This window comes from Sceloporus occidentalis, unplaced genomic scaffold (assembly GCF_023333645.1).
Source record: "Sceloporus occidentalis isolate IW3139 unplaced genomic scaffold, rSceOcc1.0.p SCAF_176, whole genome shotgun sequence".
Lineage (NCBI taxonomy): Eukaryota > Metazoa > Chordata > Lepidosauria > Squamata > Phrynosomatidae > Sceloporus > Sceloporus occidentalis.
Genome location: NW_028317156.1, coordinates 1,519,711 through 1,663,889, shown reverse-complemented (window position 1 = coordinate 1,663,889; position 144,179 = coordinate 1,519,711). Strand labels below are relative to the sequence as shown.

Below are 144,179 nucleotides of genomic sequence, written 5' to 3'. Positions count from 1 at the left end.
CTGTCACATTGGAGGCAGCAGTGGGACGTACTCCTTCCAGACCAGAGCGGACCAAAGCAACTAGCCGCAGAACAAAGTTGTACCCTGGCGAAGAAGAGCCAAACGGATCCACAGATGGAGTGGATTGAACAGTCACCGGGATGCGGGGTGACTTGGAGGGAGCCGAGACCCTCGGATCGGAGACTCCAGTATGGGAGTTTGACGGACCCGAGCCCGGCTTGTGAGATGGAGAGCGGCCCTAGAAAAGTGGAGCGCCCACCAAGGTACACATCTGCCCATCCTAGAACAATGAGTCAGGGACCAGGTGAATGGGAGGCTCTACTTGTTCGGAGGGACCTGCGTCTCCAGGTGAGGTTACGGAGCTAGAGAGGCTGGTCCGACAAGAGATTGGGCTCGAAGAGGAGTACTGAGCCGTATACTGGGAAGCCCGAAGCTCGCAGCGAAAATTCATAAAGCCCCATTCTCCGGAAGGGATGGATGTTGGCGGGCCTAGCCTGTTTTGGGAGGCATTCGAGGAAAGGGATGACTTTGGCAATGGCAACATGGACCGATGGTGGGACATTAGTGACAAGTGCCGGAGAGCCTTGCCGCCCACTGCAACAAGTGAACTCAGTCAAGACCATGAGGGACTAGTAGACAGAGAATGGTGCTTTGAGGCAGACTACTTGACGCTGTTCGAGGGGCGCTACGCCCTGCAATGTGAGCCCACAGATGTCACAGAGCGAGCTCCGGAGGCCGCTCACTGTAATTGGAAAGCCTCTGGACTTGAAGGTTCAGCCACTCTGCCCCTAGTACTGCAGCCAGAGCCTGAAACTGGGAGATCACTTTTGGGAGGAAGTCTTCCGGGGGATGATGGACCGCATGCAGTCGCTGGAATTTGAGGCAGCTGTCCATGGGTCTCCACTAGAGGCGGCAGAAGCGCAGACAAAAGGGCAGAGGGACGCTGTTCTCTGCCCAGCACCATGCGCCCCTCCTACTCTGGCTGAAGCGCCGGCAGCGGGGCGGAGTGCCCGCCCCACATTGAAGGGTCCCCGCTTGCTAGCAAGGACCCACCAGGGCAGAGTGACGCGATCCTCTGCCCAGCACCGCAAAATGCCAGACCGGCAGAAGAGACGGCCACAGGGCAGAGTGCTGCTGGCCTGTGCTCATCCCCCAGCACAGCGTTCCCACCACCTAACAAGGACCAACCAGAAGCACTGGCACCCGGACAGAGCGTCGCTGACCTCTGTCCTGCACCAGCAATCCTCGCTCCGGCTGAAGCACCGGCAACAGGCCTCTGCCCGCCCCACAGCAAAGGGTCCACACCTGCTAGCAGGGAACCACCAGCGGAAGAGCTGGCCACAGGGCAGAGTGACGCTGTTCTCTGCCCAGCACCGTTCCCTACACCAGAAGCACTGGCAACCGGGCAGAGAGTCGCTGACCTCTGCCCTGCTTATACCCCCATTATCTGGCTCTCCCCAGCACGAGCATCCGGGATGGGGCGCAGGCAGCGACCCTCCCCAGCTGCCGTCACCAATTATGGATGGAAGGGCAACCGGCGTTCCTCCCCAGCGGCAGGGTCCAGTGGGAAAAACGAGCCCCAGCTCAGAGAGCCAGGTAGGGGTAAGTGAAACTGCTGCTGCTTTGGAGTGGGCTCTTTTTGTTTGGGTGGGGGACTGTGGAGCTGACTCTGGACAAGCCCACAGTCAGGGTAACCACGGGAGGGTTCCATCAGGTAAGGAGGGAGCCAGGTCTGGGCCCAGAGGGGAAAGGGAGCCCTGGAGAAAGGTCTCCCATGCCTGCAGATGGACTCCCATTGACTACGGGCCAGGCCCAGGAGCCTGGGTGAATGACATGGGGGTGCCAGGGTGCCCCGCAGGACTAGAGACAGTAGAGGCCCGGTCATCCCCAAGCCGATCCGTTAGGGATCTGGCTGTGTCTGCCGGACATTTGCACAAGAGGGGAGTAATGTGAAGAACCATGTCTGATCTTCACTATTATTATACTTATTCGTACCCAGCTCTGGCCTTCAAAGAGACAATCCTGTAACTTGCCTGGGGCTCTTAATCAGCCAGCACAGCCCTGTCTGCCCTGACGGCACCCGCACTACAGAGGGGGATAACACAGGTGGGGGAAATCCATTGTATCCCTTAATCTCCTCACCTGATACATGCCCTGTATACTGATGGGATTTGTGATGGGATGTGGCTGATGGGATTGGGGTTTGGGTTATATTTGTATTGTTTGTTGCTGGTACCATTATACAGTGATTCATGTCATGTTCAGATGTTTATTAAAATAAATAAAAATATAATGGCAACACAATTTATTTTTCACTCCTATCTCTACCTATGTATGATCTTTATTGGGAAACATACAATACTGAGACATCTGCCAATGTTATTATAATGTTATAGTGTATTGCTAATGTTTTCTTTGTGATACACATTTTTACGCTGCCTGAGACATGTATCAATTTTCTTGCAATATGTTTCTCTACTTTTTACAATAAATTGAAAATTAAGAAACATGGGTCCAATTCTTCAATAATTAGTTACCAAATCTAAATAATCAACACAAGACGTCGCTGGCTGCTTTTGTGCCTGAGGCAAGAATGAAAAATTGCGTTATTTTATTTACACTGCCCTTACACACACCTGCCCATTAACACGCATATACACATACACACAAATACCTACACTTCCTCTTACACACACCTGCAAGCTTACAAACACACACAGACACACATTATTTATATATATTACATACATACATACATACACACACACCAAGACTTGACAAATTTGTTTTGAAACTAGGAGCCAGCTGAAAAACTTAGGAGCCGGGATTTTTTTTGCCCTACACTCACTTTGCCCCAAAATATATATATATGTATAATTTAACAGCAATCACAGTCCTGCCCAGACATACCCAGGTTCCAGCATGTACTGGTTGCAATCACACTCCTATCATGCCCAAGCAAACAATACATGCTGAAAACTGGCTTGTTGCCGCACATGACATGCCGGCACCGCAACGGATTCAGAGGCCTCGCGGAGGAGACTGAGGGGCGCCGAGCGGTTGCTAGGCGCCCGTCTCTCTCCTCCGCGTCATAAAAAAAAAAGTGACCGGGCAATCGGGGACATGTGGTCACCCTAGCCGTGGCACCCCCGTGATGACAGGCACCCGGGGCGGACCGCCCATCCGCTAGGTACTCTACTGCGTCTGACTCTTCCTACGGCCCTGCAGCTGACTCAAGCAGAACTCGGTATGCTTTTGTAAGTGTCACAGATGAAACGGCGACCTGACCAATTAAACCACAACAACAAACACAACTAAACAAACCAGAGTACCTTTGCCTCTGGCTGTCGCCTCAAAGGAGCACTAGTTCCCCATTATTTATCATACACCAGGGATCACAACTAAATACTCGCCTTTTAGTTTCCGGCAAGGTAGGCCTTGGTTGCCAAGGAGACTGAAAGCGAAGCACGTGACCACCGACGCCAATGGACTCAGCGGCCTCTCGGGGCGTGTGCGCGGACTTCCGGTTACGTCACGAATTTGCCTCTAGGAAAGAGCCATCGGTAGCGGGATGAGCCGAAACGAGAGGCTGGGAGCGATGGGAGTTTTGTTATCACCGAAGCTATACTGAAGAGTCGATATTACTTGACCGAAAGAGGTGGCCTTTTTTTTTTTTTCCTTCTTCTTTGACTGGGACCCCACCCGTTTGGGCGACCGAAGTAGGTGAGAGGGTATGAACCGGGTATTACAGGGCTAACAGTGTGACATTATCAGAAGAGAATGACCCAGCCAGGTTGATAATATCTCCTTGATAGGGACAAGTCGGTTGTCATAAGTGTGTAATACCGAAATAGCAACAAAACGTTACAGTGACATAAATAAAGCACACCCAATTAATTCTTTTGATGGTGGTAATGTATATACTTATGCACCATGACAGGCTTAAAAACCGTGTAGGCAAATGTGTGTTATTGTGCTAAATTCTTCTAAATAAGTATACCTAAAGAAATCAATCAATCAATCCACCATAATAGCCATTATAAAAATGTGAGTAGATACAATAATACCTGTCCTGCTTTGTATTGATGGCTATACAAGCAGAATAGCAAACGGCATAAACTAAAAGCCCATAGATATATCTATTTAGACTCTTAATGACTTTTTGTAATCGCACAATATCTGAAATAAATCTCTACACAGGCATCTTTATGAAATTGCAAAAATAATTGTCCAATTTGAGGTCTTTAGTCATCCAAAGTTTCAACATGGCCAGTTAAATGTACTAACTAGATTATACTCTGTGTTTAAGCGGTTACTCAGCATGGGTCATTAATGAATACTGGACAATACAAGATTATGCAAGTTTATTCAAGGTTTTTTCATTTACAGTATTTTACAGCAATCTGTAGAGTAGGTTATAGCATTTTTGCATGTTCTCTTATTTTGTAACCGTGTCAATGATTGTAATTTACCCCTTAAGGACCAGGCTGTGTTTTACTTTTTGTACCATTGGGACCAAGGCTGTTTTAACACTTTTGCGGTGTTCGTGTTTAGATGTAATTTTCTCCTCACTCATTTAGTGAACCCACACAAATTATATGTTGTTTTTTTCAGGACAAGAAGGGCTTTCTTCAGATACCATTGTTGTAATCGTATTATCTAATTTCCCATAAAAAAAATAATAAAACATGATGAAAAATGTAAAAAAACCCACATTTTCTGACTTTTACCCCAAAAATCTTTTACGCATCCAAAAAAGCTAATGAAAAAACCTACTAAATATATTCTACTATTTGTCCTGAGTTTAGAAATACCCAATGTTTTTATGTTTTTTTGCTTTTTTCTGCACGTTATGGAGCATGAAGTACAAGTAGCGTTTTGCTATTTCAAAACCATTTTTTCGAAATCTGGTAATTCTTCCCCCCCATGTGCCATTTCGGGTATCTTTGAAGCCGGCCAATGCAATTTACCCCATCAAATCATATATTTTTGAAAACTAGACACCCCAAGGTATTTCAAATGCTTCAAATTTTAACTCTTTCCATGCACTAATTCTACCACCAGTCTTTGTCAAACTTTGTGGTAGTAATTTATTTTGTGTTTTTTATTGCTAAAATTGCTCTTCAGGTATGGATTTACAGCTCCTGGTATACATCACTTTCAAACAGCACCCCAATATGTGTTCAGCAACATCTCCCGAGTACAGTCATACCCCCCATGCATGGGTTTGTCAGGTTGTTTGGGAGGTAAAACGCCACATTTAGGAAGTGCACATTTTTTAACTTGGAACTTTTACATCTGGTCATTCTGCCCCCATGTCCTAATAGGACCATCTTTGAAGCCGGCTAATTCAATTTACCCCATCAAACCATATATTTTTGAAAACTAGACACCCCAAGGTATTTCAAATGCTAGTATTTCCATGCATGAGATTCTACCACCAGCCTTTGCCACACCTTGTGTTAGTATTTTTTTGGTATTTTTTTTTTACACAAATTGTACTTTGGGTATACATTTATAGCTCCAGGTATACGTCACTGTCAAACACCCTAATATGTGTTCAGGAACATCTCCCGAGTTCAGTCATACCCCACATGTATGGGTTTGTCTGGTGTTTGGGGTTAAAATGCCACATTTTGGAAGTGCGCTTTTTTTCCCCCCATTTCGGGCAGTCTGCCCCCATGTCCTAATAGGACCATCTTTGAGCCCGGCCACTCCAATTTACCCCATCAAACCATTCATTTTTTTTTTTTAAATTAGACACCCCTTGGGTATTTGAAATGCTTTTATTTAAATTTTTCCATGTCAGGATTTTTGGGAAGATACAGCGCTATTTTTAGCAATTGCTCATAATAATAAACTTTATTTTTTTATTTTATTTATTTTACTCTTTTTGGACTTTTTTTTTTTTTTACATTTTGCTGGAACTGGATAGTTCCTCTGATGCATAATAATTTTTAAATGTTACCATGTTTTTTTTTTTTATTTTTTTTATATTTTACTTATCACATAGTGATTAGAAAGCTGGGTTCCATTGACTTGTATGGTTGAATGCAGTACCTGTATTCAACCTGCAAGTGGAGCCAGAGTTCTCTAGAGGGTCTTTATTTTTGTTTTTCCCGGGCCGCCGCCATCTTGCGGATGGCGAATACTGCGTGCAGCTGCGGCTGTGACTGCTCTCCGGAGCGGTCACAGTCCGCCCTGGCGTAAGTATTTGGTGTCGCTGGATGCCTCCTGATCGAGGCATTCCAACGACACCATTGAAGTTTAGGAGGTGATCGTTGATCGCCTCCTAAACGCTTTTAAAAAGGGCGTCCGCCGCCATACAATGTATGGCGGATGTTGACGCCCCGGGGAGGGGCCAGGCATGGCCCATCATGCCGATCTCGGTGAATGCCTCAAGGCATTACAGCAACACCGTTTAAGCTTAGCAAGTGATCGTTGATCACTTTCTAAGCTTGTTTAAGTCTCATGACGTGTCAGGCATGTCATAGGTCGTTAAGTGACCGTTTTGCATGACGTGCCTGACCCGGCAATGGACGTTAAGGGGTTAAGATATCTCTTAAGGCTTATTTGTAAATAAAGCGCTGCGTAAATTGTTGGCGTTTATATAAATAAAGTAGTAATAAAATATCTATTATAGTTTCTAACCATTCTCTTGTATACAGTTTGTTTCACACACATCTAGTTACTGACATAATCCACTGTTCCCCATCAGCTATTATAATGCTCCTATAGAACCATAGATCCTTACATTTATTTATAGTGCACCAGCAGATTCCGTAGCACTGTTGCAACAGCGTCAATAGAATATTTTAAAATCACAAACCGCTGCAAAAGTAGAGGAGGGCCAGTCCTTGCAAGCTTACAATCTAGTGGGGGATTGAAGGGGAAGTGACAAAGGAGAGCACAGCTTGGATGGGAATGAGTTTGGGGTCAGGTCAGGATGATCTGTAGAGGTCATTGGTTAGATATGGGAGGTGAAGGAGAAAGCAGACCAAGACGGCAAATTTGGCCTCTTGGTTGGATGGAGGGGATGACTGGATTGCAAGGGTCAATTTAGCGCTTCAATCCAGCAGGATTTGGAGTCGGTTTGTCTGATTAAGCTAGGGATGTGTGTGACTGGGGGTCCATTTGGGTAACTAACAGAGCTGTGTTTGTCACACCAACTTGTGTAGTACGTACATGGACTTGCTACCCGGTAGAGATGGTATGGCCAATTTCAGTATGAGAGGGGTTAATTCGATTGTATAGGCATGTGGCGCCAAAAGGTCTTTTAAGATAAATTTGTCTTTTGAAGCTCGGACTCCAACCAGGGCCCTCTACAAGGTGTGAAATCCTACAGTGGAGCTAATGTTATGTCTAGGTTCAAATGTAGACGGACCAAGTAATTCACCATATGCCTGTCTCCCCTCATAGATACTGGATTCTTTGATATGCTAAGTCAGGGCTTGACAAATTTGTTCTGAATCTAGGCGCCAGGTAAAAAAGTTAGGAGCCAGGATTTTTTTAAACTAACAGTTGGTCAGGAGTGATCTGATCATCATCAGCCCACTTACTAAAATCACAGCGTTTGACCTGGAAGCACCCTGGACTTTCAGGTCAGTGCTGTTTTTTTTTTTTTTTATAAATTAATTTTTTTTTTTTAACTTTCGATGCTGATGTTCCATTGGAGCACAGCATTGACTGATATTTAGTCCCCACAAGCTTGTGGGGACAAATGTTAACCCCTGCAATGCCAGGAATGTGTCATACACAATTGTGGCATTGAAGGGGTTAACGCTGCACTGTCGCTCTCATGGAGCGATCAGGCAGCAGGGGGGTGTTGGGGCTGGTGTCCACACTCATGTGGAGACCGAAGAACCCTCTCCCCTGTCCCTGAAGCTGCCTCTGGCAGCTGGGACTCAACTGCTGGTCTATAGACCAGCCATTGCAGGGAGGGGAGTCTTTGATGACTGCTGTAGGCTTCCATGCCTACAGGAATCATCAAAGGGCTTGTGGGGGCTCGTTTTTGCTGTTGCTGGCCTGCCTGGGCTTCTAGGCAGACCACCAGCAGCAGAGCCCCCTGCAAAACGGGAATTAACTCCTAAATGCCGCAATCGCGGCATTGAAGGGGTTAACGCTGCACTGTCGCTCTCATGGAGCGATCAGGCAGCAGGGGGGTGTTGGGTCAGGTCCCCACACTTGTGTGGGGGCCCAATCAACACTGAACCCCCTTCCCTGAAGCTGCCTGTGGCAGCTGAAAACACGATTGCTGGTTTTGCAGCAACCGCGTTTTCAGCCTACAGGATCACTGTGGGAGTGATCTCAGGCTCGGGGGCGGGATCTGAGTGGCTGTGCTGTCTGCCCAGACTGCTGGGCAGACAGCAGCGCCCCCGTGTGGTAGCTCAGCCTCTTACATCCACATTTTTTTTATGGATGTAAGAGGCTGACAAAACCTAGGCGCCAGGACAAAATTCTCTGTCGCCATGGCGACCTGGCGCCTGGGATTTGTCGAGCCCTGTGCTAAGTGACCACTAGCAGTCAGGAAAACCATTTCATATCCAACACATACATAGTAGAGCCAGAGTCTGAATCAGAGCCCATTATTGGCTCTGAGAGACAGACCCTGGAATTCTAGCAGGCCCAGCAGACAGATCCCACATTAGAGAAACTAGGGACCGTGCCATGCAGCCGCCCACTGGGAAAAAGAGAGGTTATATAGGGAAACTATTCCCGCAGAAGGGCAAGAGCCCTGTGTAGCAGAAAGACAGCTGGTGGTGCCCCAGAGGTATAGGGACCAGCTACTGAAGGTGGCTCATGCCATCCCCATGGCTGGGCACCTGGGTGTGCTGCGGAATAAGTCCCACTTGTCTCATCATTTTTATTGGCCTGGTATGGGCACAGACGTGGCAAATTAGTCAGAGGGTAGGAAAGCCAGGGGTGGTGGGTAAGACTTCCTTAATTCTCCTTTCCATAGTTGGGGAACCGTTTGAGAGGATAGCTGTTGATATTGTGGGACCCATTGCTATTCCCAATAGTTCAGGCAAGCGGTATATTCTAACCGTAGTAGATTATGCCACTCGCTACCCAGAGGCTGTAGCACTCTATCAGGGCTGACAAGGTGGCCGATGCTCTGTTAGGCATATTCTCCCGTGTGGGATTTACCAGAGAAATGCTGACCGATCAGGGCCCCCAGTTCACCTCTGATCTGTTGCAGTCTCTCTGTAAAAAGGGTGCAGGTAGAGCATTTAATGACCAGCCCCTACCACCCCCAGAGGAATGGCTTCTGGGACCCTAAAACAGATGCTGAGGACATTTGTAGAGTCACAGGGGAGGGATTGGGAGCGATACCTGCCACACCTCCTGTTTGCTTATAGGGAGGTGCCGCAGGAATCCACAGGCTTTTCCACATTTGAGCTCCTCTATGGACGTAGAGTGCGCTGTCCCCTAGCTCTGATTCGCGATCAACGACATCTGTTGTGGACTACGTAATGCGGTTTAGGGAAAAAATGCACACCTTAATGGGGGGAGGTGTGTGAGAATCTGAGGGTTGCCCAATCCAAGCTGAAGCACTGGTATGATCAGTGTATGAAGTGGGGCAAAAGTTGCTTGTGTTGATACCCACGAGGTAGAACAAGTTGCAGGCGGCATGGGAAGGTCCGTTTACTGTGCTACAGCGGGTCAGTGACGTAAACTATGTGGTGTCTTTGGAGGAGAGGGGGAAAAGGAAAAAGGTATACCACGCAAACATGATCAAAGCATATTATAACTGGGAGCCTACTGTGTTAACTGTATGTAATTTGCCTGCGGACGAGCAAGAACCTGACCCCCGTGTGGATTTGTTGGCTTCAACCAGGGATTTAGAGGGCATTGAGATAGCCCAGGTTAATACCCACTTAACAGAGGGTCAGAGAGGTCAGATACATGAGGCACTTAGACCTTACCATAAGGTCTTCACGGGGAAGCCTGGCAGGACACACCTAGTGACACATCATGTTGACACCGGGGATCACAACCCCCTCAGACAGGCTGCCTACAGCAGGGCTCGACAAATCCCAGGCGCCAGGTCGCCATGGCGACTCAGAATTTTGTCCTGGCGCCTAGGAGTTTTTCAGCCTCTTACATCCAAAAAGAAATGCCCCCGCGTCACCACGGGGGGTGCTGCTGCTGCTGTCTGCCCAGGAGTCTGGGCAGACAGCACAGCCACTCAGAGCCCGCCCCCGAGCCTGAGATCACTCCCACGGAGTGATCCTGTAGGCTGAAACCGCGATTGCAGGAAAACCTACAATAGCGTTTTCAGCTGTCACAGGCAGCTTCAGGAAAGGGGGTTCAGTGTTGATTGGGTCCCACACAAGTGACACAACATCCCCCTGTTGCCTGATCGCTCCATGAGAGCGACAGGGCAGCGTTAACCCCTTCAATGCGATCGCGGCATTTAGGGGTTAATTTCCGTTTTGTAAGGTGCTCTGCTGCTGGTGGTCTGCCTGGAAGCCCAGGCAGACCAGCAACAGCAAAAACCAGCCCCCACAAGCCCTTTGACTCCTGTAGGCATGGAAGCCTACAGCAGTCATCAGAGGCTCCCCCCTGCAATGGCTGGTCTATAGACCAGCAATTGCGTCCCAGCTGCCAGAGGCAGCTTCAGGGACAGGGGGAGAGGGTTCTTTGGTCTCCACATGAGTGTGGAGACCAGCCCCAACACCCCTCTGCTGCCTGATCGCTCCATGAGAGCGACAGTGCAGCGTTAACCCCTTCAATTCCACAATTGTCTATAACACATTCGTGGCATTGCAGGGGTTAACATTTGTCCCCACAAGCTTGTGGGGACTAAATATCAGTCAATGCTGTGCTCCAATGGAACATCAGCATTGAAAGCGTTAAAAAAAATTAATATATATATATATATATATATATAAATAAATAAAAAAAAACCAGCACTGACCTAAAAGTCCAGGGTGCTTCCAGGTCAAATGCTGTGAGTTTAGTAAGTGGGCTGATGATGATCAGATCACTCCTAACCAACAATTAGTGTAAAAAAAAAACTGGCTCCTAACTTTTTTAGCTGGCGCCTAGATTTACAACAAATTTGTCAAGCCCTGGCCTACAGAGTATCCTTAGTCCCCAAGAAGGATAAGACCACAAGATTCTGTGTGGACTACTGGTGGTTGAATCCGGTAACTGCATTGATGCGTTGTTAGACCAACTAGCTGGGGCCAAATTCCTGAGTATTATGGATCTCAGCCGCGGGTACTGGCAGATCCCGCTGACCCCTGAAGCCCAAGAGAGGTCTGCCTTTATCACCCCTTTTGAGTTATGAGTTCCAGGTGATGCCCTTTGGGATGAAAAATGCCCCTGCCACATTTCAACGGCTTGTTAATCGCCTGCTAGAGGGGCAGGAGGGGCATGCGGTAGCATATCTGGATGATATTGTGGTGTTCAGTAATACTTGGGAGGAACATTTGGTTAATTTAACAAAGATTCTAGACTGCATAGCAGTGGCTGGGCTCACTATAAAACCAGATAAGTACCAGCTGGGCATGGCAGAAGTTCAGTACCTGGAGCACAGAGTAGGAGGAGGGACCCTATGCCCAAAGCCCAGTAAAATAGAGGCTATAATGGCCTGGTCTGTCCCACAGACTAAAAAGCAGGTGATGTCATTCCTGGGTACTGCGGGATATTACAGGAAATTTGTACCACATTATAGTACCCTGGCCAAACCCCTAAGAAGGCACTTCCTCGAGTGATTAAGTGGACCCCGGTGTGTGAAGTGGCCTTCAATGCCTTAAAACAGGTCCTTACTGACTCTCCTGTACTACAGGCCCCTAATTTTCACAGACACTTCCTAGTACAGACCAATGCCTCTTATTATTGGCTGGGAGCTATGTTGAGTCAGGTGGATGAGAAGGGGGATAAGCACCCTGTGGTATATCTCAGTAGGAAGCTGCTGCCAAGGGAAGTGGCCTATGCCACTGTAGAAAAGGAGTGTCTTTCTATCGTTTGGGCCTTGCAAAAACTACAGCCGTACCCATATGAGCACCAGTTTACTGTGATTACTGATCACAACCCCCTACACTGGTTACACAGGGTGGCTGGGACAAATGGGAAACTTCTCAGATGGAGCCTAGTTCTCCAGCAATATGAGTTTACAATACAGCACAAAAAGGGAGTACACATGGCAACGCCGATGGTCTGTCACGCCAAGGGGAGGATCCCACCTAATACGCAAGGTAGAGGCATGTGAGCCTCCTCCCACTGCGTCTCCTTATTTGGGGGAGGTGTCACACCAACTTGTTTAGTACGTACATGGACTTGCTACCCGGTAGAGATGGTATGGTCGGAGCCCTACGGACAGAAAAACTGTTACTTTACCATTCAAGTAAGTAGTTAGGTTTTCTGTAATTTCTCCTTTTTATTTTATCTGTTTGGTGTAAATCTGTTTATCATCTGCTTTTTGTATGCACTGTGACTATTTATTTTTTTGTTCATAATAAATATTCCATTATTAAGTTCTGCCTTTGTCTGGTAAAGACTCGCGTTACCCGATGAGACCATTTTATCGGTAATTTTAAATCACGTAATTAATGTGTTAAATTATATTGTGGGTTTTATAGTCTAATTCGCTTGGGGGACCAAGGCACCCCATTTATAAATTGTCTTGGTGGTGGCAGCATTAATTTGATATTAGTTATATCATTATCGTTACTTGTGGGTTGTATTAAGGGTGGATATTTTTATCACTATTTCCGGTCTAGGCCAGATAGATAGTTTTAACCCTTTTACTACCAGAACCAAGTCACGCGCACGCTTGGAGTAGAGTGCGTTCGTGACAGTGTTACTCTGTGTAAATGGCTTGCGCACAACCTCCCAAGGTGACAGATCCAACAACTCTGCTAGCCAGAAGGGCTTTGGGTTTGTTGCTCTCTAGAGCAGGGCTTGACAAATTTGTTGTGAATCTAGTAGGGCTGCAACTAACGATTATTTTCATAATCGATTAGTTGGCCGATTATTTTTTCGATTAATCGGATAAAAAAAATGAATGTAAATTTTTCATTTATTTAAAATAATTTAATAAACAAATTGTTAAATACAAACATCAGAATAAAAAAAAAACTTTGATAAAATACATTTCTTGTCTTTATTTCCCAACCAGCCCCCCCCAATTTATGCACGTTTGAGCCCAGGCTTGCCACGCTGCCTCCCGCATATGCCACGCCACGCTGCCTCCCACATATGCCACGCCACGCTGCCTCCCACATATGCCACTCCACGCTGCCTCCCACATATGCCACTCCACGCTGCCTCCCACATATGCCACGCCACGCTGCCTCCCACATATGCCACGCCACGCTGCCTCCCACATATGCCACGCCACGCTGCCTCCCACATATGCCACGCCACGCTGCCTCCCACATGTGCCACGCTGCCTCCCACATGTGCCACGCTGCCTCCCACATGTGCCACGCTGCCTCCCACATGTGCCACGCTGCCTCCCACATGTGCCACGCTGCCTCCCACATGTGCCACGCTGCCTCCCACATGTGCCACGCTGCCTCCCACATGTGCCACGCTGCCTCCCACATGTGCCACGCTGCCTCCCACATGTGCCACGCTGCCTCCCACATGTGCCACGCTGCCTCCCACATGTGCCACGCTGCCTCCCACATGTGCCACGCTGCCTCCCACATGTGCCACGCTGCCTCCCACATGTGCCACGCTGCCTCCCACATGTGCCACGCTGCCTCCCACATGTGCCACGCTGCCTCCCACATGTGCCACGCTGCCTCCCACATGTGCCACGCTGCCTCCCACATGTGCCACGCTGCCTCCCACATGTGCCACGCTGCCTCCCACATGTGCCACTCCACGCTGCCTCCCACATGTGCCACTCCACGCTGCCTCCCACATGTGCCACTCCACGCTGCCTCCCACATGTGCCACTCCACGCTGCCTCCCACATGTGCCACTCCACGCTGCCTCCCACATGTGCCACTCCACGCTGCCTCCCACATGTGCCACTCCACGCTGCCTCCCACATATGCCATTCCACCCCCACATATGCCACTGTGCCTGATACGCCTTATACCCCCTGATACACCACTCCATCCTCCCCAGACATGCCACACTACCTCTCAGACATGCCACGCTGCCCTCCCCACATATGCCACTCCAGTCTACCCCCAGATATGCCACTGTGGCCCCAGATATGCCTTATACACCCTGATACACCACTCCGTCCTCCCCAGACATGCCACACTGCCCTCCCCACATATGCCTTATATACCGTATATGCCTTATACCCCTGGATATGTCTCTCCGTCCTCCCCTGATATGCCTTATACCCCCCAGATATCTCATGGTGCCCTCATAAAGTCACAGACCCGTTCACATCACACTGACATCATACTTTTTTAAATAAGTACTGGGTTAATCTTCACTGCCCCCAGGATTTAGATTCCCCTTAGTTTGGCCCCCCTTTATCTCTAACTGCACCTTAAGTTAACTTTATTAAATTAATCAAATTAACCCTCAGTCCTCATCATTAAATTAACCCTAAACACCCCATTAACCATAACTACCCCTAAATTAACTCTAAATACCCCATCAAAACTACCCTAAATTAACCCTAAACACCCCATTAACCATAACTGCCCCTAAATTAACCCTAAACACCCCATTAACCACAGCATCCCCTAAATTAACCCTAAAGACCCTGTCAACCACAACAGCCCCTAAATTAACCCTAAACATACCATTAACCACAACTGCCTCAAATTAACCCTAAACACCCCATTAACCATAGCTGCCCCTAAACACCCCATTAACCATAACTTCCCCTAAATTAACCCTAAACACCCCATTAACCATAACTGCCCCTAAATTAACTCCCACCTCCCCTTACTTTCAGCAGCCCAAATATTAATTTTATACTTACAGTTAGATGAGTGTCACAGCCATGTGGTTCTGGCCTTCTGGGAGAAGGAAGGGGGCGGGGCCAGTTGTCACAGTGATTACAGGGAGGGGTTGGTAAGTAGGAGCTGCTGCTGTGAGTCAGACTAAACGGATTATATAATGAGGGGTATTTTTCAGAGCGTTTGCTCTGAAAAAACCCTCATTTTATAATCGATAATAATCGATTCAACTAATCGATAATTAAATTCGTCGGCAACGAATTTCATTATCGATTATTATCGATTTTATCGATTAGTTGTTGCAGCCCTAGAATCTAGGCACCAGCTAAAAAAGTTAGGAGCCAGGATTTTTTTTTTAAACTAACAGTTGGTTAGGAGTGATCTGATCATCATCAGCCCACTTACTAAACTCACAGCATTTGACCTGGAAGCACCCTGGACTTTCAGGTCAGTGCTGGTTTTAGGTTTTTTTTTTTTTATAAATTTTTTTGATACTTTTTTTTTTTTTAACGCTTTCAACGCTGATGTTCCATTGGATCACAGCATTGACTGATATTTAGGCCCTACAAGCTTGTGGGGACAAACGTTAACCCCTGCAATGCCACAAATGTGTTATACACAATTGTGGAATTGAAGGGGTTAACGCTACACTGTCGCTCTCATGGAGCGATCGGGCAGCAGGGGAGGGTTGGGGACCAAAGAACCCTCTCCCCTGTCCCTGAAGCTGCCCCTGGCAGCTGGGACGCAATTGCTGGTCTATAGACCAGCCATTGCAGGGGGAGTCTCTCTGATGACTGCTGTAGGCTTCCATGCCTACTAGTGATGGGAAGTTCGGATCATTAAAGTGAATCGGATCATTTCGATTCGTTCACTGAAATGATCCGATTCATGATCCGGATCTTCGGATCACTCAGTGTGTCTGCACGGAGTTACTGTTTTCCAGTAACTCCGTGCAGGCACACTAACGATTGGCCCCGCCCCTTTCATTATGAATCCTCCCCCCTGCCTCCAGTGATGTCAATGAAGGCAGAGAGTCGTTCAAAGATTCGGATCTTACAGGGATCCGAATCTTACAGTGATCCGGATCACTGTAAGATCCGGATCATTGTAAGATCCGGATCATTGTAAGATCCGGATCTTTGAACGACTCTCTGCCTTCATTGGCATTGTAATCATTCAGAGAATGTCACCATACTGTTATAAATAATACATTCATAATCACTGCCCCCAGGATTTACATTCCCCTTTACCTGCAACTGCACCTTAAGCTAACTTTATTAAATTAATTAAATTAACCCTCACCATTAAATTAACCCTAAACACCCCATCAACCATGACTGTCCTAAAATTAACCCTTAACACCCCATCAACCATGACTGCCCCTAAAATTAACCCTTAACACCCTATTAACCATAACTGCCCCCAAATTAACCCTAAACACCCCATTAAGCATAACTGCCCCTAAATTAACCCTAAACACCCCGTTAAGCATAACTGCCCCCAAATTAACCCTAAACACCCCATTAAGCATAACTGCCCCCAAATAAACACTAAAGACCCCATTAAGCATAACTGCCCCCAAATTAACACTAAAGACCCCTTTAAGCATAACTGCCCCCAAATTAACCCTAAACACCTCATTAAGCATAAATGCCCCTAAATTAACCCTAAACACCCCATTAAGCATAACTGCCCCCAAATTAACCCTAAACACCTCATTAAGCATAAATGCCCCTAAATTAACACTAAAAACCCCATTAAGCATAACTGCCCCCAAATTAACCCTAAACACCTCATTAAGCATAACTGCCCCTAAATTAACACTAAAGACCCCATTAAGCATAACTGCTCCTAAATTATCCTTAAACACCCCATTAAGCATAACTGCCCCCAAATTAACACTAAAGACCCCATCAACCATACCAATTTATTAGGTAATTTATCTGGAGTACATGCAATTAATTTAGGGGCAGTTATGGTTAATGGAGTATTTAGGGTTAATTTCAGGGGCCGTTGTGGTTAATGGGGTCTTTAGGGTTAATTTCAGGGGCCGTTATGGTTAATGGGATCTTTACGGTTAATTTCAGGGGCAGTTATGGTTGATGGGGTATAAGGGTTAATTTTATGCTGATGATTGAGGGTTAATTTAATTAATTTAATAAAGTTAACTGTAGGTGCAGTTATAGGTAAAGGGGGGCAAACTCAGGGGAATCTAAATGCTGGGGGCAGTGTGAACATTATTTATGTATTTATTTATAAAAGTATGGTATCAGTGATTTTCTCTGAATGATTCGAATCTCTGTAAGATTCGGATCCTTGTAAGATCCGGATCCCTGTAAGATTCGAATCATTCGACTCTTCGGTTCATTCGACTCTTCGGTTCATTCGACTCTTCGGTTCATTCGACTCTTCGGTTCATTCGACTCTTCGGTTCATTCGACTCTTCGGATCATTCGACTCTTCGAACGAATCTCTGACTCTATGAGTCATCGTTCCTGTGAGAATTAATGAGCTGTAACCTGACCCCAGAGTGCTCTGCAGATGACTCACAGCTCTAGGATCAGGTTACAGCTGCATGATGATTCACAGACTGAACCGCTACAAACGAATCGTTCAGTCTAGTGAACCGACTCATCCGGATCACTAAAAAGAACCGGATCATCACTAATGCCTACAGGAATCCTCAAAGGGCTTGTGGGGGCTCGTTTTTGCTGTTGCTGGCCTGCCTGGCCAGACCACCAGCAGCAGAGCCCCTTACAAAACAGGAATTAACCCCTAAATGCCGCGGCATTGAAGGGGTTAACGCTGCACTTTCGCTCTCCTGGAGCGATCAGGCAGCAGGGGGATGTTGTGTCAGGTCCCCACACTTGTGTGGGGACCCAATCAACACTCAACCCTCTTTCTTGAAGCTGCCTGTGGCAGCTGAAAATGCGATTGCTGGTTTTCCTGCAACCGCGTTTTCAGCCTATTTGGGATTTGTCGAGCCCTGGTATAAGGCATATCAGGGGGCAGAGTGGCATCTCATGGAGCGATCAGGCAGCAGGGGGATGTTGTGTCAGGTCACCACACTTGTGTGGGGACCTAATCAACACACAACCACCTTCACTGAAGCTGCCTGTGGCAGCGTGTTTTCAGCCTACAGGATCACTCCGTTGGGCGGGCTCTGAGTGTCTATGCTGTCTGCCCAGACTCCTGGGCAGACAGCAGCAGTGCCCCCGCATGGTGACGCGGGGGTAATTTTTTTTGTGGATGTAACAGGCTGACAAACACCTAGGCGCCAGGACAGAATTCTCTGTGGCCATGGCGACCTGGCGCCTGGGATATGTTGAGCCCTGCTCTAGAGGGTATTCCAGGACAAAGCATAGAAGCTCAACCCCTTGTCTGCTAAATTCAAAATCTAAAACTATTAAATATGGATCATGAGGGGCATACCTGCATCTAATTTCATATACCGTATTTGCTCGATTATAAGACGAGGTTTTTTTCAGAGCAAATGCTTTGAAAAATACCCCTCGTCTTATAATCAGGCCTCAAATAGGTCTGACTATGAGACGACTAAGATCCAGATCCCCCGCAGCTGCAGGGGACCTGGATCCTCCTGTCTCTCCCCCGCCCGCCCCACTTACCGATGCGTCTGAGTCCCTGGTGTGCAGCCGGGGCAGCGTGTAGATGTCTGCGCGATTCGTGTAGACAACTCACGCTGCAGCCGGAAGGAGGTGTGGCTAGCAGTGGGGGTTGTCTGCGTCCATCGTGCAGACCTTCCACGGCTGTCAGAGTTCCCCGTGCCGGTGCCGCACCGGTGCGGGGAACTCTGATCTCTGACAGTCGGGGAAGGTCTGCGCGATGGACACAGACAACCTCCGCTGCTAGCCACGCCTCCTTCCGGCTGCAGCATAAGTGCGTGGGATCTGCACGCTGCCCCGGCTACATATGACAGGGAAGTCAGAAGCACCGGTAAGTTTTGGGGGGCCGGGGGAGTGTTAAATGGGAGGCATAAGGCATTTCTGGAGGCAGAGTACTCTGTGAAATGCCTTTTAACCCTCTTAATGCCACTCTGCCTCCAGAAATGCCTTTTTAACCCTCTATACGCCACTCTGCCTCCAGAATGCCTTAAACCTCCCTATATGCCACTCTTCCCCATAATATGCCTTTTAACCCTCTAAATGCCAGAGTGGCATATAGGGGTATAAGGCATTTCTGGAGGCAGAGTGGCACATAGGGGGTCAAAAGGCATATCTTGGGGCACAATGGCATATAGGGTTAAAAGGCATATCATGGGGCACAGTGGCATTTAGAGGGTTAAAAGGCATATCATGGGGCACAGTGGCATATAGGGGCCTTATAATGGGGCATTCTGGGGCAGATGTGCATAACTGGGGGGCAGGTTGGAAAATAGAAGGAAACAAAACCAAAATATTTTTCTCAATCATAGCTTTTATTAAAAAAAAATAATAGTTTAGAATTGCCAAAATGCATAAGATGAGTGTACAAAAAAATATACAATGTATTATATAGCGTGTAAAAACAGATATAATAGCCATTTGACAATACATTGTATGAAACATTAATGTTGACAAGACAGGTCTGCATATATATATATATATATATATATATATATATATATATATATATATCATGTCAGAGTTGCAATTGCTATGAATCCCATCAGTGCTTAATAGGGAGAAAGTTTCCAGAGATTAAAAGGGTTAATACTACAAACCATAACACAGAAGTAAAAATAAAATACAAAGTAAACATAAAATTGCTGCTTGTCAATGCCGCCAGCTGAAATAGAACCCAGCATGATAACCTGTATGTAAGGGCCTCAAAGAGGTGAAAGAAAGAGAGGGAGGAAAGGCGGGAACTCTACTTGTTCGGTGGTGGCAACAGTGACCTGCCTGACAATTTCAAGGAACCTGTGAAGCCCCGCTGGTGTGTGTGTGTGTGAAACATAGGTCAATAAGACGGGTTGAGGATGTGAACACTGTCCAAGCTCGGGACTCAAGCGCTGCCAAACCACGACAACCATTTTCATAATCGATTATCTATTTTATCGATTCGTTGTTGCAGCCCTACTATGTTTGCAATAAATGACCAGAGCTGTTTTTATCAACTGTGATTGTCTGCTAAATGATTTAGTGTACTGTCACATTAACCCTTTAAGGCTGAGGACTATGTTTGAGTTTTGGAGGGGGCACTGGTGGATTTCTGGGGAGACTCCTTACCTGCCTGCCCAGTCCCTTCTCACGGGGGGGGCGCAGGGTGACTGGGAAACCCCGTCTGGTCTACCGGAACCAGGCTCCCATGAACCAGCCGGCTACGGGGGGGTTCTACAAGCCAGGGAACGCTCAATGTGCCTGACCGGGACCTAGCCCCAAATTCATGAAACTGTGCGTCAGCTAGTAAACGCGGTGATGCCCGCCAACAATTGGAACAGCATCACTACAGACGGAAGTCCAGGTGACCAGGCATCCATGGGATGCTTTTTCCCCGAATTGTTCCTGCTCTGTACCTCACCCCCCTGTAGGTTAATAGCAAGGGAAATGGTGCGGTAGGGGGGCTGATGGCGTCTGGGATACGAGGGGTTAAAGTATGTGGGCAGGGCATGTTGAATGTTGGCAGGGGCGGCACACGAGGGAGAACAAAGGCACATAAGAGATTCACACAGATGGATATACATAACAATCACAACCCCTGATTATTAACCAGCACTTTTTAACCCAGGTTTGTGACAATGCACACTACAGTTTTCAAACTTGGAACTTTGACAGATCACTTTCATGGGCCTATGTCTTATTTGAGACACAGTAAAGGTTCTAAATACCAATTTAACCACCTAAAACTATATTATCCCTGAAAGCACAAAGCCCAAGGACCTCTGTCACCCCCTTACCTTTCAGTTTAGTGAAAATACGGGCTATTGAAGTTAGACGGATCAATGATTAGTGACCAAAAAGCATTGGCATAGGAACCCCTAAAAATTTGGGGGAGAGCATTTTACCTCCTTCCTCACTGTACCCTACCCAACTTTCTCCCCATCTTTTTTTTTTTTTTGCAAACAAGTACAATATATAACTTGAAACGCTGGTAAAAATAATGTACATTTAATACATTGAATATAGGAAATTTGTAACAAAAATATTTTTTTAGATATTGAAAAATTGGACCCCATCCATGCTCCCTAGCATGCAATCACTCCCTCCGCTCCCACACCAAAAAGAATATTTTGGCACACTGACTACGTATTTATGAAAGACTGTGAGAGTCGGTGCAGTCTTCCCTCTTTCTGACCCTACCGTGACATTGAGAGGTCCTCTCCCCCCCCCCCCCCCCCGTAATCATCCCCAGAGTTTCCTTTCACTAAGTCACAGTTCTTTTCCTTCCTCTCAGTAGTTCAAGTGTAGATCAAATACACATGTAAACAGCACTTGCATGTATCAACTGAATAAGGCATACAAACCCTATATTTGCAGGTATACATAAATAATGTATGGAAACATGGCACAGCAGGTACAGATCAACAGAATAACACACAAAGCCAGCTTTGCAGTTATCGATCAATTGGAATTCACATGTGAACATACAAACGCTGTGCTGGTCTGCCCAGACAGTAGCAGCAATGTAGCCCCCGCGATCACCATGATTGTAGTGACGAGGGGCATGATGTATGAGGTACGTCACAGAACCCACTTGGGAATGACATACCTGGTACATCACCCGACGTGAAGGGGTTAAATAGATATTCTCCTAATCTAGTAAATGCAGCACCCTCCTAAGCACGGCTCCAGCACTAGCATAAAACAAATATTCAAATGTTAGGGCGTAAATACATGTGGGAAAACCAAACAAATGGCAATCGTGCAATACTGAAACGGCAAAAATTATATATAGGTGAGAGTGATATTTATGCAGTCACAAAATTCCCAGGATAAACGGGCTCATCCAATAGCACAGTATCACTGTATCAATTTTACCGTATTTGCTTGATTATAAGACAAGGTTTTTTTCAGAGTATATGCTCTGGAAAAATATCACTTGTCTTATATTCGAGGTCGTCTTATAATCAGACCTCAAATAGAGGTCTAACTACAAGACTAAGATCCAGATCCCCCGCAACGCTGCAGGGGACCTGGGTCCCTCTCTCTGGCAACCGGTGGAGGTCTGTGCGATAAGTGCAGACAACCTCCGCTACTGCCGTCACTTACCCTGGGGCATCCATGATGGAGCACCAGTGTCACATGATCTTCTGGTGCTTGGTCATAGAAGCTCCAGTGAAAGTGCCGGCCACCAGCAGAGGTGGTGACATTCACCAGCTGCTCCTACTAGACACCAAGGAATCTGGAGCACGGGGGGTAAGTCTGGGGGGGCACGGTGGCATATAAGGGGTATAAAGGCATATTCAGGGGCAGAGTGGCATATCTGGGATATAAGGCATATCAGAGGGCACTATGGCATGTGGGGATATAAGGCATATCTAGGGGGCACAGCATGGCATATCAGAGGGCATATTGGGGATATAAGGCATATCAGGGGGCACAGTGACATTAAGATGTGTCACTAACGCTTTTTTCTCTTTATCACAATGGCATTTCTCTAGTTGCCTCCTTATTTTACTGACATAATTAAAGCTATATTTTAAAGGTTTGAGAACCAAAAACACATTATTTCTCAAACTAAGTTTTACCAACATACCAAAAAAGTTTTACTAGTAAATATTCATTCATGTAAAATTTTTTTCATATTTGATAAAGACTGTGATTGAGAAAAATGCCAACCTGCCCCCTAGTTGTGCACATCTCACTCCCAGCTTGCTACTCTACCCCCAGAAATGCCTTATACCCTCCTATATGCCAGAGATGCCACTGTGCCCCGTTATATCCCTTGTATCTCCTATATGCTACTCTGTCCCCTGATATGCCTTTTACCCCTATATGCCACTGTGCCCGCCCTGATATGCCTTATAGCTTCTATATGCCACTGATATGCCTCTCTGTCCCCTGATATGCCTTATACCCCCTATATGCCACCATGCCCCCTGATATGCCTTTTACCCCTATATGCCACTGAGATGCCACTCTGCCCCCTGAGATGCCTTATACCAGGGCTCGACAAACCCCAGGTCGCCATGGCGACTCAGAATTTTGTCCTGGCGCCTAGGTGTTTGTCAGCCTGTGATCGCGGGGGGCGCTGCTGCTGCTGCTGCTGTCTGCCCAGGAGTCTGGGCAGACAGCACAGCCACTCAGAGCCCACCCCCGAGCCTGAGATCACTCCCACGGAGTGATTCTGTAGGCTGAAAACGCGGTTGCTGGAAAACCAGCAATCGCATCTTCAGGAAAGAGCGAAAGTGCAGCGTTAACCCCTTCGATGCTGCGGCATTTAGGGGTTAATTCCTGTTTTGTAAGGGGCTCTGATGCTGGTTGTCTGGCCAGGCAGGCCAGCAACAGCAAAAACGAGCCCCCACAAGGCCTTTGATTCCTGTAGGCATGGAAGCCTACAGCAGTCATCAGAGAGACTCCCCCTGCAATGGCTGGTCTATAGACCAGCTATTGCGTCCCATCTGCCAGAGGCAGCTTCAGGGACAGGGGGAGAGGGCTCTTCGGTCTCCACATGAGTGTAGAGACCAGCCCCAACACCCCCCTGCAGCGTTAACCCCTTCAATGCCACAATTGTGTATGACACATTCGTGGCATTGCAGGGGTTAACATTTGTCCCCACCAGCTTGTGGGGACTTAATATCAGTCAATGCTGTGCTCCAATGGAACATCAGCATTGAAAGCGTTAAAAAAAAAAAACAAAAAAAAAAACAGCACTGACCTGAAAGTCCAGGGTGCTTCCAGGTCAAATGCTGTGAGTTTAGTAAGTGGGCTGATAATGATCAGATCACTCCTGACCAACTGTTAGTTTTAAAAAAAATTCTGTCTCCTAACTTTTTTAGCTGGCTCCTAGATTCACAACAAATTTGTCAAGCCCTGCCTTATACCCCTGATATGCCACTGTGCCCCCTGATATGCCCTAAGCCCCCCTGATATAAGAAAAAAATAGGTATAAAAATAAGCTTTAATAAATATAGACAAAAAAAGAATAGATAATACACAATACAATATAAATATTTGGACAATACAAACAATTACTCAAATATTACAGCAAAAAAATTTAAATAAAGCATACATAATTAATAGATCCCTGCCCCACCAGGGGTTAGTATATCAACAGAAGAAACACGGGGCAAATAAGCATAAATATAAAGATAATACTCCAGGCTTAGCTTACCCAGTGGTGCTTATTTGTCCCGTTTTTCTTCTGTTGATATATTAACCCCTGGTGGGGCAGGTGGAAGTGAAGGGAAGTAGCGCAGACAGCCGCTTCTCCCCTCCACTTCCCTTGGGGCTTCCATGATGGTGCGCTGGTCCGGAAAGTCACGTGACGCCGGCGTTCAGTACTAGAAGCCCCAGCGGAAATGGAGGGGAGAAGCTGAAGTGAAGGGGACTCAGCAAGGCATTCTGCTCTGAAAAACCTCATTTCATAACTCATTTTATAATTGATAACGAAAATCGTTGACAACGATTGTCATGATGTATTAACGATTTTATCGAATCGTTGTTGCAGCCCTATATGGATTTGTAATATCACCGAAAATCCTCAAACTCACCGTATTTTCCGGCGTATAAGATGACTTTTTAACCCATGAAAATCTTCTCAAAAGTCGGGGGTCGTCTTATACACCGGGTACCGAAACTTGCCGAGCCGGAGAATCATGATTCCCCCACGAAGCCCCTAAAACTGTAGCGTATATCTAGGGGAGGGGCGAGCGGAGAAGCCGCCTCCCCTGGGCCGGGCTTCAGAGCCGCGCGGAGGAAGGTGCAAGATCGTGATCTCCCCAACTAGCCCTGATCAGCAGGCGCCCGATGAGCAGGGTTGGTTGGGGAGATCACGACCTCCCTCTAACTAGCCCAACAGGGAGCTCAAGGTCTGGCAATTCAGACCTCAGCTTCCGTGCTCCCTAATCACTATGCGCCGGCTATTGATGCCGAGCGCGGGGATGACGTCATATCCCGGCGCTCGGCATCAATTGCCGGCAACTGGATGGAAGATGAGAAAGGGGTGTAAGTGCAGTGTACGTGTATATGTATATGTATAAGCGTGTGTGTGTATGTATGTATGTATGTATATACTATATATATTGTGTGTGTGTGTGTAAAGGCAGGGGTGTGTGGTGAGGGCAGTGTATAAATGTGTATGTATGGACAGGCGTATGTTAGTATGTGTAGATTATTTATATATTAGTGTGTATGTCTGTGTATGGACAGGTGTGTGTAAGGGCAGTATATGTGTGTTTGAAAGCTGGTGTGTACGTGTATATGTGTGTAAAGGAAGGGGTGTGTGAGGGCAGTGTATGTCTGTCTATACGTGTGTGTGTGTGTGTGTGTGTGTGTGTGTGTGTGTGTGTGTGTGTGTGTGTGTGTGTGTGGACAGGCATATGTTAGGGAGAGCTGACCCACCCAATCCAAGCAGGCTTTGTATACAACAACCAGCCAATCACCGGTAAGGTACATCGCTTGCTGTGATTGGCTGGTTGTTGTATATTGGGTAGAGGGGTAGTCTTATACGGCAAGTATAGCCCAAACGCTATATTTTAACTGAAAAAGATGGGGGTCGTCTAATACGCCCAGTCGTCTAATATTGATTTATAAGACAACCCTCTAAAATTTGTATATTAATTAGGAAAAAAAAGAAAAGGCCTGAATATAAGACTACCCTATAGTCTTATAAGTTTTACTAGTAAATATTCACATGTAAACAATTTTTTCACACTTAATAAAACCTATGATTGAGAAAAATGCATTTTTTGTTTTTATTTGCCAACCGTGGTGCACATCTGTCCCCAGGCTTGCCACTCTGCCCCCCCAGATATGCCTTATACCCCCCTGTATGCCACTCTGGCTCCCTGATATACAACTCTGCCCCTGATATGCCTTACACCCCTATATTCAACTTTCCCCCCAGAAATGCCTTATACCCCACTCACCCAGATATGCCTTATGTCCCCAGACTTACCAATGAATCCCCAGACTCCCTGGTGTCTAGTGGGGACAGCCGGTGGACATCTGTGTTTCTGCCCGGCACTGCTGCTGGGGCATATGTGATGGAGAACCGGAAGGTCATGTCACGACAGCGCTCGGTCATTGAAGCCCCAGAAGAAGTGGCGGCAGCAGCAGAGGTTGCCAGAGAGGAGATTTGGATCTTAGTCTTATAGTCAGACCTCTATTTGATTTGCGATTTTAAGACAACCTCGAATATAAGATGAGGGGTTTTCATTTTCTCTGGAAAAAAACGTCTTATATATACATAAATTCAGTTTCTGTCTCTACCTTCCAAAAAAAAAACGGAATAAACCATCTTAATCGTTTTATTTAAATTAGGTTTTTTTTCTCGTACATTTTTTCTATCCGTTTGATGTTGTACCGGGTTTTACCGATACCTCCGTAAACTGTAGTCATCTTAAAACATTACTTGGTGGGGGGAGCGTATTACCAGGCTGGGGTGGTTTTGTGGTGTGTGTTTAAGGATTAAGTCAGTGGCCAAAGGGCTGGATAGTTAAACCTTGCACACTCACACCCTAGGTGTCCGTTATCCGACAGAAGATGTTATGTTCCAAAAAGTGACTTGATCTAACGTCCCCGGGAATAGTCTCCTCGGTAGCTGGGCCAGAGTTACGTAGCTGAGGCTGGGTAAACCTTGGTCCTAAAGATTGGGAATAAAACCTGGATTCCCAAATGAGCTCCCTTTTCATAACCACCATCAAGTGTTGCCCACTATGAGTGTAGTGTCCTTCCACGTCGCTCTTTGGGGGTTACAACAGGTGTTCATAGAGGCACAGTTCCAATTGTCGGCAGGCACCATCGTACAGTTTTATGAATTCGCAGCTAGGTTCCAGAGGCGCCAAGCAGGTGGGATATGGAATCCGACCAGCACACGGGGACCACGTGTGGGTAGATTTGAGTTTGGGGGGGGGTTACTGATGGAATTTTGGGGAGAGTCCCTGCCCACCCAGCCCCCTGATGCTTGAGGTGAGCTGCTATATTTTATTGTCCTTTTTAGGGCAATAATCACACTGCGTAGCTATGCTTCGGCTAGCCACCGTGCCAACGCCGCTCCGGTGCATAGGCGTACCCTTCTCTCTACAACACTGGTTCTATCTGGTGTTCTGGCAGGAGGAAGCGTAGTTTGGTGGGAGTACTCAGTCGAGGTACAGGGCGTCACAATGATTATCTGCTACCAAGCATCGTATACAAAAGCTTGAACCAGTCTCTATGGAACTTACATGATTCTCCAGTGCTCTAATACAACAGTTAATCCAAATTGCATCAGGGAAACTGCATTTAAACAAAAGCTACAGACACCTGTCACTTACTCTTGAAATGTAGTGATTAGATTGGAGTGAGGTATAGTATTCACTATAAAAAATGTTTTTTTTTAAAGTCATCGGAGTGACACTTCTGGTCCCCCTCATAACTTACAACCATGTTTCCACCATCAGTTGCTCAGTATTATCTTGACTAATGGTGTATTTAAGGTTTCAAGCTTGTAACTCTTGCACCCAGGGATAAGTTTAAGAGGTTCAGTACCAAATATTCATATCTTAAGAGCCAATAGGGACTATTTTCACAGGCATGATTACATGGCATTGTTCTACTAGACTGTACTGAAGAAATTGTGATGTTAATCTCACTTGTATGCTTCCTTTTGTAGTCATTGACAGTGAGGAGCTGTGTTTGGATGAAGCCATCGAGGTAAACACCTGTGGAACAATGAGCAGAGCCAAACGTGACAGCAACTTCTCGGTCTTCGAGATTGGGGATTCTACTTTTACTGTACTCAAGCGCTACCAGAATCTAAAACCTATTGGATCTGGGGCACAGGGGATAGTATGGTAAGAATTTTCTTTGTTACCTTGTAGCTGAACTCTGGTACAACAGTTATGTATGCTTAGTTTACCACTTAGTACAGGTTGAGTATTGCTTATCTGAAATGCTTGAGACCAGAAGTGTTTCCGATAAGGGATAATTACTGATAATGGATCTGTCTTCTCACCTGTGTCGCTCCATTGTTCAGGCTTCTCCCTGTGGACCCAAAGTGTTTCCTGTCTGTTGTTCAGGCTTCCCCAGAGAACTTCGGGCGCAGAAAAGGGAGCGGAAGTGCTCTGAGGAATCCTGAACAATGGACCAGAAACGCTCTGGGACCTTGGTGAGAAGGCGCAGACAGCAGGCAGAAGCCGAAAAGGAGGCGAGGAAAGGATAAACTGACTCCAGGATACGTGGCCGTTATCTGAATTTCCTTTATCTGGAAAAAAAACCCTGATTTTCAGATTAGGGATACTCAACTTGTAGTACACTATACTGTACATATTGGATTTTACTTGTACCCTACTCATAACATAAAATTTGATGGCAGAATAATTCAGCTCATTTAGTCTGCCTATTTTACCTAAGGAGTGAAATTGTGCCTAATTCAACAGCATGATTGATTCATGTTTTAAATGTTTACTGAAAGACAGACAAAATCCTTTTATACTGTTTCATTTTATATGTGTGGCGGAGCGCCAAAACTCGACCAGAGTAGCTCTGACAAAGTCTCTCCCCCCCCCCCGAGTGTTCAGTCACAAATAACTCCCCACCCGAACATAAATTAAAACTTGATGAAGGGTGCAAACATGACTTTTTATTGAGCTACAGGACACATTTATACACAGCGCTCGTTGAAATACAATACCTAACACTCCCCCTGCCCCGCCCAAATACACACTTTAGCCATCTTCCTGGTACCCTTCTTTTCCCCCTCCCTGCTGTCCGGAAAACCGGGTCCCCCTAGTGGGGGCCCCAAACCAGTATATGCCTTTTAGAATTTTCTCCCTCGCCCCTAAATATCTTACTGATCAGAGGTTTTATGAGTGAGCGGCAACGGCTCAAAGTTTTAGCGGAACGCAGCTGGTTCAAAATCCACAGAGGGCTCCAGGGGAATTTCACAATTCCATATGCCACCACCAGAGGGAGTAAGAATTGCAGGAGCGGGAAATAGGGATAGGAACTGTTTTGTCACAATATGGTTAATCGTTATAATTACCTAATTAAGCTGCTGAGCCAATGGGTAATGTTACTTGATTAAGTATATCTTCAAGATTTCTATTAAAGACAGATGCCTCACTTTGTAAAATAAGCTTAAATAAATATCCTGCTAGGGTCATTGCACAAAGCAGTCAGAAAATATTTACTTTAATGTTAAAGGCTGTGTTATCTCTTTATCCTTTTGAGCATGAGAGGTCTGGCCAAATTTCACTCTTGGGAGGCTGGGCCATCTTCCGCATCATTTTGTAGCCTTCCATCTTTTGTAAAACTACCAAAATGCATTAGCTTTGTTCAAATACACTATATGACCAAAATTATGACATCTGACCATCACACCTGTATGAGCTTGTTGGGAATCTCATTCCAGTGGACACTGATATGGAGCCAATACCCCCCCCCCCCCCTCCAGCTTTAACTGACTCCTCACCTCTTAAATGGCCTTCCACAAGATCTTGGAGTGTGTCTCGGAGTATTTGTGCCCACTCAGCCTGAAGAGCATTTGTGGGGTCATTCACTGATGTTGGACTAGAAGGCCTGGCTCGCGTTTGACATTCCAATTCATCTAAATGGTGTTCAATGGGGTTAAAGTCAGGGCTCTGTGTGCAGGCCACTCGAGTTTCTCCACAGCACGGACCTTGCTTTGTACACAGAAAAAACACTCCCAAAACCTAGTGCCACAAAGCTGGAAGCATACAATTGTCTAACATGTATTTTGTATGCTGTAGCATTACAACTGACATTACCCTTCACTGGAACTAAAGGGCCTAGCCCAAATCTTGAAAAACAGCCCCACCACCAGTAGGTGTTAAGCATTCCGGTAAATAGCGTTTTCCTCATGGGTGGTACAGAAGACACATGTTTTTTATGCACTTCAGCACGGCTCTTCACAATAATATGACTTACAGTTGACCGTGGAATACCTAGCAGGGATGAAATTTCACGAACTAACTTATTGTAAAAGTGGCATCCTATCGCAGTACCATGCTTGAATTCACTGAGCACTTCATAACAACCCATTTTTTTTCTTCACAAATGTTTGTAAATAACTACATGACCTGGTGCTTGATTTTATACACCTGTGGCAACGGGTCTGATTGAAACACCTGAATTCAATAATTAGGGGATGTGTCCCAATATTTTTGTCCATATAGCGTATGTAACATAGGAATTAGATATACATAATACACAAACCTTACATTCAGTTTTTTTTTTTTTTTTTTTTCTGATCCCTTAGATATAACCCGATACTACATTATTTTTAAAATTACTGTCTTAAGTGGTTTTGGGGTAATGAAGGTATATTTTTATTTATTTTTTACTTATGCTAGGGCATAAGGACGTGTAATTTATATATTAAAAAAAACAAAAAATATTCCCTGTGCAAAATGGATGACTGTGTGCTCTCTATAGTTTTTGTAATTTACACTGAGCTCCCTGTAGTTTTGTTATATACTGTGCAATATATATAACTACATTTTGTGAAGAACAAAACTTTTCTTAACTTTTTCGGGTTTTTTTTTTTGGTGTTTTTTTTTTTTTGTTTTTTTGTTTTTTTGGAAGAGGGAACCTGTTTCTCACTCTTCCTTTTGACCTCCCCTGCCCTGAGCATGCTGATCAGCAAGCATTGCAAGAGGAGCTTATTGTTCATTGGTTCAGGTGGCTTGTGTAAAAGGGGAGGGGGGAAGAATTTGAGGACAGGAAATTGATTTGGTAATGCTGGTCCTATCTCTTAAATTAAGTTGGGATTTAAATTTAATCCTAAATGATGAGCGTGTCTGACCGCCAAGGAAGGCGGATGCTTTATCCAATTGCTCCGCCGCGGCTCGCCCCTTACTCATCGACCACCAGCAACCCCGACAATGGGACGCACCAAAAAGCTGGCTCCTCATCAGTCTACACAGAGTGGCTGTTCCGGTCCAGGTTCCGCTTCCCTACTGGAATATTTTCAAACCCCGGCTGCTGACCTTACCTCACAGGCTTTAGAAGACCAACAGGCAGGGTCCCCTGCCAGCTCTTCCTCCCTCAAAGACACCCTCCTGCACCACCTCTCCCACAGCAGCCCCCTATGCCTGAGGTGCTGCAAATCTTTTCCTCTGCACCATGGAGAGCAGATTTCTGCACGCTCATGCTGGAATTTAAGCAGGTGGTCAGAGATGAGGTGGCTGCCCTGCACACCGATTTAACAACTTTGGCGCGCAGGGTGTTGGCACTAGAAGACGCCTCGACCGCTCAACATCAAACCATCTTAAGCTCCTAACACTTCCCTGACCTACACTTTCGCTACCTGAGCAATATCAGACGCCGGGTCGAAGATTTAGAAAACAGAGGATGCAGACAGAACATCCAGATTACTTCCTGGATACTTCCGTGCCCACTTAGAGCTCCCCTGCTTTTCCCGGACTCGTTCGCTTCTGAATACATGTCTCCTGCTATCCCTTCGGCCTGCACTTTGCTCTCTACTCACGTCTTCATGACCATCTACATGCTGACTTGGAGCTTCCTTGTTTCTGCCGGGTTTACTCACTTTCAGTCTGCTTGATTCCTGAGGGTGATGTGCCTACTTAGCGTCTTTATGTAGATCACCTCAGGCCACGCAATTATGTCAAATGTAGTGCATATCTATATTTACTTGCTTCATTTACTTTTTGTCCTGCTGGAGCAGTTTATTTCTTTGTCCTACACTCAAACACACACATCTTCCTGGATACCTACATGCTTACTTGGAACTTCCTTGTTTCTCCTGGACTGGCTCACTCCTGACTGCATATCTCCTGCTATCTCCAGACTGCTTGATTCGTGCTGGTGATGTCCCTGGAGTCATGTATGATCACCACACCTCTCCATCGTCTGACTTTACTCATGTCGCGCTTCGCCGCGCATTAGCAGGAGATATCATTCTTACATGGTTCTGCTTATGGACTCACTCTCACTCTCTCGACATTACAGTTACATACCTGTGTTTACGCTTACTTTTGTTGGTGGATGCGTGTTCCCTGACCTGGGCCTGGGCCTGGGCCTGGGCCTGACCTGGGCGTATTACTTATGTGAGGTTTTTCATAATCAATTAGACTATATCCACATTACACACCCACCTTCCATGCTAACTGGGATATTCTTTGTTTGTGTTCTTCGATGCCCTGCATACCTCCTATGTCCTAGTCCTTGGACTTCCATTGCTCATATTGCACTTCACCGTGCATGAGCAAGAGATATCGCTATTACGTGTTTGTGCTTATGGTGTGTGTATGTATATGTGTGTATATATATATATATATTATATACCGTATTTGCTCGATTATAAGACTAGGTTTTTTTCAGAGCAAATGCTCTGAAAAATACCCCTCGTCTTCTAATCGGGGTCATCTTATAATCGGACCTCAAATAGAGGTCTGACTAAGATCCAGATCCCCCGCACCGCTGCAGGGGATCTGGATCCTTCTGTCGCCCCCCCCCCATTTAACACTCCCCACCCCACACACACTTACCGGTGCTTCCAATTTCCTGCTGTATTGCCGGGGCAGCGGGTTGATGGGGGGGGGGGTTAAATGGGGGCATAGGGCATTTCTGAAATGCCTCCTGAAATGCCTTATACCTCCCTATATGCCACTCTGCCCCATAATATGCCTTTTAACCCCCTAAATGCCAGAATGGGATATAGGGGTATAAGGCATTTCTGGAGGCAGAGTGGCACATAGGGGGTCAAAAGGCATATCATGGGGCACAGTGGCATATAGGGGGTATAAGGCATATCATGGGCCACAGTGCCATATTGGAGTGGCAAGCCTGGGGGCAGATGTGTGTAACTGGGGGGCAGGTTGGAAAATACAAGGAAATAAAAACAAACAAATATTTTTCTCAATCATAGCTTTTATTAAAAAATGTAATAGTTTAGATGAATTAACATTTACTGGTAAAAATTTTTTCCTATAGGGTCGTCTTATATTCAGGCTTTTTCTTTTTTTCCTAAATTAATATTCAGATTTTGGGGGTCGTCTTATAATCAGGGTCGAGCAAATATATATAATATATTTTTAATTTTTTCTGCGCTTTCCTAGGGACATTACATTTACATACTTGGGTTTACGCTTACTTTGCTGATGGATGCGTGTCCCCGACCTGGGTGTGCTACTTTTGTGGGTTTTTTCGTTATCACTATTTCCACATTACACACCCTTCTTCTATGCTAACTTTAATTACTGAGCCCTTCACGGGGGGCCATGCACTCACCTACTATAGATCCTATATGGTTGGCTTGTCCTCCTATAAATTGGCACTGGGATCTTCTGTTTTATTTATATTTTGTTTTTGTTCTTCGGTGCTCTGTATACCTCCTATATGTCCTAGTCTTCAGACTTGTGTTACTCATGTTGCACCTCGCCGTGCATTAGCAGGGTATATCATTCGTACATGTTTATGCTTCGTGTGTGTATATGTATATGTGTGTAATATATACATACATACATACCGCATTGATTATAGGCCGCACCTTAAAAGTTAGGTGCTTTTTTAAAGAAAACACTTTCCTAGTAAAAAAAAACCAAAACACTTATGCTTGCTGCCCTCCCCTGAGACATGCTGACACCCCTCCCTAGACTTACCAAAGCAGACTCCCGGTTGGGGCTGTGGGCAGCTGAGTAATTTTTTCCTGCTTTGACCGGCGTGTTCTGTTTTTGACACTTTCCCCCACCCATCCCTCTCTCCCTCTTCCCCTTGTTCCTTGCTTTCATTCCTGTGATCCTTTCTGTCTTACCCCCCCTTTTTTCGCCCTTCTCTTTCTTTCTTCTCTTCCAGTATGTCACTTCCTCCCCGCAAATAGCTCAATGTCCAAGGCCTTAACATCCCCAAGAAATGTTCCCACTTGCTTTGCGATTTACGACGGGAAAGGGTCAACATTGCATTCATTCAGGAGACTCACTTCCAGGTCCCCCTAGATTATCCAACCGGTATTACCCTACCAGATCCTTTAGCAATAATGCCATAGCCAAGTCAAAGGCAGTGGCAATTGTTTCGAGAAATTGTGGTGGTCACTGACCCGGTAGGCCGATGCCTATTACGTAAGGGGCTCATTGCTAACCAGATGTACACTTTCGCTAATCTCTAGCTGCCTAATCGAAGCCAACGTGTTACGCTAGGGAGAACTGTCACGCGTTTGCAAGAATTTAGCGAGGTTATCCTGATACTAGGTGGGGATTTCAGTGTGGCTTTTCAATTGTTTTTCACCCAGCTCCAAATACTTCCTTTGGCCAATGCCGCACACCATGCCACGTTCTGCGCAAGATTGTTTCGCTCCTCTCCCTCCACCGCACTACACCTGCTGGTAAGGACTTCGCTTTCTTTTCCGCGCCCCATGGCTCCTACTCCCGGATCGACTTTTTTTTTTTTTTCCTCCCTCTACCAGCACTCTGTTCTTTTGCACCGAGCCCACATAGGTTTGATGACGTGGTCTGACCATGCTCTGCTCGCTATGTCCTTGGAATCTCCTCCTCTTCGCCCCACGGAGCGGTCCAGGCACATGAATGAGTCCCTCCTGTCAGATCTAGTGGTGAGTGTGGATACATCTTCCGCCTTCTCCCTTTATTTTAAGGAAAACTTAGTAGTGGATACACCCCACCTTACAGTGTGGGAAGCATATAAAAGTGTGATTAGAGGGCATTTTATTCAAATCTGTTCTCAACATAAGAAGGCAGAGGGCGAGGAGATTTCCTCTTTGAACGAATTGCGGTAGCGGAACAAGCCTACAAGGCATCAGCGTCTGGAGAAGTCCTGCAACAGCTTACGCTACTTAGGGGAGAACTGGTCCTCAAGTCCTCTCAATCGCGGAAATGCCCAGGGCCGGATGGGCTCCCTTTTGAAATACTACTCTCACTTTCGGGATCTGCTGGGTCCTCACTGTAGAAGCCTTCAATTCCATATTGGAAGGTGGCCGGATCCATGCTCATACTATGTCAGCAACCATCACCTTTGTACCCAAGGAGGGTAAAGACCCTGAACATTGTGGTAGCTACCACCCTATATCGCTCCTCAATTCAGGCCAAAAGCTTTTCACGAAAATTTTAGCAAACCGGCTGAAGCCCCTCCTATCTTCCCTGACCAATCGGGTTTTGTCCTGGGCAGTGAAGCTCGGGACGGCACTATTTGTGCTCTTAGCTTGCTCCACCATGGAAAGCGGAAAAAGCCTTTGACAGGGTGGACTGGTCGTTTATGCTGGCCACCCTCAAGCACATGGGTTTTGGCGAGGGCTTTCTGGACCTGGATCCAGTCCCTGTACTCCGCCCCCTCTGCATGGCTTTGCATCAATGGTCTCCCCTCTGACCCTTTCTCCATATGCAATGGGACCCGGCAGGGCCCTGCTGCTTGTACTCTCCCTGGAGCCTCTACTGCAGGTGATACATTTAAACCCAGATACCAGAGGTATACAGGTGGGTCATACCCCACATAAAATTTTAGGCTATGCAGATGACCTCCTTTTTGCTATCTCACAACCACATATCTCCCTACTGTCTATTATGAAAGAACTTAGCGATTATGGTGCCCTCTCCAACTTCAAGATCAATATGATTACATCGGTAAATTTTAGATGTTAATCTGCCCAAGGGTGTGGGCAGCTCACTGGCAGCTGCTTTCCCTTTCACTTGGTGTCACAGTAAACTGAAATACTTGTGTGGTTATCAGTTGATTTCTCTCAGCTTTATGCTTCTAATTTTCTGCTATTATTATCTACTCTGCAGGCTGACCTCCGTAAGTGGTCGCTTTTAGCGGTCTCTTGGTTAGGCAGAGTTAACGCTATTAAAATGACTGTTATGCCCCGCCTTCTTTACTTATTCCATACGCATTCCTCCCTCCTTTTTCAACTCAGTCCGTACTGCCTTCCTCCGGTTTGTTTGGGGTTGTTGCTCCCTGCGCATAAAATATAGCGTCCTCATCTTTCCTAAGGTGAGGCTTGGCCTAGCCCTGCCTTGCCCTCGTACTTATTACAGGGCATATCACCTTCTGCTTATACTAGAGTGGACTTGTGGCCCGCAAAAGAAGGGCTGAGGTGGAAAGTGATCTGCTAGGCATGTTGGATCGTTGCCGGGCTTCGGACCACCCCTTTATTATGGCGATGCTTGGGGTCTGGCACTCATTGATCCGGAGTACAATTCCACTATTCCATCCTCGCTCCGGCAATTCGGACTATTTCCCGAGGTGGCCGCGGGGGGGGTGGGGGAGTGGTTGGGATCCGGACATATCTGACATCAGGCGGTCTGAAGCCTTTAGGGGATTTGATGTCCTCGGGCCCACCTATGCCCATTGTGAGGTTCCATTATGCCCAATTGAGTAACTTTTTTTCTGTCGCTAGCACGCAAACATCAGGTTCTTAGAGATCTAACTAAATTTGAGACACTATGCACTTCTGAAAAGCCTCCAGCTCATGGCATCTCCCTACTGTATGGTCTGCTCCTATCGGCTATATATCCTGCCCTCCCGCCTCATGTGGACAAATGGGAAACATCATTACAAATAGAGGTGCAATGGGAAAAATGTGTTCTAACTCATCGCTGCTCTCTCATTAATAAGGACCAGGAGTTATCATACAAACTTTTAGCTTTCTGGTGTAGACCCCTGACTACAACTGCTCGGTATAACCCTAATGTGAAAAATGAATGCTGGAGGTGTGGAGCGTCCCCGTGTCCTCTATTCCTCCTTTGATGGTCTTGCCCATCTCATGATTCCTTATTGGCGGGCCATCCACACTCATGTTCAGGCTCTTACTGACAAGCCGGTGCCCTTCTCTTCTGAATTTTTCCTTCTTCACATGCCCTTTTGGATCTCTTGGTACAAGTCCTCTGTGATACGTCATTTATTATCTGCTGCGAAGGCACTGATCCCCTTACATTGGGGTGACCCAACTCCACCCACGATTCGGGAGTGGATCCAGAGAGTGGAGCAGAGACAAGTCCTCGAGGAGCTGATACACTCGGCAACCGATAGGTCTGAGAAACACCACCGCATTTGGTTCCATTGGATGCAATTCCTCTATAGCCCCCTCATTCGCTTCTTGCTGGATGACACGCCCACCTACATGCAGCTTGTCATAGGCCTTTTTGTTCTATGATCCTCTTTCCTCCACCAACAGCCTCCTTTCCCTCCCCGTGTTTTTTTTTTTTTTTTTTTTTTTTCTCCTCTCCTGATTCTCCCCTGTACCCCCGACCCTTCCGTATGAGCCACATCACCATTTCCGTGGGTGAGGGTTCTTTATTTTTGCACATTGTATAACCTTACATTTGTACTGCTGCTGCTGCTGCATTTTGTACCGGTTGCTACCTTATATGAATCTGTTCTTGAACGTATGTTTAATTAACATAACAAAAGTCTTATTGCATTGCCTACATTATGAATGGACCTTGATCCCCCCCCCCTCCTGTTTCCTCCCCCTCCTTTTTATTCTGTGTACGCCTTATCTTTTGTCAAAATACTCAAACATTGATTTACCATAAATTAATCTTAAATAACATTAATTCTAATACAAACTATAACTTCAACACTACTTCTACTAAAGAAAGTGTAAGCATTGTAAATCTATGAAGTATAAAAGCTGTGTGCACACACCCGTTCATACCTTCTGTTTTTTCAGGTCCTCTGTGGGAGGATCAGTGCCAGAATTGCTGAATCAGGTTCTACAGAATCTACTCAGGATCATATGTCCCACTTTAGAAGACCCCAAAGGCTTTTTTAGTCCACCCCATGTCCAAGGAGCTCATGAGTGTGTAGTGGAAAGAAACAAAAAAGACCATTTATCTAAAAAGTTTACCGCACTTTTTCTTTGAAAGTTCGAAAACACTAAGAAGAAAGAATTCAATATTATAATTAAGGTTGACATAGCTATTGTCTTTAGAGGATCCCTCTGGCTTAAATGATTGATAGGAATGCAAAAGGCTGCATGAGAAAAGCTTCAGCTTTTCAAAGCAAGGCACTTACAAGAGCTACTATTGCTAGAGCTGATAAGGTCTGGGTCTATCTACTTGAGAAGGCTATAGAGAATTAAGACGTCATGATGTCTGCTAATGTGATGTGTGATGCAACGGTAGGAGCTTTGAAGTTGTCAGCCAGATATATGAACCTTATCATGGTAGCCTGCAGAGCATTATAGCTTAAACCATGATCGGCAGATACTACCTCCAAGAAGAGCTTATATTCCATCCCTTATGCACAGGACATTTGATTTGGATATCATTTGAACACTCTTAAGAAATCTGTCAGGAGGAGAAAATCCCTCCTCTGGAGTAGAACAGCCACTGAAGTTTCATATTTTTTCATCATTGTGAACAATGAACAAAGGCTCGTAAGTCTTACCAGCATTACACCAACAGAAGGTCTAATCGGTATGACAGAGGTAAACTAAGCAGGAGGAACAGAAGCATCTGTGATGCCAGAAGATCAGATCCCCTGGTGGGAGCAAGACTGTAATTTCTGGCAATGCCCCTTTTCAAGATTCCTGTTCTCGAGAGGCACATCATCTATCAGTTCAATTTCACCATTCCACAACTCCACAGGTTTTTCCAAATGAATTGTGACTCTGTTTCCACTGGAAGGGAATGGAAAGAGATAAGAACAGGTTGCATTAATCATAAACCTTTGGTTCACAGAACGTTCTGGAAATACACTCACTGGCCACTTTATTAGGTACCTTGCTGGTACTGGGTTGCACCCTCTTTTGCCTTCATTCTTTGTGGCATACTTTCTAAAGGGTGCTGGAAACATTCCTCAGAGATTTTGGTCCATATGGACATGATGGCATCACAAGGTTGCTCCAGATTTGTCAGCTGCACATTCATGATGCAAATCTCTCGTTCCACCACATCCTAAAGGTGCTCTATTGGATTGACATCCGGTGACTGGAGGCCATTGGAGTACAGCAAACTCATTGTCGTGTTCAAGAAACCAGTTTGAGATAATGTGAACTTTGTGATATGGTGCATTCTCCTGCTGGAAGTAGCTCGTGGAAGATGGGTACACTGTGGTCGTAAAGGTATGAACATGGTCAGCAACAATACTCGGGCTTGTTGCATTTAAACGCTGCTCAATTGGTACTAAGGGGCCCAAAGCGTGCTAATAAAATGTCCCCCACACCATTGCACCACCGCCAGCCTGAACCGATACAAGGCAGGATGGATCAATGATTTCATGTTTTTTATGCCAAAGTCTGACCCCTTCTAACATAGTTTCCATTAATTTATCTGCTACTGATATAAGATTCAAAAGCCTGCAGTTGCCAGACTCCTCCTTACTTTCTTTCTTATGAATGGGCACAACATTTGCTAATTTCCAATCTTCTGAGACTACTCTCATTAACAATGATTTGTTAAAAATAAATCTGTTAATGTCTTTGATAGCACACCACAAAGCTCTTTTAATAACTTGGGTTGTATCCCATCAGGCCCCATCAACTTATTTGTCTTTACTTTACAAAACTGGAATAGAACCTCCGCTTTGATAAACTCATGTATCAAATGACTTTCTTTACCTAACTGAGGTCCCTTTCCTTCATTTCTCAGGCAGTCAGCTAGACCTTTATCCTCTTGTACATACCTTCCTTCCTTTTTTTAAATGTAACTTCTCCTTGTTTTACTTTCGTTTTCTAATTTATATATCTAAAAAAAAAATATTGTATCTCTTTTTTTACCGACTATACAATCCTCTTCTCTGTGCGCTTTGGCAGCTATTGCTTTGCCTCTTTATGCCTAATCTCATAGATCTGTCTATCTTCCTCCATTTTTTTTTGTATTTACTAGATGCTATTGTCTAGAAATGTCAGCTTTTCTAGAGCCCAAACGGTCACCTACAGTAATATCAGTTAACAAATCTCCATTTGTGAACACAAAATCTAATACGACCTCCTTATGAGTTGGCTCCTCAACTACTTGTTTGAAAGATAATTCCGGTGGGGATTAGAATATCTGCACTCCGGTCACAACCAGCTACTTTGGTTTTCCAAGTCACATCAGGAAGATTACATTCGCCCATGATTACAACTTCCCCCCTTCATCATTCCCCATCTATCATTTTAGCTATTTTCTTAATTAGTAGATTATCTAGCTCTTTTTATGTTATCCCCCTTTCTTGCCCTCCCTGTATTTTCTATATAAATAGTACCCTAGTATTGCTTTTGTGATGGGACCAACCTGTGCCCCGACTGGGTACACCCAGATGCTGCTTCCTTCTCCCCAAAGCCACCAGGAATACAAGACTTCAATCGTCAGGTGGCGCTAGCTTCGTTGACGACATGAAACACCGCTCCTCAGGAACCTCGGTGGCACTGTAGCATAGCAATACAGCGCTTTACTGTCCTGACAGCAGGAGAAGTACCCCAATAACAAGACAGAACCCGTACTAAAGGAATTGACTTTATTGGAAACGGCACAAGATAATTGGATCAGGAGTATAATCTCATCAACTACCAGACAGTCCGACGCGTTCAGACAATCCCGGAGTACCAATGGAGAGCTCAGGGTTCGAGGATGTTATGTTCCAAAAAGTGAATTGATCCAGACCCTGAGACAACGTTAGAAACATCCTCGGGAATAGTCCGCGTGGTAGCTGGGCCAGAGTGCTCCGGCTGGGTAAACACGGTCCTAAATATTGGTAATAAGACCAAGGTTCCCAAATGAGCTCCCTCTCCATAACCACCTGCGAGTGTTGCCCACCATGAGCAAAGTGTAACTCCAAGGGTTACAAGGTAACTTAGACAGACATAAGAGGAGGCTGGGCAGGCAAGGAGTTTCCCTAGGAATCAGTGCTCCCCTCCCAAACACAAATCTACCCCCATTTGTTCTCAGCCTCAGGAGGTTACCGTGACATTTCTCCCAAGATAGACTAACACAGGAGGAGACCCCAGACATGTTGACTCAGAGGTTAGTCATTCCATCCTGTCCCAATTGGTCCTGGGCAGCTCTCATCCAACCTGCCTCTCCCAATGCTCATACCTGCCACTGGAGAGAAGTGCTGACTGCCGCTTCTCCCTGGAGTACACTTAGCCTCTGGGGTGTGATCATGCCTTCATCCCCCTCCTTGGTGCGCCATTCTGCAGCTGGGGAGATGGGCCGATTGCGCCATCTCCTGGGCACTCACTCACCCGCTGAGGAAATAATGCTGCCTGCATTCTCCCCCAAGAGTTGTAATTGCCATTGGGGAGAGAGGACAGATCGCTTTGCTCTCGTATTTGTGGTTGGCTGCTGTCTCATTTCCTTACTGTCGCTGGGGAGACAGGCTGGCTGCCACATCTCCCAGTTGCGCCTGCTGCCTCTGGTAGGAAGGACGGGTTCCTTCTCTCTTATCTGCTGCTGGGGAGATGTGCCAACTTCCAGGCTTCTCACTCAACCGCTGGGGAGTGATGCTGTTTGCATCCCCTCTCTGATGCTGCTGCTGGGGAGATGTGCCAGCTGTGTGGCGCAGTCACTCGCTCAGCCGGTGGGGAGTGCCTTGATCCTCTCTCTGGTGTTGTAACTGCTGCTGGGGAGGTAGAACAGGTAACTGCTCTTCTGGAATTGGGGTCTGCCGCTGGGTAGACAGGCCGGCTGCCACATCTCCCAAATCCTCCCACTGCCTCTGGGGAGGGAGGACAGATTTCTCCTCTCCCTGGTGCTTGCATTGCTGCTCGGGAGAAGGGCCAGTTGCCGCATCTTCCTGGATCCCTGAAGCTGTTTCTCTGCCATGTTACCAGCGCTTCTGCTGGGGCTAGAGGATATTCTGGTTTGGCCTGCTGCAGAAGAAGGACTGTTTCACCTGCTCTCATCTGCCACTAGGGGGGAAGGACCAATTCCTTTACTCCTAGAATGTCATTTGGACATTTCCTTTGGAAGGAAGCGTTCCACTGCTGCCATCAATGTGACGTGGAGATGGCAAAGATCGAGGAGAGTTTTAGTTTGCCTTCCAAGGTCTGATACCTGATTAAGTCTACCTTTTGTGGGGAGAAGTGTCACGGAAGCATCCGTGTCCTGGGCTCTTGGAGGGGCCTTGGGCAAGCCTCTTCCCTTCAGACTATGGGCCCCGGCCTTGAAAGAGGTTCTGTTTTTGAGGAGGCTGGTACAAGGCACAGTACAGAGTGCCACGTTTCCCCAATTACCAGAGACTCTCTGGTGTGGAATGTTTTTCTCCGTAGGGTGAGGATTTATTCATCCGGTTTCAGACAGAAATCAGGAATCCGCCCATGTTTACCATCTTCCCCACAAACTACAATAGCAAACTCCTACTGGGCCGAGGTGGGCCGAGTGCCAGTACTGAGCAGTGTGCAAAGGAAGGCATGATGGAGATGTGTGTTTGCTGTGACTATTTTATTTAAATTACCACCTTGTACTGTTTAGATACTGGTGTGCTTTCAATAAAACTCAGTCCTGTTTTCACCTCGACATTGGTTCTGTCTAATGCTTGAGGTGGGCTGCTGTAATAACTCACTGTCCTTTTTCAGGGTGGTACAATTGCTGAATTAGTTAAGCTACGGATAGCTACAGCGTCAACGGAGCTCCGGTGCAGTAACATCCCCCTTCTCTACAATGCTGGTTCTGTCTGGCATTGAAGGAGTTTAACCACTGGTGTCTTGGCAGAAGGAAGCGCAGTTTGGCTCGAGTACCCAGTCGGGGTACAGGGCGTCGGGTGACAGCTATGTCCCAGTCATTTTTCTCATTATACTATGTCTCAATAAGAGCCACAAAATCAACATTCTTAGTTGCCACTACTGTCATAAGTTCATGGATCTTATCCTCTAAACTGCAAACATTTGTAACTATGAACTTAAGCTTGTCATTTAACATGACATGCTGCAGGCTCCTTCTGTCTATGGTTCGAGGGGCAAAATATATGCTTCTTCCTATTATCCCATCCCCCAATTCTTAGTTTCAAATATCATCCAACCTTCTATTCATCCTTTCCTCAAGCATATTGAATTCAGGTTGAATCCATCACAACTATACAGATTGTACCCCCAAACCAAAATCAGCCTATGGCTCTCTAGTCACCCAAATCACTAGCTGACATGTAATGCAGGGTGAAGTAAAAGAACTGTTTTATTCAAAGACATGCACGTGTGTTTTATGCAGACATAAATTAATTATCAACATAGTGGAATACAATGGGGAGAGGAATGGGGAAAGACTAACTCAAACATATGTAGTACACTTGGGGGGTGTCTGACATTAAACAGATTAACTGGAACAACAGTCTGTCCTTCCCTGGATGCCTATCTTTGCTGTCTGCCATTATGAATCCCTATGAAGTAAGGGATTCATTAAAAGTTAATTGTTTTATTTTGTGTAACGGCCTTGGCCAGGTGAGCTTTAAATTAAAACTTTGTTTTGGTTTGCTTTTTCTAGAAACCTATTTATGTCTTGTGATATTTGATATTATGTTTGTGGTCCCCACAGTGCTGCTTACGATGCTGTCTTAGAGAGACATGTCGCCATAAAAAAGTTGAGTCGACCATTCCAGAACCAGACGCATGCTAAGCGGGCTTACCGAGAACTGGTGCTTATGAAATGCGTCAATCATAAGAATGTGAGTCCTGTATAAGTTGCACACTTAAATTTCATTGCACATTATCTGTATCAATGCTTTATTAATTATTATTTTAGTCATAATTAGTGTTAAAATCTATTTTTTAAATGTTAAGAATTTTTTATAATTTTTCTATTTTTTTATTTGTATAGGGCCAGCAATTTATGCAGTGCTTCATAAAATCTATATATTCAAAGGGTATGACAAAGCTAGATTTGATAAATTAGGTAAAAAGGGCCTTCCTCAGAAGCTTACAATCTAGAGGGGGTGGGTGTAGAAAGGAACAAGGTATAGAGAAAGATAGAAAGTTCCATAGATTACTGTGGGAGTTGTAGAGTGGCAGATACGATATGAAGAGTCTAGGTAAAAAAAAATTGCATACTTATTGAGTAGGTTTTGAAGTTTTTCTTGAATATTGAGGTTTGGTGCCAGCGAGTTCCAGAGGTATGAAGTAGCACAAGTGAAGTCTTGTAAGTGTGAAACTAGTCATGGGGAGGAGAACCTTTGTCCACGAGAAGAATGTAAAGATTGAGCATAGGAGTAGTTTATGAGAGCAGATATGTACGGGGGAGCAGTGCCATGTAGGGCTTTGTACGTTAGTATGAGGAATTTAAATGTAATTATTTATTAAATAGTTACCCAGTTGATAGTTTCACAAAGTAGGGAAGCAGAAGAAGAGTGTTGTTGGTGCCCTGTATATATTTTATATTAGGGCTGCAACTAATGATTATTTTCATAATCGATTAGTAGGCTGATTATTTTTTCGATTAATCCGATAAACAAATGTAATAACAGGATGTTAAAAACAAACAGCAGTTTCTCGTGTTCATGTGTCTACATTTTTCTTTGTTTTTATTTATGTCTGCTGACATGCACTGTGTGCACTATTGGAATTTTGTTCCGCATGCTCTCTTTTTTTTTTTTTTTTTGGGGGGGGGGGTTTGTTTTGTAAACCCAATAAACTTTAAGTGTTAAACAAACAGCAGAATAAAAAAACTTTGAGAAAAATACATTTCTTGTTTTTATTTCCCACCCTGCCCCCCCACTTTTGCCACATATACCCCTGCTATGCCACAGTGCCCTCTGATATGCTCTATACCCCAGATATGCCACAGTGCCCCCCAAATATGCCTTATAACCCCCTATATACCACTGTGCCCTTGATATGCGCATTTGCTCTGGAAAAAACCCTCATCTTATAATAGATAAAATCAATTCAAATAATCGATAATTAAATTTGTTGGCAACAATTTTCATTATTGATTATTATCGATTAGTTGTTGCAGCACTAATATATATGCATGGATGAGAATCCTTTCATTAACATGTAGTTATAGTTGTTATTCTGAAGCTAGCTGAACTTTTTTTTTTTTGTTCTGTATTTACATATACACACACCATCTACACTCTTATTGTTGCCTGCGTCATCTGAACACTGGGAAACTATGTTGCATCCTGGGGATCAGTTAACATACTGGGCCTCACTGAGAGCCATTCAGTCCCTCTGTCCATTTACCGAGTGCAGAGAGACTGGTCAATGGAATGAGGCAGCGGCCTGTAAGTTTCAAAATGTTCAAATCTTTCAAGACTTTTCAAATCAGCAGGAGTGATTTGATTAAAAAAATTTAATATCCCAAGGACCCTAAGCATTGTGTAAGGTAAATAAGCCTTTCAGTAGCATTTTGGATGAGTTGCAGAGAAGGGAGTTTAGACAAAGGAATACCAAAGGTTATTCTAAAAACTGGCCAGTGCCTAAAAAGTGAATAATCTTTACACACCATCTAAAGACGGAAAGATTTCTGGACCATCTGCATATAGGAAGCAGGCCCGGACTGGCCATCGGGCAAACCGGGCATTTGCCCAGTGGGCAGGGCCGCGGCCGGGCCAGCCTGGGCCACGGCAGGGCCGGATTGACTTAGGGGCTAATGGAGCTGCAGCTCCAGGCCCCTACCTTTAAAATAGGCCCAGTCAGGAACGGACTGACTGGGCCTATGCGGGCATTAAGCGTGCAGCAACTGCGACCGGGCCCGCTACTTACCTGGCAGACGCGCACGAGCAGCGTCCCTTCCACAGCCAGGGGGACGCAGGTATCCAACGGAGCCATGTGACGTACGTCACATGACCCTGCTGTGCGTCTGCTCCCCCTGTGCAGATCCGCGGAAGTCTGCGAGCGACGCGTACATCATCGGTTCAAGTAAGGGGGTGAGGGAGGCTGTATGGAGTATGTGAGATTGAATGAAAGAGTGAATTAATGAGTATCTGTGAAGGAGTGAGTGGATGAATGTTTGTGAATGAGTATATGTAAATGAGTATCTGAATGAGGGAATTAATGAGTATCAATGTATGAATGAATATCTGAGTGAATGATTATCTGTGAATTAGTGAATAAATATTTGAACGAGTGAATGAATGTGTGTGTGTGTGATAGCATGGATGTGTAAGGGGGGGGCAAAGTTGCCACAGGCAGCCTGTTTTGGTGGCAAAGTTGCCACAGGCAGCCTGTTTTGGTGGCAAAGTTGCCACAGGTGTGTGTGTGTGTGTGTTTGGGTGTCGGTGTGCCTGTCCTGGTGTGTGTGTCTGGGTGTCAGTGTGGCAGAGCCTGTCCTGATGTGTGTTTGGGTGTCAGTGTGGCAGAGCCTGTCCTGGTGTGTGTGTGTTTGGGTGTTGGTGTGGAAGAGCCTGTCCTGGTGTGTGTACGAACACAGAAAAGAACCCCAGCATTCCAATCAGCTTCCAATCCTTAGGTTACTTAACTCAAAGAAAGCAAAACAAAAAAACACACGCAAATATTAATTCTAACACACACTCCATCTCACCCTACTTACATATACAGGTTCACACACTCACAAACATACATGCTAGTATTCATACATACATACATGCATGTAAAAGTCAGGGGGACAGGTTGAGTGCAAGGAAATTTTCCTTAATTTGTAGGGGAAAAGGCATTTTGTCTCGGCTAAGTGGTGGTGGCGGCGTAGATGGATGTTGTGAAGAAGTGGAGTCCTATTTCTGTGAGATAGGATTGTGGTGTAGGGATGGAGAAGCTAATTGAAGGTGAGGGGTGTCATGTATTAGATGAAAGGAAGGATGAGGGTGAATAATTAGTTTAACAAGAAAGAGAGGACAGAATTGTAGGAATGTAGCATAAATTCATGGTGTATAAAATCAGCCTTGGAAGCAATTCTGGAGGAAGACTGTCTTTTGCTATTTGTTCGTAGATGTTAAGGTTGTCGGGGATAGCATCTAATATATCTAATTTGCATGCATTGTCTTTAATTTGTACCCAAAGGTAATTTAATCATGCCCTTCTTTTTCATTTTAGATAATTGGACTCCTAAACGTCTTTACACCTCAGAGGTCTCTGGAAGAGTTCCAAGACTTGTAAGTTTCTAATATGCTGAATGGGCTTGAAAAAAGTTTGTAGGATTTAAGAGATTTGATCAAGACTGTGTCCTGTATAATTGCTAGTAAAAGCTGACCAGTTTTAACAATCTGTACTGTAATTGTTAGTGACATTTTGTGACAAATCCGTATATATGAATCTGTCATTGCAGTCTTTCCCACTGACACAGCATGAAGAGACAATGAGGCTTTTTGCATTGTGTCATTTATTCAGAGTACATAGGAGGAATCCGCTGCATGATGCATATCACGCTCTGAAGCAGGTGTAGTGTTGGTGTAGTAGTGGGGTGATAGTGTAGGAATGATTTTTAGGGGATAATTTGGTGGTTGCTGGGACAAGAAGCCAGGGCTATAGGCTGAGACAGTGAGGAGAGTCTGGAAGTGCAAGGGTTTACGACAGCAGATCCCTGGCTTCTTGTCCCAGCAACCACCAAATTATCCCCTAAAAATCATTCCTACACTATCACCCCACTACTACACCAATACTTTATATCTTATATCTTAGGTTACTCAAAACAAGACAGAATTACAGTTTTAAAGGATAATGCAAAATACATATATATAATTAACTCTTCTGTAGCATGTTCTACCTGATTAATTGAACATTTAATCTGGGAAAAAAAGGTTTCACAGTGCTGTTTACAATAATACAGAAACAAATACTGTACAGAAAATAAGGGTTAAAAATCCTCCGATGAACCTCCGGGTTACGTCGGCAATGACGCAACCCAGAAGGGAATGCACGATCGGGCAGTTTGAAATGTAACAGCTTTCCGGCTTTCATGCCGGGAGCTGTTACAGCAGATCGGACAGCAGAAAGCCGGAGATGCCGGCTTCTGCTGTCAGTGGGGAGTCCAGGCTGTCAAACGACAGCCTGATCTCCTGTGCAGCGGCAGGGATGTGTCTCTGACACTGCACGAAGGGCTGGACGTACCGGTACATCCATAGGGGTTTTTTACTAGGCGTTTTTTTGGACGTCCCGGTACGTCCATAGGGGATTGAAGGGGTTAGTCTGGACCCCTTTTCCTAACCAAGGGGACAGGCAATTCAGTAGTGGTACATAACCATAGCATGTTTAGTGAGTCAGGTAGGAGGCAATATTCTCTATTACTGAGATCTCGTTACGCCACCGCAAAGGTAGTCCGCCTCTACAAATTAGTCAGCCCCCCCCCCCCCGGGCCTCCAGACACCAGACGAAGCGACAAAAAAATCCCGCACCGCTGACATCGGGCGAAAACGCAAACCCCTGGACACAAATACAAAGTCTTCCATCAAAACACCCCCAGAAACTCGCTTACTAGGGTTAACCAATTCCCCTATCCGCATAGCCCAAAAAACGCCAGCCCGAAAAATGCCAACCCAAAAGCCGCCTGAAACAACTGAACCAACCTCAAAATCTGAAACACACGGACCCCAAACAAACGAACCAGCAACTCTGCCGACACCGGGCTCCTAACATCCCTAGAAACCACACCCCGCCGCCATCCTTTCACAGCCTGCCGGACAAGTAAAATCTGACAACCCCATCATCTTGCACAGAAAACTAAGGCCCGACAGGCGAGCGGATACCCCGGCCAAGTCCCACCTACACAGGAGGTAAAGCAAACCTTGAACCTGACCAGCATGAGAAGGTAAATCTCCATATTCCCCTTCAAACGCCGCCCATTCATCCCACACCTTACCATATCTGCCCGAAGTGGCCTTGGACACCGAACCACGGATCCATTGCATTACTCCTCCAACCCAAGGGCCCAAAGTTCACTGGACACGGGACCCCCTCCTCGTCTGCATATGGTGCTGTAGCTCTAAACTCCACCCACAGAAAGCGAGAGAGAGCATCAGCCCACATTTTTCATACCAAGTAAATGCACGGCTCTACAGCTCACGTTCAGACCCAAACACTGCAATACCAGCCGATGCAAGAGGCGGACCACATGGGTGGAAGACGCTGTCAAATTATTGATAGCCTCAACCACCCCTAAGTTGTCACAATGAAACATGACCCGTCTATCCTTAAGAAGGTCCCCCCACAACTCAACCACCATCAGTATGGGAAAAAGCTCCAAGAACGCCAGGTTCCTCGTAAGCCCCAAATCCCTCCAAGAGTTCGGCCACTTCTCGGCTCACAACCACAGAATCCATCTCGGTTCCGAGAAAACTAAAGCACGTAGTCAACCCCTCCGTCTTATCCGGAGAAAGGGGCACCCTAAAATGCCGCATCACAGCCTACACAGTTTGCAAGAGGTGAAGACAATCCCCAGAGCCCCCAACCCCAATACATGAAAAAATCATGGAGGCCATACCCACCTCCTACTCCAAAAAAGTAAAATCCAGATATCGAGCAACCCATATGGAGTCTCATATCAACATAAAATTAACCCTCGAATTGGCACCCCAGTAAGAGATGACAGCCTGGGTGAACCGGAAGCAAGCGAAAAACCCCCTCGATATCGGTCTTCGCCAGCAGTGCTCCCAGAACCGCCGCCCAAACCATCGGAACCGCCTTATCAAACCACGCATACTCAACTGTGCACAAGTCAGCTGAAATTGCATCCTCGCCCTTCACTCCCAAATCGTCTCGCTCCCCACCCTTAGCCGCTTGAAGCAGCGGGCGTGAGGGTGGGCTCCACTGCAACTTGAGCATTTGTGCTTAAAACGGCACAACACCCCCCCCCCCCCACTTATCCTGCCCATCATTGAACTGATAGCAACACCCTGTGTTACTACAGGCAGGCTACTACACCTAATTCAACTTTTTTTCTAAAAAAAATTCTGACTTACACTACGCTTCTGATCATTACGTGCTGTTCCTTGGTCATACGAAAATGAATCAATCTGGTCCGAGCACACACATTAAGTTTTGTTATACAGTCCTCTTTCGCAGTTTCCCAGGGAGCCAATATTATCAGTTGCGTTTATAAAATATGTTAGGTTTTTATTAACCAGGATAGGCCTTAACCCACTTGCATATTCAGGGCACTCCTGTAGAATCGGAACAGCTTGAGCGGCTTCTAAAAATAAAGTTCTGGCCCATATCATCATCAAGAAGCTAGACAGATGAAAATCCTCCTGGTTTTTCCCTATAGATTCCCTAACCAACTGAAATTCGCAATGTCTTCATGACACTTGCACTGTAGTGATATTGGTACATATTGTTATGTTAAGTCATTATCACACATTATGGTCTGACTAACTTTGCGTCCTCATTTTTGCCCTCTTATAGGACTACCTGGCATACCTCAGACTGAATGGACCCTTTTATATCTATTTCTCTGTTCCACTAATTCTATTAATTTGCCCCTACCACAAATATAATTAACTCTTCTGTAGCGTGTTCTACCGGAGCTTTCTTCAGAGTAGTGGCTTCACATTAGACCAGAGCTGATTATTTGAACATTTAATTTGAAAAAAGGTTTCACAGTGCTATTTACAAGAATACAGAAACAAATGACATACAGAAAATAAGGTTACAAATTGTCAGAACAGTTCGTAAAATAGTAGAAAACCCAAGAAATCCTTACATACAATTACTGATATATAAGCCCTTGTTGGAGATTCAGATGGTAAAGGGCTGGACTGGGAATGAAAAGCAGTCCTGGAAATATTTTATCGCGTGGTCGAGCTCATGTGCCCACACACACCTGCCTGAGCCACACTATTTACCATCCAAATAGCTATTGTGACAGGAACAACCTGTACCCCAACTAGGTACATCCGCCAAACGTTGCCCCCCCCCCCCCCCGGACACCGATTAACCGCTGCAGCAGAGCTGCTTTACCTCTGTGGCTAGCCGAAGCTGAATGGGTATTGTCCTGAAAAGGACAATATAAGTGATCATAGCCGAAGCCACAGCTCTTCGGGAACCTCGATGGCACTGTAATATACAGAAGCATAGTAATACACTGGGGTCCCTGGAGAGGCCTGAGAGCCGGCCTCCTCCCTATCGACTATGGGCCCAGGCCTTGTAGAGACTTCTGTTCCCCATGTTTTAGCACTCAGAGTCTCAAAACTGTAACGTCAGCTGGACATCCTGTGGTAGGAAGAAGGCTGATTGTCTTAGCATTGTTAATTGTATAGGTGTGAAGTGTTTCCCCTGTTAATGTGTGAGTTAGCCGTTGTATTAAGACTAGACTTGTGCATTCGTCTTCGGGCGAACATGAAAACGAACACGAAGAGTGCGTTTTCGTGTTCGTTCCGAAGACATGAAGAAGAGAAGACGGTGCCTGTAAAACGTAGGTGAAGACGAAGACTCACACAACGAAGAATCTTCGCCTTCGTCTACTATTCTCCCCTGTCCCTTCCCCATCTAACTTACCTTATCTTCACAGCATCGCGGGAGTTGACTGAAGTGGAAATCCGCAGGTTCGTCATCAGGGGTTACAGGGCAGTGTGAGTGAGCCTATTGGTCACCTGCAGGGTCTTCCTCTGGCATCAACCAATTGGTTGATGCCAGAGGAAGACCCTGCAGGTGACCAATAGGGCTCACTCGCACGGCCTTTTTAACTCCTGATTTCCGCTCCCGTTAACCCCTGCGATGCTGCGTTGGATAACGGGAGCAGAAATCCGTAGGGTAAAGGGCTGTGCAAGCGACCAATAGGCTCACTCGCACGGCCCTTTACCACTAGTTGCTAGGCAGAAAAAAAAAAAATCAACCTGGGACCCTGCTGCAACAGTTAAAAGTCCGTGCCAGCGACCAACAAAGTCGCCGGTACGGACATTTAACTGACACAGCAGGGACACCAGTGGTTTCCCCGCTGTGTCATTTAAATGTCAGTGCCAGCGACCAACAAAGTCGCCGGTACGGACATTTAACTTAGCATAAATAACTTACTATAACTTCGGACACAATGCTGCCCTCTGTTGGTTTTACATTAAGTAGCATATGCTTGAAATCCAAAGTTATTATGCTACTCAGTGTAAAACCAACAGAGGGCAGCATTCTGTCCGAAGATATATTAGCCATATGTGGCAGTGTGTTCATTTTCATTTATTATTTAAATAAAATATATCCCCATGATCCGCTGGTCTCCCCGCTGCAACAGTTAAATGTCCGCACTCGCGGACATTAATTCTGTCGAACTTGAAAACTCTTTTTTTCTATTTATTTGGGGGGTTTTTTGTATTAAACTGTTAGACGAAAGCATCATGGGAATGTATTTTATTTGAATAAATGCAAATGAGCACACTGCCACATATGGCTAATATATGTTCGGACAGAATGCTGCCCTCTGTTGGTTTTACATTAAGTAGCATTATTCCATATGCTTGAAATCCAGTTATTTATTATGCTACTTAATGTAAAACCAACAGAGGGCAGCATTCTGTCCGAACATATATTAGCCATATGTGGCAGTGTGCTCATTTGCATTTATTCAAATAAAATATATTCCCATGATCCTTTCGCGTAATGGTTTAATACAAAAAACCCCCCCAAAATAAATAGAAAAAAAGAGTTTGCAAGTTCGACAGAATTAATGTCTGCAAGTGTGGACATTTAACTGTTGCAGCGGTGAGACCAGCGGATCATGGGGATATATTTTATTTAAATAATAAATGAAAATGAACACACTGCCACATATGGCTAATATATCTTCGGACAGAATGCTGCCCTCTGTTGGTTTTACTCTGAGTAGCATAATATTCTGCCCGAGAATATATTAGCTATATATGGTAGTGAGCTCATTGGTCCCCAGCAGGAGGCCCCCTGCTGGCGACCAATAGAGTTGCAGCAGAGCTGCTGCGGTACGCGTTAACCCCGTATTAACCCCTTAACCGGAAAAAACGAAGAAAAAACGAATATTCGCCCGAAGAGAAGACAGGAACGGGCGAATATTCGCGGAATACGAAGATTTTTTTTTTGTTGACGAAGACGAGCACGAAGACGAACACGAAGGGCCCCCTGGTGCCCAAGTCTAATTAAGACCCCCTGTAGGTATGACTAGGTGTCACTGCTGCATACCTAATTATCAATTACATAACAGGTAGCTGTTAATCCTGTGAGCTCCTGATGTTTGGGGTGGGCTGTAGCCTCGCTGTGTAGCTAAGCTTCGGATAGCCACAGTGCCAACACAGCTAGGGTGCAACGGCGTCCCCCCTTCTATCTACAATGCTGGTTCTGCCCGGCGCTGAAGGGGTTACTTGTTGGTGTCCCGTCAGGAGGAAGCAACGTTTGGCGGGAGTACCCAGTCGGGGTACAGGTCGGTCCCGTCACACAGCGCTCTACCTCCCTGATAAGGGCAGCACCGAGGCTCACCTCAATAACAAGAGGAGACCTGTATTGAGGTGAAACAGGAACTCTGTATTTGGGAAACACACGTGCTTATATATAGGTTAGGTGAGAAATAAATCATGTCCACATCTTCCCGCCCAGCCCAGACAGTCTGGCACCACTATTAGGCCACCAAGCCCCGCAATGTCCGAATAACTTTAGCTGTCATTCTCTGGGTGATCACAGGGTACCGGCAACAGTTCAGTTTCCACAGGACGGACCGCGTACGCACGCCAGCTTATCTCCGCGCTCCTGGCGGTCCTAGCAACCGGAAATCTGTAGGAGGCTCCCTTTTCGAACCACCCCTGGTTAACTCCATGAAAGGGGCGCTATGGTGTGGTTGATTTAGCACCACTAATCCTTTTTATTAAAATATGCAGATTGAAATAGAGTAAATAACAATACCTTTACTTTTCTTCTCACTGATTTCTGGGCGTAGAAAGTTTTGTCCTCTGAAGTGACTACAAATTCAGTAGGGCGTTTTATCTCTGGATAAGTAAAAATCACATAGTTGAATTTATTCCTACAGAAAGTAAAGTGCCAGGAAACAGATGACCAAATACACACCAGGACAGACTCTGTCACACCATCACCCAAACCCCGACACCCAAACACGGAAACATCCGTGCTATGGGCTCCTGGAGAGCCTCCTTCCTACAGACTATGGGCCCTGGTACAGAGTGCCATGTTACCCAAAGTACAAGAGACTCTAAAAACTGTGAAGCTCGGACAGATTTGGGGTTCCTGCATTTCGGAGGGGTTATGTGTTTTCTCCATCGGGTCAGGACTTACAGGACAAAGATCTCTATGGCCGGTATGGGTACCTGTAGCTGATATCCAGCAGGTTTCAGCCAGAAGTCAGGGAAGTGCCCGTGTTTACCATCTTCTCCACAGACTACAATAGCGACCCCCTACTGGGCTGAGGTGGGCTGAGTGCAAATACTGAGCCATGTGCGAAGGAGGACCTGAAGGAGACCTTTGTGTGACTTGTTTTGTCTATTGTATGTAAATTACCCCTTGTACTGTTTAAATACTCCTGTGTTACCAACTAAACGGAGTCCTGTTTTCACTTCAAGATGAGTTCTGTCTGATGCTTGGGGTGGGCTATGATTCTTTATTGTCCTTTTCAGAACAATAGCCACACTGTGTAGCTAAGCTTCGGCTAGCCACAGTGCGAGTGCAGTGGTGGCCCCCCTTCTCTCTGCAATGCTGGTTCTGTCTGGCGAAGGGGTTAATTGTTGGTGTCCCGGCAGGAGGATGCAATGTTTGGCGGGAGTACCCAGTCGGGATACAGGGCGTCCCGTCACACTCTGCAACACCTACGCCCAAACACACACACACCAATACACACATACACCTGGACAGGCTCTGCCACACCGACACCCAAACAGACACACACACACACACACACACCAGGACAAGCTCTGCCACACTGACAACCACACACGCACACCAGGACAAGCTCTGCCACACCGACACCCAAGCACACACACTCTAGGACAGGCTCTGCCACATCGACAACCAAACACACACACCAGGACAGGCTCTGCCACGCCGACACCCAAACACACACCAGGATAGGCTCTGCCACGCCGACTCCCAAACACACACACCAGGACAGGCTCTGCCACACCAACACCCAGACACACACACCAGGACAGGCTGTGCCACACCGACACATACACACACACACAACAGGACTGGCTCTGCCACACTGGCACCCAGACACACACACACACACACACCAGGACAGGCTCTGCCACACCGACACATACACACACACACCAAGACAGGCTCTGACACCCAGACACACACACATACACCAGGACAGGCTCTGTCACACCGACACCTAAACACACGCACACCAGGACAAGCTCTGCCACACCGACACCCAAACACATAGCAGAACAAGCTCTGCCACAATGAAGCATACAAAATGTACAGTATTTGCTCGTTTATAAGATGACCCTGATTATAAGATGACCCCCTCAAAATTTTAATATTAATTTAGGAAAAAGAAAAAGCCTGAATATAAGACTGCCATATAGGAAATAAGTTTTACTAGTAAATATTCACATGCAAGCTATTTTTTCATATTTAATAAAAACTATGATTGACAAAAATGCATTTTTGTTTTTATTTCCTTTTATTTGCCAACCTACCCCCAGTTATGTACATCTGCCCGCAGGCTTGCCACTCCCCCCCCCCCCCCCCGATATGCCTTATACCCCCTTACATGCCACTCTACCCCCAAGAAATTCCTTATACCCCCCTATATGCCACTCTGCCTCCCTGATATGCCTCTTGACCCCCTATTTGCCACTCTGCCCCCAGATATGCCTTATATTCCCTATATGCCACTGTCTCCCTGATATTCCTTTTTACCCCCCCCCCCCACACACACACACTACTTACCAGTGCTTCCCTAGACTTGATGCCGGCGCTCCGTCATAGATGCCCCCGCAGAAGTGCCGGCAGCACCGGAGGTTGTCTGCGCGCATCTCACAGACCTCCACCGGTTCTTAGTCTTGAAGTCAGACCTCTATTTGAGGTCTGATTGGAAGAAGACCTCAAATATAAGACGATTATTTTTCAGAGCTCCATTTGCTCCGGAAAAAACCTTGTAAATACGGTATTTTCTACGTATTACGGCTTTATCGTTTGCTGCCCTGTGACGGGAACGACCTTTACCCCTACTGGGTACCCCCGCCAGATGATCCTCCCTTCTCTCCATGGCCACCAGGAACCCGAGCCTTCAACTGTCAGACAGGACTTGCATCAAAGACAGCAGGAAACATAGCTCTTTGGGAACCTCTGCGGCACTGTAGTATACAGAATCATAGCAATACAGTGCTTTACCGCTCTGACAAGGACGGTACCTGTGTATTGATGCCCCAGCAAGGCCCCCTTTAGTATTGATTGTGTCCCACCCACAACCTTGTGTATTGTGCATTTATGCCCCCACACCCTTGATTGTTGATTTATGTGATGCCCCAGCCAATCCCCTCCCTTGTGTAATGATGCCCCAAGCCACACACACACCCCTGTTTATATTGATTTTGTAATGCCAAAACCCAGCCACTCCCCCTTTTGTATTTAATTTTGTCCCAAGGCACTTTTTTGCCCCCCCCCCCCCCCGACTATGGGTCTGCTTTCCTATAACCCCTAATTATTTTTTTGGTAATGCTTTGAATTTTGTGGACGCTTTGAATTTCCCAGTTGGCCAGTCTAGCCCTGAGAAGGTACAGTTCTCCATGAATTTGTTAATGTCATTATCCAAGACAAATTTTTTTTAATTTTATTTATAGAAACACCAGAGACCACACCCCCATGGGTGTTATGGCCCACTTAATCAGACCTGTCGAGGGCACTAGTGAAGACTTTACATGAAAATACATAAGGCTGCCTAAAGCATGCAGTTTGTAGAATACGAAAAAACCTAAATAACCGCGGACTCTATGGATGTTTTAAACAATCCATGCGTGTGAATAAATAGAAAATAATGTATGCACAACAAGTCTTTGAAGTGCATGAAAGAAATGGATCCAAATACCGTATTGGCTCGGATATAGTAACATAGTAACATAGTTCATAAGGTTGAAAAAAGACCAAAGTCCATCAAGTTCAACCTATATACATATTGTGTACCTATTATTATTATTATTATCTTTTATTTATATAGCGCCAACAATTTACGCAGCGCTTACTGTGTTGATCCAGAGGAAGGCAAAAAACCCTTATGAAGTAGATGCCAATTGCCCCATACCAGGGGGAAAATTCCTTCCCGACTCCAAATATGGCAATCAGAATAAATCCCTGGATCAACGTTCTGTCCCTATTAATCTAATATCCATAACTTGTAATATTATTGCCGCACCCTAAAAGTTTGGTGCTTTTTGTTAAAGAAAAAATGTTTTTAATAGACATGCTACCACTCTGTCCCCCCCCCCCCGAGATATGCTGCCACTCTCCCCCACCCGAGATATGCTGACACTCTGTCCCCCCCAAGATATGCTGACACTCTGTGTCCCCCCGAGATATGCTGCCACTGTCCTCCCCCCCGAGATATGCCACTGTCCTCCTCCTCCCCCCCCCCCGAGATATGCTGCCACTATCCTCCTCCTCCTCCCCCCGAGATATGCTGCCACTCTGCCCCCCCCCCCGACTTACCAGAGCAGACTCCCGGGTGTCTTGCGGGGCCGGCGGGGGACACCTACGCAATACGCGTATACAACTTCCGGTGCCGGCACATCCGCTGAGTGCCGGCACCGGAAGTTGTATACGCGTATTGCGTAGGTGTCCCCCGCCGGCCCCGCAAGACACCCGGGAGTCTGCTCTGGTAAGTCTATGGGGGCAGAGGTAAAACGCAACGTGCGGACGTTCACCGCTGCCGGTGAACGTCTGCACGATGCGCTTAGACAATCTCCCGTGCCAGCACTCCCCTCGTGGGAAGTGCTGGCAGGGGAGTCTGTCTGAGCGTATCAGAGAGTAGGATACGGGTCCCCTGCACCGCTGCGGGGGATCTGTATCCTAACCCTGCCCGGCGCCCGGAACTGCATGTCCCGGGCGTCGGGCGCTAGACCCCGAATATAGGCCGCACCCCCACTTTAAAGACTTAAAGTGGGGGGGGAAAGTGCGGCCTATATTCGAGCCAATACGGTATATAAAAAACAAAACATAAACACTGTATAGTGTAAGTAAATTAATATGGAGGCTATATATACACGAAAAGACAGCCCCTTTGTTTGTATTCTTCTTAGATATGGACAATTTTTGCGGGTTTTAAGGCAGGTTTTATGTAGAAAACAAAAAAACTGGAAGGTAAGTAATATATATATATATATATATATATATATATATATATATATATATATATAACATGTAAAGTTCTGATCTTTATTTGGAGATTCCACTTATGTTCACCACGACCATATAGCTAATCCATCTAGCAACGTCCCGCTAAAGGTAGATGTTGGTCCCCAGTGGCTTTGTGTACTTTAGGGTGACCACATGTCCCAGATTGTCTTTTTTTTTTGGATGCGGAGGAGAGAGAGGGGCGCCAAGCAGTCCCACATGAATACGTTTTCTGCAACCGGTCGTTGCCCCTCACTCTTCTCCGCGAGGCCTCTAGCTCCTTCGTGGTGCTGGCATTTCATGCTGAGCATCGGAATATGACTTCATATTCCGGTGTGAAGCAGCGAGACAGAGGCCTCCTCCCTACCGACTATGGGCCCTGGCTTTGTAAAGACTTGTGTGTGTAGGTACAGGGGGTCAGTTTCTACTGATTTTCCCCCTTGTACAGGTTTTACTATATTTCCTAAATATTAGAGGCTCTGAGGACTGTGGAGCTGATATTGATTTTGGATTGGTCCTGTGCTTCGCTAACACAGATTATATTTTGCAATTACTTTTCCCTGTGCCCCCCCCAGTTGCGCCACTACAGACATTTACCCCGGTCAAACCATCCGTTTTCCTGGAACTGATTTCGGCCAGCAATAGATAATGGAGGGTTGGACCACATTGTATTGTTAATCCCTTTACTGACCCTGTTGTCTGGGAGGCAGATTAAGGGGACGATTGTGTACCCATTGATTTATGTTAATGTGTGCTTTGCTGGCCATATCCAGCCATGTGTGTCAAAAATAAATTCATTTGTTAATACCCTACACCGAGTCTCGGCTAGTGACTGGGAAACGGGAAAGAGTGTATTGTCCCAGGCTAAGGGAGCACAAGCCAGCTCCGTGACAGATGGCATGTCCTGTGTGTGTTATCTGGGTGCTGGTCTGGTTCTATGTGGGCAGTGTGGACACCAGGGCTGGTGTATACCTGCAAATACACGGTTTGTATGTCTTATTCAGTTGATCAATACCTGCAATGCTGTTTTCATGTGTTGTTTATTTTAACTATACCTTCTGTGCTAAGTTTTTATTTGAATTCCAATTGATCTATACCTGCAATGCTGGGTTTGTGTGTTAATGTGTTAATCTATACCTGCAATGCTATGTTTCCATACATTATTATTGTATTCCTGCAAATATAGGGTTTGGGTGTCTTATTCTATTGATCTATGGATTTCCGCTTCCATCAACCCCTGCAATGCTGCCTAGATAAGGTATGCTAGATGGGGAAGGGACCAGGGAGATTAGATTCTTCGTGTTGTGTTTCTTCGAGCGTCTTCAGAGTTATGATTTGAGAAATGGCATGAAGATGTTCTCTATGTGAGCCGTTTGCTCTTCAGATCTAAACAAACATCAAACATGGCAGGAGGGAATTAAGCAGGGCCTGGGAAATGAGAACCTAGCTATCAGGTAGGTAGGGGATTTTTGGTACCTGTACGCTTCTAATAACACAGTGGGCACGACTACCCAAAAAGTTATTAATGTACATGGTGCCCCAACAGCAAAGTACGTGATGTTAAAATATCCAGGTTTTATGACCCATGTCTTAAAGTGCCTGGGCTACCCATTCCCCTCCCCACGTGACACCAAATGGGCGGATTTACAGAGGAAAAAGTAACAAGGGTTCTAGAAGAATAGGAACCTGGAATTAAAAACTTAGAATTTCTTTATATTTTGACAAGGGACCATAACATCAAGAAATTCCCACGGATTATTTTTACTTTTGTGGCTCTCACCGTGACGTTCCCACTGATTATTTTACTTTTGAGGCTCTCACTGTGACGTTCCCCTTATGCCTTATATCCCCCAGATATCTCATAGTCCCCTCATAGAGTCACAGACCCGCATCACACTGACACCATACTTTTATAAATAAGAACTGGGTTATTCTTCACTGCCCCCAGGATTTACATTCCCTTTAGTTTGCCCCCCCCTTTACCGCTAACTGCACCTTAAGTTAACTTTATTAAATTAATTAAATTAACCCTCAGTCCCCATCATTAAATTAACCCTAAACACCCCATTAACCATAACTATCCCTAAATTAAACCTAAATACCCCATCAACCACACGACTCTAAATTAACCCTAAACACCCCATTAACCACAGCTGCCCCTAAATTAACCCTAAACACCCCATTAACCACAGCTGCCCCTAAATTAACCCTAAACACCCCATTAACCATAACTGCCCCTAAATGAACCCCCACCTCCCCTAACTTTCAGCAGGCCAAATTAATTTTATACTTACAGTTAGATGAGTGTCAAAGCCATGTGGTTCTGGGAGAAGGAAGGGGCGGGGCCAGTTGTCACAGTGATTACATGGAGGGATTGGTAAGTAGGAACTGCTGCTGTGAGTCGCTGAAACGGATTATATAATGAGGGGTATTTTTCAGAGCGTTTGCTCTGAAAAAACCCTCATTTTATAATCGATAAAAATCGATTCAACTAATCGATAATGAAATTCGTTGGCAACGATTTTCATTATCGATTTTATCGATTACCGTATTTGCTCGATTATAAGACGAGTTTTTTTTTTCAGAGCAAATGCTCTGAAAAATACCCGTCGTCTTCTAATCAGACCTCAAATAGAGGTCTGATTATGAGACTAAGATCCAGATCCCCCGCACCGGTGCAGGGGACCTGGATCCTCCAGTTTCCCCCCCCCCATTTAACACCCCCCCACACACACTTACCGGTGCTTCCTGCTGTATTGCCGGGGCAGCGGGTTGACATCTACGCGATCCGCGTAGACAACGTCCTCTGCAGCCGGAAGGAGGTGTGGCTAGCAGCGGTGGTTGTCTGCGTCCGTCGCGCATACCTTCCCCGACTGTCAGAGATCAGCACCGGTGCGGGGAACTCTGATCTCTGACAGCCGGGGAAGGTATGCGCGACGGACGCAGACAAACCCCCGCTGTCAACTCCACCTCCTTCCGGCTGCAGCGGAAGGAGACGTCAACCCGCTGCCCCGGCAACATAGCAGGAAATTGGAAGCACCGGTAAGTGTGTGTGTGTGTGTTAAATGGGGGCATAGGGCATTTCTGGAATGCCTTATACCCCTATATGGCATATAGGGAGGTATAAGGCATTTCAGGAGGCAGAGTGGCGTTAAGGGGGCATTTAATAGAGCACTCTGCCTCCTGAAATGTCTTATACCTCCCTATATGCCACTCTGCCCCATAATATGCCTTTTAACCCCCTAAATGCCAGAGTGGCATATAGGGGTATAAGGCATTTCTGGAGGCAGAGTGCTCTATACAATGCCTTTTAACTCCCTTAATGCCACTCTGCCTCCTGGAATGCCTTATACCTCCCTATATGCCACTCTGCCCCATAATATGCATTTTAACCCCCTAAATGCCAGAATGGGATATAAGGGTATAAGGCATTTCTGGAGGCAGAGTGGCACATAGGGGGTCAAAAGGCATACCATGGGGCACAGTGCCATATTGATGTGGCAAGCCTGGGGGAAGATGTGCATAACTGGGGGACAGGTTGGAAAATACATGAAATAAAAACAAAAATTTTTTTTCTCAATCATAGCTTTTATTTACATGAATTAACATTTACTGGTAAAACTTTTTTCCTTTAGGGTCGTCTTATATTCAGGCTTTTTCTTTTTTTCCTAAGTTAATATTCAGATTTTGGGGGGTCGTCTTATAATCAGGCAAATACGGTAGTTGTTGCAGCCCTACTTGTAACACTAACAAGTCACATGACACCGGGTAGGGCAAATGGCTAATTGGGCCCAGTTTAGACATTTCCACTTAGGGGTGTATTCACTTTTGTTGCCAAGGTTTAGACATTAATGGCTGTGTGTGGAGTTATTTTCATGGGAAAACCAAATTTACACTGTTATACAGGCTGTACACTCACTACTTTACATTGTAGCAGGGTGTCATTTCTTCAGGGTTGTCTCATGAAAAGATATAATAAAATACTTACAAAAATGTGAGGGGTGTACTTTTGTGAGATACTGTGTGTGTATATATTCTTTTCGATCAACAGCAAAACATTTACAGATAAAGGAAAGGCTGAACTTATACTTTTTTTCAGCCTATATAACTATGTATAACTATGTATGTGTATATGCATGTATATGTATTAGTATATAGTGATAGGGGTTATGCTGCATTATTGTCAATGTCTGTCTTAATGTATGGTGAGAGGGATTACGCTGTACCACCGCCAATGTTTGCTTCAGTATTTAGTGATAGATGTTATGCTGTACCCCCATGAATGTTTGCCTCAGTATATAGCGATAGGTGTTTTGCTGTACCACCATCAATGTTTCCCTCGGTATATAGTGATAGGTGTTATGCTGTACCTCCGTCAATGTCTGCCTCAGTTTATAATAAATTATGCTGTACCACCGTCAATGTCTGCCTCAGTATATAATGATAGCAGTTATCCTGTACCACCGTCTGCGCCAGTATATAACAATAGATGCTATGCAGTTTTAAAGTGTGTGTGGGGGGGTGCCACATACAGGCTCCGCCCCAACCAGATGGGCTTTCCTGTTCACTCTGTGCACCCCAACGAGCACAGGCTGTCTTGGACCAAAGAGGGGGCTGGGCCTGCAGGCAAGGAGTCTCCCCAGAAATCCATAAGTATTCCCCTCCCAAACTCAAATCTACCCCACGTATCCTCAGACTCAGGGGGTTACCGTGACAGAGCTTGTTTGTGAACCCTGGTTTTATTACCAATCTTTAGGACCGGGGCCATAGAGCTGTATGGCGGCACTGGGCTGTCTGTCTGGTGGTTCATGAGATTATACCTTTAATCCTATCATGTTGTGTATAAATATTTGTGCTGTCTTCAAGTATTGGCTAGTGTTTGGGAGAATATGAAGGGTTAATCCCTTGAGCTATTGAGCATTCACTGCAAGGAGGATTTCTATGGCAGAGTTACTCAGTCTGACTACAGGTCACAAGCTTATCCACAAACAATTGGTGTCCCTGTGAAGGACAAACTGACTGTTTTTCAGAGGTCCCAATCAAATAGTGCCTTGATTGGGCCCCCCGAAAAACAGTCAGTTTATCCTTCACTGACTTCCGACCCGATGGCTGACTTCCAGCTATTTGGATGTTTTCCCCTAGATTTGAAAAGATGATTTCCTGGTGTCAACCAGGGTCTCGGGTAGCTCAGGGCCCCCTCTGTCCATTGTATAGAAAGGGACATGATCCATTGCTTGTGATCTGGGTGACACCTGGGTTGTTAGTGGGTTGTGTAAAAGTTCCAATCCAGGATTTAGTTCCACACCATTTCTGTGTGTCTCCCGGTCAGATGCACGGAGCATTTTCACCTTCCTTGAGGACCAATAACTGGTCAGCTTCTGGAAGTCTATCTGGCTTAAATAGGGTTCCACTTGGTCTCTCTGTTGCCACCCTGTAGTCCTGATGGGTACAGAGTGACCTAAACATAAATCCACCAAGGGGAAATGATGTTAGCGATCCACACAAGGATAAGTCTTTGTAGGAAATAATGTATCCGGCGCTGGGCAAGGCTAGACCCAGCAGGGCCCGAGCCCAAGGAGTCCAGGGCACGGAGGTTTCCATGACAGGTACCCTAGTTAAGGTACTTAGGAACAGTAGATTAAACTGTGAGTTGTGAGTATTTTAACCAGGGCTGGTTTAGAGTGAAATAGTGTGAGAAGTGTATAAGTGTGACTTTTAATCATTATTTTCTAGTGGAGACAGGTGGTGATTTTTCAACCCTTTTACCCCCCACGTAGTGCACGTATGAGACACTTCCCGCAGTCTGTCATAAGTACATGCAAACTATAATCCAATATGCCTGTAACATGCAAATAGGGCCTGGTGTATGATCAATTAAATGTTCAGGTTTTTCTTCAGCGATTAGTGTTTTGTTATCTCCTTGATGGAACTGATATGGATAATTTTTTGATTTCTCTGTAACTGTGGTAGCTTGTTCTTAATCCTTAGATTAATGGGTTTCAACATTTGTATATTGAAGAAACAATGGTTTTGTATTCCAGAAAACATAAGGTAAACTAAGCATAACATAGTTCTCTTTTTTCGCGATGATACAAACTGTTACAAATTATCACACTCTCTTGTTAATAATTTACAGACTACAGTGCTCTCATGTAATTGGTGATAAACTAGGTATTATTATTGTAAACTGTGTCATTCCAGTATTCAAAAAAAGTTTTTCTTTTGAACCAGGTACATAGTGATGGAGCTCATGGATGCCAATTTGTGCCAAGTGATACAGATGGAGCTAGACCATGAACGCATGTCATACCTTCTGTATCAGATGTTGTGTGGGATCAAGCACCTACACTCTGCAGGGATCATACACAGAGTGAGTCTGATCTTTTCTTTTCTTCAAGGAATACCAAATGATTTTAATGGCTGTTGTAGTAAGCAAATTTGATTTAATGGTGTATTTCTGGGGGTTGTCGCAATAGGTCTGACCCAGGGCAGTTCTCCATCTGTCATAACTATCAAGATGCAGAGGACCACCTGCTCCACTGATCAACTTTTTGCCTCCTTTATTAACTTTATGAATGTACCTCTTGAGGCAAATGTACGCTGTACTAGTCAGCCTTTAAACAAAGCTTGGGACGGAGGTGCAGAAGCCAGAATACGCATTAAAAATGGCATCTAAAGAGAGCCTCTCATGTCCGATTTGAGTGGGTACATTAAACGAGAAGAGAAAATTACAACTAAACACAAATGTCGCAGGAATGTCCAAACAGCCATGGTCAATCTTTTAGCCCATAATAGATTGCCTGCATCAGGCTTACATTTTTCTCTACAACTTTCCCTATTTCAGCTTTTAGCAAAGCATTCTACTCCAGAATGCACAAATTTCCAGGTTTGGACATGCACCATAAGACGTTACCTCAAAGAGCATAAACCTGTGGGATCTTTAGACTAACTCAGATAATAGACTCTCACACAGTAGCAGATTGTCAGATGTTGCTGGTGTGTGTAGAGAGAGAGTCTTTTAGAGCGTTCTGCCAGTGCTGCCGTGTACATGCACCCTAGTGACATGACCATCATCTGGTCCCTTTTATACACATGCAATTGGGTCTGGGGCGTACCTAGAGTATTTGGCACCTGGGGCGGATCCTGTATGTGGCACCCCCCCACACACACAAACACTTTAAAACTGCATAGCTTCTATCGTTATATACTGGCGCAGACATTGAAGGCATGGGCGTAGGAACCCCTAAAAGTCTGGGGGGGGACAGCATTTTCCCCCATCAGATCCCCACTTTCTCCCCATCTCTCACACTATCTACCCCCTCTCCCCCTTCTCACACTATCTACCCCCCTCTCACACTTTCTTACTATCTACCCCCTCCCTACTCACACTATCTACCCTCTCCCTACCCTCCCTTCTCACTAGCTAACCTCTCCCTACCCTCCCTTCTCACTAGCTACCCTACCCTCCCTTCTCACTAGCTACCCTCTCCCTATCGCCCCCTTCTCACTAGCTACCCTCTCCCTATCGCCCCCCTTCTCACTAGCTACCCTCTCCCTACTGCCCCCTCCTCACCAGCTACCCTCTCCCTACCCCCCCTTCTCACCAGCTACCCTCTGCCTAATCCCCCCCCCCCCTTCTCGCTGTCTTCCCCAGGGGTGTCCAAGTTTTTTCTGCAGTGGGCCACTTCATCAGAATTGCATACGTGCGCGGGCCACACTCATTTTTCACTGTGAGAAAATATGGCCTTCAATAAAATATGCAGATTAAAATAAAGTAAATTACACAAAACCTTTACTTTTCCTCTCACTGATTTCTGGGCCTAGAAAGTTTTGTGACTACAAATTCAGGACTCAGGATAATTAAAAATGAAATAGTTCTATTTATTCTAGGGATGCACCAAAATGAAAATTCTGGACCAAAACATTCACGGTTCACTAAGCCAAAACCAAAAACGTTAAAAATAATAATAAAAACTTACGTTTTTAATAAAAGTAGGTAACACAGCACAATTGGACAAAAAAATGAGCAATATGACTCCTACCACTCCTATCATACCCAGGCAGCCAGTACATGCTGGTACAGGGTGGCTGTAAGTGATGTGCAGACCCCATATTGCTGGCACCATCAATACACAAGGGGGGCAGCTAGCTAGGTTTCAGCATGTACTGGCTGACTTGGCAATCACACTCCTATCATGCCAACAGCAATCACAGTCCCATCATGCCTAGGTTACAGCACTTACACATCCTACCAGTAAATGCTGGAACCTGGGCATGATGGGACTGTGATTGCTGTTAGCAATCACACTCCTATCATGCCAAGTCAGCCAGTACATGCTGGTACAGGGTGGCTGTAAGTGATGTGCAGACCCCATACTGCTGGCAGCATCAATACACAAGGGGGGCAGCTAGCTAGGTTTCAGCATGTACTGGCTGACTTGGCATGATAGGAGTGTGATTGCTAACAGCAATCACAGTCCCATCATGCCTAGGTTCCAGCACTTACACATCCATGCTATCACACACACACTCATTCATTCATATACTCATTCATTCACAGATTCATTCCCTCAATCACGCATACTGATTCAAACACCCTCCCCACCGCCTTACCTGCACTGCAGCTCCTCGATGCCGCTCACAGAGCCCTGCATTCTCTGGTACTGCACAGAGGAAGCAGGATGTGATGTGATGTCACGTGAACTCTGCTGGGTTCTGCTTCCTCTGTGAAATACAGAAGACCCTCCCACAGGTAAGTAGCAGGGCTCGAGGTGCGGACCGCGTAAGATCGGTTGCCCTGGCTGCCGATCTTACGCGGGCCGCACCTCGAGGTCTCGCGGGCCGCATTTGCGGCGTTTCTATTGGGGGGGTTCCTACGGCCCTTGGGGGGGATTTCTTCATTATCGGTCCCCCCCCCGCATGAGTTACGGGGGGGGATCTGTCCCCCGGTTCCTACGCCCATGATTGAAGGTGGTACAGCATTACTGTTATCATTCTATACTGAGGCAGACATTGACGGTGGTACAGCATTACACCCATCACTATATACCGAGGCAGACATTGATGGGGGTACAGCATAACACCTATCGCTATATACTGAGGCCGACATTGACGGGGGTACAGCATAACACCTAACACTATATACTGAGGCAGACATTGACGGTGGTACAGCGTAATCCCTATCACTATACATTGAGCCAGACACTGATAATAGTGCAGCATAACTACTATCATTATATACTAACCTAAACATTGATGTGGTGTAGGCCTACCACTTCATATATATCATATATATGATTGTTAACAGCAATCACACTCCTATCATGCCCAGGCATACCCAGATTCCAGCATGTACTAGCTGACTTGGCATGATAGGAGTGTGATTGCTGTTAGCAATTATATATACCGTATTGGCTCGGATATAGGCCGCACCCGAATATAGGCTGCACCCGAATATAGGCTGCACCCTAAAAGTTAGGTGATTTTTTTTGAAAGAAAAAAATTTCTTAGGAAAAAAAAAAACACTTAGTGGAACAGATATGCTGCCACTCTGCCCCCGCGACATATGCTGCCACTCTATCCCCCCCCCCTGAGATATGCACTCTGCCCCCGAGATGTGCCCCCCCCCTGAGATATGCTGCCACTCTGCCCCCAAGAGGTCCCCCCCCCCCTAGACTTACCGATGCAGACTCCCCGGGGTCTTACAGGGCCGGCGGGGGACAACTACGCAGTATGCGTATTAAACTTCCGGTGCTGGCACTTCCGCCGTGGGAAGTGCCGGCAAGGAAGATTGTTAGCGTACATCGCTCAGACGTTCACCGGCTGCGGCGATGCAAGCGTTAACAACCTCTCGCTGCCGGCACGTCTGCAAGATGTGCTTTAACAATCTCCCTTGCCGGGAATTCCCGGCAAGGGAGATTGTTAAAGCACATCGTGCAGATGTGCCGGCAGCGGGGGCTGTTAACGCTCATCGCCGCTGCCAGTGAACGTCTGCGCGATGCGCTTAGACAACCTCCCGTGCCGGCACTCCCCCCATTGAAAGTGCTGGCAGGGAAGGCTGTCTCGGCGTATCGGAGAGTACGATGCAGATCCCCTGCACTGCTGCGGGGGATCTGTATCCTAACCCCGCTGCCTGCCCGGCGCCCGGGACTGCATGTCCCGGGCGTCGGGCACTAGACCCCAAATATAGGCCACACCCCCACTTTAAAGACTTAAAGTGGGGGGGGAAGTGCAGCCTATATTCGAGCCAATACGGTGTGTGTGTGTGTGTGTATATATGTATATATGTATGTGTGTATATATATATGTATATATGTGTGTGTATGTGTATATATATATATATGTGTGTGTGTGTGTGTGTATATATATATATATATATATATATATGTTATTATTATTGTTCACATGGGAACTCAGCACTGGAGGCATAGAATCAGACATACAAATCCCATAATTGCAAGTATACAATAATAATGTATGGAAACATAGCAAGAGATAAAATTACAGGCATAGATGATAGGTTGCACAACCCAAAGCCAGCTCTGGTGTCCACACTGCCCACAAAGAACCTGACCAGCACCCAGATTACACACATAGTATTTTCCATCTTTGTCCCCAAACAGCCCAGCCTGTGTCAACTTTGTCCCCAAACAGCCCAGCCTGTGTCAACTTTGTCCCCAAACAGCCCAGCCTGTGCCATCTTTGTCCCATAAACACCCTGCCTGTGTCATCTTGGTCCCCAAGGCTCAAACTTCTACATCAATTATACATCTATCATACACACACTCTAACAGTAACTCACTAATTCACACTTTCATTCACATAATTAATTCACACAATCATTTATTCACACAAATTTACACATTCATTAATGCATTCTCACAAACTCATGAATTATCTCCCTCATTCAGACAATTCATCCACACATTCATTCATTCTCTCACACATTCTCACTATCTACCCCCTCCCTCCTTCCTCACTATCTACCCCCCTCCCTCCCCACTCACTATATACCCCCCACTATCTACTCCACTATCTCCCCCCCTCTCCACTATCTCCCCCTCTCCCACTTTGTAGTTAAAGGTTTTGGACTTACCATTCAGAAGTCTTGCGGTGGGAGCATGACGCCTCCGTCTTCCTGCTCTGCCACTGCTTCCTGCTCTGCCGCTGCGCTGCTTCACTGCTGAGCGCCGAAATATGGGTGACCAACCGCTCGGCGCCCCTCTCTCTCCTCCGTGTAAAAAAAAAATAAGTGACGAGTCTGCCGGGGATCCGGGACATGTGGTCACCTTAGCCCGTGGCACCCCGCTAGGTACGCTACTGAATTGGGTGCATCTGGTCACACAGTAACCTAAACCTAAAAACAGAAAAAAAAAATAGTTTCACTACATTCTATGAGAAAAGTGGCCCAAAAACCTGTCATGACCACATGGAATGTAATAAATAAAGTAGTAAGACCAATCAGCAACCTAAGTAAAGTGTGTGTGGGGGGCACCTAAGGTACTAATCTGGAACCACCATTACCCCTCCTTGTGCTGAAAAGTCTTGTGTGATTTTCTTTATGAAAGAATGTGTCACATTCTCACTGAAGGCGAGTAAAACTCATGTAAAACGAGTGCTCCTGATCGGTCTCTGACTCAAAGTTTAATAAATAAGTTTTAAAAAAAATGTGTGCCAATAGGTTGCCAGCTGATCTCCAGATGACATGAAGAAAACCAGGGTTCCCAAGTGGACTTCCCCTTGGAACCACCTTAGCTCGTGCCCCATTGTGAGTCTAACTTATTCCCGCTCAGATAAGGCGATCATGTCCAGAGTTCATTGGGCATTCCCATGGGGCCAAGCTGCCAATCAGCTCAAGGAAATCATGGCTGAGACCCGGTCAAGCTTTGCAGCCCTATATCAGTGACAATATCTTTAGCTATCTAAACTGTTTTTTTAATAGCGTAATATCATTTAACCTTTGAGTGACCACCTTGCCCTATTCTGTGTGCTGTTGCGCAGTGAAATGTGCATGTCATGTAGTGTGCCCTGTACAGTGGTGCTCAAAAGTTTTGAGAATGACAGAGATATACATTTTTACAAAGTCTGCTACCTCAGTTTAGATGATGGCAATTTGTATATACTCCAGAATGTTATGAAGAGTGATCAGGTGAATTGCAATCAATTGCAAAGTCCCTCTTTGCCATGAAAATTAACTTAATCCCACAAAAACATTTCCACTACATTTCAGCCCTGCCCCAAAAGGAGCAGCTGACATCATGTCAGTGATTCTCTTGTTAACACAGGTGAGAGTGTTGAGGTGGACAAGGCTGGAGATCACTCTGTTATGCTGATTGAGTTAGAATAACAGACTGGAAGCTTTATAAGGAGGGTGGTGCTTGACATAGTTTTTCCTCTGTTAACCATGGTTACCTGCAAGGAAACACGTGCTGTCATCATTGCTTTGCACAAAAAGGGCTTCACAGGCAAGCATATTGCTGCTAGTAAGATTGCACCTAAATCAACCATTTATTGGATCATCAAGAACTTCAAGGAGAGAGGTTCAATTGTTGAGAAGGATGCGTCAGGGCACCCAAGAAAGTCCAGCAAGCGCCAGGACTGTCTCCTAAAGTTAATTCAGCTGCGGGATCAAGGCGTCACCAGTGCAGAGCTTGCTCAGTAATGGCAGCAGGCGGGTGTGAGTGCATCTGCATGCACGGTGAGGATGGCCTGGAAGGGCAGCTTCTCTCCAGGAAAAGCATCAGAGAAAGACTGATATTCTGCAAAAGGTACAGGGATTGGACTGCTGAGGACTGGGGTAAAGTCATTTTCTCTGATGAATCCCCTATCCGGTTGTTTGCGACATCCGGTAAAAAAGCTTATCTTGAGAAGACAAGGTGAGCGCTACCATCAGTCCTGTGTCATGCCAACAGTAAAGCATCTTGAGACCATTCATGTGTGGGGTTTCTTCTCAGCCAAGGGAATGGGCTAACTCACAATTATGCCTAAGAACACAGCCATGAATAAAGACTGGTACCGACACATTCTTTAAGAGCAACTTCTCCCAACCATCCAAGAACAGTTTGAAGACAAACAATGCCTTTTCTCGCATGATGGAGAACCATGCCATAAGGCAAAAGTGATAACTAAGTGGCTTTGGGAACAAAACATAGAAATTTGGGGTCCATGGCAAGGAAACTCCCTACGCCTCTCATTGAGAACTTGGGTGGACAAACAAACGCCCACAAATTCTGACAATCTCCAGGCATTGATTATGCAAGAATGGGCTGCCATCAGTCAGGATGTGGCTCAGAAGTTAAGTGACGGCATGCCAGGGTGGATTGCAGAGGTCTTGAAAAGGAGGGGTCAACACTGCAAATATTGAAAACCTGATTCTATTCACCAATATGATTTTTTTTTTTTTTTTTTTTTTTTTTTTACACATGGCCAAATACTAAGAAGAAATGGAAAAAAATAATTCTGGTTATATCATATTCTGTCACATGATGCAAAACGCATCTAAAATTATCTATAAATCAAAAGCTGAACTTCTCCTAGAAAAAATGGTGTTCTATACATAATCCCAAAGCTGAAGGAATCCTACTCAAAGTGAGGTATAGAAAATTTCCTGGCCTCCCAAGAGGAAAACTTTGGCTAAACCTGGCAGTCAAAGGGAGAAAGCACTGCGACTTGTATCATCTGCAGGAACTACCTAGGAGTCCCAGTCCCTGCTGTGGGATGTGTAAAAACCCTGTTAAAACATTGGTTAAAAACATTGAGTTCATTGGTTAAAACAAAAAGTTTAGGTTTTTCAGCCATTGCTATCAGTTGTAAAATATCCAGTACATAGGCATGCCATCTCCATAGACAAACTTTGGTAGTAGAATACGTCGTATTGAAGAGCTTGAGAACTTAAAATGTGTCTAGCTAATGTGAATTTTAGGAAAAAATGAGATAATGGGCTGGGGTTTTCTATTGTTTGGGCTTTCCTGTTCTAAAGTGACTGTGCCTCTGTGCACAAAGAAAGGTCCATAAAGACATAGTTTGAGATGTTTTAACTTTAACTCAATTGAACACCTTTGGGGTAAATTAAAATGCTGATTGCGAACTAGGCCTACTCGTGCACCATCAGCAACTGACCTCACAAATGTTCTTTTGGCTGAATGGGCACAAATTACCAAAGGGACAATCCAAAATGTTGTGGTGTTAGCAACAAAGGAGGGGGGCAGCTCCATATTAATGGCCATAGTTTTACAATGGGACATCCAACAAACTCATATGAGCTTGTTTGTGGACACCTGACCATCACACCTATATATGATTGTCAAGTGTTCAAAAACTTTTGGATTTGAAGGCCACAGCTATAGAATATAAAGCAATTCTATTAACAAGTCATATTGTCTCTTCCATGTAACTCTGTTTTTTTCCAAATATATCATCTTGTTTCCTCTGGCACCTTGTATTTTTGTCACAGGATTTAAAGCCTAGTAACATTGTTGTTAAGTCAGACTGTACCCTGAAGATTCTGGACTTTGGGCTTGCTCGGACAGCTGGAACAAGCTTCATGATGACCCCTTATGTTGTGACTCGTTACTACAGAGCCCCTGAGGTCATCTTGGGCATGGGCTACAAAGAGAATGGTCAGTGAACCCCCCTACATTGTTTTCTGCATCTCTGTAACTTGTTTTCCACCACGGAGCTGACATAAGTAAACTGGCCAATAGATTTTTATTTTTGATCTTCAGTCCCAGTTCAGATCATTAATCTCAGTCCCACCTGTTTTTTTGTGTTTTTAAATTAAGTGTAATCACTGTTGCTTACAATCCAATATCAATGCCAGGAGCTCTGTTGTCATTGATAGAATGAGCTGCAGTGGAACTCATGTGAGGGGATTACTTTGTTAATTTGGCTTTGAACTGCATAAACCATTTGTTCAGAGAACATATATAAGTGCCAAATTAGTTGCCAAACTAAACATAAAATATCCAATAAAACAAATTTATTTTTTGCTTGCGTTAACCATTTTGAATATTATAGATCGTGCCAACATACATATTGTCTCAGGCAAGTTAAAGGTTCCACATGATACATGAATTTTTCTGAGGGATGCCACACTTGAAGCACAATATTGATCTGTCTATTAACTCCTTGGTGTTATGAGGTAGACCAGGTATTCCTGGTAGTTGTGGTGTTAAATCATTTGCTGACGTCTTAGCAATGCCCTGAGCTCCTCTGTCTTTTCCATGCAAACTTCTCACCCTTTTCAGGATCTGCCTTGGCTGTTTTCACTGACATCTCTTTCTCTGTCATGCTTTTGCTTCCACTACACCCTCTTGCCTTGTGATGTCACACTCATAGTGGATTTGTGGTCAGTGGGGTGCATTATGGGAGAAATTATATGTCACAAAATTATCTTCCCTGGAAGGGACTGTATCCTTGCACACATCAAAGTGGGTGGCTTTGGGTCAGCAGGATATTGGTTTCCTTACATTTTCCATTTGGTCCAAAGTTTATTAATGGGTACTTTAAGTTTGCTGTCCTAGAGGAATATATATGTACACTATATGGACAAAAGTGTTGGGACACCTGACCATTACACCAACATTGACTTTTATGACATTACATTCTAAATGCATAGACATTAATATGCAGTTGGTCCCCCTTTGCAGCTATAACAGCTTCCGCTCTTCTGGGAAGGCTTTCCACAAGGTTTTGGAATGTTTCTGCAGGAATTTTTGCCCATTCATTCATTAGAGCCTTTGTAAGGTCAGGCACTGATGTTGGATAAGAAGGCCTGGCTCATAATCGCAGTTCCATTTCATCCCAAAGGTGTTTGATGGGGTTGAAGTCAGGGCTGTGTACGGGCCAGTCAAGTTCTTCTACACCAAACTTATCCAACCATGTCTTTATAGAACTTGCTTTGTGCACTGGGCCACAGACATGCTGGAATAGAACATGGCCTACCCCAAAGTGTTCCCACAAAGTTGGAAGCATAGCATTGTCCAAAATATATCAGTATGCTGAAGGGACCATCTGTGGGATGAACTGGAACGGAGATTGCAAGCCAGGCCATGTCGTCCAACTCTAGTGTCTGAGCTCACAAATGCACTACTGGATGAATGAGCAAAAATTCCAGCACAAACACTCCAAAATCTTTGGGAAAGTCTTCTCAGGGGAATGGAAGCTATTATAGCTGCAAAGGAGGGACCAACTACATATTAATGTCTATGTATTTAGATTGCAATATCATAAAAAGTCCCTGTTGGTATAATGTCAGATGTTCCAATAATTCCATATAGTGTGTATGTATGTATTTTATCATTTTTACTTAACTGGAAGAGATGAATTAAAGCCTATCGTTCAGCAATTGCTGTCAAGATATTGATCAATTTACAGGGTTTCAGTGCAGAATTTCGTGATTGTTGAGCAATCCCTGTCAACCCCCTTGACTTTTAAGTGTGTTTAAATGCAGAACTTGGTGATCTGTTTGCTCCCTCAGAAAAAAACTCTATTTTATACCAGTCAGCTGAATATGTGCTTGTCCATAATTGCTGTAAATGTAAGCTTAGTTGCTTCTGTGCAATAATGAAAATACTGAAAATGATAATGGCAATTAGCTAGCAAAGTTAAATATTCCATAAGATTTGAAGAGGAAGGCTGCATGACAAAAGCAGGGTCCTTAATGAACCCACAACAAATATTATAGGGCTGCAGTTAATTACTATTTCCATCCAGTATTTGCAGTTGACAAGGGTGCCCTAGCCTGACTAGAATTTAAATCTGCCTTGGGATGCATATTGCCCTAATAGCAGTAGAGGTGTCACTTACGACAAATGGTTTTACAGATTTATTAATCATTGAAAATTATTTTCCCATCTGAAATATTTAGTGATTTTGTGCTTTTCTATGCTTTATTTTTGCCAGATATTATACATTTAGAAGGGCAACATAGTAATTTCAGGCTGTAGCCAAAAAAAGTAACAGTAAGCCTTGTAGCAAACTGCATATCAGAATCAATATTATATGTTATATAATGTACTATTACAAAAAAAAAAAACTTTTAAAAATCAATGTTAAGTTTGCTTTTTAAAAATTTGGATATATGAAAATCGTACATGTTGTTCTACACATCTTGTGTAGAATTAAATGAAGCACTTGTTCAGAAAGGTAACATTTCAAACGGTGTATAATTGAGTTGGGAAACTTCATCACTCCATCTCCTTTCTTGCTGGACTACAGACTGTTTTTCTATTAATGCCTTTGCATTCTGTTTTCAGTTGACATTTGGTCAGTAGGTTGCATCTTGGGAGAAATGATCAAAGGTGGTGTGTTATTCCCTGGCACAGACCGTATCCTTCCCATTTGCTCTGCTCATCCTGCACCCATCTTCCTGCTCAGAGTTAGTATTTCCCACTGCTAGGTTTTTTATATAATTTGTTATTGGTTGTGGTACAATTTAATATTCCTTTTTAAGGACTGACAAATTGGTTTAGTCTAGACATTGGTACATTTATTGCTACATTATTCAGTTCATAATTTTACTCTTTGTAGGTTTACACACGTTTTTTTTTTTTTCTTGCACACTACAGTTTTATATCTGTTAAATAATCCTCGTATGTTTGGACTTAAGTCTAATTAACCAAAGTAACTGGTTGTTCATATATATATATATATATATATATATATATATATATATATATATATATATATATTTACACACACACACACTCATGCGCTTATACATATATATATGTATATGTATATATATGTATAAGCGCATGAGTGTGTGTGTGTGTGTGTGTGTATATATATATATATATATATATACACACACACACACACGGAACCCTCCATCACTGACAGCCAGCCTCCTCTCTATTGACTATGGGCCCTGACTTTGTAAAGACTTCTGTGGCTACCCCCAGTAGGATATCATTTCATCACTTGCTGAGGGGATTATCTCTGGCAGACAGCCATGATCTGCAACCAGGGAATGACCGCCATTGTTTTACTTGAATATCAGACGCCCTCCCACCCCATGGTGTACTATGTTGTTTAAGGCTGATTCACACACACCGTCTCTGCCTCAGCTCCCGCGTCTCTGCCTCAGCTCCCTTCCCATCAGTATGCATAAAGGGGTGCAGACAGAATCCCCAGTATCCCCTGCACATGGGCTCCTACCCGACCTGCTCGCCCGGGTCCTGACAGAATGCCAAGGCCATTCCATGGAGTCCGCAAGGATAACTGCAGTTCTGGAAGTCTTCTTCAGATATGTAAATCTGTACGGACTGTTTTGAAATCTGACAGTAATAAAAAGACAGACTGAGACCAAAGGTAAGAAAAGTCCAAAGAAGAGCTTCAAGTGTGAGCCACTCACCAAAGAAGAGAGACAGAAAAGGTGAGAGGATAACCTGTGTTGTTATTGTGGAGAGACTGGCCATAGGATTACATTTTGTCTGTTGAAGCCAGCCAAACCGTCTGCAACCCACTCTGACAAACCCCATGCCCAGGAACCTGCATGTAACAACAGCAACATATCAAAGCTGCAGCACACCCTGTCACTTCCTCGGACTGGTGATCCAGGGGTTAACCAATTCCCAGCACCTGGAGATCCTACACCGTCTGTAGTCATGTCAGATTGAACTCCAGACCATGTCTGATGACCCTGACTGGTCTGATACTGCAAAAACATTCCCTAGGGGCTCCTGGTTACATCCTAGCATCTGACGGGACAATTGTGCATAGGAAAGAACTTAACCATTACGAGCAACAGCTGCATGTTAAGCCTGCCACTCTATCCCGAACCAGTCCAGTTCCAGTAAAGCCCAATCCCACTCTTTGGAGCCCTGTGTACTCGGCACCTTTGCAACCTCTGGTTATGGGAATACTCAGGCCAGTGCTACGGAGGCCATTTCATCAGATTGTGTGGTGGCGTCAGATGGGACTGTTGTACGTCGGGTTGACATGCACGTGTTTGAAAATACTCTATGTGCTAGGAGAGCTTTCAGCACCATCGGCTACTGTCACACTACTGTCCTAGGAGCGCCCCAAGGCCGCTCCTTGAGGGGGGGTACTGTCAGGGTCCACTTTTCGCTGCCTGAACCATGGCTTTGTCATTCATGTGGTATATCCATCTGCTACCACTAGTAGCGTCCCTTCTCCCTCTGGAGTGCTCAGAACTAGAGGACTGCACTGGGAGGCGGGTCCCGCGGGTCCCGCGGGACCCGCCAAAAAACTTGCGGGCGCGGGCGGTCTTGCTGGGGCTGCGGGCGGGAGCGGGCGGTCAGGCACTGTACCTGCGGGTCCCGGTAATCCCGCGCAGTCCCGCAAGGCTGCCTTCTTGCTGCGCCCTTACAGTGTCTCCTAGCTTGCTCCGCCCAGGAACAAAACGGAGTCACGTGATGTGACGTCACTTCCTGTGACTCCGCCTTGTTCCTGGGCGGAGCAAGAGAAGAGACGCTGTGAGGGAACAACTCGAGGGCAGCCGCGCGGGACTGCGCGGGAAATCAGGTAAGGAGGCGGGCATGATTGGCCACAAATGTGGCGGGAGCGGGCGGGTGTGGCACACCCACATTGCGGGAGCGGGCGGGAGCGGGATTAAAAACCGCGGGAGCGGGATTAAAAAAGTAGTCCCGCGCAGGGCTCTACTCAGAACCCAATAACCAGGTACAACTGAACCTTATTTCCTGAGTTGAGCCCTGCCTTTAAAGACCTGCCCTTCAGTCAGGGCCTTGGCATTAACATTGGAAGACCGCTTTAGGGCTGCAACTAACGATTATTTTCATAATCGATTAGCTGGCCGATTATTTTTTCGATTAATCGGATAAAAAAAATGAATGTAAATTTTTCATTTATTTAAAATAATTTAATAAACAAATTGTTAAATACAAACATCAGAATAAAAAAAAACTTTGATAAAATACATTTCTTGTCTTTATTTCCCAACCAGCCCCCCCCAATTTATGCACGTTTGAGCCCAGGCTTGCCACGCTGCCTCCCACATATGCCACGCCACGCTGCCTCCCACATATGCCACTCCACGCTGCCTCCCACATATGCCACTCCACGCTGCCTCCCACATATTCCACTCCACGCTGCCCCCCACATATACCACTCCACGCTGCCTCCCACATATACCACTCCACGCTGCCTCCCACATATGCCACGCCACGCTGCCTCCCACATATGCCACGCCACGCTGCCTCCCACATATGCCACTCCACGCTGCCTCCCACATATGCCACTCCACGCTGCCTCCCACATATGCCACTCCACGCTGCCTCCCACATATGCCACGCTGCCTCCCACATGTGCCACTCCACGCTGCCTCCCACATATACCACTCCACGCTGCCTCCCACATATACCATTCTACGCTGCCTCCCACATATGCCATTCCACGCTGCCTCCCACATATGCCACTCCACGCTGCCTCCCACATATGCCACTCCACGCTGCCTCCCACATATGCCACTCCACGCTGCCTCCCACATATGCCATTCCACGCTGCCTCCCACATATGCCACTCCACGCTGCCTCCCACATATGCCACTCCACCCCCACATATGCCACTGTGCCTGATACGCCTTATACCCCCTGATACACCACTCCATCCTCCCCAGACATGCCACACTACCTCCCAGACATGCCACGCTGCCCTCCCCACATATGCCACTCCAGTCTACCCCCAGATATGCCACTGTGGCCCCAGATCTGCCTTATACACCCTGATACACCACTCCGTCCTCCCCAGACATGCCACACTGTCCTCCCCACATATGCCTTATATACCGTATATGCCTTACACCCCCGGATATGTCTCTCCGTCCTCCCCTGATATGCCTTATACCCCCCAGATATCTCATGGTGCCCTCATAGAGTCACAGACCCGTTCACATCACACTGACATCATACTTTTTTAAATAAGTACTGGGTTAATCTTCACTGCCCCCAGGATTTAGATTCCCCTTAGTTTGGCCCCCCTTTATCTCTAACTGCACCTTAAGTTAACTTTATTAAATTAATCAAATTAACCCTCAGTCCTCATCATTAAATTAACCCTAAACACCCCATTAACCATAACTACCCCTAAATTAACTCTAAATACCCCATCAAAACAACTACCCTAAATTAACCCTAAACACCCCATTAACCATAACTGCCCCTAAATTAACCCTAAACACCCCATTAACCATAACTGCCCCTAAATTAACCCTAAACACCCCATTAACCACAGCATCCCCTAAATTAACCCTAAAGACCCTGTCAACCACAACAGCCCCTAAATTAACCCTAAACATACCATTAACCACAACTGCCTCAAATTAACCCCAAACACCCCATTAACCACAGCTGCTCCTAAATTAACCCTAAACACCCCAGTAACCATAACTGCCCCTAAATTAACTCCCACCTCCCCTAACTTTCAGCAGCCCAAATATTAATTTTATACTTACAGTTAGATGAGTGTCACAGCCATGTGGTTCTGGCCTTCTGGGAGAAGGAAGGGGGCGGGGCCAGTTGTCACAGTGATTACAGGGAGGGACTGGTAAGTAGGAGCTGCTGCTGTGAGTCAGACTAAACGGATTGTATAATGAGGGGTATTTTTCAGAGCGTTTGCTCTGAAAAAACCCTCATTTTATAATCGATAATAATCGATTCAACTAATCGATAATGAAATTCGTTGGCAACGAATTTCATTATCGATTATTATCGATTTTATCGATTAGTTGTTGCAGCCCTAGACCGCTTTGCTCTGGACCTGTACCTGACCCTGTATTTTTCCTACCCGCCAGTGGGCCTCCCTTCCGTCCGCCCCGCCAGTGGGCCTCTTACCCGTCTGCCTGTCTGTACCTACTTACCCATCAATATGTATAAATTGGTGCAGACAGAATCCCAGTATCCCATGCACATGGGCTCCTACCCAACCTGCTCCCCCGGGTCCTGACAGTACTTAACTGATCCTTTTGTTTATTGAAAGCTTACAGCTGGTGGGGCACCTCAGCATTTCTTGTTGAACTAACTGATATGTATTGGATACAGGTATATATACAATATTTTGAATATAAGTGAAATCCAGTTTTTATATAGACCTTAAGTATATTATGCCTAAATTTCACTTTTTACTAAAGGTGTACAAGTCACTTGAGGAGCTGCGAGGCAGACCAATTGTGTCTGGTATTGGTGGTCTAGGTGAGGGTTTGTGCAAAATAATCTAAGATTATGCCATCATAATTCTCTGTTGGTGTAATGGTTAAGTGTCCCAATACTTTTGTCCATATTGTGTACCTTACATGTGTTACTTGCTGGTATAACACATTTATTAGTATAAGGAATGAGCAAAAAGATTTTCATATGCAGGTATCCAATTATTTAATTTAAATTGAATTTTGATATGAGTTATAGCTAATTAAGGTATCAGCTTTGTATATCAATGTCTAATAATGAGTATTCATTATTCCATTCTGCGAATGAAAGTGTGATGTAGGGTAATTCCTCCAATTTCAACTTTTATCTTATATGTGTAGATTAATTTTGTTAAATTGGAACCTCTTGCTAAATGGAGATACATTGATGATTTGGGTCTTACCTTTACACCAACACGTTTTCAGGTGTTTTAACTGTTTATTTTGTATTTATATAATGGTATGTGAAACATTTGTAGGCAGCTTTTGAGAAAGGCACTGGATGTGCCTCTAAGATATTCTGTATGACATCTGTTATAGATTCATATTTCCTATGGACTAAGGACCACAAAAATATTTATTGAGATTTGGATTGTGTCTGTTTTCAAGTGTCCCTATATATTGAGAAGTCTCATATAAGCAGAGCTTGACCTCCAGAGCCGGTACCAGGGTTTCTCCCAGCAGTTAGCAGGGGAAGACCACAGTGACCGTCTGATGCTTATAGCCCCGTCGAACCAGGACTGATATATGATGACTTCCAATTTGACTCGTCCTTCGCAAGCCCCTGCAAGTACCGCAGAGATGCAATCGGGGACAACCGTGCAGAATTCCTGGTTTACCCTATTACCCCCCAAGCTGGAGGCTGTTATGTATTGCCTGGTCCAAGAGGAATGGCAATAAAGGGACAATAAAGATTTGCTGTGGAGAGCGGAGCTCCGGGAGTTACAAGGAGACCGGGAGCATGATCCGAGGTCCTCTCCATCTACTCCGCAGCCCCTGCCCTGGTGAGAGGGACAGACGTCCTTGCTGGCAAGAAGAAGCGGAGGAGGAAGCCAAAAGCCGCGACCCAAGTTCCCACCAACAGCCCTGGTTGCTCTACCCCGGCGGGAGACTGTCCCCACCGCCTGGTTCAAAGTCCCTGGCTGAGTAAGTGGCACAATCCCCCTCACCAAACCCCTAGCTATGCTTGAAGAAGCCCGGGTCACTGCTGCAGGGGGCTTCCCTCTGTAGTCCCTGGTGACCTGGTAGAGGCACTGGTCCCCGACCTAGCGAGGACGCCGGAGGTGCTGCTGAATTCTCTGGGTCCTCTCAGTAACCAATCGCCGGCCCTGGTTCCTGTCCCCTGATTCCCTGAGTATTCTGAGAGAAGCCCAGGTCCCTGTCCCTATGTATCCCCCTTGTCTCCCGAGATTCCCGCAGAGCCGCCCTAAATTTCCCGTGCCTAGGTAGCGGCACTTATCCTAGGGAGGATAGAGCCCTCCCGGTGTTCTAGTATGGATACTGGTCCCTATCCCCAAAGTGTTCCCTGAGTCCTTGAGAGAAACTCAGGCCCCTATCCCTGAGTACCCCACTTTGGTACCCAAGATCCCAGCTGAGCGCTGTAAGGGTACTGGCCCCCACAGCCCCGACAATGCCCCAGGCCTGCCCACAGAGACCCTGGTAGAGACCCCGGTCCCTGTGCTCCTTTCTACTGTGCTTGGTGGCCCAGCAGTCTAGGTTGTGTTCCCCGCTGGCTTTTCCCAGCTTCCTGCAGAATCACTGTTCTCTAAAGCTACCCTTTGTATCCCCGTACTAACCCCGGTACCCGTCCTGGAGTCTCCCTTAGGTGCCTCCAGTGTCCCGGTAGAGGACCCTCTTCCTACCTCTATGTGTTTCCCTAGGTTTTCCTAGTGCCCCCGGCCCGATGAGCAGGGCTTTCTTTTTCCGCAACTGCCCTGGCCTGGCAGCTGCCTCAGACCCAGTCCCCAAACTCAAGACTATGGCGCAAGAGTCCCCAGGTGTCCCTGTTACCCCGGTGACAGGGACACAGTCTCCCATTATGCTTGCTCTGCATGCCACTGCAGAGCCCAATACCGATTTTCCAGCTCTACCTCCTGTTGAACCAGCTTGTCCAACAGGACCCATTGCTCCTTGGTTTGCTGTCCCAGGAATGACATCTGTAGTTCCTGCTAGTCTCTAATCCTTTCTTCCATGCTTGGAAGACACTGACCCCGGCGTGTAACAGCCTCCTGGAGGGCCATAGTGACTAGGGCTGCAACTAACGATTATTTTAATAATCGATTAGTTGGCCGATTATTTTTTTCGATTAATCAGATAAAAAAATTTAATTGTTTTTAAATTTAAAATAATGTAATAAAAAACGTACAATTTACACTTTCATCTCTATCACAATGGCCTCTCTCTATTCACCTTCTTATTTTACTGACATAATAATAAAAGCTACAAGAACCCAAACAGTGTTTCTCAAACTAGGTTTTAATACAAAGTTATTAGTAAATATTAATTCATATGTTAACTATTTTTCATATTTAAGAAAAACTATGAGAAAAAAAGCTTGTTTAATTTTTTTTTATTTACCAAACTGCCCCCGGTTATGCACATCTGACCCCCAGCTTGCCACTCTGCCCCCATATATGCCTTATACCTCTTATATGCCAGTGATATGCAACTGAGCCCCCTGATATACCTTTTACCCCCAGATATGTTTTATGCCCCCCTGATATGCCTAATATCGATATGCCTTATACCCCCTATATGCCCTAAAATTCATAATACCCCCCATACACCACTATATACACCACTCTGGCTCCTCCCCTCCCATACACCACTCTGGCTCCTCCCCCTCCCATACACCACTCTGGCTCCTCCCATACACCACTCTGGCTCCTCCCCCTCCCATACACCACTCTGGCTCCTCCCCCTCCCATACACCACTCTGGCTCCTCCCCCCTCCCATACTCCACTCTGCCTCTTCCCCCCTGCCATACTCCACTCTGCCTCCTCCCCCCTGCCATACATCACTTTGCCTCCTCCCCCTCCCATATACCACTCTGCCTCCTCCCCCTCCCATACTCCACTCTGCCTCCTCCCCTTCCCATACATCACTTTGCCTCCTCCCCCCTCCCATACTCCACTCTGCCTCCTCCCCCTCCCATACATCACTTTGCCTCCTCCCCCCTCCCATACTCCACTCTGCCTCCTGTCAGCCACGGAGGTTCACAAGACACCAGGGAGCCGGGTAGAGAGGCAGAGTGCTGTATGGGAGGGGGAGGAGCCAGAGTGGTGTATGGGAGGGTGGCTCCCATACACCCCTCTGACTCCTCCCCCCTCCCATACACCGCTCTGCCTCTCTACCCGGCTTCGTTACTGACAGGAACTTTCACTGCAGCTTCATAGAAGCCTCAGCGTAAGTGAAGGTGAGTAACGTGTGATGTAGACCCCCACCGGCTGACAGAGAGGATGATCCTCTGTCAGCCGGTGGGGGTCTAAACGATGCGCACAGACAGCCTCCGTTACTGCCCTTCACTTACGCTGAGGCTTCTATGAAGTCAGTAACGGAGCCGGGTAGAGAGGCAGAGTGATGTATGGGAGGGGGGAGGAGTCAGAGGGGTGTATGGGAGGGGGAGAGAGACGGAAGTGAGAGACTGGCCGACAGTGAGGGGAATCCAGGTCCCCTGCAGCGTTGCGGGGGATCTGGATTCTAGTGTTATAATCCGATCTCTGAGGTCGGATTATAAATTTTATAATCGATAAAAATCGATTCGATTAATCGATAATGAAAATCGTTGACAACCGATTTTATCGATTAGTTGTTTCAGCCCTAATAGTGACCCTCAAATCTGTTGCCTCAGTTCCTGGTATTGATCCGTAGGCAGAGCATGACCTGCAGCAACCCCTGGAATTCTGATTCCACATCCATGTCCTCATCAAGGCGACCGAAGTCTGCCGTCCTGACAATCAATCTTGGTAGAAAGGAAGCAGTTCTGCCACCAATGCCACGGAGCTTGATAGTCCAACCGACTACCTCTGCAACACACTATCTTTCCCCGGTTTCCCAGTCACTAGCAGAGATTCAAAGTAGTCTTCATTTTGTTTATACCCTACACTAGTTTTCCCAGCCCCCACTAACTATTACTGGCCGAAATCAGTTCCAAGGTTTGGCTGGGGTAAAGGTCTGTAATGGTGGGCGGGGGGAGTCTGACATTAAACTAAAACAATGGCGGTCACTCCCTGGCTGCATATCTTGGCTGTCTGCCAGAGATAATCCCCTCAGCAAGTGATGAGATCTGTGTCTAACCCCAGCAGTATAAGTCTTTACAAAGCCAGGGCCCATAGTCGGTAGGGAGAAGGCTGGCTTTCAGGCCTCCCCATTGGCCCCAGTGATGGAGGGTTCCATCACAAAGGTGTCATAAAATTGGTCATGTGGCCAGGGCTTTGTTAGTCCCAATGGACCCCCTGTACCCACCTCCCCAAAAAAACAAAACCCCTTCCAAAGCCAGGGCCCATAGTCTGTAGAGAGGAGGCTGGCCCCCAGGCTCCTCCCATAGCACACTGGATTTTCCACCGAGTACACAAAAACCAAAAGGTTTAATTGCAGAATGAGTTGATGGATCCTTTTTTTACATGCCTATATTTATGTTAGTTTGAACTTATATAATAAGATGATACATACATCATAACATGTATAAGTAAATCAATTTTTATATTTATAAGAAAATAGTAAAAAAGAAAACATAATAAAATAGCTGATAGGATATAAATGCTTCAGGTTTACAATGTATAATTCTGCAAGGTTTATGAAAATTAAGGAATGTATTGGTATTTATTTTGTAGTCATTTTTTTCTATTTACCAGTATTTATCAAATTATTATCAAATTTTGTAATGTCTCGGGTAATTGAGGCGTGAACGAATATTTAAGTATCTACCTACTGGTATTCATCAAATCAATTCAAATATCTAACTAGTTAGACCATTACTCTGTATACAATGTAGATCAACATGTTCCTGCAACAATTGTGGTGTTTTTAAATTATTACATTTTGTATCCGACGCAGCCCCAGACCTATGAGTAAGTCTGTGCTAATGGACGAAACTCATTGGCAATTTGTGGATTTTTAATTATGGATTAAAATGTCAATTTTTTACCCTGTGGACTTGAATTTTGTATAAAGAACCCACTCTGAGGAACTTTCTTGACGTTTTAGTAATTACTGTGTAGTAGGCAGCTTGAGGGAACTGAGCTTAGAAAGTAGCAAGGCAAATGATTTGGAATTCATGTACGTTCCCTTTTTAGGAACTGGATAATATGAGAGAAGTTACTTTTTTGTTTTAGCAGTGAGAAGATCAGTAGTAATTGCCGGAGGGCTGTCTTTGTAGTATGTTGTGGAGGGAATTCATTGTAATAGGTCAAACAAAGAGTTTTTGGGAAAGGAAATGGGTTAGGCAGTTGTCTGATAAATGTTATTTGGAGGCCAGGAGGAGAATGGTGATAGGACACTAAGTACATGGGGTGTGAGTAGAGAGGAATTTAAAATGGCAGAGACCAAGACATGTTTAAAGGAAAAGGGAACATGCCATTGGAAAAAAGAGGTTAAAAAGCTTTTACATATGCTTAGGGTAGACATAAAGCTATCCCGAATCTAAGACAAGACCAAGGACTGATTTAAGGTCTGAGTCTTTACATCAGGAAAAATGCAGGGACTAGATTGGCCAAATGATTGTTATCCTGTCAAATTCTATTTTTCTACCACTGAAACCTATAATTAATAGCCTTCATAGAGAAGTATTTTTTTAACATTGTATTCATGTAATCTGTTTTGGTTTAAATCTCTTTGTAAACTGAAACTTTGGTTATTTGTATATTTCATCATTTTACCAGTGTAGAAAATGTGTTGCCTTCACCTGTAAATCAGACAACCCAGTAGGGAAGTACAAGGAAATTGTTGACATGGTTGTCATACATTCAGTGTGTACTGTTAATGACCATATAATTCCAATACCAAATGTGTTATGGTTTTATAATTATCCTGTTATATAATTGCAAGTGATAAAAAGAAAAACCTGGAGCAAAGTTTTTTTTACTACTTCATCTCATGTTTTCCTGAGCTCCCACTCCAGATATTGACCAATGGAATAAGGTAATTGAGCAACTGGGAACGCCATGCCCAGAATTCATGAAGAAGTTGCAGCCCACTGTTAGGACATATGTGGAAAACCGACCCAAATATGCAGGTTACAGCTTCGAAAAACTCTTTCCAGATGTTCTCTTCCCTGCAGACTCCGAGCACAACAAACTAAAAGGTGAGTTTGACGGAGACCCAAGATGAGTAGCTCCATTATGTAGGTCTTTCTTGACAAGAATCCATTAGGCAACTATGTTATAGCTCTCATTCACCCAGTCACTTGCTAAGACACAGTGTAGGTTGAGAAATAGACAAATGTTTATTGAACAGGACACTTGTATTTATACACACAGAACTAAGTGAAATACAATATCCTCCACTTTCTCTGGTTCCACCCAGGGTAACCACCATTTCTGCCAGCAGCCTGGTGCCCTCCCCCCCGGTGGCCTGCTGTGAAATGTCCCAGTGTACAGAAAACAGGATGTCTAAGTCCCCTAATGGGGCGACCCAAAACCCTGTACCCCCCCACCCTGTAAATCCCCGGATGCCTCTCATAATTGCCTCTCGCCTCTCAAACTAACACACTGATCTAAAGCTTTATGGGAGAGCGACAACCGCTTGAAGTTTTAGTGGACCACAGTGCCACCAGCAGGTGGAGTAAGAGTTGCAGGGAGCGGGAAATAGGAATAAAGACAGGGAGTCCGACTGACTACCTCTGCTGACTTGTGCTCCCTTAGCCTGGGACAACACACTCTTTCCCCTGTTTCCCAGTCACTAGTCGAGACTCGGTGTATAACCAAAATGAAGACTACTTTTTCACACACATGTCTGGATATAGCAAGAAAATCAGACATTAACATAAAACAAGATGTAGGGATACAAACCTACATCTGACCCCCAGAGACAACAGCAGCCTGGTGCCCTCAGTAAAGGGATTAACAATACAATAGGGTTCCAACCTCCACTATTTATTACTGGCTGAAATCAGTTCCCCAGTGATGGAGGGTTCAGTCACAAAAGCCAATTCTAGGGCTGCAACAACTAATCGTTGCCAACGAATTTCATTATCGATTAGCTGAATAGATTTTATCAAATATATAAGACTATAACACTAAGGAGACCTGGATCCTCCTCTCTCACAGCCGATGGGCGTCTGCACGATGCGCACAGACAACCTCCACTGCTGTCCGCACTTCCACCGGGGCTTCTGTGACGGAGCACCAGCGTGACATGACCTTCTGGTGCTCCACCATAGAAGCCCCGTCAGAAGTACCGGCCAGCAGCAGCGGAGGTTGTCTGCGCGCAACGTTCGACGGGCGCCAGAGAGAAGGATCCGCTGCAGCAAAAGTGCCGGCCAGCAGCAAGTTGTCTACGCGCATCACGCAGACTCTCACCGGCTGCCCCACTAGACACCAAGGAGTCTGGAGCATGGGGGGTAAGTCTGGCAGGGTGGCATATAGGAGTTATAAGGCATATCAAAGGGCACTATGGCATATCTAGGGGTATAAAGTATATCTGGGGCAGAGTGGCATATCAGGGGGGTATAAGGCATATAGGGTATATTAGGCATATTTGGGGGGCAGAGTGGTAAGCCTGGGCTCAGATGTGCATAACTGGGGGTCAGGTTGGGAAATAAAAACAAGAAATGCATTTTTATCGTTTAACAAACGAAAAATGCACATTTATTTTTTAATCCGTTTTATCGAAAAAAGAATCGGCCAACTAATCGATTATGAAAATAATCGTTAGTTCCAGCCCTAGCCAATTCTGCTGCAAAGTTTTAAATGTGGTCTTATCATTTCAGCAACATGTGGAACAGACCAATCAGAAAAAAAACTTTTCATTGATTACTTGATTGTGGTGAAAAGAACACTACAGAATGTTTGCTTGCTGTGGACAGTTATAAGACATGATCTGTATTCTTATTGATGGCGCTAAGCAGAAAAATTGGTATAGTAAGAGATCCAATCACTGATAATGACAGTACTGTGTGTAGTAATAGTTTGTTTTTATCCTGGAAGAAAGTCAACATGAACTATGTAATCTATCTGAACAGCAAATATTAACAGTCCAATATATCATCCATGTAACTTGGCTTTAAGTGTCATATTATTCCAGTTTACTTGAATGCATTACATATTAGACTCTATGATACCTGCTGTCTTTTTAGCTCATGACATTTTGTCACCCTCTGACCTACATTTGCAGCCAGCCAAGCTAGAGACCTGTTGTCCAAAATGCTAGTAATAGACGCTTCCAAGAGAATCTCTGTGGATGAAGCTTTACTGCACCCTTATATCAATGTTTGGTATGACCCACTGGAGGCTGAAGGGGTAAGTGTCTCACCTATACTGGTTAGTCTCTATTTCAGTCTTTCTTTATGTTAGATATCCTCTGTAAGTTGTGTTCCAATCATTCACAGAGACTGAGAGTAGAAGTAGAAAGTGGTATTTAGTAGTATTTAAAGAATTTTGGTAAAAACCATGTAAAAGTGTATCTTGTAACTGACCTTGGTACCCCGAATGGGTATATCCGCTAAAGTCAGCTTCCTCCGCTACTCTGGCTGTTGAACCTCTTGCTTATTATCGGCCTCGTTACTTCCTCTCAAGAAACATCATCAAGACTAGATGCTTGAGGGTAAAATCATTAACTGAGTTTAATACATTCCGCAGCGCCGGCCGATTCCGCAGCGCTCTTACATTCATTGGAACAATTTATAAACGCATACGATAACAAACTGGTGCAAAGGAGAAGAGGGCCCTGCTCTTGCGAGCTCACAATCTAGTCGGTGGTTGAGGGGAGTGAGACAATAGGAGAGGACTGTTTGGATGGGGATGAGTTGATCTGGTTGCGGTGATGTGTTGAAGCTTTTTGTTCAGGTGGCTTTGATTAGGATGATGGTTGGGAGCACTGGAAATGAGGTAACAACATTAGAAGAAAGCCACAGGTCGTGAGAGGAGCGAAGAGGGCGGGTAGGGGTGTATTTGGATAGGAGAGATGTTTTTCAGGTGGAGGTGGCAGGATTTGGTGAGGGACTGGATGTGAGGGATGAAGGAGAGAGCAGAGTCGAGAGTGACACTAAGGCAGCGAACCTGGTCTGTTGGTTGAATAGTGGAGTTATCAACAGTAATAGAGATGACAGGAAAAGCGAACATAATAGATGGCGGGATTACCATGAGTTCAGTCTTAGGGACGCCAGCCATGATGCAATTCCTGATAGACAGTCAGTGAGGCGAGTTAGAAGAGAGGGGGAAAGGTCAGGAGCGGAAATATAGAGTAGGGTGTCATCTGCATATAGGCGGTACTGGAAACCAAAGGAAGAAATACGTTTTCCGAGGGAAGAAGTGTAGATGGAGAATAGCAGAGGCCCAAGAACTGAGCCTTAAGGAGCACCAGTAGATAGCGGTAGGGGAGAGGAGCAAGTTCCAGTAAATGAGACACTAAAAGTACGGTTAGAAAGGTAGGATTTAAGCCATGAAAGAACCATGTCACGGATGTCATGAGCATGGAGGGTCTGTAGAGGTCCAAGAGAACAACCAGTGAGAATTGGCCTTTCGTTTTAGCTGTGAGGAGGTCATTAGTAATCTAAATCAGTCCAGTCTCTGTTGAATGCTGTGGACGGAAACCAGATTGTAGGGAACACACGGGTATTTTAACCCCTAATGACAAGACTATTTCTTAGGACAAAGGCTGTTTTAGCATGTTTGCGTTTTTCCTGTTTAGCTGTAATTTTCTTCTTTCTCATTTAGTGCACCCACACAAAAAACCCTATTGTTTTGTTTTTTTTTTGTTTTGTTTTTTTTTTTCAGGACAAGCAGGGCTTTCTCTAAATATTATTATTTTTCTCACATAATCTAATTTTTTTGGGGTGGAGGAACGATCGCGGCGAAAACTGCAATCACGGCGATTGCAGGTATTTGTCGTGAATGCATTGCATCATGAGCCTGTACGTATACGGGCTATGTCGTAAAAGGGTTAAACAACACAAGGTGCTAATTTACATACAATAATAACAGCCGAACACACGCAGTTTTCAATCAGGCCGTCTTTTGCACAGGCTCAGTGTTGGCACTCAGCCCAGTAGGGGTCGCTATTGTAGTCTGTTGGGAAGATGGTAAACACGGGTGATTCCTTGACTTCTGGCCGAAACTGACTGGATATCTGATGCTGGTGCAAATACTGGCCATAGAGGTCTCTGTCCTGTAAGTCCTGACGTGTTGGAGAGTAAAACACCTCTCTCAAAATGGAGGTACCCCAACTCTGTACCCGAGCTCCACAGTCTTTAGAGTCTCTGGTAATTGGGGAAACCTGCCACTCTGTACTATGGGGAAAAAGTAGTCCAAACGTACCCACCTCCCCAAAAACAGAACCCCTTCCAAGGACAAGGCCTCTAGGGAGGAGGCTGGTCCTCAGGCCTCTCCAGGAGTCCAGGGCACAGTGGCTTCCACGAAGTGTCTCTGTTACTGTTGTCAGGACATGAAATCTAGTTTTTATGACCTGAGGCTAGAGATTAGCTATGGGCTGATGCTGAGTCATGCACACATGCACATTCCTAGAGCAGGCAACATTAAATTACAGAGGAACGTATCTGGTTCAATCCTGGCATTACAAATGATATACAAATATGAAAGTTTTGTTTTTCTCACATTTACAAATATGTGTATGTGCATACCCTAAATTTATATGTAAATGATATACTCATTCTGGTAGAGTGTTTCTATGCAGTGATTTTTTTTTTACTACTACTGTACAATTACAGATACCATTACCATTTGTAAAAGTAATGACTTGACTTGACATGTTATAATCCTTGTCTTTAGCTGTTAACTGTTACACCAGTAACCGTTCATTTGTGCAGTTGTTTAGTTTCTCACATTCATTACTTTCATTTCACTTTTCATTACAGCCTCCACCAAAGATCCCAGACAAGCAATTAGATGAACGAGAGCACACCATAGAGGAATGGAAAGGTATCTGGGTTTTTTTGTGTTTTTTTTTTGTTTTTGTTTTTTTTTATAGCCGGTGATGTAAGTTTAATTTATAGAGTCAGAGTATCTGTTACTATAACCTGTTAAATCACACAGAGGTGATTAGCTAAAATGCTACAGTGAAAACATCTGCACTTAAGAGATTCAATGATGTCCATAAAAAACACATAATAAACTTACATTATAGTCATGCGTAGAAGAGTGTGTGTATGTATGTATACTTTTGTTTAGACATTTTAACTCTTCCTCAGATGCTTCTGGGAGGAGGCCACTGAAGTATTGAAAGCTTATGTAACATTAAATCTTTTTGTAGATCCAATAAAAGTAATTGGCTTCAAGTAAAGACTGAAATTTTGCTTGTGCCAGGCTATATCTTTTTATAATTATTTGAAAAGGACTGTTTAATGTCCTGTGCAGGCTCAACATTGTCACAGAGCTGGCTAGTCCGACTGACTACCTCCACTGACTTGTGCTCCCTTTGCCTGGGACAACACACTCTTTCCCCGGTTTCCCAGTCACTAGCCGAGACTCAGTGTAGGGTATAAACCCAAACGAAGACCGCTTTATTTTTCACACACATGGCTGGATATAGCCAGCAAAACACACATTTAAGATATTGGGATACAAACTGCCCCCCTTAATCTGCCTCCCAGAAACAACACGGTCAGTAACGGGATTAATAATACAATAGGGTCCCAACTTCCACTATCTATTACTGGCTGCAATCAGTTCCAGGGTTTGGCCGGGGTAAATATCTTTAGTGGTGAAACGGGGGGGGGGGGCACTGACTTAAACAACATATTAGTACACCATGAGTTGGGTCTGATATTAAACTAAAACAAAGATCCTGGCTGTCTGCCAGAGAAAAGTGATGAGATCATATACTGCTGGGGGGTAGCCACAGAAGTCTTTACAAAGTCAGGGCCCATAGTCAATAGGGAGGAGGCTGGCTCTCAGGCCTCTCCAGTGGCCCCAGTGATGGAGGGTTCTGTCACATGCATATTAAAGTAATTACTTCAATATGCATTATTTTTAATGTTTACGAAAAAACAAATCACTTGCTTTATAGAAAAGCTGCAGCGCCCTGTGTCCTGATGATTCCCAATTCCCATAAAGCAGTAAATGAGCGTCAAGTTATAGTGCTGTTGTTAGACCCCTGCAACATTTGGTACGCCAACAAATGAGTTGATGGGCTATACGTATATATATATATGTCAGGAGATATATTTGGCTAAACACATCTCATGGATGGAAAATAGCTAGGTGGGAATGCATATGGACGGATTCTGTAGAATATCCCCATGCATTTGCAAGTAGCACATGATGGAAATCTAATGGGCCGTTTAGCTATCATATACATTAAAGTTGATATGATGGAGTGGAGAAACACTTGAACCCTACTGCAAGGCAACAGTTGCCAGCCCTAGGGAAGTTTTGACACCAGACATTAAGTGTAACATCCCCCCTTTTATTTTCAGAGTTGATATACAAAGAAGTCCTGGATTGGGAAGACAGAGCTCGGAATGGAGTGATCCGTGGGCAACCAGCACCTTTAGGTTGGTTACATTTGCTGAAAGGTGGAGCAGCACTGGAATATCTGGACAGTACAATTGTCATTTCAGCTAGTGGATTCACACAATTTCCTAAGGCTATGTAAATAACAGTAACCTAGAGCACTATAGAATTTTTTTTTTTTAATTTGTCCAGACCTTATATTACAAAAAACTATCTTTACAGTTGTGTAAATTATATATTCTAGAACAAGGCTTGACAAACCCCAGGCGCCTGTGACATAGCCACTAAAAATCGATTCCTGGTGCCCAGGAGGTATGCCTGTTATGGATGTGTCCGGCCGTCCTGCATGGCTCCAAGGGGATGCTGTGGCGGGAGTGTGGCACCCAGCCACGCACGGTACATGGCCCGATAGACAGAGGCAAGCGGTTTGCACACAGTGCAGGCAGGGATGAGAAAGTGAGAGGGAAAAGGAGAAGTGTGTTATGTATATTGCTACAGACACACACGCTGACTCTAGCACTATGCATATATGCTCACACACACTGTGTGTATAGTGTTAGTCAGTGTGTTTGTTTATATATATTGTCACAGAGCTGGATAGTCCGACAGACTACCTCTGCTGACTTGTGCTCCCTTAGCCTGGGACAACACACTCTTTCCCTGGTTTCCCAGTCACTAGCCAACTAGTGTAGGGTATAACCAAAATGAAGACTGCTTTATTTTTCACACACATGGCTGAATATAGCCAACAAAACACACATTAACATAAATCAAGATATTGGGATACAAACCGCCCCCTTTATTAGCCTCCCAGAGACAACAGGGTCAGTTAAAGGGATTAACAATACAATGATGTCCCAACCTTCACTATTCTATCTATTACTGGCCGAAATCAGTTCCAGGGATCGCTTGGCCGGGGTAAATGTCTGTTTACCCTGTGCCCCCCAATAAGCACAGGGTTACTTATACATAAGAAGAGACTGGGCAGGAAGATAAGGAGTCTCCCCAGGAATCCACCAGTGCCCCCTTCCCAAACATACCCCCATGTGTCCTCAGCCTCAGGGGGTTACCAAGACCTGCAGTTTTAATGGCTTTTTAAACCAAACACTTGAATTCTTTTATCCTATTATTAAAGAGAGCCTCCATACTAGAGGAGTGCATCGGTATGCGGGACCCGTCAAAAAACTTTTTCCGGGTGTTGCGGGCGGGAGCAGGCGGTTAAACAATGTACCTGCGGGTCGCAGTAATCCCACGCACTCCCGCAAGGCTGCCTTTGCGTTGCTCGCACACATCGTCTCTCCTCTTGTTTCCGCCCAGGAACCCAGCGAAGTCACGTGAATTTACATCACATGACTCTGCTCAGTTTCTCCTTCCCCTGGGCGGAACAAGAGAAGAGATGCTGTGTGCGAGCAAGCAAAGGCAGCCTTGCGGGAGTGTGCAGTAAATCTGCAGTTCAGGTAAGGGGGTGGGGGAGTTTGTATGAACGAGTATGCGTGATTGAGAGAATGAATAAGTATCTGTGAATGGTTAGTATCTGTGAATGAGGGAATTAAATTCTTCGCTATCTCTAAAAGCTGTGACAGAATGTTTGCGGGATTTGACACATATGTTCTGGGAGCGGGTGGGAGTGGAACACACACATTGCGGGAGCGGGCGGTAATGGTCAGAAATTCAGCGGGAGCGGGATTAAGAAAACAGTCCCGCGCAGGGCTCTACTCCATACCACATGCACAGTCACAGAAGTAATCTTAAATAACCAATATCTCTTTGTAAACAATATTTGAAGTATAATAGGTTTTACTTCAGGGTTCCGAGCAACCTAATGAGTAGGTTTATTCTAATTTAGTCTAATCTGCCCTTTAGACCCAAAAAATTGTGTTTTTATTCCCTGTACTGATTTTCCACCTAAACATGATTGCAAAAAAACTAGTTTGCTGACCACTGTTCTCGAAAATTGTTTTCTATTACAAGGCTGAAAATGGAAATTAGATGTAGCAATGAAGTTGCACTGCTCTAAATAGATACTGTAACTGACTCCCCACTCTGTTTTCTCATAGCACAGGTGCAGCAGTGACAGACGGAACCCAGCCTCACACCTCTTCCTCATTGGCTGATGCATCCTCCACCTCGACGGACCCAACACTTCTGTCAGACACAGAAAGCAGCCTTGAAACCACAGCAGGCACCATGGGATGTTGTCGATGACCCAGTTGAAGGGGGGGGGGGGTAGGGTTTACAGGAGGCAAGGGGGAAGAGGTAACGCACATACCTCAAGTATGATTGAATGGCGGGATGCCACTTGTATCACTATAAAAGTGAATCAACCAGCAGTAAGCTGTCATTTGCACTGTGGTCAAAGAGGGAGGGGTCCCAAAGTTGATTTAAACATCAGTAACACTTTGAGAGCTGAACAACCATAACCATGGAACCATAAGTATCCACAACACTCCTTACCAGGATTAATTTGGTTAAAAAGTGTAGCTTCAACCTTAGTGCTGTATTTTAAGTGCTGGAGAGTTTGAAAAGCTGCCATACATATTGTTTTCTATTATGTGTTAAAGGGGAGGGGCTTGGGGCCCCTACTTTCAGAAAAAGGTCACTTTGGTCCTGATTGTCTTGAATTTTTTTTTTTTTGTCTTCTGTTGCCTTGCTGGTGCTGCTCATCAGTTTATACATTCTATCCTCCTAAAATTTTACAGGTTTGTTCTGTAGTATTAAATTGTGTTTTGTGGGGGTTTTTTTTAAATCATCACTCCTCCTTTTACCCTCTTATAGATATAGAGCTTCATTTTAACTGATTCACACTTAATGAAACAGAAAACGGAGGGGAAACAGAGCTTTGTATTAATGTTAAATGTGTAAACATGCCTGGCAGGTGTTGGTGCATACACTTTTGTTAAATAACTGACTGATACACAGTCCTCAGAGTGCTGGCCGCTTTATACCTTCCTTACAAATTCAAACTTTGTTACTAGGGAGGCTAGCTTCACATTGTATCTCCCTATGTTGCTATCAAAGATGGGGATAAATAGGCTGACACACAATTTTTTTTTTATGTAATGTGTTGCATCCCAAAATGCAATAAGTTTTTACAAGATAGAGGAATTCCTTTCAGCCCTGACCAAACGAGGACAAAGCTGACTTTGGAAAGACATGCTGTTTTTTTTTCTTCTTTAGGTGGGCAGTACTCAAAGATTGTGTTAATCTTCTGGAACATATTAATGTGCTCTGCATATTTTGTGTAGCTGTGAGAATGAACTCACTGAAGAATCCCTAATCGCTTTTACAGCACCAGACCCACACTCTGCATTTCTTAAGATTAGCTTGCCACAGAATAGCTATCTTCACCTTCTTAGACTGCTTTCCTCCACTTAGATGTATTGTATTAATGCTTGTCCTATTCTGTTTTACATTAGCAGTACAGATCAATCATAGAGGGCTGAGTATGTGCCGCCTATGCCAGGGGCGTCCAACCTGCGGCCCTCCAGATGTAGTCCTGCAGGAGCTGGAGAGCCGCAGGCCTATGCTAACTCTGCTTTTGTGGGAAAACACAGTTTTAAAAAAGTCATATTAAATGATCACAGGCTATTAATAAAAGATCCAAGTTGGGGAAAAATGTGTGTCTACTTTTTATCATGGTATCTTATGGGATGTTGCACTTCCAGGTAAACCACTTTATGTTCACTGCACTCCAAAGGCATTACTGTTGGATGTCACAATATCCCAGAGGTAAAGCTGCAATATGTAAAGAGACTGCTGTCTGGTACTTCTATAACATTACCTACATAATTTGGAGTTTTTTGTCCCACTGCCTCTTTGCATAAAGATTTGTTGCTACCACATATAGTGGTCCTTGGCAAGAATAATGATCACCCCTTCCCGTACCAGCTGCAAAACCACAGTCTTGGCACAGTTAAAGTCTCGTGTTAAAAAGAAATACATAAAGGTGAACCTCTTAAATGGAGAAAGAAATTTGGGTTGAGAGGTAAGCACTTCTTCCACATTTGCATATTTATCTTATATTAAAAATAGTTGAATTATCTGAAACATTTCCCGACTGGGTACTCTCGCCAAATGTTGCTTCCTCCTGCCGGAACACCAGCGATTAACCCTTGCAGAGCCAGACAGAACCGCTGCACCGACACTGGCTAGCCGAAGCTTAGCTACACAGTCTACACTGGACAATATAGGATCATCGCAGCCCACTCCAAGCATCGGACAGCACTCATGTTCAGGTGAAAACAGGACTCTGTTTATTTGGAAACACAGGGGTATTCAAACAGTACAAGGTCCTCCTTTGCACGCGGCTCAGTATTTGCACTCAGCCCAGTAGGGGGGTTGCTATTGTAGTCTGTGGAGAGGATAATAAGCACGGGAGTTTCCCTGACTTCTGTTTGAAACCTGCTGAATATTAGATCCAGGTGCAAAAACTGGCCATTGCGCTCTCTGTCCTGCAAGTCCTGAACCGACGGAGAGAAACGCTTTCCATAAACCCCCTCCCACAATGCAGGAACCCTAAATCTGTGTCTGAGCTCCACAGTCTTTAGAATCTCTAGAGGGGAAACGTGGCACTGTACCAGAGGAAGTAGTCGTCCTAATGGACCCCCCCTGTACCAACCTCCCCAGAAACAGAGGCCAGGGCCCATAGTCTGTAGGGAGGAGGCTGGCCCTCAGTCCCCTCCAGGAGCCCATGGCATGGAGGCTTCTGTGACAAACGTAACTAAGACAACTTAAATCATTTAAAAGCTTCCATTTTGTGTTTGTCATTTATTGAAGGTAAAGCGGTAATCAAGAGTTAACCATGCAAAGTAATTGCCACCTAAACCTACTAAGTGGTTGTGCCAAGCCTTGCAGTCAAACATTTGTAATTAAGGCAATTACTCAATGCTGGTTATCACAAATGTTTGATAGCAGTTGTTGCCGCCGAGGATGGCACAACCAGTTAGTAGGTTCCAGGTATTGTTTTAATTTAGCATTGGATTTACAAACATGAACTGCCTTTTTAAGGTCATGCTATAGCATGTTAATTAGATTCAAGTCAGGACTAGGCCAAAACCTTCATTTTGTTTCTTTTGAGCAATTCAATCCAGAAATGTGTTTGCTTGTGTACTTCAAATCATTGTCCCATTGCATAACCTGACTGCATTTGAGATTTAGGTCACAAACTGATAGCCGGACATTCTACTTCAGGATTTTCTGGTAGAAAGCAGAATTCATAGCTCCATCAGTTTGGACAAATCGCACAGGTCCTAAAGCAAACCAGACCATCACACTACTAGCACTGTGTTTGGCTGCTAGTTTTAATTGTGTTTTAATAGTGGAATACTGTGTTATTTTTAACCCCTTAATGACAAGACTGTTTCTTACCTGTAGTACACTTTGGAACAAAGGATGCTTTAACATTTTTGCGGTGTTGCTGCTTAGCTGTAATTTTCTTCTCTCTCATTTAGTGCACCCACACACATTATATAGTTTGTTTTTTTCCAGGACAAGTAGGGCTTTCTTTCGATACTATTATTTTTATCAAATCATCTAATTTACTATTAAGGAAATATAAAATATAGTGATTTCTTTAAAAAAAAATAAAATTCTCATTTTATAAATCACATCTGCAAAAATGAATCAAAATAAAAACAGCTAAATAGAGTCTATTTGTCCTGCCTTTATTTATTTTTTAAAATATGGTCACGCTGCCCCTATGTTCTATTTGGGACATCTTTGAAGACGGTTAGTTAAATTTACTCCCATCAAACCATATATGTTTGAAAACTAGTCACCCCAGGGTTTTTCAGATGCTAGTATTGTAAGTCTTTCCATGCATTCATTCTCCCACTAGCCTTTGTCAAACTTTATGGTAGTAATTATTTTACGGGTTTTTTTCCCCCACACATTTTAATCTAGGTATGAATTTGACAGCATATACCAGGAGATGTAAACAACACGATTTATTCAGGAAGATCTCCTGCCCACAGTGATACCACCCATGTATGAGTTTGTTGGGTTGTTTGGGGGGGGTAATGGGCCACATTTGGATTTTGCAACATTCAAATTGCCCAAATCCTATTTGGGAGATCTTTGAAGCCAAGAGAATTCAATTTACGCCATCAAATCATATAGTTTTGAACAATAAACACCCTTAGGGTATTTCAAATGCTTGTATTTTATCTTTTCTGTGCTTTGGGGAGAAGGTACTTGAGACAGGACAGACCTGTACCCCGACTGGGTACACCTGCCGAACGTTGCTTCCTCCGCCCCAAGGCTACCGAGACACCAGCAATTGACCCCTTCACCGTCAGACAGAACCAGCGTTGCAGAGAGAAGGGCTGCCTTACCACTGTGGCTAGCTGAAGCTGAGCTACACCCGGGGGCTATTGTCCTGAAAAGGACAATAAGTGATCATAGCAGAGGACACAGCTCTGCAGGAACCTCGGCAGCACTGTAGTATATATAGCAATATAGCGCTCTGCTGCCCTGATAAGGGCAGCGGCGATGCTTACCCCAATAACAAGACAGAATTCGTAGTGAGGTGAAACAGGAACTCTTTATTTGGGAAACACACAGGCTTATATACAGTCCAACAAAAGAAAAAGGCCATAAATCAGACCAACATGGCCCCGGCCTGCCCAGATAGTCCGGCGCCATACTCTGGCCTCCGAGCCCCGCAATGTCCGTACAACCTTAACCCCTTAATAACAAAGCCCATACATGTACGGGCTCAAAATGCATTGTTTTCAATGGGTTTAGGCACCACCCATTGTCCTTAAGGGGTTAAACCATCATTTTCGGGGTGGTATCACTGTGGTCAGGAGATCTTCCTGAAGAAATCTTGTTTACATCTCCTGGTATATGCCACTGTCAAATTCATACCTAAATTAAAATTTGTGTGGAAAAAAAACGCAAAAAAATTGGAGAAGCTGGCGCCAAAGAAAGGGTCACTCTTCTGGGTGGAGGTCTCCTCCAAATGCATAGCTGACCTCACAGTGGAAATAAAAGTCTGTCTTTTCCACCAGGAACAAAAATGAACTCCCCTCCCTCCGAGGTTCCTTACAGCTAAACACGAGCAGCGCAAAAATGTTAACACGGCCATTATCACGAAGGGTACAAAAAATAAAATCAGCCTTTGTCACAAAGGGGTTAATAGAGTCATTGTCATACTTGGGAACTTCTGGGACGTGGCCAGGACTGCACACTGACGTCAGCGGGCAATCCCACTGATGTTGGTGGGCGGCCCCGGTGATGTTGGGGGCGTTCCCGCTGACGGCAGCGGGAAAAATCTCTATTGAAAGGAAAAATGGGCAGGGAGCGGGATCAAACCTGGAGAGTTTCGAGGTATGGTCATTGTCATGCCAAAACCTGAAACAATAAACATAGGTGCGTTAACAAGGACAATGACTCAAAACACACAATAAACAGCCAAAGCTTGCCAAGTAATCCAGGTACTAGAGCCAAATACCACTTAAGGAAGGGACATACCCGGATGCCCCACCCAAACCTGAGGTTCCCAGCCAAGAACCTCCCACCAGTTGTTACTAACAATTGTCTTACCACCATATTAACCCCCTTCATACCTGGCAAGCTGCCGCCTAACACAGACTGACAAATACCCCAAACTCAAAGCTAGAATACAAACATAAGGGAAGGGAGGGTGGGACCACGTAATCAGTAAAAAGGGGGCCCCTGAGCCCACTTCCCCAAGAACAGAACCCCTTCTAATGTCAGGGCCCATTGTCAGCAGGCTAGCCAGCAGTCCCCTCCAAAAGCTCCAGTGACAGAAGGTTCCGTCATACTGCTTCCTCGCGATCACCCCAAAATAGTGACTCTTTGTCGGGTGGCCATTGCTGGCCATAGAACCTGTACCAGGTTGTCTGGTAATCGATGGGATTTAACCCCTAATCCTATCATGTGTGCTTATTGAAGACAGCACTGATATTCTTACACCAGAGTTATGTTTTACACCTACACTAAATCTCAGCTAGGGCTAGGGGGAATATGAAGGGTTAATCCCTTGAGCAATTGAGCTTTCAGCGGCAAGGAAGATCTCTAAGGCGGAACTAGTCAGTTCGAGTACGTGTCTCCGTCACAAAGCTAATTTGGGAAACCTGTTTTTATTAGACTTGTGCATTCGTCTTGGGGCGAACATGAAAACGAACACGAAGAAGCAAAGATAGCAGCGGTAAAACGTACACGAAGACGAAGACACGCAACACAAATAATCTTCGTGTTTGTCTACTAATCTCCCTGGTCCCTTCCCCATCTAGCCTACCTTATCTCCACAGCATCGCAGGGGTCGATGGAAGCAGAAATCCGTAGGTTCCCCTTGGGGGGTTAACTTGGCCAGCATAGACCACTGATCTCCCTGCTATAACTTTATTGGTCGTTCTTACAGACATTTAACTGTTGTAGCAGGGAGACTCGTGGTCTCTGCCGGCCAAGTTACTGGGCCAGGATTTTAAAAGGCTGTACTAGTGATGTCCGGATCATGAACGAATCGTTCTTTTGATCCGATTCTTTTCAGTGATCCGGATGAATTGGTCCAGTAGACTGAACGATTAATTTGTAACAGTTCAGTCTATAAATCATGCAGTTGTAACCTGATCCTAGAGTGAGTCTGTGACGGGACCGACCTGTACCCCGTCTGGGTACGCCCGCCAAACGTTGCTTCTTCTGCCCCATTGCCACCGGGACACCAGCGATTAACCCCTTCATATAGCAATACGGCACTCTACTGCCCTGATAAGGGCAGCGCCGAGGCTTACCTCAATAACAAGACAGGACTCATAGTGAGGTAAAACAGGGGTATTTAAACAGTACAAGGGGTTAAATTACATCCAATAGACAGTACAAGGGGTTGAATTACATTCAATAGTCACACACAGTTATTCATCCAGCCCTCCTTTGCACATGACTCAGTATTTGCACTCAGCCCACTTCAGCCCATTAGGGGGTCTCTATTGTAGTCTGTGGGGGGGAGAGGATGGTAAATACGGGTGGCTCCAGAAAACCTGCTGGATATCAGATCCAGGGGCAAATACTGGTCATAGAGGTCTCTTATGATTGAGTTAATGTGGCACTCCTTACCAGGGCCCATAGTCTGTAGGGAGGAAGCTAGCACTCAGGCCCCTCCAGCAACCCATGGCACAGAGGCTTCCGTGACACAGTTCTCTCCCCAGACCACCCCTGGTCAGCACCCCCACCACCCGTGGGAAAATACTGGGAAATGCAGGTATCACAAACAATAACTATTACAGACAGCACAGATTAACCCGGGGCCGTCACATACAACCCCCCCCCCCGGCAGGGCCGGCCGAAGACTTAACGCCGCCTGGGGCGAAGTCTAAAATGCCGCCCCCCGCCGACACCGGGGGGGGGGCGGCATTATCTACCCTTACCCTTTCCATGCACCAATTATACAACTACACTTTGTCAAACTTTGTAATAGTAATTTTTTTTATTTTTTTCACACAAATTGTACTTTAGTTATAGATATACAGGTCCTGGTATATCTCACTGTAAAACAACCCCCCAATATGTGTTCAGGAACATCTCCTGAGTACAGCGATACCCCACATGCATGGGTTTGTTAGATTGTTTGGCTACTTTTGAGGCAACACAGACTTTTAGCATCTGGTCATTCTGCCTCCATCTCCTCTTTGGAATATCTTTGAATCTGGTTAACTCAATTTAACCCATTCAAACCATATATTTTTGAAAACTAGACACCCTCAGGGTATTCCAAATGCTGTTATTTTAACCCTTTCCATGCACCAATTATACAACTACACTTTGTCAAACTTTGTAATAGTAATTTGTTTTATTTTTTTTCTTCACACAAATTGTACTTTAGTTATAGATATACAGGTTCTGGTATATGTCACTGTCAAACACCCCAATGTGTGTTCAGGAACATCTCCTGAGTGCAGTGATACCCGACATGCATGGGTTTGTCGTGTTGTTTGAGATTTAAAATGCCACATTTGGGAAGTGCGCTTTTTTTCTCCATTTTGGTCAGTCTGTACCTATGCCCTATCTTTGAGCTTGGCCACTCCAATTTACCCCATCAGCCATTTTTTTTTTATATTAGGCACCACTTGGGTATTTGAAGTGCTTTTATTTTAACTCTTTGTTGAGATTTTTGAGAAATTTTAGCACTTGCTCAAAATAATCAACTTTTATTTTTTTATTTTATTTTATTTTTTTAATACTTTTTTTAATATTTTTTTTTACACATTTTGCTGGTACTGGATGGTTCATCTAGTGACATCACTGCATAATTATTTTTAAATGTTAGCACATTTTTTATTTTTATTTTTTCCATTTTTTTTATTATTTTTTGAATATTTTACTAATCACATTGTGATTAGAAAGCTGGGCTCCATTGACTTGCATGGTTGAATGCAGTACCTGTATTCAACCTGCAAGTGGAGCCAGAGTTCTCTAGAGGGTCTGGAGACTATCTAGCGAACTCTTTCATCTTTATTGTTTTTTTTTTCCCCCGGGAAGATCACCGGCAGCTGCGGCTGTGACCGCTCTCCGGAGCGGTCACAGCCCATCCAGAGGTAAGTGTTTGGTGTCGCTGGATGCCTCCTGATCAAGGCATTCCAGCGACACCATTTAAGTTTAGGAGGCGATCGTTGATCGCCTCCTAAACGTTTTTAAAACGGGCGTCCGCCATGGCCTAAAACCCTAAAGACCCCATGGTTAATGGGGTCTTTAGGGTTTTAGGTTTACTTCATTGGTTGATGGCAGAGGAGGCCCTGGCAGGCGACCAATTCGAGTTGCTTGTATGGACATCACGCTCTACCCAGGCTGTGGAGCTGCATGTCTTTTGTTTCCCTGTCTTGCTGTGGTCCATTTCTGGATTTCTGTATGTTCTGTCCTGAACCTCTGATTCCTTGATTCCAGTCTTGATCTTTGCTTCAGCTCTGTTTCCTTTATAAGGTGTGCCCCACCCATGTGTTCTGTTTGTCTCAGTCTGCAGTCTGCAGTCTACAGGTATGTCTCTCTGATATGTGTATAGAAATGTTCAGTTTATTTTGTGCCTCTGTAAACAGGCTTTAGCGTTAGGACCCACCGTCATCGGAGAACTTTGGCGTAGTGGTGGGCTAAGCATACTATGGCCATAAGATGTGACGGAATCTCCAATAGTTATCGTACAGTCCTAGGCTAGTTCCTGTATTTATGTGTGTCAGTCTGTGATGTAACCTGTGGGGTGTCCTGTCCTGTCCTGTTGTGTATCCCCGGTAGAGGGGTGTCATGTCTTGTAACCCCGGTAGAGGGGTGTCCTGTCTTGTAACCCTGTCCTGTTCATGTCGGATCTTGAGTATTCCTTGTCTTGTTCCCTGTTGTGCCCTGTATTATGTATATCTTGTCTGGTTATGGTTCTTGCTTGGTCTCTCTGACCCTTGCTCACTATGTTTCTCCTGCACTCTATTTAGCTTCCCTACTCCCAGCCTGCAGCATCCTGCACATGATTCCAGTGCTATGTCTCATGCCTGCTCCATGACACCCGCATGCAGGATATCTCCAAGTTCACCAGAAAGGCAGCGGGAGATTAGGCAGCTAAATCCATGCCTGAAGTCTTGGTGTAAGAAAGGGGGCTTTGGGTTTTTAGAGCACTGGGCTGATTTTGCTTTGGGGTACAATCTCTATAGTCATGATGGATTGCACCTAAATGCAAGAGGGTCCAATGTGCTTGGGGAGAGAATGGCTAGACGGTTGGAGGAGATTTTAAACTAGGAATGGGGAGGGAAGGAATAAATACCGGGCTAGACAGTATAGAAAGGGAAGGCGATTTACTTAGTAATCAGGTGGGTGGATCTGGGGGCTTGGTCTATACAGATAATAGGGAGAAGCATATATTTTGCCCCCCACAGCAAGGACAGAAAGCGATTGCAGCATCAGTGTTAAATGACAAGCTAAAGGTCATGTCTACAAGTGCTCGCAGTTTAGGGAATAAGATCCAGGAACTTTTAACAGTTGTGGCAACTGAGAATGTTGATATAGTGGCTGTTACTGAGACATGGTATAATGAGAAAAATGACTGGGACATATCAATACCGGGGTACTCTTTATATAGAAAAGACAGAAAGGACAAGAAAGGGGGAGGGGTGGCCCTATATGTGAAAAATAACATAAAATCTAACTTAATACAAGTTGGTGAGGAGAACTTAAGAGTCGGTTTGGGTTACAGTACAATTTGGCAAAAGTAAAGTAACCCGCATAGGTGTGATTTATAGACCCCCAGGACAAGTAGAAGAACTAGATAATCTAGTAGTGGAGGAAATAGCTAAAATGACAGTGAAGGGGGATGTTATAATCATGGGTGACTTTAATCTCCCTGATGTGAACTGGAAAACGAAAGTAGCTGGGTGTACCCGGAGTGCGGATATTCTAAACTCCTTACTGGGATTATCTTTAAAACCGGTAGTTGAGGAACAAACTCGTAAAGAGGCCCTATTGGATTTAGTGTTCACAAATGGAGATTTGTTAACAGATATTTCTGTAGGTGAAAGTCTGGGATCTAGTGATCATCAGTCTGTGTGGTTTTATATACGAACAGTGACTGAGTCACACCACACAAAAACAAAAGTTTTAGATTTTAGAAAAGAGTCATTATCAGACTGGGACAATTTAAATGGCGTTCAGGAGAAATGGGATTTTGTAAAAGCTGTATTATTGAAGATAACAGAAAATTGTATTAGGCTGGTCAGTAAGAGTAAAACATTAAATAAATCGCTGTGGTATTCTCCAGAAGTGGCCAAAATCGTAAGGGACAAGAGGTTAGCCTTTAGTAGAGTCAAAAATACCCAAAGTGAGGAAGATAGACAGATCTATAAAATTAGGCAGAAAGAGGCAAAGAAAGTTATAAGAGCTGCCAAATCACATGCAGAAGAGCAAATTGCCCTCTCAGTAAAAAATGGAGATAAAACATTTTTTAGATATATAAATGAGAAAAGGAAAGTTAAACAAGGATTAGTTAGACTAAAAACAAAAGGAATATATGTAGAAGAGGATAAAGGTTTAGCTGACTGCTATATATTTCTGTTCAGTTTTTACAGATGAAAATGAGGGAATGGGACCTCAGTTGGGAAAAAAAACTCAATCATTTGAAATATGTGAGTTTATCGAGGAGGAGGTTCTACTTCAGTTGTCTAAGGTAAAGACAAATAAGTAAATGGGGCCTGATGGGATACACCCCAAGTTATTAAGAGCTTGGGGGTGTACTAGCAAAGCCGTTAACTGATATATTTAACGAATCATTGGTAATGGGAGTTGTCCCTGGGGATAGGAAAGTAGCGAATGTTGTGCACATTCACAAAAAAGGCAGTAAGGAGGAGTCGGGCAACTACAGGCCAGTTAGTCTTACATCTGTAGTGGGGAAATTAATGGAAACAATGTTAAAGGAAAGGATTGTTAAACATCTGAAGTCACATGGGTTTCAAGATCAAAAACAACATGGGTTTTCCTCAGGAAGATCATGCCAAACGAATCTTACTGATTTTTTTGATTGGATGACTAAAGTAATTGATCAAGGTGGTGCAGTAGACATTGCGTATCTGGATTTCAGTAAGGCCTTTGACACTGTGCCATATAGAAGACTTATAAATAAACTGCAATCTCTGGGTTTAGATCCCAATGTTGTTGAATGGATTAAGGAGTGGCTAAGTGACAGACAACAGAGGGTTGTAGTCAATGGCGTATATTCTGAACAAGGTCTTGTTACCAGTGGGATACCTCAGGGATACTTTGACCCATTCTCTTTAATATCTTTATTAGGGATATTGCAGATGGTCTTGATGGACAGGTATGTTTATTTGCTGACGACACAAAAATTTGCAACAGGGTTGATGTTCCTGGAGGAAGAAGCCAAATGGCAAACAATCTAGGTAAACTGGAAAAATGGTCAGAGCTGTGGCAATTGGCATTTAATAGAGATAAATGCAAAGTAATGCACCTGGGGAATAAAAACCCAAGGGCAGAGTATAGAATATTTGATACTGTCCTAACCTAAACATGTGAGGAAAGGGATTTAGGGGTAATTATTTCTGAGGATTTAAAGGTAGGCAGACAATGCAGTAGAGCAGCAGGTAATGCTAGCAGAATGCTTGGTTGTATAGCAAGAGGTATTAGCAGTAGAAAGAGGGAAGTGCTCATGCCGTTGTACAGATCACTGGTGAGACCTCACTTGGAGTATTGTGTACAGTACTGGAGACCGTATCTCCAGAAGGATATAGATATGTTGGAGTGCAGAGAAGGGCTACTAAAATGGTTTATGGATTACAAGATAAACCTTACCAGGACAGGTTAAAGGATCTTAACCTATATAGCCTCGAAAAAAGACGTGACAGGGGGGATATGATAGAAACATTTAAATACTTAAAGGGAATCAACAAGGTAAATGAAGATAGTTTATTTAAAAGGAGAAATACTACCACAACAAGAGGACATAGTCATAAGCTAGAGGGGCAAAGGTTTAATGGTAACATCAGGAAATATTACTTTACGGAAAGGGTAGTGGACGCATGGAATAGCCTTCCAGCAGAAGTGGTATATGTTAATACAGTAAAGTCATTTAAGCAAGCATGGGATGGGATAGGCATAAGGCCAAGCTAGATATAGGATAAGGGCAAGTACTAAAGGAAAGTACTCAGAGGTTGGGCAGACTGGATGGGCCTACTGGTTCTTATCCGCCGTCACTTTCTATGTTTCTAAGTTCTGTTCTGTCATCATCCGCTGCTATGTCAGGGCGCTGGTATGTGGCTTCACAACCCTAGATGCCCACTGGGAGAGTGCTGTCTCCCTGCACCAGGCCCTGTCCAACTCCGCTACTGCACCGTAACTCCTGCACACAATCTCTCCCAGTCACTACTTTTTAGCCACACGGCTGGCAGATACACAAAGGAGCACTCTGGTGGGGCCAGGGGCGTCCCAGATATTTAGGGTTAAAGTCACGGGCACTGCTATGATTCCTAGCCACTTAACAGATCCAGACTAATACGGCTAAGCTCCGGTCAGTCACAGGGCAAGGGAAACAGGGATTCAATCGGGATGATAACATAAGGGTGTGATTATATTCCAGTGGGAAGGGGTAACAGGGGAAAACAACTCCAAAACAAGAAAAGGAGTCCTCTGCAGCTCATGTTTTGTGACTGTTGCGTGGGGGCAGAGGTCCGCAGCACTCTGCCCTGTTGCCAGCAGTTCTGCTGGGGCTGTCGGACCAGATGCTGTGGTGCTGTCCTGGCTGGTCTTTGGGGCTGTAGATAGGAGTGGGCAGACACAAGTGAGGTCACTAAACCTACAGTCTCTGGGGCAGGCTGTTGAGCGAGGTCTAACAGCTTTCTGTATGACTTTCCTAGCTCCCATTCTCGGATGGTTAAAAGAACAGTCCAGCTCAGCTCTCAGCCCAAGTTCGTCTGGAATACACAGTTCCCTGAAATTCTGGATGTTCTCCCTGGGAGAGCTTAATTAAATTCATATCCCTTCCTGCATTGCAAGACAAATCATCTAGTAGCAACTTAACAGACAAGAAGTATTAAAGTATGTATTGTGTATTTCATTGCATTATAGCCATTCTCTCTCTAGTATAATCATTTGATTATTAACCCCTTCAGTCCCAGGTGTTTTGGTACCTCAAAGCCCGGAGCAATTTTGCCATTTTTGTGGTTCAGCGATTATTTTCCTTACCTGCGACTAGTGTACTGTGACGGCCCTGGGTTAATAAGTGCCGTCCATAACATTTAATATGACCATCCAGGGCTAAAAAATACTGCTTGTATCAATTACTGTTTGAATGGTGTATTCCCATTCTATATATGTGCTGTTTATTGTCTACGCTCCATTCCCCTTCCCGTCCTACCACATCCATGTTTCACATGCCCTACCCATGGACTTCAGCCCTCGTAGCCCGGACAGCACCGTGGAGACTGGAGATCCCTGGTCGTTGGGGCTGCTAGAGAAGCGAAGATCAGCCGACGCGCCCCGCTCCTTATCTCTATTCTGTTACAAACAGGGCTCCGAGCGAGAGCACTGGCCAAATATGGCAGATTCACAATTCCTATGTCAATCCACGCTTAGCGCACAAGGCTTAGGCTGGGCTTTCAGCAGGGGGCACAAACAGCCGCGGCCGGGTGATTAAATGCTATTTTTTTCTTTTTTGGAGGACATGATGGTTCTTAAAAGAACCTTTGTGTAAAGAACTAAGTGGGAAAGCACACACCAGAGGTGCTCCAAGACCCCGCCCCCTTCTCACTTTTTGGGGGCTGCTTTTTTAGCCTTGGCCTTAGCGAGGCTTATGGCAGCCTTGGGCTTTGTGACCTTCTTAGTTGGGCTCTTGCCAGCTTTCTTCGCCTAAACAACCTAAGGCTTCTTGGGACTCTTGGCAGCAGCTTATGGTTTCTTGATCTTTTTCAAGCTTCTTCTTCACTCCAGCAGGGGCTTTCTTAGGGGCAACTTTTTTAGGCTTTACAGGAGTTTCCTTCTTCCTTGATGTCTTCTCTTTGCTCTCCAGCTGCTTCTTGTTCTTGTTCAGCTTAAAAGAGCTGGATCAGGGTCTTTTTAGACACCAGACCCTTGAGAGCAAGCTTCAGGCGGCTGTTATTCTTTTCTACATTGTAGCCGCCAGCAGCGAGTGCCTTTTTAAGAGCTGCGAGAGACACTCCGCTGCGCTCCTTGGATGCAGAGACTGCTTTCACAATAAGCTCGGAGACACTAGGACCGGACTTAACAGGGCGGCTTTTTGCAGCTGCCTGCTTCTTCAACTGTTTCTTGTTGGCAGAGGCTTCTGCTGGCGGAGGTACCGGGGAAGGAGCTATCTCAGCAATCTCAATGCCTGGATACCGCCACAAAACGGTTACAAACGCACGTAAACACGGCATTAAACTGGCAGAGGTTTGGCTTTTCTAGACGAGCTGCCGCATATTCATTGGTTCATGAGCGGTAGCCTGCGAGTCTATTATTGGAGGCCGTTTTTTGAAAACTCCCCAAGCGGTTTTTGAAAGGAAAATATACCGTATTTGCTCGATTATAAGACGAGGTTTTTTCCAGAGCAAATGCTCGGGTCATCTTATAATCAGACCTCAAATAGGTCTGACTATGAGACTAAGATCCAGATTCCCTGCAGCGATGCAGGGGACCTGGATCCTCCTGTGTATGCCCCCCCCCAACTTACCGGTGCTTCTGAGTCCCCGGTGCTTAGTCCGGACAGTGTTTAGAGCTCTACGCGATTCACGTAGAGCTCTACACGCTGCCCGGACTAAGCACCGGGGACTCAGATGCAGGGGACCTGGATCATCCTGTGTTATGCCCCTCCCCCAACTTATCGGTGCTTCTGAGTCCCCGGGGGGCACAGTGGCATTTAGAGGGTTAAAAGGCATTTCTGGGGCAGAGTGGCAAGCCTGGGGGCAGATGTGCATAACTGGGGGGGCAGGTTGAAAAAAAAGGAAATAAAAACTAAATATTTTTCTCAATCGTAGCTTTTATTAACAAACAATTGTTCACATAATTTACATGAATTAACATTTACTGGTAAAACTTTTTTCCTATAGGGTCGTCTTATATTCAGGCTTTTTCTTTTTTTCATAAAATTAATATTCAGATTTTGGGGGGTCATCTTATAATCGAGCAAATACGGTACTTACTTTTTGCGCGTAAACATCTCATCACACTTCTAATTTTAGATCCTAACTTCAAAGCAGTTGTATTTTCTACACCGTGGAGCCCCCCCCCAAAAAAAACAAAACAAAAACAAACAGCCATGAAACAGCACCCAAGAGGTGTGAAATAATAAATAAATAAAATAATGAATACAGATAATAAATAAATACTTTAATATCGCCTATTAAAGATGAATTTACCCTTAAGCTTAATCTATAAGTTTATATAACCCAATCATTAATAATGATTAATTATATTAAGAATAGCCTAATTATACATTTAAGAATAACATAAAAAATTATGAATATTTGTAACTAATAATAATCAATTAAATAATTTAAAATAAATTGTATTTCTACTGTCAGTGTCTGGCTGCCTGCCGGTCTGATGATTGTCTTAGGAGTCGTAGTTGACAAGAGTTTACTTAGGGGTTATTTATTATTAACGTATTATATTATTTATTTATTATTCGAAATAATAAATGTAATTATTAAGATTAAGGTTTTGTCTTATCAGGATGTTTTATGTGCAAGAGTGTGTTTGTGTGTATTAGCACGTGAGCATATGCTAGTGATGGGATTCAATTTTTTTAGTAACCAGTTCCGAGATTTCGTACTAAGAAATAAAAACCTCACACACGCTCAGGCAGTGTCTCTCTCTCTCACTCTCACTCTCTCAGAGACTCGGCCAGTCTCCCTCTCTCACAGAGACTCGGGCAGTCTCCCTCTCTCGCACACAGAGACTCGGGCAGTCTCCCTCTCTCGCACACAGAGACTCGGGCAGTCTCCCTCTCTCGCACACAGAGACTCGGGCAGTCTCCCTCTCTCGCACACAGAGACTCGGGCAGTCTCCCTCTCTCGCACACAGAGACTCGGGCAGTCTCCCTCTCTCGCACACAGAGACTCGGGCAGTCTCCCTCTCTCGCACACAGAGACTCGGGCAGTCTCCCTCTCTCGCACACAGAGACTCGGGCAGTCTCCCTCTCTCGCACACAGAGACTCGGGCAGTCTCCCTCTCTCGCACACAGAGACTCGGGCAGTCTCCCTCTCTCGCACACAGAGACTCGGGCAGTTTCCCTCTCTCGCACACAGAGACTCGGGCAGTCTCCCTCTCTCGCACACAGAGACTCGGGCAGTTTCCCTCTCTCGCACACAGAGACTCGGGCAGTTTCCCTCTCTCGCACACAGAGACTCGGGCAGTCTCCCTCTCTCGCACACAGAGACTCGGGCAGTCTCTCTCTCACACACAAAGACTCGGGCAGTCTCTCTCTCTTTCGCACACAGAGACTCGGGCAGTCTCCCTCTCTCACAGAGACTCGGGCAGTCTCCCTCTCTCACAGAGACTCGGGCAGTCTCCCTCTCTCACAGAGACTCGGGCAGTCTCCCTCTCTCACAGAGACTCGGGCAGTCTCTCTCTCTTTCGCACACACAGACTCGGGCAGTCTCCCTCTCTCGCACACAGAGACTCGGGCAGTCTCCCTCTCTCGCACACAGAGACTAGGGCAGTCTCTCTCTCTTTTGCACACAGAGACTCGGGCAGTCTCTCTCTCTTTTGCACACAGAGACTCGGGCAGTCTCTCTCTCTTTTGCACACAGAGACTCGGGCAGTCTCTCTCTCTTTCGAATAATAGAAGTCTGGAAAAAGGTATGCACTGGTGCTTTTTAGATAATTGATTGTGAATTGTTTATGTGACAAATGCTATTAATAAAACAAAGAGCCACTAAACATTTTTGTAAATCTACTTCTTGAAAACAAGGTGAAAACTGCAACTATTTGACTCAAATTGGTATATGCTGTTTTTACCTTTTTTTCGAAAAGTATTTTTTTTTACAAATCTATGATGCCTCCTTTGATGTTTTATCAATTGCATTTGTCACATTAAAACAATCTCAAGCAATCATCTAAAAAGCACCAGTGCATACTTTAAATTACCTTTAACTAATCACATTAATTAACTCTGTCCCCAGTTTCCCATAGGCATCTTTGTCACTAAATAGCTTCCCATAGTCCCATGTTTAGTGACAAAGATGCCTATATGAAATTGGGGACAGAGTTTGCCTTTGACCCCTATTTCGAATCGACAGGGGTGGCATTTTAAGAAGCCGTCCCCGTTGATCCGAAATAGAATTGAGTCAGCTGGCCAGCGCGACTCAGTGACCTTCATGGGCGGTGACAGCCCCGTTCAGTGAGGAGGGTGGGTGGAGCCGCCGGCAGCAGCGGGGTTGTCTGCATCGCACAGACGTCCGCTGCTGCCCTGCAGCGCCGCAGGGGATCCGGATCCTAAACCCAATTATAGGCTGCATAACCACTTTAAGAGGTGGGGGAAGTGCGGCCTATAATAGGGTAATTAAGAAACGGTTTGTGTGAACCGGCTGAATCCCACCACTGGTTATGCGTGAGAATGTGTTTGTATGCATGCACCCCTGTGTATTAATGATGTATATACTATTTCTTTAACGTGAGTGCGTGTGTTTAGAACTAGAAAGGGAAAATAACAGGAAAGATCCTTGTGAACTGTTTGTGTGTGTGTGTGTGTGCGTGCCTGTGTGTTTTGCTGGGTTGGTTGATTGAATCATAACGTGGAAAAAAAAGAGAATAGGAAGGAGCAAGGAAAAAGAATCAAAAGGAAAAAGAGAATCATAAAGAATAATACAAACATACAAATCTGAAAGAAAAAAAGAATCATAAGGAAATTAGATTAGGATTAGGAAAAAGCAAGATTTGTAAAGAAGATTTTGTGAAAAAGTACACAGGTGCTGGGCAGAGGCCAACAGCGCTTCAGCTGGGACTGCGGGATCCGTCGATTCCTGTGTCATGGAGAGGCCGCCTTCCAGCAGCCCTAAGTATTCCATCTCCAAGCACCATTCCCTGTAGACTAGCCCTTCTAAGTCAGCTGCCAGGGTCAGTTCCTGGGAAAGCGGCAGCATTTCCTTGCAGTCCCTGCAGGTCTCTGAACCTATAACACTCTGAGCTACCAAAGTCTTCTTCTGCTTCAAAGGCTTCCCAATCTAAGCCAGGGATTTGGAGGTCCTCACCTTTTGGAGAATAGTGACTTTTGGACCCCCACTCCTGCTGGGCTGCAGCCCAATATATTGCTTGGTATAGATCCCCGAGCTCGAGCTCCTTCGCCACCAACCGCTCCAGTTTGGCTACTTCATCCTTGGTGGGCTGCCATCTCATCCGGCGATGCTGAAGCTTAAACAGCTCCCCGAAGCATTCTCAGCTAGACAGTCTTACCAGTTTTCCATGGCATCTTCCCACAGCTCTAGCCGAATCAGGGCTCTCCATTCCAGTCGTTCTACCTCTGGAATCCTCCCTCCTCGACTCCCTTCTCAAAGTCCCATAACGGAGCTCCCCACGACGCATTCCTCCATAGATCCTGGTCCATGTGGAACTGCCAGTCAATTACCATCACCGTCCTACAGACTGTTTCTGCAGATGGAGTGGCTCCGTAGATTGCCATCCTCCTCTGTAGTCTGTTGCGGAACTTCTTCGCTGCCTGTTCCCGACACTGGCTCAGTTCCTCTGCTGTAGCTGCCGCCGGTGTTGTCGCACCTCTGCGGTCAGCAAGCCTGTTAGTCCTGGTAGTGGTTGGGCTGTCTCGGTACTGAGGAAGCATCCCACCGCTACCACCAATGTGACAGGACCGACCTGTAGCCTGGCTGGGTACGCCCAAGTCGTCTTCTGCTTCAAAAGCTTCCCAATCTAAGCCAGGGACATAGAGGTCCTCGCCTTCCGGAAAATAGTGACTTCCGGACTCCTGCTGCGCTGCAGCCCAATATAATGCTCGGTATAGGTCCCCGAGCTTGACCTCCTTCGCCACCAACTGCTCCAGTGTGGCTACTTCCTCCTCGGTGGGCTGCCATCTCACCTGGCGACGCCGCAGCTTAAACAGCTCCCCGATGTGTTGTTCTGGGGTGGGCAGGTTCTTGCCTCTGCAGTTGTACCAGTTTTCCATGGCATCTTCCCACAGCTCTAGCCGAATCAGTGCTCTCCATTCCAGTCGTACTTCCTCTGGAATCGGCCCTCCCCGTATCGCCAGGGTGACCTTAACTCGCGTCTCAAAGTCCCATAACAGAGCTTTCCGCTTATACTCATCAGCTCCTCGTGACGCATTCCTCTGTAGATCCAGGTCCACGTGGAACTGCCTGTCCATTTCCATCACCGTCCTACAGACCGTTTCTGCAGATTGAGTGGCTCCGTAGATTGCCATCCTCCTCTGTGGTCTGTTGCGGAACATCTTTGTTGCTTGTTCCCAACACCGGCTCAGTTCCTCTGCCGTAGCTGCCGCCGATGTGGCTGCACCTCAGTGGTCAGCAAGCCTGTTAGTCCTGGTAGTGGTTGGGCTGTCTTGGACCGACCTGTACCCCGACTAGGTATGCCTGGCGAACGTTGCTTCCTCTGCCCCATGGCCACCAGCGATTAACTCCTTCAGCGCCAGACAGAACCAGCGTACAGAGAGAAGGGGCTGCCTTACCACTATGGCTAGCCGAAACTGAGCTACACAGGACAATACGTGATCATAGCAGAGGACACAGCTTTTCCGGAACCTCGGCGGTACCATAGTATACAGAAGTATAGCAATATAGCGCTCTACCGCCCTGATAAGGGCAGCACCGAGGCTTACCTCAATAACAAGATAGGACTCGTAGTGAGGTAAAACAGGGACTCTTTATTTGGGAAATACACGGGCTTATATACAGTCAAACACAGGAAAAAGGCCATAAACCATGTCCACATGCACCACGCTTAGGCCACTGAGCCCTGCAATGTCCATACAGCTTTCAACCGTCGTTTTCAGGGTGATCCTGAGGGAGCGGCGGCAATGCAAAGTTCTGCCAGAACAAGCTGTGAAGTATCAAGTCCCGTCGGCCGGGAATCTACAAGATCTCTCCCCGGACCACCCCTGGTCGGCACCCCCACCACCCGTGGGGTATCTCCATATGATAGTGCTGTGGTGGGGCCGATGGTGTCCGGGTTAAAAGTCTGGGGGCAGGACATGTAGCTCATGGACAGGGTAAAACACGAGGGGAATAAAAGCACATACAATATCAATTACAGACGGCATTGATTAACCCGGGGCCGTCACACCCACCCAGCCCAAACAGTCTGGCGCCACACTTAGGCCAGTGAGACCCGCAATGTCCGTTTAGCTTTCAACTGTCACTTTTGGGGTGATCCCGAAGGAACGGCGGCAATCCCGGGGTACCGATGGATAGGGACCCCGAGCGGCAGCAGTTCAAAGTTCCACCGGGACGAGCCGTGAGGTAGCCGGGCGCGGGTTCCGTTCGCTCGTGACTGATCACGTCGCTTTTTGGCCCAGATCTTCCTGGTCCCCGAGCGACCCCTCGGCACCCCTAAGATTGCCGCCGCTCCATCGGGATCACCCCGAGAAAGATGACCAAAGTATACGGACATTGCGGGGCTCGGTGGCCTAGGCGCGGTGCCAGACTGTCTGGGCAGGGCCAGGAAGATGTGTCCTGATTTATAAACTTTTTATCACCTAACCTGTATATAAGCCTGTACGTTTCCCAATAAAGTGTGTCACTTCCCTGGACATTAGTCTTGTCTAATGCTTCAGGGGCTTGCTGGATCACTCACTGTCCTTCTCAGGACAGTTACAGCACCGGATCCGGCTACGCTTCGACGAGCTACGGTGCTCGTTCACTAAAGAATCCAAGCCAGATTCCTGGCCCCTTCCCCGCTAGTATAGGCTAAAGCTGGAAGTGGTTAACCCTTGTGGTTCCGGGAGGAAGCAACAACGAATCGACGGGTGTACCCAGCCAGGGTACCCGAGGCCTGTCACAGCAGTGGGATGCTTCCTCAGCACCGGGACATCCAAACCACCACATTCCAGTGAACGGAGCATCGTTACAAGGGCTTGAAGAGGCAGACACGGAAAGACTTATTGGAAGCCCGTGGGTAGACGGCCAGCAACAAGTAAAAGGCTACCTTGATCGCGTAGCTAATGGAGGGAGACCGGAACAGCCTCGCCTCATCGGAGGGCACTGAAACTTCAGAGCTCCAACGAGAAATCCGGTGGCGTATCGGCCTCCTGGGATCGGAACCACCACAGGCGCTCATCGCCCACATAGTCAGCGAGGCCACCCAGCTTTGCATCACAGAGCTCCAGAGAGATAAAGAACAGGCGCTCACGGCAGATTGGAGCGGCCCCTCGACCCGAGCTAAACTACCCTTTGACGCCATTCCCCGATTTCAAGATGGCGTAGATGAGATACCTGCAGATCTTTGAGCAACAATGCGATTTGCAGGGCTTGGAAGCGGCAGACTGGGTGACACTACTGGTGAACCGTCTGTCGGGACAAGTCTTGGAAGCCTATGAGACCACCCCCAATGCGGACAGTACCAATTACTATCTGGTAAAGGAACGCTTACTAGTTCCATATGGCATCACCCCCGATGCCTGCAGGCTGAAATTTCGTACATTGTACAGCCAACATACTGTATTTGCAGCATGCTCCCACTGTTTGGTAGGCCTCATATTATACATTTGTATTATTTGAGCCTGAGACTAGCTTAGCACACCGACATTTTTTCTTTTCCCTTTGAGCTCTGGAAGTCCGCTCCCAAACGTCAAGGACTGACAGTGTTTGGATGCTTTGCTCTGGGGTGAAACAGGTGAGTGGGTCGTTAATTGCCCACTCATTCGACTTTTCTGTTTCCTGCTTCTGCTGGTGGTGGTGCCAGCTTCATTTGCCAGTTCGCTTCCTGGCTCAAGTCATGATTCAAATGTCCCTAATGGTCAAGGTAGTTTCTCCCCCTGGCTGCGTCTGTATGTGGTGTGGCAACGCCTGCTACCTCCACCGGAGTAGCCAGCTTATGCTAGGCCCTAGTGTCTGAGCTCTAGAGGTCCGCTGCCAAACGTCATGGACTGACATTGTTTGGATGCTTTGCCCTGGGGTGAAACAGGTGAGTGGGTCGCCAATTGCCCACTCATTCACCTTTTCCATTTCCAATGCCGCTGGTGGTGCCAGCGTCTCTTCTCTGCCAGTTCGCTTCCTGGCTATAGATTTGCCCAAAATGTCCCTAATGGTAAGGGTAGTTTCTCTCCCTTGGCTGCGTCTGTTTGCGGTGTGGAAATGCAATCAAAACAGAAGAGAAGATAATATAGTGTAGGTGTACACAACAGGTGTAATTTGCCCTGTGTGTCGTAAATTACGCAAAAAAGTTCAGTGTGTTGGCAGGTATGCGGATGGAAAAATGTGCTTATAGGGTGATGTGAGGGCTAGTGAGTGTAGAAGTGAAGGTCAGGGAAAATAACAGGAAAGGTCCTTGTGAATTGTGCATATGTGTTTGTTATGTATGTGCGTATGTATGTTATGTATATGTGTGTATGTTATGTATGTGTGTGTTATGTTTGGTTGGTTGTGTATCAGACGGAAAAAAATAAAATGAAAGATTTGCTGAGAAAAAGTAGATGATTGAAAAATGGAAAAGGTGAATGAGTGGGCAATTGGCGACCCACTCACCTGTTTCACCCCAGGGCAAAGCATCCAAACACCTAGACATGTCAGCCCTAGACATTTGGCAGCGGACTTCCAGAGCTCAGACACTAGACCCTAGCATAAGCTGGCATTGCCACACCGCATGTGCAAAAGGTGGGAAAACCAGTATAAAGAGTGAGGAGGTAAATGAGAGAAATAATTGGTCGTAATGACTTTCCTTTTGTGTATGGAAACACAGCTGCAGCCCTTAGGCAACACTCTCCAGGTGTTGAAATGTTTCAGCCAAAAGTCCACTAGGGGGCGCTCATGTATTCCATTCAGTGTAGATAGTAATGCAATCAAAACAGAAGAGAAGATAATATAGTGTAGGTGTACACAACAGGTGTAATTTGCCCTGCGTGTCGTAAATTACGCACTCACAGTGTTTCTTTCTGATTCAATACATCACAGAGGTGGCCTCTAGGTCCATGTAAAAGATGTATACCGAGGGGAAAACCAGAAAAAACTCCAATAGTGTGTTATTGTATATGCGCTAAAGACGCAACAAATGGAGATATACTTACACCAAAGAAGTGTAAAAATGCCCGTAATTCCTGGTGCTGGTCTGGTCACGTCCGTATATTCCTCAGACTTGGCAATCATTTACCAGAGCCAAAAGGAAAATCGAACAAGAACAGACTTTTTTAGACAGGGAGCCATCCCGAAAGGGTGGCACAAAGAGAAAGGACACCCCCCCCCACAGGGAAGTGATAGAATTAAGAAATCGGTATATCCCCTTAGAGTAGAGCCCATGGAAAAAGATAAGATATCAAAAAGAACAAGAGGACAGAGGGGCAGGGGAAAGGAGAGCAAACACCAACAGATTTTAACACCCGAAGAAGAAGGCATCATAAATATATCCCAGACACAACTTGAACAAAACGAAATCTGCCTCCTTAGAAAGGGTTTAAAATTCGCCCCTGCGCAAGGGCCTAACCAGTTTGAACTCTTCTTAGATACACAGAAATATTTGAGAAAACTTACTATTAAAAGATTTTTCTGTAAATCAGAAAAACCTATAGATAAAACTATTGTTCCTGTGGGCACCATAAATGATTCAACCCAAACTGGATTTGTGCACACAGACCTGAAACCTAAATTTTTTCCATATAGCGAAAAGAGCGAGCACATTGGTGTATTTACAGACTTAATCTTGAGGGATATAGAAAAACTAACCCCTAAACATAAATCACCCAACCTAAGTAAAGAGGAGCAACTTGCCATATGTACCATCAAAGAAAGACATGACATGGTTGTCAAACAAGCAGATAAAGGGGGAGCCATAGTAATTATGGATAGAACATATTATATTAAAGAGGCTAATAGAATATTGGGGAACATGCTAGCTTATGCTAGGGTCTAGTGTCTGAGCTCTGGAAGTCCGCTGCCAAATGTCTAGGACTGACATGTCTAGGTGTTTGGATGCTTTGCCCTGGGGTGAAACAGGTGAGTGGGTCGCCAATTGCCCACTCATTCACCTTTTCCATTTTTCAATCATCTACTTTTTCTCAGCAAATCTTTCATTTCATTTTTTTCCGTCTGATACACAACCAACCAAACATAACACACACATACATAACATAAACACATATACATAACATACATACGCACATACATAACAAACACATATGCACAATTCACAAGGACCTTTCCTGTTATTTTCCCTGACCTTCACTTCTACACTCACTAGCCCTCACATCACCCTATAACCACATTTTTCCATCCGCATACCTGCCAACACACTGAACTTTTTTGGGGCAGTCCTGCTTTTTTCCAGTCCTGTCCCGTCAAATTTAGCTAAACTAGGTATGCAAATGCAGTTAGGTAGGTACCAGAAACTAAATATAATAAAGTAAATTAATATAACTAATAATATAGTAAAAATAATTAATCCCCTTTTTTTTTTTAACACCCATTAAATTTAAAATTAGATTATTATTTAGACATAATACATCTTTAACCAAACCAGTGCACTACTACTACTTAACCGTACATTAACCCTAAGTTATTTTTAGTTCTTGTCCCACATTTTTCCATTCGCATACCTGCCAACAGACAAAACTTTTTCAGGGCAGTCCTGCTTTTTTCCAGTCCTGTCCCATAAAAGTTGGGTTGTTGTAAATAAGTTGCAAATGTTAGGCAAGTATTTAAAAGTGGCCTAAAATCTAATTAAAATCCATATTCTTTTATTAAACATCTATGGATGTGTGTGTGTATGATAAATAAATAAATAAGCCCCGTTTCTCCCAGGCCAAGTTGCTCAGAGCGTTTGTCTAAGTCTCAAACTGCTCTGAGCAACTTGGCCTGGGAGGAAGGGGGATTTCAGTTTAGGGCAATGTATTCCACCATAATTGTGCAACTGTATTAGTCGTCGGCCGAGGGCTCGCCTGGCATCAACAAAGTGCGTCTACAGTTCTGCACTTTTTTCTTTGATGCCAGAAGAGCCCCCTGCCGGCGCCAAAGCTGCTGCTGCTGCTCCAATGTGTTTCTTAGCCCCTGCTAGGAAACCGGGAGAAAAACGAAAATAAAACGACCACGTAATTAGATCCTGTTGCATTTGTCTTGCCCCTTTCTTACTTGTATATATAGTTCTTGTGTTTGGTTCAAATAACGTAGTTCCTGTTTTACCTCACTACGAGTCCTGCTTTGTTATTGAGGTAAGCCTCTGTCCTGCCCTTAACCGGGGCGGTAGAGTGCTGTATTGCTATACTTCCGTACACTACAGTGCCGCCGAGGTTCCTGAGAGACTGTATTTCCTGTTGTCATCGGCAATGTTTCAACTTGATGATCCAAGTCTTGTATGTCTGGTGACTATGGGCAGAGGGAAACAACGTCTGGCGGGTGTACCCAGTCCCGTCACATCACCTAACCTGTTTATAAGCCCGTGTGTTTTCCAAATAAAGAGTCCCTCACTACGAGTCTTGTCTTGCTATTGAGTTAAGCCTCGCTGCTGCCCTTATTAGGGCCACGAGCCCCGCAATGCCCGTACTACATTAAACCGGTGTCTTCGTGGAGATCCCGAAGGAGCAGCCTGGTATGCTGGTGTACCAATAGATAGCTCAGGGTCCTGAGGATATCCTGTCCAAAAGGTCAGGCGATCGGTCAAAGGGACCCCGAGCGGTAGCAGTTCAAAGTTTCCCCGTGACGGACCGTGAGATAACCGGCGTGCGTGCGATAACCGCGATCTTTGCTCTCCTTGCAGCCCCAACGGCCAGGAATCTATAGGAGGCTTCTTCCCCGAACCACCCCTGGTCCGTGCCCTCACCACCCTTGGGCTATCTCCGTGCAACCGAGGAGGCTGGCTGTCAGGCCCCAGTGATGGAGGGTTCTGTCACAACAACTACTAGAGATGGCACCGATTAACCCGGGGCTGTCACACCCACCACCCGTGGGGTATCAACATATGATAGTGCTGTGGTCGGGCCGATGGTGTCCGGGTTATACAGGGTTAAAAGTCCGGGGGCAGGGGATGTGGCACATGGATAGGGTAGGACATGAGGCAGAACAAAGTATACACAAATAAACACCACATATTTGGGGAAAATACACAAATCACCAATAATTAATATATCCACAGATTTTAACCCATCAGATGGGCACAACACCTACTACAGATGGCACCGATTAACCCGGGCCGTCACAGACCAGCTTGTCCAATTCGGATACCCATTCGGATGGTCATGACAACTGTGACGGGACCAACCTGTACCCCGACTGGGTACTCCCGCCAAACGTTGCTTCCTCCTGCCGGGACACCAACAATTAACCCCTTCACCACTAGGCAGAACCAGCGTTGTAGATAGAAGGGGGGACGTCACTGCACCAGAGCTGCATTGGCACTGTGGCTATCCGAAGCTTAGCTACACAGCTATAAAGGATCATAGCAGCCCACCCCAAGCATAAGGCAACACTCATGTTGAGGTGAAAACAGGACTCCTTTATTTAAACCAAATACAGAGCTATATATACACAGGTAAGAAAAGGGGCAAGACCAATATCACATGATCTAATTACCATGTCAGGAAGGAAGTAATTAGATCAAATCCTGCAACACAATATCCGGGGGAAGGACAGGATGACATGAGACATAAAAAATTACATTAGTTGGGGACGTAGACGTGGAATGATAGACATATAATTGGCTTGAGACAGACAATGGCCAGGACACGGAGATAACAGGCGCTCACATGATTAACAGCTATCTGTTGTGTAATTGATAATTAGGTATGCAGCAGTGACACCTAGTCATACCTACAAGGGGTCTAAAGACAAGGGCAAGTTACACAATTTACACAGGGCAACTTACACAATAACAGGGGAAACACTTCACACCTATACAATCAACAATGCAAAGATAATCAGCCTTCTTCCTACAACAGGATGTTCAGCTGACAGTTTTGAGACTTTGAGTAGTAAAACACGTACCTGGGGAAAATCAGCTGAGTATATCGACCACCGAGTAAGTTAACTCCGAAGGCCTGTTTCCTATGGAACTGTTTGCGGCTACCACCTCGTGGACGGTCCACTGGTTCTTCCACTCAGTGGTTCCGGGACTTTGCTGGACTCTAGGACGTCACTATTTTAACGGATTGTGCCCCTCAGTTAATGTTATCCAGTGACATGAAACTCTTTATTGCGTTATTAATAAAATTTATATTATTGCCATATTTTGTAAAAGTCTGCACACGGCACACTAAGGTCTGAGAGATAATATGATAAAGATAATGTGTGCTCTTTATCTTCCAGATTAAGTGGTGCCGATGCCCTGTTGTATTGTTTCTCCCCCCCCCTTGTGGTGTCTGTCACAACCCTGGGTTAAAAAGTACCATTTACCGTATTTGCTCGATTATAAGAGGACCCCCCAAAATCTGAATAATAATTTATGAAAAAAGGAAAAACCCTGAATATAAGACGACCCTATAGGAAAAAAGTTTTACCAGTAAATGTTAATTCATGTAAACTATGTAAACAATTTTTTTTTAATAAAAGCTATGATTGAGAAAAATAATTTGTTTTTATTTCCTTTTTTTTTCAACCTGCACATCTGCCCCCTGGCTTGCCAATCTGCCCCAGAAATGCCTTATACCCCCTATATGCCACTGTGCCCCATGATATGCCTTTTGACCCCCTATGTGCCACTCTGCCTCCAGAATTGCATTATACCCCTATATGCCACTCTGGCATTTAGGGGGTTAAAAGGCATATTATGGGGCACAGTAGCATATAGGGAGGCATAAGGCATTTCAGGAAGCAGAGTGGCATATAGAGGGTTAAAAGGCATTTCTGGAGGCAGAGTGGCATTAAGGGGGTTACAAGGCATTTCACAGAGCACTCTGCCTTCAGAAATGCCTTATGCCCCCCATTTAACACTCCCTCCCCCTCCCTCCTCCAAACTTACCGGAGCTTCTGAGTCCCCGGTGCGTAGTCCGGGCAGCGTGTAGAGCTCTACGCGATTCGCGTAGACAACTTACGATGCAGCCGGGAGGAGGTTGTCAGAGATCAGAGTTCCCCTCACAGTTGTGTACGCGAATCGCGCAGAGCTCTACACGCTGCCCGGACTAAGCACCGGGGACTCAGAAGTACCGGTAAGTGTGTGGGGGAGGGTTGCTTAGTCCGGGCAGCGTGTAGAGCTCTAGAGACAGGACGATCCAGGTCCCCTGTATCGCTGCGGGGGATCTGGATCTTAGTCTCATAGTCAGACCTAGTTGAGGTCTGATTATAAGACAATCCCATTTATAAGACGAGGGGTATTTTTCAGAGCATTTGCTCTGGAAAAAACCTTGTCTTATAATCGAGCAAATACGGTAATAATCAGGGGTTGTGATTGTTATAAATATCTATCTGTGTTACTGTCTTCTGTGCCTTTGTTCTCCCTCTTATTCGCTCGGAAGCCTCCATGCCATGGGCTCCTGGAGGGGACTGAGTGCCAGCCTCCTTCCTACAGACTATGGGCCCTGGTAAGGAGTGCCACATTATCCAAATCATAACAGAGTCTGAAGACTGTGGAGCTCGGAAACAGATTTGGGGTTCCTGCATGTTGGGACTGTGACGGTGTGACAATGTTATCCAGTGACATGAAGCCCTTTTGTGTGTTATTAATAAAAATGTATTTTATTATTGACTTATTTCTTAACCGTTTACACACAGCATACTAAAGTCTGGGAGCTAATCTAATCAAGACAATGTGTATTCCTTATTTTAGTGGTGTCTGTGTCCTTTTGTATTGTTAATCCCTTTACGGCCCTTGTTGTCTCTAGGAGGCAGATTAAGGGGGCGGTTTGTATCCCTGTATCTTGTTTTATGTTAATGTATGTTTTGCTGAATATATCCAGCCGTCTGTATCTAAAATAAATCAGTTCTCCTCTTGTTGTACCTAAAGACTAGTCTTGCCTGGTTATTTGGGTACTGGATAGCGATATTCCTTTACTTTGCTTGGGGATATTGCCGACGGATTGCGGTGGTTTGTCGTCCTAGCAGGAGAAGTCGTCTCTTGGCGGAGAGGGACAACCTGAGGTCCCTGGTCGGTCCGTCACAGCCCCTTTGACCAATCACGTGGCTTTGTGGACTAGATGTTCCTGGACCCCGAGCGCCCCCTCGATTGCCGCCGCTCCGTCGGGACCACCCCAAGAATGACGACCAAAGTATACGGACATTGCGGGGCTCAGTGGCCTAAGCGTGGCGCCGGACTGTCTGGGCAGGGCAGGAAGATGTGTCCTGATTTATGACTGTGACGGCCCCGGGTTAATCGGTACCGTCTGTATGTAATAGTTATTGTTTGTGATACCTGCATTTCCCAGTATATGTTGTAATTATGGTGTGTGCTTTTACATAGTAACATAGTAACATAGTTCATAAGGTTGAAAAAAGACCAAAGTCCATCAAGTTCAACCTATATACATATTGTGTCCCTACTGTGTTGATCCAGAGGAAGGCAAAAAACCCTTATGAAGCAGATGCCAATTGCCCCATACCAGGGGGAAAATTCCTTCCCGACTCCAAATATGGCAATCAGAATAAATCCCTGGATCAACGTTCTGTCCCTATTAATCTAATATCCATAACTTGTAATATTATTGCTTTCAAGAAACACGTCCAGGCTCCTTTTGAACTCTTTTATTGAGTTTACCATCACCACTTCCTCTGGCAGAGAGTTCCATAATCTCACCGCTCTTACTGTAAAGAACCCCCGTCTGCGCTGGTGTAGAAACCTTCTTTCCTCCAGCCGTAGAGGATGTCCCCTTGTTATAGATACAGTCCTGGGTATAAATAGGTCCTGGGAGTGATCTCTGTACTGCCCCCTTATATATTTATACATAGTTATTAAGTCCCCCCTAAGCCGTCTTTTTTCCAAACTAAATAACCCCAATTCTGATAATCTTTCTGGGTACTGTAATCCTCCCATTCCCCTTATTACTCTGGTTGCCCGTCTTTGAACCCTCTCCAGCTCCACTATATCTTTCTTGTACACTGGTGCCCAGTACTGTACACAGTATTCCATGTGTGGTCTGACTAGTGACTTGTACAGTGGTAGAATGATTTCCTTGTCGTGGGCATCTATGCCCCTTTTGATGCACCCCATGATTTTATTTGCCTTAGCAGCAGCTGCCTGACACTGGTCGCTACAGGTAAATTTACTGTTAACTAAAACTCCTAAGTCCTTTTCCATGTCAGTCGTCCCCAGTGTTTTCCTGTTTAATACATATTCCCAGCCTGGATTTTTCTTCCCCATGTGCATAACCTTACATTTATCTGTGTTGAACCTCATCTGCCACATCCCAGCCCAAGCCTCCAACCTATGCAGATCCATTTGTAATCGTGCGCTGTCCTCTATTGTGTTAACCACGTTACAGAGCTTAGTATCGTCTGCAAAGATTGATACTTTACTATGCAATCCCTCTACAAGGTCATTAATAAATATATTAAAAAGAATAGGACCCAAAACTGACCCCTGTGGTACCCCACTAGCAACAGTCACCCACTCAGAGTATGTACCATTAATAACCACCCTCTGTTTCCTATCACTGAGCCAGTTACTTACCCACATACACACATTCTCCCCCAGCCCAAGCATTCTCATTTTATGTACCAGCCTTTTATGTGGCACCGTATCAAATGCTTTGGAAAAATCAAGATATACGACATCCAGCGATTCACCCCGATCCAGTCTTGAGCTCACCTCCTCATAAAAGCTGATCAGGTTAGTTTGACAGGACCGATCCCTTGTAAACCCATGCTGATATGGAGTCATACATTTATTTTCATTGAGATACTCCAAAATAGCATCTCTTAGGAAACCCTCAAACAGTTTACACACAACAGAAGTTAAACTAACAGGCCTATAATTCCCCGGGTCACTTTTTGTCCCCTTTTTGAATATTGGCACAACATTTGCTATGCGCCAGTCCTGGGGAACAGACCCTGTCACTATAGAGTCCTTGAATATTAGAAATAGGGGTCTGTCTATTACATTACTTAACTCCCTTAGAACGCGGGGGTGAATGCCAGAGAACGCGGGGGTGAATGCCAATTTTGTTCCCCTTGTTTGCTACCCTGCCCAGGTGCCACATGTCCTGCCCCCTCCCCCCTTACACAGACTACAGGAGAGACCCCCCACTGGACTGAGTGGTAATACTCAGTCATATGCAATGGAGGGCAGGATGTAATTCCCTTGTGTGTCTATTGGATGTAATTCCCTTGTGTGTCTATTGGATGTAATGCCCTTGTGTGTCTATTGGATGTAATTCGGATTGAATTACATCCAATAGACTCTGCATTGAGAAGTAGGTGTTAAAAAAGAGGAAAAGGGGTTCCACAAGGTACTGTACAGATCAGGGGCGTCCAACGTGCGGCCCTCCAGCTGCTGCAGGACTACATCTCCCATACTCCCCAGCCAGCCCCTTAGCTGAAAAAGCATTATGGGAGATGTAGTCCTGCAGCAGCTGGAGGGCCGCACGTTGGACGCCCCTGGTATAGATACTGCTATATATTTATTGGACTGTTTTTTGTTGAACTATAGTTCTGTACTTTTAACTGTTTATTTTGGACAGGTGTTCTTGTTTAACTGTTATTTTGTAGATTCTCATTTATTTCTTTTTTTCTTATACTTGATTGTGAGTATGGTTATGGGAGTTAGCAAGATTGATGATCTGACTCAATGCACATCTTGCTTCAGGTATTCATGCCTGGATGAATCTGTCCAGGGTCCATACCTCTGTGGCAGGTGTGAGCAAGTGGCTTCTCTGGAAGCTCGTATTAGAGATCTGGAAAAGCAAGTTGCAACTTTGAGAGAGATAGACAATCCTTGAAAGGAGTCTGCTGCTCCCTGAGCAGAGTGTAGCGGGGCAGGTAGTGAAGAGGGAGGAGATAAGTCAGCTGGGGAACAGGCATGTAGTTGAGTAACAGTTACGCGTGGTGGTAGAGGGGGAGGAAAGAGGAAAGGTTTAGCTAGTCCTGACCTTGTGCAGCATAACAGATTTGCCTGCTTGAGTGAAGATGTTGGGTGCATCAGCTCAGGAGTAGTTGTACTGGAGGAAGCTGTTCCTTCTTACAGCCATGGGAACAGCCCCTCTAATATGAGTGGGGTTGAGAGCGTAAGAAAGGCTAGACAGGTTGTGGTGGTAGGGGACTCTATTATTAAGAGAGTAGATGGGGTAATCTGCCGCTCTGATTATTATTATTATTATTATTATTATTATCTTTTATTTATATAGCGGCAACAATTTACGCAGCGCTTAATACAATACATAAGTTCAAGGGGTATGACAAGACGAGAATTGACAGATTAAGACAAACCGATACATTAGGTGGAGAGAGCCCTGCTCGCAAGCTTACAATCTTGATAGGCTCAACCGGACAGTTTGCTGTCTCCCGGGTGCTCGGGTCCGGCATGTTCCTGACAGAGTGGATGGATTATTGGGAGGGGCTGGGGAAGACCTGGCTGTCATGGTCCGTATTGGTACCAATGTGGAAAATTGGAAAATGGAAGGTCCTAAAGAATGATTTCAGGGAATTAGGAGATAAACTCAAGAAAAGGACCTCCAATATAGTATTTTCAGAAATATTACCTGTGCCATGCGCAACAGTAGAAAGGCAGCAGGAGATCAGGGAGGTAAATGTGTGGCTAAAGTCATGGTGTAGGAAGGAGGGTTTTGGCTTTCTAGAGCACTGGGCTGATTTTGCGCTTGGGTACAATCTTTATAGCTGTGATGGATTGCACCTAAAAGGAGGGGGTCTGCTGTGCTAGGGGAGAGGATGGCTAGAAGGCTAGAGGGGATTTTAAACTAGTGGTAGGGGGGGAGGGACACAGAGATCTTGAAAATGGAGATATCACAGAAAGGAGAGGGGCTTCAGATCAGAACAAGGGGGGTGGAGATGGGGGAGGGGCAAGATCAGAACAGAGGAGGTATGTATTAATAAAAATTCTCATAAAATTCAAGAGACTCAGGGTAATATTAAATGTATGCTTGCTAATGCAAGGAGCCTAAATAACAAAATGGGGTGAACTAGAGGCAATAGCATACACTAAGCAATATGATATAATAGGCATAACAGAAGCATGGTGGGATGAGACCCATCACTGGGCAGTTATCTTAAAAGGTTACATGTTATATAGGAAGGACAGAAAAAGCAGGAAGGGAGGAGGAGTATGCTTGTATGTTAACAACGAGCTAAAGTCAAATATTAAGCATCTTGAAGGCGACAAGGGAAATGATAAAGCCTGCAACCATAGGGCAGGGTGCCATGAGGTTGTGGGGGCAAACAAAGGTCATGGTTATCATTGTCAGGTATAGGCTGTGGGGTCAAGAAAAGGTCAGGTAGTTTGTATATAAAAAAAACAAAATGTGAAGCTTATGTAAGTTTTTGTGTTTTGCGCATGCGCTAGCCCTTTGCCGCGTTTTTTAGGGGTGTCGCGCTGCCGCGTGCCTGCTCGCGGGTGCTTTACGCTGCGCTATGGGCGGGAAAATCACCGATAAATAGAGTCGTTTTGAGGGAGCTGTTCACTTACCTGGCGAACCGCTGAGCCGATACTGCACTGACCTTTGAGGCTGGTGAGCAGTGGCGAGGCTGGTAAGCTGAAGACGCCATGGAAGAATTGATGAAAATGCTGCAGGAGCGAGTTGCCGGTGAAGGAGGAGAAGATTGGCTTCGCGGGTGTCTTCAGGCTTCTTCGTTTACAGATGAAGTTGTTCCTGTTGATCCGAGCGTTGCAGGAGACGAAGAGGCGGAGGAGGAGCCGGAGGAAGTTTTTATACCGGCGAAGATCCCGCAAGATGGCGCTATATCGCGGGATGTCCGTGGTGATTGGGTCACGATTACATCGGATAAACGTCAGAGGCGTATCTACTGAAAATAGCGCCTATGGCAAGCACTGAAATTGCGCCCCTGTCCAAATATCTAAAACCCATTTACTAGCCCCTGCTGCCCATATATATATAAATATTAGTCCCTGCTGCCGATAGCAGGTATAGATCAACACACAAACCCAGATCAATTGAAATTCACTTCTGATCTCAGCACTGAAGGTATATATCAAATAAACAGAATCAGACATACAAATCCTGTATTTGCAGGTATACAATAATAATATATGAAATGTAGCTTCGCAGGTATAGATCAACTGAATAAGACATATTAACCCTGTATTTGCAGGTACACATAAATAATGTATGGAAACATAGCATAGCAGATATGGATCTACAGAATAACACAAAAACCCAGCTTTGCAGGTACAGATCAATTGGAATTCACATAAAAACACGGCATTAAAGGTATATTTAAAACCCCCTAAATTACAGGCATAGATCACAGGTTGCACACCCCAAAGCCAGCCCTGGCGTCCACACTGCCCACATAGAACCTGGTCAGCACCCAGATAACACACATAAGATTTGCTATCTTTTCCCCATATACACCCTGCCTGTGCCATCCTGTTCCCCAAGGCTCAAACATCCTGCTAGTGCCATCTTTGCCCTTCCACAATTATACATCTATGATACACACAATCACATTAACTCATGCTCTCCCTCATTCAGACAAATCATCCACACATTAACTCATGCTCTCCCTCATTCAGACAATTCATCCATGTTAAGAAACTACATCCCTTGGAGCTTCAAATGAGGGGCTACGTGTATTTCTAGGACAAAAGTTGAGTGCACAAATAATGATGGAATATGTCGCTTTGGCTTGAAAATATGTTTTTTCTAACTATAGCGACATGTTCATTTGTGTCTTGCGCACTCCAGGTTTGTACTAGAAACACATGGAGCCCCTCATTTTATGCGCCAAGGGATGTGGTTTTTGCAAATGTGTACTTTTTGTGCCATAATTTAACTTCCTACGTGAGCAGTAATGCAAGGCGCTCCAGGGATGAGATGGTTACTCACGTACCGCACAGGCTAAATGGCTGATTTTAATAATATTTGCAGTTCATCAGGATTTCAAAAATTGCCTCCCTCTACCGTTGGCTAAATTTAACCCCATGATCACAGGGATCATAGGATTAAAAATTAGTATCGGCCATTTTTAAAAAGGGAATGTGACTTTTTATAGCTATATGATCGCTGTGGTAACATTGGCTACCACAGTGATCATTTAGCTAGAATACGTAAACTTTTTTTTTTTTTTTTAAGTTAAACTACTTTATGTTTTTATAATTTAATTTGGGGGTCTCTAGGCAATTTTGATCTTTTTTTATCTGCCTTAAGAGACCCCCAAATCATTTTTTTTACATTTTTATTTTTTTTAACGTAATATTTTTTATTCTTTTTTTACAATCTATATACCGTTGGAAAGGTGAGGCGATTACCTTTCCAATGGTATATGTTGGGGGTATGTAACTGCTTAGATGCCTGAGATACAGGCATCTAAGCAGCATGCCCCCATACCTCTTTAACTGACAATTGTCAGTTGTTAATAAAGTTGCGCGGTGACGTCATCACGTAATTGCGCGAGACGTCACCGGGCAGATCGGGTGGCCCCGGTGATGCCCTTCAGTGTGAGGGGCAGATCGCCGGGGTAGGTGGTGATGGAGGTCCACAGACCTCCATCAAGGTAAGATAGTACTAGCGACGGCATGGTGCCGTTGTTAGCACCTGACTGGGACTGCTAGCGACGGCACCATGCCGTCGTTAGCAGTCAAGGACTGTCCTGGGGGGTTTCAAATTCGGCGGGGGGGCAACAGGGGGGGCAAGGAATAACCTAGGGGGGGCAATTGCCCCCCCTTGCCCCCCCTGTAGCGACGCCACTGCATTTAAGTAAGGAGTAGTGTAGTGAATGAAGCTTGCATGAAGGAAGTAATGTCATGAGGTTTCCCCCCTTGGTTTTCACCTGAGTAAAGCTGTTAAAGAAAAGATTTGGAATGATGAATATTTGGACATTTTATCGTTATTGCCTGCTTCAAACGAATTTTTGATGAAGACTGATAAAGAGGAAGAAAGACGTAGACCGGTAGTGAGATCGTTTAACAATTGGTTGCAGGCGTTTTGTATATTTTCAAGCGTTTATTGTGAGAAACATATGGAATGTAGTGCAGGTCTTTTCCAGCATCTTGATGCGGTATTAGAGGCATATAAAAATTTTGGAGGTTTAGCGTGGTTTCATTATGATGAAACATTTAGACAGAAAATGTCTGTGCATAAGAATTTAAGGTGGGGGATGAAGGATGTAGGCTCATGGGTAAGCATTATGTTACCTCAGAGAAATGTGAATAGCTTCAGGTCAATGGGAAATGTCTCACAAGCTAATAGACAAAAAGGCTTTTGCTGGTCTTTCAATGAGAATCAATGTAAATGGCCTAATACGTGCAAGTTTAAGCATGAATGTTCAGTTTGTTCGGGTAATCACCCAGCCTTCCGTTGTTTTCGTAAGAATTTGTTGCATGCAGGAAAAGATCTTCCCAAAGGCAGTGACACCGGTGAGAGTAGCAAGTCTGCTCCCCTTTTTAGACAGGTATCCAAACCAACAGATGGCTAAGTTACTTTATGATGGCTTTAATGAAGGTTTTACAATTCCTATTTATGACAAGGAAGGTATGGTCTGGGTGGACAATTTAAAGTCGGTCAGGGTTAATGAGGATGTTGTGAGACTTAAATTAAGCAAAGAATTACGTTTAGGAAGGATTGCGGGTCTGTTCACTAAGCCTCCTTTTTCTTGTTTCCGTCTTTCCCCACTTGGTTTAGTACCCAAGAAAGAACCTGGTACTTTTAGGTTAATCCACCATTTGTCATTTCCACATGGTAACTCTTTAAATGATGAAATCACAAAAGAGGACTTTTCGGTGCATTATGCATCATTTGATGATGCGCTTAAGTGGGTTAGATTGATGGGAAAAAATGGTTTATTGGCTAAGGTTGACATTGAAGCGGCTTTTCGGTTGCTTCCCATACATCCCGATTGTTTTCGGTCATATGGTTTTCAGTTTGATGGTTTATTTAATTTTGATAAATGTTTGCCTATGGGTTGTGCGGTGTCTTGTTTCTATTTTGAGGCATTTTCAACGTTTTTAGAATGGGTTTTTAGAGATGTTTCAGGTTTTGATTCGGTAGTGCATTATCTGGATGATTTTTTATTTATTGGTAGAGCGGATTCTGATTGTTTGTCTATGCGTAATATGTTTTTGCAGTTAGCGGATAGTTTTGGTGTTCCATTAGCTGGTGATAAAACAGTTTTTCCGTCTACAGAGTTGCAGTTTTTAGGAATAGTTATTGATACGAAGAATATGTGCTTTAAACTTCCTGCTGATAAGATTAGTAAATTGAGATTGTTTATTCATAAAGTTTTAAGTAGTAATAAGTTAAAGGTTAAGGAATTTCATTCATTGCTAGGAATGTTTAATTTTGCATCAAGGGTGATGCCTATGGGTAGGGTATTTTCTAGGCATATAGCGAGGGCCATTTCAGGGAAAAAGATGCCTCACCATAGGGTTCGGCTAACAAAACAGATAAAGGAAGATCTTAAAGTATGGGATTTGTTTTTGCGTAATTTTAATGGTTCTGCTATTTGGCAAGAAGAATTCGTGGATAGTGATGATATGGAATTTTTTACTGACGCTGCTGGAGCTACGGGTTTTGGAATATTCTGGAGTGGGAAATGGGCGGTAGCAGAATGGCCGGTTACATGGATTGAAGCTGGTTGGATTAAGAATATGGTTTTATTAGAGCTATTTCCAGTGGTAGTAGCATTTGAATTGTGGTCTAGCCAATGGGTTAATAAACGGATTTTGCTTCACTGCGATAATATGGGCGTGGTTTGGGTGATTAATACTTTGCGGGCGAAATCCATTCCTGTGATCAATTTATTGAGACATTTAGTGTTTTTATGTTTGAAAGGTAACATATGGCTTAAGGCAAAACATATTCCAGGCAATAAGAATGTTTTGGCTGATGCACTGTCTCGTTTCAATTTCAAGCTGTTCAGGACGTTGGCGCCACAAGCGGACATGGAAGGGCTGGTAGTTCCGGAGTCAGTTTGGGACTTGACTTCACCCAGTTAAGTAATTTGTTGGTGAACTCTGTCTCAAGGAATACATGGGAGGGTTACTCCAAGGCTTGGAAGGCTTGGTCTGTTTTTTGTTCATTGCAGGAATTTGGATGTTTTTGATGGGAGTATAGATGGAGCTTTATCTTTTGTGCTTAGCTTAATTGATAAGGGTGTTGCAAAGTCTAGTATAGATAGATGTTTATTTGGTATAGCTTTCTTTTTCAAGTTGACGGGTAAGCAGCATTCTTTTAGGGATTTTTGGATTAAACAGCTTCTTAAAGGATATAATAATAGAACCAGGATGCCTGATGATAGGAAACCGTTGTCATCAGGGGTATTGCATAGACTAATAGGTGTTTTGTATAGAATTTGTTGGGATGAGTTTGAATGCAAATTATTTAAAGCTGCTTTTGTGATAGCTTTTTTCAGAGCTTTTAGGATTAGTGAGTTAGTAGCAAATAAGAATGGTGGGTCTGGTTTACGGGATAGGGATGTAATATGTGGTGTTAATTTGAGATTGTTTGTCCGAACTTCAAAGACGGATAAGGAGGCCAGAGGTTGTTGGGTTGTCTTGAATAAGTTGGAGGGTTCCGATATTTGTCCTGTTGCAGCTGCAGCGGCGTTCAATGAAGTTCGGCCTGGGGTTATTGGGAATTGGTTAGTGCATCAGTCAGGTTTACCACTGACCAGGTTTCAATTCAGGAGGATTTTGAGTTTGGGGTTAAAGGAATTGGGCTTAGATAATGAGAAATATACGACTCATTCTTTCAGAATTGGTGCTGCTAGTGAAGCGGCTTTATTAGGTTTGGATGAGTCGGTGATTAAGAGGTTGGGTAGGTGGCAGTCTGATCGTTTTAAAATATGTTAGGCCAAATTTGTTATAAGCTTGTTATTTTTGTTAGTAGTTGTTAACTTTGCATTTCTTACAGGTCGTCCAACCTTTATAGTTTGGATTGTTGGGCATTCTTTTGGGCACAGAGAAGAGCAGCAGCAAGAAGCTATGGAGAGAATTTAGGTTTTGATAAGAATGATGTTGCTATTTATTGGTTAGGGGTACGAGGTTTGAGGGTATAGCTAATTTTCCATGGCCTAATGCCATAATAATACATTGTGGTGGGAATTTACATGGGTAAAATGAAGTCCTTAGATTTAATAATGTTTTGTAAAAGTTTAATTTTATGTTTTAAAGAATGCTTTAAGGATGTTTTATTGGTGTGGTCTGAGATGATTCCACGTCTTCTGTGGCTGCAGAGGCCAGAATTAAAGGCGTTGGAGAGAGTACGTCGCAAGTTCAATAGAGCAATTGAAAAATTTATGATGTTAGAAGGAGGTTTTTCTTTTCGGCATTCTGATTTAGGAGGGTGTGCGGGTTTATACAGACAGGATGGTGTTCATCTGTCTGACATTGGTAATGATATATTTAATGTTGATTTGCAGTGTATGGTTGAACAGGCCGTGGTTTTGTGGGGTAGGGCCTCAAATGGTCATTAATACCCACCTTCATGTTCCCCACAATCAACTGAAGCCCAAGCAAACCTGTATACTTTGCTACAAGCCCTCAGAACCTGCAATACCCACCTTCATGTTCCCCACAATCAACTGAAGCCCAAGCAAACCTGCATACTTTGCTACAAGGTATACAGAGTGGACCAAGAGATCTCCTTTATTATCTGTTATTGTTTTCTGTATTATTATTATCATTTTCCTGTTTCTGTGCCTGAATTGTCTATTACCCTTTTTTCTGTCTATCTATGCTTTATGGCCTAGGAATGCCCTTACTGGGAGTTGCAGCATTTTTCCACTGATTGTTTTCTTTGTTTTTATTTGGTAAAATTTATGTCATGCCTGTCACTACTTAAGTGTGTTATATTTTACTTTCTATCTTTCTGCTCCACTAACCCCTTATCTCCTATATCTGCCCTCTTACTGCCCCCGTCCACTTTAACGCTATTTAACACTCTCTATTACAGCCCTCACAACCTGCAATACCCACCTTCATGTTCCCCACAATTAACTGGGGGTTTTCGCCCCAGCCGTCCCTGCCCCTCTCCCACCCGCCCCAGTGGTGTTCTAATATATAGACAGTTAAGTACCAGCTCTATTGGAACACGCCAGTAGAGGGCACCAAACTGTAGATCCCTTTACTACCCACTACTCCCCATTAAAGCATTCCAGATCCTATCCCTCCCCATCTCTCTGCCGTCAAAGCTATCCCAGTACCTCTACACTAAACCTTTATATGTGAAAACCATACTTGCTCTACTACTCCTGTCCCCCACATAGTCTTCCCTATTCCTATCACTCTAAACCAGCAAACTCAATCAACATGCGCAACCTCACCAATCTTATTCCTATCATCTCCAACCTTAAGCTACCTCCCATCTTTAACTGTGCCCTATGGAATGCCCGCTCGGTATGCAACAAACTTGCTTGTATACATGACCTTTTTCTATCCCATGCTTTTAACCTCCTAGCTCTTACTGAAACTTGGATCCCCTCCCATGATACTACTGCTTCTGCTGCACTCTCCTTCGGAGGACTACACTTCAGCCACACTCCTAGGCCTGATGGCAGAAAGGGTGGTGGTGTAGGCATCCTTCTCTCACCTCACTGCACCTTCCAGAATATACTAAGCCCTCCCTCCCTCTCATTCTGTTCCTTTGAAGCTCACACAATCCGTCTTTTCTCTCCACTCTCTCTTCAAATTGCTGTCATATATCGCCCTCCAGGTCCTACCTCGCAGTTCTTTGACCACCTTTCTGCCTGGCTCCCTTTCTTCCTCTCTCCTAATATCCCCTGTCTTATTCTGGGTGACTTTAACATTCCTTTAGATATATCTAACAACTCTGCTAGCTCCAAACTCCTCTCCCTGACATCCTCCTCTGGTCTCTCTCAATGGACTAATTCCCCTACGCACACCGAGGGACACTCACTTGATCTGGTTTTCTCCAGATCATGCTCCCTTTCAGACTTCTCCATCTACCCGTTCCCTCTGCCTGACCACCACCTTCTATCCTTTTCTCCAGTGCTAACCCCTAACAAGACATACTTACAGCGCTCACCTCATACTTGTAGGCCATTACCAGACAATACCATTACCCAACTGTCAGCCTCACTTGAACCTCTCTTACCTTCCATGTTAACCCTTTCCTGCCCAGACACAGCAGCCTCTTTTTATAACACACTTGCTTTATCCCTCGACACCATAGCTCCAATTACTACAAGTTACCCCCGACAATTTAAACGCCAACCATGGCATACCAAAACCACACGGTTTATTCAGAAGTGCTGCCGCACGGCTGAGCGTTACTTCAGAAAATCCAAATCCAGCGAAGACTTTAATCACTATAAATTCATGCTCCACACCTACAACTCTGCCCTCTCTCTCACCAAACAGCTCTACTTCTCCACTCTCATATCCTCTTTCTTCCAACCCACGACGCCTTTTTTCTACTTTCAACTGCCTTCTCTGTCCCTCCACACCCACACCACAAACCTCTCTCACTGCCCAAGATCTTGCTACCCACTTCAAAGAGAAGATCGAGACTATTAGAAAAGACCTCTCTTCCTTACAACTCCCTCCTACACCACTCTCTCCACTCCTTCTATACTAACTGCCTTTTCCCCTACAACCGAAGAAGAGATAGCCACTCTTCTTTCTTCCTCTCACCCAACAACCTGTCCCCTCGACCCCATCCCTTCACACCTCACAAAGTCTCTATATCCATCCCTTGGTCCATCACTTACCCACCTATTTAATCTTTCTCTATCATCTGGAACTGTACCATCTGCCTTCAAGCATGCGCTAATCACACCAATTCCAAAGAATCCTTCCTCAGATCCCGTCTGTTTGACTAACTACCGCCCTATCTCTCTGCTTCCTTTTATCTCTAAGCTGCTTGAACGGATTGTGTACAACCGCCTCATTAACTTCCTCTCCTCTAATTCCCTCCTTGACCCTCTACAGTCTGGTTTCAAACCCCTTCACTCTACTGAAACAGCTCTAACAAAAGTCTCCAATGACTTGCTCTCTGCCAAAGCAAAAGGTCACTACTCTATTCTAATTCTACTGGATCTCTCTGCTGCTTTCGATACTGTTGATCACCACCTTCTTCTAGACTCACTTGCTTCTATAGGCATTCGAGATACAGCTCTCTCCTGGATCTCCTCATATCTGTCTAACCGTTCCTTCTCTGTCAAGACATCATCACCCCTTCCACTTTCGGTTGGTGTTCCCCAAGGTTCAGTCCTTGGCCCTCTGCTGTTCTCTCTTTATACTTCCTCTCTTGGCAAACTAATCAACTCATTTGGCCTCCAGTATCACCTATATGCAGATGATACCCAAATCTACCTGTCTTCTCCTGATCTCTCTCCATCTCTCCTGTCCCGTATTACCAATTGCTTGTCTGCTATTTCTTCATGGATGTCACAACACTACCTGAAACTTAATCTTTCTAAAACTGAACTCATTATCTTCCCTCCCTCCATCTCCACTCCACTACCTGAATTCTCTATCACCATTAACAACACGACTATCTCTCCTACTAACCAGGCCCGATGCCTTGGGGTCATCCTTGACTCAAACCTCTCCTTCATCCCTCACATTCAGTCCCTCGCCAAATCCTGCCGCTTGCACCTAAAAAACATCTCTCGTATCCGCCCATTCCTCACCCAAGAATCCACAAAAACCCTGGTTCATTCCCTTATCATTTCCCGTCTTGACTACTGCAACACTCTTCTGGTTGGCACTCCACTGTCTCGACTCTCTCCTCTACAGTCTATCCTAAATGCCGCTGCTAGGCTCATCTTCCTTGCACGTCGCTCCTCTTCTGCTTCCCCCCTCTGTGAAACCCTCCACTGGCTCCCAATTACCTTTAGAATTAAATTTAAGATCCTGGTACTGACATATAAGGCCATCCATAATACTGCTCCTCCGTACATTTCTGACCTCATTAGCAAATACTAGGGCTGCAACTAACGATTATTTTCATAATCGATTAGTTGGCCGATTATTTTTTCGATTAATCGGATAAAAAAAATTAAATTTTTCATTTATTTTAAATTATTTAATAAAGTAACATAGGATGTTAAAAACAAACGGCAGAATACATTTTTTTTCTTGTTTTTATTTCCCCAACCTGCCCCCCAGTTATGCATATTTGAGCCCAGGCTTGCCACACTGCCCTCCCCGACATGCCACACTGCCCTCCCCACATATGCCTTATATACCCTATATGCCTTACACACCCAGATATGTCACTCCGTCCTCCTCAGGTATGCCGTATACCCCCCTGATATGCCATAGTGCCCTCATAGGATTTGCAGACTCGTTCACAGACACAATACTTTTATAAATAAATACAGGGTTAATCTTCACTGCCCCCAGGATTTAGATTCCCCTCAGTTTGCCCCCCTTTACCTCTAACTGCACCTTAAGTTAACTTTATTAAATTAATTAAATTAACCCTCAGTCCTCAGCATTAAATTAATCCTGAAGAGAAGACCCCATTAACCAAAACTGCCCCTAATTAACCCTGAAGACCCCATCAACCACAACTGCCCCTAAATTAACCCTAAACACCCCGTTAACTATAACTGCCCCTAAGTTAACCCTAAACACCCCGTTAACAATAACTGCCCCTAAGTTAACCCTAAACACCCCATTAACTATAACTGCCCCTAAGTTAACCCTAAACACCCCATTAACTATAACTGCCCCTAAGTTAACCCTAAACACCCCATTAACTATAACTGCCCCTAAATTAACCCCCACCTCCCCTAACTTTCAGCAGCCCAAATATTAATTTTATACTCAGTTAGATGAGTGTCACAGCCATGGCGATGCTAAAGAAATGGGCGGAGCCAATCGACCGTTTGGCTCCGCCCATTTCTTCCTCCCTGTCCGTCCCTGCAGTCACTGCCGATTGGCCCCGCCCCTTTCTTTCTCCAGCAGCGATTACAGGGAGGGACTGGAAAAAGGAAGTGGGCGGGCCAATCGGCAGTGACTGCAGGGAGGAACTGTAAGTAGCAACTGCTGCTGTGACTCCTGTGAGTCACACTAACGGATTATAACACGAGGGGTATTTTTCAGAGCATTTGCTCTGAAAAAACCCTCATTTTATAATCGATAAAAATCGATTCAACTAATCGATAATGAAATTCGTTGCCAACGAATTTCATTATCGATTATCATCGATTTTATCGATTAGTTGTTGCAGCCCTAGCAAATACTCTCCTACTCGATCCCTACGTTCCTCCCATGGGCTAAGGCTCTCCTCCTCACTCATCACCTCTTCCTTTTCCCGTCTACAAGATTTCACTCGAGCTGCCCCATATCTCTGGAATCTACTCCCAAGGAACCTTCAGCATTCTCCCTCCCTCCCAACTTGCAAGAAACATCTAAAAACCCACTTCTTCAGAGAAGCATACCATCTTAGCTGCTAGAACTTCCTTGTCATCGATACAACCCCCACAATACCTCTCACCCTTTCTCTATGCCTTATGTTTGTCACCCCATTTCCCTCTAGATTGTAAGCTTGCGAGCAGGGCTCTCTCCACCAAATGTATCGGTTTGTCTTAGTCTGTCAATTCTTGTCTTGTCATATCCCTTGAATTTATGTATTGTATTAAGCGCTGCGTAAACTGTTGGCGCTATATAAATAAAGGATAATAATAATAATAATTAAGGCCCATTTGAGGCGGTTGGGGTGAACTGTAAGTTTAAGTTATGCCGGCTGGCTTTTATGGCGGTTTGGCAAGGTTATGTGATTTTAGTCGGAGGCTCTGAGCTTGTGCCAAGGGCTTGTTATGTTTTTGATACAATGGTTGCAAAGTTATTTCGTTATATTTGAAGTTTGTATATTTGATAAACCAAATAAAAGTCCACGGCCTGTTTCATCCAATTTTGGTGTTTTCGTTTTGATTTGTCTGTGTGGTTTATTTTGTATGTCTTAATGTCCCTTACAACCTCATGTGGAAGCTTTATGGGTATAGATATCAACTTGGGGCAAAAAAAGGAAATGAACTACTGGTTGGGATATGTTATAAACCACCTAATGTTAATAATGATGAGGAAAAGCAGCTGCTAAGGCAAATTGAGAAAGCTGCACATCTGGGTAACATGTTAATTATTGGAGATTTAAATTACCCGGACATAAATTGGGATAGAGGGACTAGTAGTTCTGCAAGGGGATTCAGGTTTTTGAACCTGTTAAATGACACCTTCATGTCACAACTGGTACAAGCACCAACTAGAAAGGATACTTGTCTGGAGCTGGTGATAACAATGTTGATCTTGTGTCTAACATTCAAGTGGGGGAGCACTTGGGTAATAGTGATCACAATATGGTCTCTTGAAATAAACTCAAAAAAGAAACTGCCCATGGGGAATACTAAAACGTATAATTTTAAGAAGGCCAATTTCAATAAGATAAGGGCAGCTTTACAACTTATTGACTGGCATAAACTCTTCAGGGAGTAAAAATGGAGTATTTTCAAACAAATATTAGCAGGGTACACGTCTCAGTATGTACCACTAGGAAACAAATATAAAAGAAACAAATTGAAACCGATGTGGCTTAGTGGGGAAGTTAAGCAGAAAATAAAAAATAAGAAAATGGCTTTTAAGGCATTTAAATCAAACAAATCAGAGGCATCCTATATAAGATATAAGGAAGCCAATAAAGCGTGCAAAAAGGTGATTAGATGGGCTAAACTAGAAAATGAGAGAGTGATAGCCAAAGAGAGCAAAACTAACCCCAAAAAACGTAGGTTCATTAAAAACAGAGGGGGGGGGCGTGTCCGACCACCGAGAGAGATGGCCGCTTGAGCTGACTGCTCCGCCGCCTGCACATTCCCGCAACCACATAGCCGCATACCCGTCAAGGGGCGCTCCAAAAAGTCGGGGTCCGACTCATCCACCCCCGGGGGTCGCCTTCGGTCCTCCTCATCTTCCCTCCGGGAATATTTCGGCACCCCGGCCGACCTGACCGCCCAGGCCTCCAGGGCCTCAGGCGCCCACGAGGCTGCATCTCCAGCCAGTTCTTCGCCCACGGAGGAATCCTCCTCGCTCACACACTTACCTTCCACATCTCACCCACCGGAGGTACATCAATTGTTTAATTCTGCGCCATGGAAGTCGGACTTCTCCCTGCTCATCACCGATCTTCGGCAGGTGGTCCGAGACGAGGTGTCGGTGCTTCGAGCGGACCTGTCCTCCCTGGAGCAGAGGGTCCTGGCCCTGGAGGAATCAAAGGCCCAACAGCACCGCATCAACTCCACTGCTCAACTTGAGAGCGCATGCCACGCACGGTATTTGAATGACCTCCGCTGCCGTGTTGAAGACATCGACAACCGGGGTCGGCGCCAGAATGTCCGTGTGCAGGGAGTTCCCGAGGATATCCTAGCTCTCCTGACGGGCCTCTTTAATGGCTCCTGAACCGCGCTCCTGACACTCCGCTTCCAGCAGATAGAGCACATCGCGCTCTTCGGCCGCGCGGCGGCCTGGGGACCCCATCGAGATACATCATCTGTCATCTGACAGATTTTCGGCTGAAGGAGGCGATTATGGCTCGTGCGAGAGAGGTTGGCACCTGGCAGTTGAATGGTCACCAGGTATCCTTCTTCCAGGACCTCTCCGACCTGACCCTGGGCGGGGGGGCTGAGGGTCTAGGGGTTTTTTTTTGTTCGTGACGTTCGCTATCACTGCTCATTTGCAACGGCTCCTTTGTTTGTGCCGCGTATCACATTATATATCCTATACATATAAATATTATGTATTTCTGCTCGTGTCATGCATCATATCGTATATACTACTGCTCACTTCCAGTGGATGCTTGCTTGTGTCATGTATCATACTGATTATTACCGCTCGTTTGCTGTGGATCCGTGCTCGTTTCCCGTACCATATTGTATATTACTGCTCATTTGCTTTGGATTCTTGCTCGTGTCACGTCTCATATTATATATTACCGCTCCTCTGCGGTGGATCCTTACTCGTGTCAGGTATCGTGTTGTCTGTTCCTGCTCCCTGGCTGTGGATCCGTGCCCGTGTCATGTATCACACTGTATGTTGCTGCTCATTAACGGTGGATCCCTGCTGGTGTCATGTATCATATTGTGTATTACCGCTCATTCTGCGGTGGATCCTTACTCGTGTCAGGTATCATGTTGTCTGTTCCTGCTCCCTGGCTGTGGATCCTTGCCCGTGTCATGTATCACACTGTATGTTGCTGCTCATTAACGGTAGATCCCTGCTGGTGTCATGTATCATATTGTGTATCACTGTTCCTCAGATGTGGAACATTGCTTATGCCTTAGTATGTCTCAATTTTTTTTTTTTTTTAATCTTCTTGGATGGTTTCTGGTACGCTCCTGGGCTCCCCGGCGTGGGCTCTGGACCTATTCTGTCCGCCTTTGCGGCTATTCTCCACTGTTTCATACGCCCTTTTTTGCGGAGTGTGGCGGGTGGCGGCCCGCATTTGGTTCTCTCGTTTTCTTTTTTGTTCTTGTTGCCAGTTCTGGTTTGTTTCTCCTTTGGCCTCTCTGTCGCGGTTGACTCTTCCCCCTACACGGTGACGCCTCAATATTGTCGGGTCTGTATTGCCCGTCTGGCGTAGTGTGTGTTTTCCCTACCCTATCCCCCCTCTTCTCATTGCTCTCCGCCCTTCCTGTTCCCCCTCTGTTCCTTCCTTCCTCCCCCCCCTTGGTCATTCGTCCTTTTCTCCATTCTCCCCCCCCCTTTTTTTTTTTCTTCTCTCTCTCTCTTTCCCTCCTCTCTTACCCTCTTTGCTCCACTCTCCTCTACTTCATGTCTTCACCGGCGCAAAGTCCGCTCCTTCTGTTCTCCATCAATGCCCACGGCCTTAACACCCCCGAGAAGCGATCCTCCCTATTCAGAGACCTGAGGAGGGAACGTGTGGACATTGCCTTCGTCCAGGAGACCCACTTTCACGGACCACGGGCCCCTAAGCTTTCGTGCCGCTCGTATCCCTCTGGCTTCTTTAGCAATAATCCGGCGGCCAAGACCAAGGGTGTGGCGATTCTTTTTTCCGCACGTGTTCCTTTCCAGGTTTTGGACACGAGGGCCGATCCGGAGGGTCGATTCTTGCTTGTCAAGGGAACGATTCTCGACCGCACTTGCACGTTTGCTAATGTCTATCTCCCCAACCGGGGACAACATACTGTTTTGCGTGCCGCCTTCCAGGAGCTCTCTGGCTTTCAGTCTGGGATCCTAGTGCTGGGTGGGGATTTTAATGTTGCTTTATAGCCCTCATTTGATACTTCTACGGGCACCGCGCGGACTCCCCGCCACGTTTTGCGGAGGATCATCTCTCTCCTCACGGTACATAAGCTGGTGGACTGCTGGAGGGCTCTTCACCCCACCGACAGGGACTATACCTTCTATTCCACTCCTCATGGTTCCTATTCCCGCATCGATTATTTTTTCCTTCCTTGCCATTTTACCCCACTTCTGCGACGCTCCTCTATTGGACCGGTGACCTGGTCGGATCATGCCCCTGTCTCTGTCTCACTAGCCTCCTCCCTTTCCCGGCCCCCTGCGTGCTCCTGGCGGTTAAATGAGTCCCTCCTGTCGGACGACTTGTCTCGCGCTGAGGCTTCCCAGGTCTTACAACGCTATTTTGAGGAAAACCTCCCAACGGAGACTCCTTTGCTGACTGTTTGGGAAGC

The 144,179-nt window shown here is 45.3% G+C and overlaps 1 protein-coding gene across 5 annotated transcripts; it reads left to right on the top strand.

Moving 5' to 3' along the window:
* The first annotated feature begins 27,697 nt into the window (after positions 1 to 27,697).
* LOC149278997 (mitogen-activated protein kinase 8) lies at positions 27,698 to 95,058 on the top strand. Of its 5 annotated transcripts, none has more exons than XM_089501531.1 (11): positions 27,698 to 27,819; positions 43,408 to 43,537; positions 46,863 to 46,921; positions 64,296 to 64,434; positions 72,517 to 72,682; positions 75,320 to 75,391; positions 86,346 to 86,528; positions 88,559 to 88,683; positions 91,257 to 91,320; positions 92,817 to 92,894; positions 94,922 to 95,058. In XM_089501531.1, the coding sequence occupies exons 1-11, from the start codon at positions 27,698 to 27,700 to the stop codon at positions 95,056 to 95,058; spliced, it is 1,275 nt and encodes a 424-aa protein (XP_089357657.1). The 5 variants fall into 5 exon arrangements, with proteins under 5 accessions (XP_089357657.1, XP_089357656.1, XP_089357658.1 ...); XM_089501530.1 differs by having other exon boundaries at positions 94,916 to 95,058; XM_089501532.1 differs by lacking the exon at positions 75,320 to 75,391 and adding an exon at positions 73,401 to 73,472.
* Positions 95,059 to 144,179: the final 49,121 nt, after the last annotated feature.

Excerpts from the sequence above, each read along its gene's own strand:
- LOC149278997 (XM_089501530.1), top strand. The coding sequence starts at position 27,698 with ATGAGCAGAGCCAAACGTGACAGCAACTTCTCGGTCTTCGAGATTGGG. Across the intron at positions 75,392-86,345 it reads GTTATTCCCTGGCACAGACC|ATATTGACCAATGGAATAAG; the intron begins GTATCCTTCCCA and ends CTCCCACTCCAG. Across the intron at positions 91,321-92,816 it reads CACCATAGAGGAATGGAAAG|AGTTGATATACAAAGAAGTC; the intron begins GTATCTGGGTTT and ends TTTTATTTTCAG.